The sequence below is a fragment of the Barbatula barbatula genome, assembly GCF_947034865.1.
Source record: "Barbatula barbatula genome assembly, chromosome: 5".
NCBI classification, from domain to species: domain Eukaryota; kingdom Metazoa; phylum Chordata; class Actinopteri; order Cypriniformes; family Nemacheilidae; genus Barbatula; species Barbatula barbatula.
This window is the reverse complement of record NC_136769.1, coordinates 20,497,033-20,641,211: the sequence shown is the minus strand read 5'-3', so window position 1 is coordinate 20,641,211 and position 144,179 is coordinate 20,497,033. Positions and strand designations below refer to the sequence as shown.

The following is a 144,179-nucleotide window of genomic DNA, read 5'->3' as shown; positions in this document are numbered from 1 at the left end:
AAACAATATGCCCAAGAGTGGCTCTTCACCTCAGTGTGTTCTTCAGTGACACGGTGTCAAGGTTACATGTGTTGTTAAGAACGTCACATCAACCTTTGGAGCAGCAAACAGTCGTGGAGAGAGAGCAAGAAAGCAAGAGAGACATACCACACTTTTGCAGATAAGGTAGACAGGTAGGAACTTCAAGGAAAACAACATGTTTGTCCATCTAGAACTGTCACTTATAGCTAAACGAATAAAACACCTTATCTACAAGACAGACAAGGTCTTTTACTAAAAGAGATAGCAAGCTGTGTGTTTGTCTGGTCAGAACGTTAAGGCTCAAGACTCTTGCGTAAATGTGTGCATACAGTTCAAATTAAAATAACACGTGAAGGGATCATTCAACTTTTAATGTGGGGTGCTACAGTGTTTCGTGTATCCTGATTTCTTTACACTGTTAAACGTGCTGGCTTCATGGTCAACTCCTCAAAAAGCGAGTGGGACATATGACATACCACTTTTCTTAGTCCCTTAATGGACAGTTCTCCTGGAAAAGCAACCCGCGAGCGAGATGAAAGAGCTTGCCCACGAGTCAGCATGGGAGAGCGAGAGAAGGAGCATGCACATATGTTAACCAACTGGAGCAAGAGAGAGAGAGCATGGGTTCACGAAGTTTAGCTGTGTTTGTTTGTTCCCTGCATTTCGGTGATAAATGTTATGTTAACGGTGGACATGATGCTGCATTTAAAGATCGATTGAAACTGATAGATGGAGCAGTCCCAGTGCAAAAGATGCCAGTCATGAAGTGCCACGGTAAGTGAAACTGAGTCATACTGTATGTCTGTGATTTGTTAGCAATCACAACACAAACTTATAGTGAATCAAAAGTTATGCAGGCATCATGTGATGATGTATTGTGTGCTCATGCTGTAGACCTGCCTCCCCTGCACGCGTTCAGGGGTTTCCCGTTTTTGGAAATAATCGTACAGCTGTATCTGTCTTTTATAAATGTGGTCTTCAAAGATACGAAGTATGCAATACTACTCTATAGGTACTCAAGATTAATATGAGATTGGCAAAAACTGAGTGCGTTACATCCGCTTTTAAGACTCTTACTGTGCGTTCACACCAGACGTGTATGAAGCGTTAAGCGCGAGTGATTTACATGTTAAATCAATGCAACGGCGTGATAGACGTGATTCTGCGTTGCGATTCAGGCGAATGAGGCAGCACAATGACGCAATTCATATGAATTGAGAGTTTCTGACGTTTGACGCGCATAATGCGTGATTCGCGCGAATCGCGCCAAGTAGAATTTTTTTCTTTGGGCAAATAATCGCTGCGTTGACCAATCAGGAGCCTTCTCTAGTAGTAACATAATTATGACGTAGAGAGCGGAGGCAGAAATCTGAAACAACAATGGAGGACTGCGCCTCCGAAGGAATTGATGGACACAGCACCGAAACGTGTCTACGCCGTTTCTCAGCCTTCCATAGCACATAAAGTGCAGCTACCCTGACTGAGACTGGAGCCGCCTGGTAGAAGCCCCTTCAATGATGCGAATTCACGTCTGTTGAGAAGTGAATTTCACGGGCTAATGAAGCGAGTAAACTCAAAATGTTCAAGCGTCCAACCACACGCGAATAGCACGATGTTTGGTGTGAACGCTCCATAAGTAAGGTCACTTCTGTTTTGTGTATGAATACTCCTGTTTTTTCAGTTATTTCATGAAAACATTTTTAATTATATGATTCTCAACGTAGTGCTTACATGTTGTTTTGAACTTAGCAAGCTGTTGAAATAAATGTGAGGTTTCATGCCATCATGTCTTTATAAGAAGGCCAAGTTTGTGGTTTATAGTTTGCCAACCAATTCCTCAATGAAGCAATAGTTGATTCCACTTTGGTCTTAAGTACGTTTTTGAAATATTCAGTGCGCTTTACTTCGAGATGGAGTGAAACCATGTCAACACACAATGTTATGCTAATGTCCTAATGTTGTCTGCACAAGAGAATGAAGAGAATTTAAATGAGCCTCTGTTACAGAAGAACCAACTGTTTTTTCACAAGGCTTTGTGCCAAAACTCAAAAGTCTGGATGAGAATCTGTCATAAAGAGCAGAATTTGCATGATTTTAAAGTATTCTCGACATTAATGATTGAATATTTCCTCTCACTGTTTTAAAGACATACAGTATTCGGTGTTGTTGCTCATGGAGTTGGAGATTTTGTTGGTTAACAATTATGTCAATGTGAGAATAGCATTAAATCCGTCAGCAGAAAGTGCTTTTGGGGTTTGTACACAATGACACGCGGATGAAAGATTGCAACGTTTTTTTTCCACAAACAGCTGGAGCGGCTTCAAGGACTGGCCAATCTCTACAGGGGTGTGGACTCAATCATTACAGCTGTTATCACAACCCGGAGGCTGTTTATATGTGTGCACGCACAGGCATACTGCTGAGTGCTCAACTGACAGCAAGTCTGTAAAATGGTTTGTTATACGTGGACGAAGAAGGGGTTGTAAAGTTTATATGAGCACTTACAGGCTACAGAAAGCTATTAGAGACAGCTGTAATTGGTCATTATAAAGACGTGCTGCAGTCCAGATGCTCTTCGGCTGGACTTCAGGCAGAAATTGATTTGAGATATTGATTAGTCTCACGCAGACAGACTTTTGACTTTTGCAGTGAAGTTTGATACACTTTACTGCTCATTCCAGCCATGAACTGCCCACAAGAGCAGCGGCCAAACACAGTTTGTGTTTTAATGTGACCATTTAGAAATGGGGAAATCTGAAATGAATCATTACAAAGTCATGTTCAGTAATCAAATCAGTGATAACATTGTTCAACCCATACTGTGACATTTTTCTCTTGTGTGGGGAGTTCTTGTGTTCAAACTCAGCTACTTATTGGGTTAAAGGTCCAGTGTGTATTTTTTATTTATTTAATTAATATTTTTTTCTGTTGACAGAAGTACAGTATAATATACATAACTATGTCTTCAGGACCTTACAAAATGAAGTTTTATGTTTTTATTACCTTAGAATGAGCTATTTCTAACTACATACACGGCAGGTCCCCTTACATGGGATTCACCATGTTGTTTCTACAGTAGCCCTAAAGGGACAAACTGCTTTACAGAGCGCATTTCGTAAATACGTTGTCTCCTTCAGCGAAGAAGCAATAATGTGACAACATCTTAGTCCTGTGTCAGCCACAGTAGTGCTTCCAAAGCGTTGGGGGGACTTGAGTGAGCCTTTGATTGCAATTCACAAACTCACCACTAGATTCCACTACATTTCACACACTGCGCCAATACATTTATGAGTAAATATTTATGATTTTATTTTCCCACAATTATATAATTGATCACAAAACAATTCATTTTATTTCCAAAATAAAACGTCTGACTTAGTTTGATTTTACTCCTTAATGCTACAATTTAGTTCTCAAACTTAACTTTATTGTCAACATTGTTTAATTTTACTCTGGTAATACAAAATTATTTTCACAATTAACTGTGATCTGTTTTTTACTGTTGAAATGATACAACTATTCGCGTAAATAAGTTTAGTCTCAAACTTTTTTGATGTTACAGATTTTTTCTATTTTTGGTTTTTACTGTTGCAATGCTAAAAGTTTTTTCTACTGTTGTAGTTTTACTATACAACTTATTTTTTTTATTTTTTTACTGTCATATTGCAACAACTATCCCAATAATCATTATGTATGATTTTTTCTCAACTTTGTTCTTCATTTTAACCTTAATCTCATTTCTTACAATATTACTCACATAATGTTACACATTTATTTTGTTTTGTTTTACCTTCTGTGCTTCAACATTAATTTCAGCATTGACTTGATTTTTTGGTTTCTACTCTCGTGGTGCTTTCATTTAATTTCCGTACTTAATTTTATTCTCAATTCTTTACTCTTATAATGCTATATTTAATTTTCACATAATTCATATAAAATACTTTTTTTGTACATATCGAACCACTGTCAAACAAAAATTCATCAATTTCATTGTAAAAATGTTTCACCCCAATGAACCATACACACTTAGAAATAAAAGTGCTTAAAGGGTTCTTCACAGCGATGCCATAGAAGAACCATATTTGGTTCCACAAAGAACCATTCAGTCAAAGTTCATTACGAACAACTTTTGCGAAACAGAAAGGTTCTCCAGATGTTAAGGGTTCTTTAAGGAACCATTTAGCCGAAATAGATTATATGGTGTCGTGAAGCACCTTTATCTTTAAGAGTGTATTATATTGAATGTATTTTCTGTCCATATTTCTGTCCTCACAGACAAGCAACATATTTTTCACCAAGCCAGTCATTCAACATAAACACAGCTGTCGGATCCTAAATCATGCGCTCTGACTTCCATAAATTGTAAACCAATCGAAGTAAAGATTGACACATGGAAAGGCTATTAGGTCCCGTCTAAAGCCGAGATAACATATTGACAAATGAGAGGCATTGACAGAGACCACGCTGCCGCCTGACATCAGCTCCTGTAATTACGTCTCTGTGTTTGATCAGGAAGACAGACACATCAACGGGAATGTCAAAGCTGTTTTCCACAGGCGTGTGATGGGAGCAAACAGGCATTCACAGGCCCTTGAGGGGGAAAGCGGGCCTGTCCAGACACAGCCCGAGATCGTATCGCCTGTATGTGTTCACCTGCATACTTCCTGATTCATGGATTACCTTTAAATTCTCCCAAAGCCTCATCTATGAGAGGGATATAAGGATGGTTAGCTAAACAAAAGCTCTGTTTATACAGCGATGTGAGGTATGATTAGCTGGGGAAAAGCAAACCCCAGGTAAACAAGGCAGTGTTAAAAGGGAGGAACAGCTCTTACTTCTGAGGAAACAGGGAATGTTGTGATACCGTAGATGACTCTTTCCAATATTTCCCTTTTTCTTTCAGTTTTACAAAAAATGACTCTAAAAGTGAAACTCTGAGTAAAAGGATTAGTACTTACTGTATGTATGTAGTCTTACATTCCCAGACTTCTTACATTACTGCATTAAAGTGATAGTTCACCCAAAAATAAGAATCATCATTTCCTCATCCTCTTGTCTTTTTAAACCTGTATGACTTCCTAGCACAGAACACAAAAGAAGAGATTTTGAAGAATGCTGTCAACGGGCCCCATTCACTTGCATGGGTTACAATAGAAGTGAAGTGGGGGACCAGTGCTGTCCGCTTACCAACTTTCTTCAAAATATCTCCTTTTGTGTTCTGCGGAAGAAAGAAAGCCCTACAGGTCGAGTAAATGACGAGAGATTTACGGGTGAACTATCTCTTTAAGAAGAAAGCAAGTACTTGATTGACACGAAAGGCAACCAATCATAATTAAATTGTTTGTTACGACGCGGGATTATCTGAAATGGATTATTCCACTTTAATAAATTGACATAGTAAAAAAATCTGAATGAACACGAGTAGACTTTCTGTCTGTACAAAAGCAATAAGTATTTATTATCTCCGAAACAAAACTCCATGTGAAATATACAACCTCAGAAAAAACGTTGATTTTGTTTTTCCTCGAACGTATATAGTGTTTCAACAACTTAATACAATTCTTTGAAAACACGACTTTGTTTCCATCCTGACCAATAAAAATGCCTCTGTGCACTTTTTCCTAGAAGTTACATACTGAATCTCGCACCAGAGCACTTGACGTGAATGTTTTTGGACTGAATGAAGAGTTAACTGCTTGTTTATATGCACGTGAGAGTGCGCAAACGGCTAAACTGTGGGATTTTTTTCCAGGTCACAATACAAACACAGTGGAAATAACATTTCAGAGAGGACTGGCTGTTCTTCACACCAGCATTGAATCAAAAAGAACACACAGAACCCTTTTTTCGTACGTATGTGAACACTCTCAAATGACACGTGTAAACAACTCGAATATGAAGTTTACATACAAAAAGAACGGATTGGGTGTTGGGACGTCCCCGAGCAAACAAATCCCCCGTCCTCTCGCTTTCCCCGGACACACACTTTATCGGTTTATCAACATCTGCTGGAAAGCTGCAAAGTCATTCTCGTGAGTTTACGAGGGATCTCGACTGTGTTGAATCCGACCGTTCCTTTCATCATAATGGCTAATCTCCTGCCAGAAAGACTGCATAACACTGCACGCACTGCTCTTTCTCAAAGCTGAAAGGCCCTATGGGACGGAAGTCCAGAAAGTATTAGATTTAGAAACATCAGTAAGTGAGCATTTACTGGGGTGGGGGAGATGGCATTTAATCGAATTCTTTATTATACTGCTTTATAAGATTTTCTCAGAGCTCTCAGGTTGCTGTGCGTGAGTGCCGCCGGGACTGTGTGTGTGTGTGCGGTGAGGGAGGGATTGTTAAAGAAAGAGTTCAACAAAAAAATCTACATTTTTATTATTGACTTACATGCATCCATGTAATTCTAACCTTGTGTTATTTTCGGTCTGAAATAAAAAGCTGAGCAGAACGTCAGAGCTATTCTTTTCTTTACAAAATTGTGAATGGTGCCTGCACGAAAAGCACTGTAGTATACCTTAGTATTTACTATAGTATACTGTAGATGCTATAGTCATTACTTTGTTGATGTATACTACAGCAATCTTAAAAATCAAAGGGATAGTGATAGTTAAAAATGAAAATTATTGAATCATTACGTCATTTCGAACCTGTAGGACTTTCTTTCATCTGCAGAACACATAATAAGATGCTTTGAAGAATGTTGCGAACCCAACATCTTTTGTATGGACACGACCATTGTTTTGGGGTTTCCAAAAACTGTGTACTTCAGAAGAAAGAAATTCTAACTTTTTAAAACCTCTTCAAATTCTTTATCTGCAAAAAGTTTAGAAAGGCAATGTGCTTTGTCAGCCTAATAATAAAGCCGCAATCATTTCAATGTGTGTCTAAGTGCACAGCTGTGGTGTGTGTCTGTGTGTTTTCTGGCAGGTTTCAGACTGGCTCACTTGTGTTGTTATTGGACTGTTGTTCTCTCGATTCTGGTTAGTGCTGAAGTTCGCGTGTGGGTATCGACTTTCACTTGTTCCACCCGAACCCAGGAGAGACGGACGCCCTTCTACTAAAAGCCTTTTCCAACCACAGGCCTGAGAACATAAGGAACAGAAGGAATTGTATTTCCCTGCGCTTAAATCCTGAGAGTCGTCTTTAATTCTGCCAAGATAATAGCCATTGTACTTCAATTACACTTCACTTTACAATTCAGTTTGCTGATCAGAAAAGAAGAAATACTAATGTTTCAGCGTCCCAGGAGAGGACAGCTGTGTGTGAAACGTTACCCTGCTGTAAAGACCAGCATATGCTGTCATTGTACCATACTGGCGTGCCCAAAAGTGGAGAATTTACACACCCAAATGTTGTTAAGAATCAGACTTTTTTGTTATGTGGAACACAAAAGAGAGTTTTAAAGAAAGTACACGCAGGTTGATAAAAATACACTGTAAAAAAATGTGTTTTAGAGAAATGTTCTGTTCACAGATTTCCCAAGTACATTTTCAACAAAATCAAAATTGTACAGTTTTTTTACAGATTTTTATGTATTTTTCATCAATTAACGTAAAATTACAGTAAAAAAAGGCAAAGCAGAACAGTGGTAAAATGTAATTTTACAATGACAATCTGTTATTCTACAGTTTATTTCTAGCGCCCCAACTAACAGAAATGAATTTTTTTACAGTTTAATTTGAAATATTTCCAAAACTATAAAATTACAGATGACAACACATTTAAAAGAAAAATATGGAAAACAATTTAGTATATATCCTTAAATCCTATAATGTTACAGGGTAAAACTAATATTTTGAGGTATATTTCTATTTTTCCAGTTTATTTTTACAATGTAAGTTTATTTAATTTGTTTATAGTAATTCAATGAAATTACCTTTTGCCTTAGTGCGCGTGTTTCATGCAACTAATGATGCATCAAAGAGCATTGTCAATATCATTAGTTGATATCATTAATATGACAGTTTGAGCAATTAAATGAAGTCTCACAAAGCCAAACCTTTGACTGAGGTAAAGTCTAGTGGCTTTGGGAGCTAAAACTGGCCCACAACAAGCCGTTTCGATGGAACATGCTTTGGCATTTTTAGTCTCTATACGGTACAATAAAATCCTATATGCCCTGACTCACTGAAGTTGTGTAAAGTTAGACAATCAGATTAGAGTTTACCAGATCAAGAAAGTCTTTTCCAGTTCTGTGTGCGATATTCATCAGACGGTAGGTGAATGAACTGTGGGCGGCCCGTGGGTGCACGGTGTCCATACAAATATACGGCTGCATCCATCTTCCGCATTATTATTATTATTTTCTGCGGGCACAACAGTAAATTCCTAAACATTTGATTGCACGATGGAGAGCACAACTGCCAGTATTCTGTTCACATCCTCATCAATTTGCCCTGGAAAGTGTATGAAAGTAACCAAACATGAACAAAGAGGTTCACAACAATGATTTACCTGCAAAAGTATTTTGCATTTTTATTTTGAAAACGTAATGATGTTGTTTACCGTCTTTTGAATTTACATGCATTTCCAGCTTTATTGTTTTTTTGTATATTGCAAACCTTACTGTGTTTGTGGGAGATGAAAGGAACCAGGCTTTTGTTATCTTCAACTGATGCAAAATCGTGAAATTTTGAGGTGGAACATTCCACTTTCAGTACATTTTTTATAAGGGACAAGCTTAGATATTACTTAAAGTCCCAGTGAAGGCTAAAATACGCTGCAAGACTTTTGCCCAGATTTTCAGTCTGGACTTGTTTCAGAAAGTCTGTGCCAGTCTACAGATGTAATCAGTTAGTGTGTTACTATCTGAGACTTTCAAAAAGTCTGCAAGTGTATGTCTAGTTTAGAAAGAATCTTGTTGTGTATTCCAGCCATAACAATTTCATTAAATATTGCAGCGTTTATAATAAATAGTTTATCAATGTATGTGGGTCATTCTGTTTTAAAAATTCATAATCTTCAGTTATGAAAACGCACTTCCGTCCTGTAATGACTATCCATCCTAAATTACGTACGTTAGACGGCTTGGGCGGAGCATCCGTTAACTCCTCCCCTTCAACTTTCAGTCTGCTGCCAGTTCAATTTCAAAGTGCAACACTGTTTTTATATATCCAATCAAATCGCAGACAAAGACGAAAGCCACACCTACTCTTTTCTCATTCAAAATTCCACTTCACTCTGAAAATACGGATGTAAAAAAGGATTGCAAATTCTGGTTCACGGGGACTTTAAACAATATGATTTATTGTTTGATTAATCGCAGAGATCTTGTGTTATTTATTCAAGTAAATGTATGAATATTAAATTTTGATGACATTAAGTGACCTGAGGTGTTTCAGGGCTTTCCTTGCTCTCAATTTCTAAAAAGAGGCAGAGGTAACATCTTCATGAGTTGATAGCTTCACTGCTGCTAATGAGGCGGAGAGAACAAAGTCAATCCATCCAGATGCAGTGATGTGAGAGATGCAGGTTTACTCAGACCTTAAACACAGTCAGATGTGTTTACTAACCTGCTGTGATGTTTGTTTACACCATGATGTGCGTCACTCCAGTATCTGTTGTGTTTATTGCATATTTCTGCTCAGCTCAAGGACAGGAAGTACAAACCACAGTCACATGACATCTATGGAAAATATATGCTTACGATGATCACGTCCTGTTCTGTTCACTCCATCTTAGCTGAATTTATCTATTGGTGTAATTCCCGTGTCTATCAATACTGTGAGCATTGTAACAATTTCAACACCTATAAATTGCATGCAGACGCATGTATCCTGTGTGAAAGACGTCTCTTAACACTCAGGGGTTTTAACCACTGCACGACAGACGTAACCGTTTTGTCCTATGAGATGTACAATGGTCTAGTTTATAGGGTGCGTCTTCTTTTTGCACAAGAAACATTTATATGCTGGAAAGGGCCATTTTAAGAATCTGGAGCTTAATCTATTCAACCATAGTCTATAAAATGATTGTTAAAAATATTCGGATGGAAGGAAGTTAACCTCAAGTCTGTTTTTGGTTATCGGTCTGCTTGCTATATTGGCTCGTCATGTATTTATAGTATAATTTATTTATATTATTATTGATTTATATTCATATTTTGTTGTATGTGAATTGTATTAAATAACATTTAAACTACTCAGCAGGGACTGATTCTTTGGTCTACCAGAAATTAAAGGGGACGTTCACCAAAATTCAACTTTGTGTGATTTATCACTCACCCAAATGACGTTAAACATGTTTAGAGAACTTCAGGCGTCTTCGGAGCACAAATGAAGATATTTAGGTGACATCCGAGAGATTTCCAGGCCTCCTCATAGACATCACGGTGTCAGTTTTTGCCAAGGTCCAGAAAAGCACTCAAGACATTGTTAAATTGGTCCATCCGCACGCACGTAGCGGCTCAGTTGAATTTTGTCAAAGCGTTGAGAATGCTTTATGTGTGAAAAACAAACCAAAATACAGACTTCGATCGATATATTCTCTGTGTTGTCAGTGTAGAGCACTTCGTCTTCTTAGGTGACCCTCTGGCAAAAGCTGCAGCATCTGCACAAGCTCGACAGTGCTTGCACAACAACATAACAAACAATAAACAAATTTAGATTGAAGATTATCATGAATAATCTAATACCAGATGAAATTTTATAGTGAAGACGTGTCAAGACGCCAAGTCATTCTTTATCCAGCTCTATCTTCTCAGCTTTTGTCAGGTCTGGGCATGAACTGCGTCCTGCCCGTTCTGGTAACCTTGGAACATTGAGACAAGACTGGCTGAGAGTAGAGTAATGTTCTGCACTCTTTGATGCAACAAATACATCAGTTGTTATTGGAAGTGTTCCTGGTTCCGGTTGATCTAACACAGTGGTCTCCAACGTGATGCCTGTGGGGACCTGGTAGCCCACATGAACTCTGTAAGGTTCCCCTCTAAACACAGGGCTCACCAATAATGCTCAAGTTTATTTTTAGCAAGTGTTATACGCTTTAATATATTCAAGCGCACAAATATCTGAAAGAAAACTGAATTTGGTTCTGTGAGCGTGAAAATAAGGCATCACATGTTTATCAACAAGTAGCCCTCTAGAGGATTTTAGATATTTTGGCAGCCCTCGCTTACAAAAAGGTTGGAGACCCCTGATCTAAGTAATGCAGCCTGAACCTTCGGCATATAAATATTATGATAGTGTAGTGTATGCAAGATTAAAAAGATGGGTCTTCAGTCTAGATTTTAATGGACAGAGTGTGTCTGCCTCCCGGACAGCGCTAGATAGGAAAATGATCTTCCACCTGCACTTGATTTTGAAATTCTAGGTATGTCCAACTGACCGGATGCCTGAGAGCGTAGTGCATGTTTTCTAGTCCTGATGTCATGGATGCATGAATTAACACAGCCTACTCTACCACATACAGCAAGATATGGCATGCTATTCTGAACATTTAGTGAGAGAGAGAGAGAATGAGCGAGAGAGAGAGAGAGAGAGAGACAGACAGACAGAAAGTAGAGGACAGCCTAGATAATGACACAAGTTTGCATCTGTGTTTTCTCGCTGGACCAGAGAAGATGCAAAGCATCTTTAAATGAAGCATGCATCTTGGCGCCCTCTTCTCTCGTGTGTGTGTGTGTGTGTGTGTATGCATCAGGAACAGTGAAAAACAACAGGCTCTTTTCAAAGTTCATCAGATGGGCTGACTTAGACAATATCTGCACCTGAGCTCCCAAAAACAATGTGCTATCAGCCCTTATATACACTCCAACATAAACACACACACATTAATCATGTGTGCCATGCCCAAACACAGTCTCTCGGCTCATCCCAGTGATTTCACATCAAGCCTTATCATCGCCGTTCATGCGGGCACTGTCTAAAAATGTGCCTTTTGATGCCAAGATTCATCAATTACTCACACGTGGCACAATATCCGTCCAGGAGCCGGTGAGTGAGCGAGTGGGTGGGTGGGGGATTTCTGACTTTAATAGATCGAGCAGTCAAAGCATGAGTTCTAATAGCTGCAGTACTTCAGCGCGGGTATGAAGGGTGTGTAGTGAAGGTCAGATCTTTCTCATCACGGCCCCTGAGGTATCAGCCGCTGTAATGATGATGAAGAGAACATATGTGACTAAGAGATTCCCTATTACATCGCTGGGATGATTCCTCTTTGATTATTAAATTATATTATAGTTGACTTTAATTCAGAATCACTGTGGCGCAATGTTATGGACATGAATTATAGATGGATTATCGATAACTTTGAACTTTGATCCTGATGACCGAGCTTTTCTCAGTGATACTTTACTTACTGACACTTTATCTGTATCTGTCAGGCAGTCCCGTGATGTCACTGAGAAAATTGCTTAACAGAATTTACTTTACTAATATTTTTTAAGTACAACGCTATAATTCAAGTAGAACTTACTAACCAGAATAAAGTAAATTCTACTATTTAAACACATTTAGTGTTTGTTAAAATATGAAGTAAATATTTCTTTATGTAAACAAAAAAATCGGTTGCTTTGAATAAAAACATGTGCCTAACCTAAACGGTACTTTCATATTAAAATATACATAGATAGTCAAGTGAGAAGAGACTGAAATCTGTATTTGCATTAACACAGTTACTGCTCAATAAGTCATGACTGTTATCGGTCCTTCCTCAGTCTAGGCACAAACACTGCTCCTCTGAACAATGGTGAAAACACCCCAAACTAATACCAAAAATTGCGTAATTCTGAAATATAAATCAACACAAAACACAAACAAGTCTTTTTTTGACTGAAAAACACTTAAAATGATATTTAATGCAGTCAGATGCAAAGCATGCTGGGAACCACAGATCAACTGCCTAGGTTTTTTTTCAGTGTATTGTGCGATGTGATAATAACGTATCATGTTAAACACATTCCCAAAAAACGTGTGACCACTTTTGAGTAAACGAAAGAGACACATTGAATCATTTTTATCAAATTACGATCGCATTACTTCCTTATACACGTTTGTCTTATACTCTTGCACCTGTCACTAAAATTGGTTCATTATGTCTTTTTACATCAACACCTTACATGATTATGAAACGCTGTTCATGTTTAATCCCTTTACACATTTGTATTCAAAGGACTTTTGAGTTGATAAAATGCCAAATTCCTATTTTGCCAGCTCTGGTCCAACTGATTCAAATGAATATACTGAGGTCACGTGACTAAAATAAAATATTTTATATTACGTTTCACAAAACAAATTCTTTTCTTATAGTGTCATGATCACTGTATAAAGTTTTGTGCTGGCGTTTTCTATTTTTAAACTTATATTATAATCTTCTTGCGAGTCTGTAAAATGTGTTTGATTTTTTAAATCATTTTAAATGTATTTTTATTTTATTCTAGTGTCAAACGCTTGTTTTTACCTGAAGGGCACTTCGATTTGTTAGGAAAGAAGCACTACGAATACAATTAGATTGATGAATACTTGACATTCACTATTCATTAAACACCAGACTAGTATTTCATTCTGAACAGATGGACATCACTAGCTCCGGTCTTTTCTTTACTTTCTTCACACTGTAACTCACACTCACCTTTGCATTGCATATGGTCCCTTGTGGCCCTCTAGTGGCTCTCGTGTTAACTGCACATTCTGTCAATCTCACTCATGTATTCTCTCTCAATCCTTCAAGACTCAGTGCACAGCACCCAAGTCATCCTCTAAGAATGTACATTCTAGTGAGAGCGAATGTGCTCAATTCGAAGGACACGTCAAAGGACACAAAGAACAAGTGTACATTGATATATCACTTCACATGAAGGTGTCAATGAAGCTCACCCATCAACAATTACAGCTGAAGCTGGGCTCAAATAAAGGCTGTGAAAATAAGTTGGCTTTTAAGATTATTCATTCAGCACAGAAGTGCTGACCAGACTGTTCAGTTGTGCTCGGGTGTAAAGCACATCGGATGACAAAGGCTTGCATAGCAGTTAACCTATATTACAGTCCCCAGAATATTAAAATGGACAATTCCTATAGAGTTCATTAACAATGCAGATCTTTACTCTTAGGGATGCACAGATACCCATACTAAACTCATGCACTCGTACTCATAAAAATGCACCGATACTAAAGACCTATACCTCGTGTGACATAACAGACAGAAATTTGTAGTGAAATTTGCTTTGAAAGTTTGTGAAAAGCACATCAATGTTTTTCTTTTGTCATTGAGGATATATGAAAAATATAACAGCTTCATAGTTACAAACAACTCCACCTGAGTCTCACTGTTTTGAAAAGGTACGGGCATCTGTATCGGCCAGCAATAGAAAACGAATATCGCTACTCGGACTCGGTCTTTAAAAATTTGTATCTGTGCATTCTGTTTCAATTCATATGCCCTTTCATCAAAAACATCCCCATTCCTCTTCAAATGACATATTGACATATGTTGTCTCATCCTGGGGGTGGAACTCTATTGACTGTCCAGCTTCCAATTATCCAATCAATTCCCAATGGATGAAACCAAGTCCCGCCCTACATTTTTCTCACATTCCACTCAGATATCCTTAACAATTCAGACCAAAACACCACTGACTTTAGACTTTAACATGTACAGTATTATTGTATAATTATATTATATTGTGAAAATAACTACCAGTTGTATCAAATCAGTTTTCTTCAAGAGACGTTTGTTAAGGGAAACGAAGAGCGCATTCAAAATGTTCATTTAATCATCATTTCTAGATGTATTGTGGTCAGTCCAGTGTCCATTGAATTTCGACAAAATCAAACCTTAAGTCATCCAACAGCAATGTGAAAGACCGTCAGCATGACAAGACAAGCTGTGATAAAAATCCAGTTAATGGATAAAAATATAATATTTGAAGTTTTCATAAATACATGTACGAATATTACAGTTGTATTGCTTAAAAGTGAATATAAACGTGTTTTCTTTGCAGTATTTGAGCTCTGAACAGATTCAGACGAGGTACACACCATTCTGTTTTAACCATTCAGAAGACTCGGCAACCCTATAGCAACCTCCTTAGCAACACCCTGGCAACCACCCGAAAAATCATTCACCGTGTAAAATATGTAGTTTTATATGAAATTCATTGATCCAGTTATATCATTAAAATCTTATGTGATTCAAGTGCTTTCTAACTTTGACAACACATGTCTTGCAACGTCCAGTTAACTTCTATGTCCCCTCCTGTTGAGCGTGTAGGGAGCAGTGAGCATCACAGTGAGCCAGTAAATCAGAATTGAGCTTCAGCATCCCCTCAGTTATCAGTCATTACGTCTCTTTTTACATCTCTTTGTCACCCTGGAAAATGATATGCTATATATTATTCCTAAAATAAATGGTGCAAAGCGTAGCGTGATGAGAGACGCTGCAATAGTATCAAGATTGAAAAAGGTGCAAGCACACAACCTTGTCTGTGAGACAGACACATGAGCACAATACAAACAGCATGCTGTGATTCTAATGTCCCTTGTAAAACACAGAAACGCTCTCTATTATGACCGTGAAAGTCTATGACCACAGTTACCATCAGTCTGATCATTATGGAAGGCCACAGTCCAATATTATCCTCGTCTTGTTTTTCAGTTTGTATTGATGCGGTTGAAATATTTCACCCACTTTTGTAATATTGTAATTCTACAATCCCACATATTGTAAAAAAGCACTTAGCCTAATATATCTCAGTTTTGCGCTTCTGTCCTCCATCAGTCTTTCTCAGTATAATCTACAGCTTGACTCATGTGCCGGACCACCAACAGATGCCAGTATAACAAATGTTATTTCAAACACTGAGCCATGCATGAATATTCTGTAAACTGACAGCTTCTGAACATCTTGCCTCGGTCTTACTAGGCATAGTATGGTGGCATGTGAAACAAAAGCTGCAATCCAAATCAAACACGTGACAAAAACATTGTACTCAACATTTTCCAATCGTCCTTGAAACTTCGTCTCAATATAAATATTTATATGTTGAGCAATTTGTGCCAAGATATTTCTCATTCTGATAGGACTGCGATCACGGTCCAAAAATTAACTTTTGACTCCCACACCTGCCAATGGTAGGAGGCTCGAGAAAAATTGCCATTCGTGAGTGTTTCTTGCCAGACAGGAAACTGAAAACGGAACATTTGTGACAGTTGATGATGAGCTATAGTCTCTCTGTCAAACCACATCAGTCGTAAAACATGCCGCTGTCATTTCGTTCCTCATATTTTAATTCGTTCAATATAAAACATACTGTATAGAGCTTTGAAAGAAAAGCATTAGAGATGAACCGAGTATATTCACACTTTGGTTATAGTTTGAACAAGTTGAACAAGACATTGTCATTAGCATTTGACTTGTATGCCTTGACTTAACAGGGGCTGTCAGCTGATCGCAATAATCTGAACCAAACTTCATTGATGATAACCGCAAATATCTGCAGCACCTATACATCCACACCACCTGCCTCTGAACTCATTGTAACATATAGAAAGTCCTATCAGCTCTATGTTTTCTGTTGATGAGTTTGATGAAAGTAATGCCAGAATTTATAAGAATGATTTTTATTTTACAGAATTTTACGTGCATCCAAGCTGTAGAAAAGTTAAGGCCATTGCACATTGAGTCCGAATTTGCGCACGTTAAAAAATAAATTTATATGACCCCACATTGTGTCTATCACGTTAACAGACAATTTTGTCCGTCATAGAGAAATTCGGATTTGGTTCGATATTCTGCGTTTTTTTGCATCCATAGCAAACATTTTGAGAGCCGTTTTGACAATTCAGAGACACCGTACAAACGAGCGCCAAATACCATAAAACACATACGAACATTTTGGACCGTATGTGCAAAGACCTTTACAGCTTTTTTACAGTGGTTTAGAAAAACTGTTAAAAAAAGGTAAAATTACAGAAAAAGACACATTTTCCTGAAAAACTTTACTGGCGCCCAAGCTGCCCGACAAATACAATTTTTACGTGATTTGTTTATAGTGAACCCTATCAAGAGCAGTAAGATTCGGGTCAGCGACTTTACATTGAAGTTCACTCTTCCTGTCATATTATTCCACCTATGAGATGTCTGATTTTCACAAAATATTTCCAAAATTTATGTCAAATGCATTGGGCGAGAGCTTCCCCTTTAAACATCCAGGACTGTTGGGGGTTCGGTCCCCCCCAAAAAAACACAAAAGAGAAATTATTTCATAACAAATATGGTAATACACAGTATACCATTATAGACAACATAACATGTAAAATACATTAATAACCACATATCATATCAATTATTTTAAAGTAATTTGTAGGATTTCTACTCGGGCACTCAATAAAGTTCCCATTTATTTCAGTGGAATGGGGGCTTTCATTTGAACAGTGGGGGCCGTTTGTTCACAGCACCAGCCAACTGCCAGTTTTACTTAATCGCCAAAGTCAATTTTTACTGGCATTTAGTGCCTGGAGACTGTTCAAGGTCATGCCTCGGAACAGACGCCATTGGTTGAGTCAATGTTGCTGTGTCAGATTGGTCAGGTTGCTCAAACACACCTACATTTACGGATGGCACCACAGAGCCACAGTATTTACACATCTCAGGAGAGTAAGCACGGGAAAGGCCTTTACTTTTACTTGTCTCTGCATATTAAGATGGGATTAAAGGAATCATTTTAACATCAAAACCACTTTCAATTTAGCATCCGAGTGTGTTTGTTCTACGTGAACTGAGCTTTGGTGTGTTGCAGTGTCGGATGTGGACGCTTGGGGGCAGCGTGGTGCAGATGCTCAATCACTTTCATCAGAAGCCATTCAGTCTGCTGATGGCCACTGCCGTGGAGAAAGAGATGGACACACCGTCTGTCTGACTGTGTCAACACTGTTCACATCAAAGAGACAGCAACATTTGTGCTGTGAAACTGTGCGAAGGAAGTCTGCTATCTGTGTCTGCAGACTGAATCATTGTGTAAATAACAACTTAAAATGTTCATGTTTGTTTAAATAACAGTAATAGTTGTAGTTACTGTAGTACCTATTGCAATTCTAAAAATACTAGCAGTGTTGTCAGTAATGGGTAATATTAGTTATTACAGTTAGAACACTTGCATACGTATTCATAGATGTTTTATACGTATAAATGACTCGTGTTTATTACTGTCAAAGGTTCAGTTCAATTATATAAACCATGATGTGAAATGGAAGCTTACAGAAAAAAAGGCAAGGTGTTGTTCGCGTGCGTTCGTCCTACTGGCATCAATGTAAATCTTCACTTCATATTGTAAACCTACAAAATAATGGAAATAAAAAAAGGCAAATGGTTTTTGTCTTGGTTTTGGTAAAGACAGGAGTATCAAAATGCGAGTGTGTTACAATAAGAGCTGTGAAGTGTGGGGTGAATGTCTGGTCAGATCTGGAGAATCATATCCCGGTGGGAGCACCATGAACAGGACAGTTTAAATCAGACTTGCGCGCACACATGTATGTTTTATTACATCCGTAGGGACAGTCCATAGGCGTCATGAGTTGTATACTGTACAAACTGTATATTTTATCCTCTACCCCTAAACCTAAAGATCGAAGAACACGTTTTGCATTTTTAGATTTTCGTTCTGTACAATTTATAAGCTTTTGTGCCCTTGGGGACCTCAAGTTTGGTCCGCATGAGTTGTTGTGTTTGGGACACACACACACACACACACGTGTACTGTACAACAACTCTGTTAAAGTACAGGTGCGGGTCACTGGGACTGTTTTTGTGTCGTGTCACTAAAGCTATTCAATTAGATAAATGCTTGTTTTGTTCATTGATTTCAAATCTTACAAATTAAAATATGAATCTGTATGTCCCAATTCATTAACAGATGATGATGGTAGAGAAACAACGATCCGTGTTTGTCAATGAGTAATTTTATAGTCATGTGGCAGGTTTTCATGTTTTAATACAGCTTTAACAAATGTTTATTTCTTTTCATTTTTGATTTTCCAATCTTCCTGTTTTGTGCAAAATATCAATTTGAAACATTCCAAAATTCTTTCAAAAGCAGTTCAGTTGTTTTCTCAGATCGTAAAAATAATCTGCAACTGAACCTCAATAACTTCCATGAACCGAGGCGTTTTATTTAAAACAAATTCGTCCTATTTAAAAATAAATGTTGAACTGTAATGTGAATCGATTTTGTATTGTTCAGACATACTTCCTGTATGTTTCGATCAGCCACAAACATAATCATTTTGCTCAGTTCAGGTCACGCAACAACCCTCCAGTCTGGATCAAGACAGATGTTACACAAAATGTCTTTTAAAGGCTATTCGGGTGTATTTACCAGGGTGCTTCAGATGATGCTTTACAGAATACCCACGTTTAGACGTCCTGACATTCTCCTGTAAAAGTCTCAGCTGGAATCCAGATTTCATTGTTCCGTCAGTGATTGTGAAATACACCGGTTTCTCAGCACTCATTACACTGAACACAGAGCTTCAATGTCTTTTTGGAGCGCAGTGATGTTCTTTTGTGTAATTCTATGCTTTTCAGAGTAAGAAGGCCATAAGCTTGACAAGCTACAAACTGCATACGGTCTAAAGTAGTGAAAGTACAAGTTACAACAAAAAGAGCAAAAATATCGTAAAGCTATTCCAAGTATATAGCATTATCTTTGTATCCTATATAACTATAGTAAAATGTCATGCAGGGGCTTCTGGGAACACTATTGAGTGATGATTCATCATCTGTGAACGAACAAGAATTCCCAACGCTAATCTACTTGAGAGAGAGAGAGAGAGAGAGAGAAAGAGAGAGAGAAAGAACATTTAAGAGTCAATTTGATTATTGCCTTTGCTTACTCAGCTGCACAATACAATGTGACGTTGAAAACCGTGATGTTATGCTTTCTGAGCTTAAAGACAAAAAATTGTGTTTGATTTGAAAAATAAACTGTGTTGATACAGCAATGCGTCATTTCAAAGTTAGTGAAGTTTTACTTTCACACTGTGTCCACACTGGACCGGCGCAATTGCGACATGACACAAGACAATGGAACCCATTAGAGGTCATTCTAGTGTTTTATTTTGTCCACACTGGATGCCGACAAATCCATTACCATCAAGTCGTTTGTCTTGTCGCTCCGGTCACGTCCGGTGTAGATGTGATATTAGTTAGATCTTCCCCAACACGATATTACAAAGAACGGGTGCTACTCATGCTAAATGTTTATAATACTCATAAATATTGTTCATTTGAAGAAATGCTAGGTTCTATATAAGCGTATACCCTGTATACTCTAAATGTAAATGTTGTACATTTAGCAGATGCTTTTATCCAAAGCGACTTACAGAGAGTTCAGGGAGCAATAATAGAATAGGTGCACAGGTTCCACAAAAGCTAGACCAATGAAGAGAGAGGGTTAGTTTTTTCCATTTGTCAGTCATGTATTCACAGAAGAGATGGGTTTTAAGTCGTTTTTGAACGTGGTTGACCGGACTGAGTTAGGAAGAATGTTCCACCAGGAATTTTTCCAGCTTAAAATGACTCCATGCTGCAGTTGTGGTGTCTTTAACTGTATTGCCTTTTTCTAGTTTTGTTTTTAAACTTACGATTCTTTCATACAATTTGGTGCATTTCTTGAAATATACTCAATGTTTCCCGCGGCCCTGACAACCACGTCATCACCAGTGTTGGCAGCGTGCCAGCAGCGAGGAGCGCGTCCTGCCAGTGACCGAAAGAGTCCCGCTTAAGCCGCGAGGTAACATTGATCTGTCACAATTTAATATTTAAGCTAATATTTAAATGACACGCGGGGAAATGAAGCAAAGCACTTCCATAGCCCGAGTCAGAATCATCTCTGTATCTTCATTCATTTTAAACATTCTCGTTGCGTTTATTAATTAAGATTAATTTATAAGAAGTATTTTTATCAAGTATTCCCAGAGAGATGGAAGTGTTGGCAGTTAGGCTACATCTGTCTCTGTATGATGTAGATGTTTTTCGTAATTTCGTGTATGTGATGCGTTGTAGACCTGGGGTAGTGGGGTGTTTTTATCAACTTTTCCTAACTACTTATTTTTTCCAGTGCTATATCTTCATAATTAAAGCAAAAGTGTAGAATTATTCATAAGAATATGAATAAATGGCGTATTTAACTGTTACAATTGTCATGTTACTAGACAAACAAACACATTGACTTCTGTCTTTTATTGGTCATTTGGGGTCGGCGGTAGTATAGCGTAGTAAATCACTTTCTTTGGTAGGATTTAGGATTTACCCCACATTTTTTAGGGTTACAATCACATAAAATTACATTGATATATATCATTTAGGGGAAAGTTCATCTAAAAAGGTAAATTATGTCTGCATTGACTCACCCTCTTGTCATTTCAAACCTGTATCACTGTATCTTTTTTTCTACAGTACACAGAAGATGATATTTCGAAGAAAGTTGGTAACCGATCAGTGCTGGCACTCATTTACTCGCATTGCATGCACACAAAATCAATACAAGTGAACTGGGTGCTGGTTAACAACATTCTTCAAAATATCTTCTATTGTAAGTAAATGATGACCGAATTTTCATCTTTGAGTGAACTATCACTTTAAAGTATGTTTTTTATATCATCATCACAGTAAAACATTACTATAGTACCGTATTAAATTAAAGACTGAGACAGATTGGGACAGAATACACCGCCCTGTATTTTGCAGGTGTCTGAAAGGAAACGCCCCCCAAGTGAAATCTTCAAAACCAGTCTCTGATTTGGGATAGATCAGTAATTTCAATGTGTGCCATGACTTTGGCGCATGCTTTTGTTCGCAAAATTTCAGTAAATCTGTAGAAAGGCATGTACCACAATCGCACAAGCTAGCGCAGCCGGACAAAGTGGATGAACAAGAAGAGATAATGAATTAAAAAGCTCTTAGGCCTCTATCTACGCAACCGAGATGATATGACCAGACTCAGCAGCGAACAGCCTCGGGGAGGACCATGAAAATATAATGACAAAACCCAAAATACACGCTGAAAAATACACTCTCAAACATACACAAGAAAACTCTGAAAACACACACACACACAAATCATGAGTCTTTCATGAGCCTTTTTAAATGGATGTTCCTGTGTACTGCTTTTTATCTGCAAATCGAGCCTCGCAGACAAAAGACAGCGGAGGCAAAGTGAAAGCCATTAGTTTCATTAATTTACTGAGCTCCCCTCACCTCCAGCCTCTTCATTTTCTCATGTTTAACACAATACGCTGAAGAGGAGTGAAGAGGAGCATTTTCATTTTCTTGTTTTCCTTCACCATCAACCCACAGCACACATCGAAACTCTCGTGCACCTTAAGTCCCTCAAAAATGTGGGATCTTGCTCTCGAACGAGCCCGTCTGCGTCAACAGGGGCCTATTTGGTGCCGGGCCAAGGTGAGTGGGTGTGGCGTCCAACTGATAATGTACCCTGAGTGGGCGCCGGATGCATACTAATGCACTTTTCCTTACACCAGCCTCCTTTCCCACCATTTTTAGGGCAGAAAAGAGAGCTGTATAAAACAAATTCAGATGCCTCATCCGCACAGTTCAACAGAGTATGTAAAAGTGAATAGAGAGCGGTTGGCTCATCTTCGACTACACAAAGGAGGTTAAATGTAGCTTCTCTGTGAAATAGGATGACCTGCTGGGGCTTATTTCAACAAATCATCTAGAGTTATATTTGTTTGCCGTTTTAAAATGGTGACCGACGGCGTTTAGATAGATACAGAATGAACAGTAAAAGTGCTTTTAATAGGATAAAAAAATTCAGACTGGCATTTTAGCAGCGAACCGAAAGATACCGAACAATAGGTCACTGTTCGTAACCCCGGTTCTCTGAAACATCGAGTGGAGAGATCCACCTATGGGAAGGGCATCCGTACCTGACCTCTGCAGAAGCATCCAATTGCACCAAGTCTGGCTTTGACCGACAGGAGCGCGTGCCTGCCCGGCTGCGTCTGGTGCCCTCATTGCCGCAAGGGATTCCCATCCCTTCTGTGTGGTTTGCACGGGTCTCTAACGCGCTCAGGAAGCTTTCGGTTTCCCAGTAAATGTTAGCCATTGCCTGCGCTCCCTGGTAAACTTTGTTGCCACAGACCCAAGTGACCGTGACCCAGAGCAAGTTGTCTGACTCTGATGGGGAAAATGGCGATGGTGATTTAGCCCGAGGACCTCTCGTGGTGCCATCTCCCTCACCGAATGGCGGCGCCACTGCAACATGCAATGTATGGCGTGACATCAGAATCACATTCTCTATACGGTTGATAGGGTCCATTGCTGTGGTGTTCCTGAATGATGCCTCAATGAATCAAAAGACTTTCATGAGCAAACCATCCCGTCCCACATTTAAATGCTACAAATCATATAAAAATTACCATATTTTATTGGAAAACTAAAGATAATTTTATTAAACTTTGATAATTGTCTGGTTTTTTTTACTTCTTTGCAACATGAATATTTTGACAGATAACGTTGTGATATTTACATTTTTCAAAAACAGGTGGCTTGTGAGGTAAACATTATTTACTTCTTATATTCAGTGCAAATCTTCAGGGAAGTGATGGATGATGCCCATAAGTGCTTTATGTCGATGTTTTTAGCTCTTATTTTCCAACGGATAGCCAGATTGTTTTATTGAAGTGACGTGCATTAGCATGTAAGGTCTATAAGAACTATACTTTTGATTCTTGGGTAATTATAAAACTTAACAGAAACAATCGAAAGATCTTATACTTATTTTATAAAAAGAGATTATTTCGTGGTTTATAGATATTAGACATTTATTCAGTGACGTGTTCGGCTTGTCAAAAATGTTACATTCAGCTGTTATTATTCACATATTCAGAGAACCAGTTCTCTCTCATAACCCACATCTTTCATTTAAACTCATGAAAATGAACATCCTGCTGTTAATAATCATGAAAAACAAATTAAAAGCAGTTATACCATTAAGACCCCTTGGCAAATTCTGTCCCCTTAGCAAGTGAGTTGACTCATCACAAAAATGAATACGAAATGCCCAATGCTCAGTTTTAGTAATTTTTTATTAATATGTGCTGATACAGGGTCGTACTGACCTGCAAGTATGCAAACGCTTACAGAAAACCATCCCCTTTGGCCCAGACAGCTGTGAGAAATAAAACACATCACCCTTTAATAAAAACAAGCGATCCACCTGTTACATGGGACCTAAGCATCAGAATTAAATCCAGAGGTTAAAATCAAATGAAACGATCAGAACAGAAAACCCTGTGACACCTAACCAGGTCATTACACTGGCCTTTGATGACTACTTTATGTGTTCTCCATAATTGCATCTCTATCTTATCTTATACATGTCTAATACTGACCGATCATATATGATAGTCCATATCACATCAACTAAGGAGGCTCTAATACATTCACGGGTGATTGTTCTAGAAAACCGGTTTACACCCTATCCACCTCCTGAGAGCTTGCCCAACCCAGTCCTGTCTCTGTGGGTCAAACATAAATCTGCAAACATTGAAAGGCATGCCAAAATAATGCCAGAAAACAACCCCAGGTTTCTTCAAATTGGACAACTTAAACTTAAAAAGTTCCCTCCCCTTTCCATCTTTATATCCTCTTGAAAGTTCTGTACGGAGTACAAACCCCCCAGTCAAGACCCTGTGCATGTCTTTGTTTTAGGATTAATGTAGGAACACTGTTTGGGGAGCCAAAGATCTGTGTTGTTGTCTAACCCTGCTCGACCGTGCCGTTGTATAAGACTGACAGGCGGCCGGTCCACGTGGGAAGGTTACAGCACAAACCTCCCCAATAGGGAGGTGTTACAGTGTAACATATTCTTACCGTAAAACTATGGTACAGGTGCTGCTTATAGCATAGACACACAACAAGAGACAGATAACAAAATAATACTTCTACACTGTTTATAGGTCAAGACAAGTTTCTTGCCTGCTTCAACCCTGTTTGTGACAGTTACCCCTTATCCACTGAGAACGAAGATGCTGAAGATGGTGACCAATCTAAGTGGTACTATTTAAAGGATTGGCAATTCTGGACCAATGCAACAATAAAACCGTCTATAGACCATTTTGCAGAATGAAACCACACTGGTCCAGAAGCACTTCCTGTTTCAGTTTTTAGCCTTTATTTCACATACTGTCTAATAAAGGTCCAGTGTGTAATTTTTACAGAAGACAGAAATCTAATACACATATGTCTTCAGATGTGTATAAAGAGCTTACACAATGCAGTGTTATGTTTTTATTACCTTAGAATGAGCTGTTTCTATCTACATACACCACAGGCCCCTAACATGGAATCCACCATGTTGTTTCTACAGTAGCCCTAAACGGACAAACTGCTCTACAGAGCGTGTTTTATAAATATGTTATCTCCTTCAGCAAAGAAGCGAAAACGTGACGACATCTTATTCCTGTGTCAGCCGTTGGAATTGCAATTCGCGACCCCACCACAAAAATTCCTCCACTGGACATTTTAATTCAGCCCTAAATACTCTGCCGGTTTTATTTAGTGTTACAACACTGAAACAGGAAATGCTTCTGGACCAATGTTGTTTACATTTTGCTAAATGGTCAACAGTAATATCATTTAATGCAACATGTTCTTGATGATGCTGTCATAATTCTCGGTGGAAATGTAACAATTTTGTAAGTTTTTTTATCATATTGCTTTTGATACAATTGATAGAAACAAAACAAGACTCAAAACTGTGTTAGATTCCTTTAACTACATGTGTGGCCACGTAGTTCTTGTGCCTCATTGCTTTAATTGCTATGAACTTTACTTATATGCATGTAAATGACTTCAGACCGCTACAAAACACGTGATGTCATGAAAACAAAATGTTCTGTCATTCAGGTCATTCAGCTTTCAGGTCTGAGAAAGCTTCACATATCTCTGACAAAAGAAACAGTTTCAGTGGAAAAGAGGTAAGTGAGTCTTGTTTAGACAAAGTTTTTCACTTGCTTCTTGTGTGACTGTGGTGGTGTAAAAATGAAGATGTTGATCGCTCAGTGACTGTCGTATAACCCCAGGGGTTCTCTTTGCTGTCAGACACGGTACGGCTGAGGTGGTGGGGTGAGGTGCCCAGGGCTCATGTTGTTTTGACAGAAGTGAATGACTTGGTCATCTCTTTCTCTCGCTTTATTATTTCTATCCTACTAGCTGAACATCAAGTCAACATGTGGCTCTAAAAGCGACTCTCGTGTGCCACAGAGGGGTATAGCTCGTGATAGGAGGTCATGACACCGGCTTTCTGTTGTCAGGCCCCAACTGAGGAAAGCACTGACGGCAGGCTGACAGACTGTCAGACCACAGGAGCGCAGGCTGGTGTGATGCCACCTGTGTGGATAGAGGACTTTCACAGTTCCTCTGTCCGCAGGCCTGTGTGGAATCTGTACCCGCGGAACTCAACAGATTTCACCAGAATGGAACACCTTTTATTCACATCGTTCTACAGATGGATCAGCCCCTTGTGTGTTTCATTATCAAAGACCCCATGAAATCTAAATTGGACTTTTGGGCCTTTTAGTTCATGTCTGTAGACTTTGAGGTTACGTGGATGCCAGTATACTAGCATTAGCTGCACTTCAAAAGTCAAGTAAAAGCACCTCAAGTGTTGATGACATCATCTTGCATCCCAAGGCGTGTGCAAAATTTGGACCAATACAATGAATTGAGTTTTCCTGTAGCTCAACTGGTTTCCCAGGAACAAGAAAACTGATAAAAAAATGCTTGTATATACTGCAAGTCGCTTTGGATAAAAGCATACTTGTCACAAAAGAGATATATAAAATAAATCATACTTCATGGCTAAAATATATACTAAATAGGCTCTTGGATATGTCAACATGTTCAACGGAAAACACGCCAACATGGGAAAGAAGAGAAGTTTCAGTCAAGTGATTTCATGGGGTCTTTGTCAAGAAATAATCCTGAAAAAAACTTCCTCCGGTGTCTACCGGGCTTCACCTCTCCAGCTCTCCATTTCAAAGTGTTGAAAATGAAGCCGGTATGCATAGCAGATCAGGGCGACTCCTTTCATACTGTTTCCGAGTGCTCTCAAAGAGCGAGAGGGGAGGAAAGACAAAAGGAGAGACCCGGCGAGCTACCACACGGAGGGTTGACTCCGCTAGATTATAGCTCTTAGTATTATTATGATAATCAGGGGTTGTATGGGGATTTTGGATGTGGTAGCAGTCCCTCGGAGCGGGCTTTAGTCTAGCGGTTTACTACAGCGCATAATCACTGTCATTATCACCATATTCAGCACTGCACTACATTATCCCTTCAGTCCCGTGTAAACAAAGCCTTGACTAACATAACAAATCTTCCCACATTAATGCTTAGCCGGGAAGCCGTGTAAAAACAGATCGGTGAGCTAAGCAGGAAGTGGGGGAACAACAGAGGCGAGAAAGGATGATGGGAAACAAACCCAGCGAAGGGAGAAAGCGACACAAAACGTGATGCACGTCGGCCATCTCCAGGGAGGGATGGGAGAGAGGTAAACAGCCGTTTCCCCAGGCAACCAATTCAGCAGGGCAACGGGGTAAAACAGCAGCGCGTTGTGCCAGGTGGGCAGAGGGCCATGACTCAGGAATTTAGAGAGCACCTTAACCTTAGAAAGACTGTTTTACATTGTGTGTTATGACAATACATTCAAACGGTCAAACCTGCTGACCAGTCAAAGTCGGTCTTACTCATCAACATAAAACATTTTTGCGAGAAGAGCAAGAAATAAAACAGTAATGGCGAACACTCCGCTGATGTAAGACAGGGTGAGCTGACCACCCGCTTGCCGGAAGAAATGCACAAAATATGTCAATTAATATAGTCACAATGCAACGGATTGCACATACGTCCCTTTAGAAGACTAACAGAAGAGCGAGAGACATGTCACAAAACGTTTTTCATCATTCTTGTAATGAAAATCATAGAAGATTCATCGAGAAGCAAAAATGACAATCACAAGAATACTGACTTAGATCTTGATGTAGTCTTGAATATTTTTTATTGGCAAAGCATAAACCACACTGAGTTTTACTAGGTTTGTTCCCGTAGCTCAGTTTGGAGTGCAAAGGTCACGGGGGCTTTGATACACACATACTGTTATACTGATGAAATGGATACCCTGAATGCACCGCAAGTCACATGTAAATACGTAAATGTAGATTTGCGCTAAACATAAATATATAAGATACATTAAAGCATTTGTTAATGGTGTAATGAAAATAAAATCTCTGAAAACAATGTGAGCAATAATATGGTTATCATTGTAAATAATAAAGCCTGACGTGACGATCAGGATTTGTCAAACCATCCGAAAAATTATCTGTCTACTTACCGTATAAATAACTACATAAGTAGACATAAAACATGAATAAAGTTGAAATGTGATTTCATTATGTCAGAAGAGACTGTGAAGGATTGGTTGCCAGGGACAACTGTCAATTATAGTCATTACGGCAATTATGCGGAAATATTTGAACGCACAATGCTTAGATCGACCAATGAGTATCAAGTACTCCAGAGAGCCATGAGAGAGGTCGCTTCACAAGTATATTTATCTCGTTTTAAGATAGTTTTGATATTTTTACTGGAACGCAGGACAAAAATAATGACTTCTCGCAGTGTGGAGACTGGAGAGAGAACAGGTGGGGTTTGTAATGACAGGCGGTTGATTCGGGATGCACGATGTTGTCCACCTCTGACAGTGAGTGTAGCAGACCGTCCGCGTCCTCTGAACTCGGAAACGAGCCCGCCGGAGCCTAGCTTCTCACCGACGGCTCGCCTCTAACTCAAATTAAACATGTATGTTCGCCTCTGCTCCCCACCTCTCATCATCCTCACACATGCTACGTAGAAAGAAAACCACACTTGAATAAGTGAATATGTGCATAAATAATCAAACAGACAAATAAATAGTAATAAATAAAACATCAAACATGAAACCGATCTTCGGAAGGGTGGAGCGCTTCCTCTCTTTTGTTCAATAGGCTATGGAGCTCATTTGCATAACCCGCAGAGGTTGGTCAGACGTTTGCGTCGCTCGGTGAATGCTAACTCAGATTTTTCACGTTTCAAAATAACAACGTTTAAAATACCTTTAACAAAGTCTGGAAGCTTCTACCGAGCTCTTATATAGATATAGATTTACTTTGCTTCCCTGTTCAGCTAATACGTGTTCATCTAAACCAGTAAAAATAGCCTCTGAGATACACACGCACACATACTCTTGATTCACAGGCATCCAAATGTTCACATTCAGACGTTCAGACGTAGACATACAAATTGCAAATCAACCGTCACACCGGTTTCAGAAACAACAGTTGATATTGGTATGTAAAAACAGTCAAATACAATCTAGGGTTGGCGACTGAAATGTTTGGGAATATGTGCCCCCTCCCCGATGCTTTTGTTTTTTCTTCGTCTAAATTCATCCAGTCGTCTGATATCCGTTACATCTTCCGGATTAAACATAACCAGCATTACATAACGGCTGCTGTCAGGCAACCCACAATGCACCGGTGCACCCCTGAGGCACAGTGTATTCCCCTGGCGTTCACCTTAAGCACTTCCTGTCTGGGAATGTTGAAGGTCAAACGTTACCAACATCTAATAGGTTATCTCACATAAAAATTGTGCCAGAATTGATCTAGTTTGTATGTAAAATCCAACTTTCCAGCTCTCTCTCTCTCACCGTCTCTTGGCAGACAATTTGATTTTCTGGCACCACAGCACTCCAGAGCAGGAGCGAATAAGGGCCGGAGAGAGCTCGAGAAAGAAGGAGAGAGATCGCCGTGTCTTTCAGGTCACAAACTTCAAAACGGCTTTATTTGTCGACTCGTTTCAATTGCTGTTGCGGTACAAGAGAGGTTTCTTTTTTCGGAGTACTGCATACTTTTTTGATGCTTTTATTCGTCTATGTACAGGAGATGAGTATAAGACTCGCTTTTACTTTCGTGGGGTTTGTATGTACAGACTCGAAGGATGGCCGGAGCGCTAGCAAAATAAATCCTCGAGCCAAAGTAACACACAGGTGAAACAGCATGTAGTCCACCTAAACATCCATGGTTCTGAGATAAGAAACAAAGTTTCGGTCATAGCTCTGAGAGGTCCCGTGGTCGAGCGGCTTCACACAACAACGGGTTATGTCTTAACCCCCCTCGCTTCCCCGTCTCTGTGGTTGTTCTATACAGAAGAATGAGTTCAGAGCGAGAAATAAAGGCCACTCCACTGAGGCAGCTTCCTGCTACCTGTTTCTGAACAAAAGTCCTTGTTTTCTTTACTCAGAGAGCATGTGTGTTCATACTCTTGATTTTCAGTAACAAGCACTTCTGTGAGACAGTGTGATGTGTAGATTCCAGTTTGTGTTCTGGCTCAAAAACTGTTATTTTTGGCAACACTGAAGAGCTTTCCGAGATATTTTTTGTCACGTTGAAGTATAATGGCGTCCCCCCATCTTATCATGTAACAGCTCTCATTAACTAATGATGGATAGAGACAAAAGAAAGTGAAGGGCGGGAATTAAAAACAAATTTTTTTTGGTAAATTAAACACAGACAAACAGGCCTGGGCACGGCAAGGTAGAGAGAATTCTCAGAATAGATAGCCGAAGGTCCATTGAGAGAAGGCAAATAGTCGGACTTGCTGATTTTATATGTCAGCATACAAAAGAGAAAACGATGCTGATGAGAGAGTTCGAGTGGCTAGGCAGGCTGCCATGGAGACGAACCTCTCTCGCTCTCCCTGTGTAGGCCTTCCTTTACATCTCACTTCAAATCAAATGCAAGTGTAAAAAGGCAACCAGACATATGGAGGGCATCAGAGACAGGAGAGGAATCCATCAGCGTCGGCACTTGGCGTCAAATCCTGTGGTGCGATTCCTCCTCTTCCTCGTGGTCACAGGCTGGTGACCAACTGCATTTGTCCATCTCCCTCGCTGTGGGGGGGCTCGGGGGCTGCAGGGTGGGCTTCAGTACTAGGTCTTCTGGGCGGAGCCTGGTAGAAGGTCTGCATTGGGGCTCCGCGGGAGCCTATGGCGGGCCTGCCAGAGCTGTAGTAGAGCTCCTCTGGGGGCTGGGCCGAGCGGGGAACAACCTCTAGCGGCTCCGGGCTGCTGTCGGGGTAGGGCGAATCTCGCAGGTTAGTAATGCTGGTGTAGAGCGAGTCCCGCGCAGGCGAATGGGAGGCTCCGTTGAGGCCCTGGCCGGCTGCGCTTTGACCGCTGTGGCCCAAACTCTCGGTCATGTCAGCCGTATAGCTTTCGGACTCCTCGGGGTCGCTCTGGTAAAGCACGGACTGCGCTCGCTGCAGCAGCAAGGGCTCCTCGAGTGCTTTGTAGAGCAGTTCCATGTCCTGCGGCGTGCGTTGGCGTGCTTCCATGGAACGGAAATCTTCGTCGTCCTCTACGTCAATCGCCGGCTCGGCCACGCCCCCGCTCCGGCCCATGCCCATGTGGCCATGTCCTCTGGCCAGGCTGCCACACATTCTGTCGCCACCCCCCGCCCCTCCCCCTCGCAGATTGTTGTGCACTAATTCAGATATGATCATCTTCTCGAATGCCGCTGCGTCCGAGAGGTTCCGCCGTATGCCGCCGAGAGTTTCTGAACCTCGCGGGTTGAGTAACGGAGGGGGGCTGTCACCGCCTCCTAGGAAGTCGCAGCTGCCCCCGGGACCACCGACGCCGCCCACGCTCCGCATGGAATAGCTGTTGTTGAAGTTGCCGTTTAGAGGTAGAGTCTCCATGCCTCCATGATCTCGGTTCTTCGACAGCGTGCTCTCTGTTAACAGAGAAAATGAGAGGAGGTAAGTAAATGGAAAAGGGAGAAATGAACACTTCATTACCTATTTTAATCAAGATGGGGATTCACAAGGAGAATCTGAGATTGAATCAATAATGGGGAAAGCAACTTCCAGCGCAAGATTAATAGGCAGTGTGGACAGAGGAGAGTTATTACCAGGGCCGTAAATTGTGTACATAGACACACAAGGCTTCGGTGCACACGTGAAGAGGTTATCAATTCTGCAAAATTAGCCAATAAAAGACAGAAAACGGTGAGAAAAAAGGTTTCTTACTCGGGTCACGAAAGGTCCCTGTGGGTCCACAGTAGGCCGTGTGAGAACAAAACCAAACAGAAGGGAAAGAAAAGCTGTGATTTAATTTCTTCACATAACATCATCAATGATTCATTTCTGCATTGAACTTTACATGGAACAGTCATCTTTTTCATGTCATGCCCAGAAATACATGGATGCATAAAAACTGTTAAAAAAAACAACTATAATGGACATCACACACACTGTATGTTCGGGTAACTTGTGGTTTACTTGTAGACTACTGCCTGTATGACTTTCTTTCTTCTGCAGAACACTAGAGAAGATATTTTGAATAATGTTGGTAACCGAACAACATTGGCCATCATTGACCCAAAACCAGAGACATTTCTCAAAATATCTTCTTTTGTGTTCCACAGACAAAAGACTCAAACGCAGGTTTTGAAGGAGGGAGAATACAGTACATGATTTTTTGGGTGAACTATCCCTTAAAGATCTTTACATTACAGTTTAAGATCCATGCCCTGATTCTATTGAGGACAAGAAGGCTAGGAATAGGCCTTATTAGTTAGTCTCGACGTCATCTTGTAATTTACAGGCCACGCCAAAACTGTTTACTTCACACGGCCTTTCACACACGAAAGATGTTGTGATATTCTTTCAAGTTGCCTGCAAGAAGTGATCGCAGGAGATGCGTGCGGCGGCACAGACCAAGCCGTGTGGAGTTTAAATATTAATGCCCGGTATGATTTTAATCAACGCTCCTCTGTGCAGAAAGAGAGAGTAATTAGACATTCTAATGAGGCCCTCCTTTCACTTCCTCTCTTTAAGCATTCTAAAAATGTCTTCTCAGCCGTGCCGAGCCGTGCCGAGCGGCGAACCGTCAGCCTGACACATTACACAGAGAGCGGGAACGTTTAAAATATTCAACAGAGACGCTGTCTTAAATTTCACCCCACCGACACGGCAACAGCAGCTATCTTTCTCTGCCTCTCAAGCTGCACACGTAAGAAGTACGAAGCGGCGAGAGAGATGCCCGGCCGTGTGTGTGTGCGGCGTGGGCCGAGCGGTGCCGGCTCTCTGTGTCAAATCTCCAGGGGACGATCTTTTTTCTTGCTCTGCTGTCAGTCCCTCGACTTCAGCTTTAGCTTTAATCGATGCTCTGGTCTGTCTCTCCAGCAGGCGGGATTAAAACGGCGGCCAGATGGTCGTCCCGTGTCCACCCAACCGAATCACACTGACAGACAGACAGGGTGTTAACACTCGCGCGGACGCAGGGAACCGCGCGCGCACACACAGGCAGCATATGCACAGGAGTTTATGGCTGCCGTCAATGACAGTCACACACGATGTGTCTGAAAGAAACCGCTGAGCATATAAAAAATAACAAGCACATCCCAGCGTAACTTTTTATTGCTTGGAGGTTTCTCAGGAGACTTATTATCCGTCCTTTGAAAACATAGGACACGATTGAGACCATTTGTGACGTACGGTAAGTGTACGGAGTAAGCAGATTATTGTAGATTCATTTAAATGTTGTATTCACGTCGGAACATCCGACTAGTTGTAGCCTTTTGTAAGAGGTATCTTTTAATATCTATATAAGGTATCTTTTAATCTCAAATTTTAATCTTGAATTGTTTCTCATAGTCAGCAATGCATCTAAATGGATAGAATCTGCATATCAAGGATTTTCTTCAATTTGTGACATTTTCGAAGCTCTAAACCTCCAGAAGAGACACACATCTTTAAACTGAGTAGCAAACTCTATTCCATGTCTTTTTGGTTTAGGGGAAAAAAGTTAGAGGTAAAAGGATCTCACCGGTGGAGTTGAAGACTCCAGGTGAGGGTGGAGTAAACGTCTCGGCCAGCAGGGTGTTGTAGGGGGAGGTGCCTGCACGGGTCTGCAGCACGGGATTGGCTAGAAGATGGTTTCCCATCGTTGCTAAAAAAAAAAGATAAAAATAACGAAAATACACAATTAGCATCAGTTATTGTGACTCGGCCTGTCAAAATCCAATTTTACGTTTCTTAATTAAACAGTAAGGTACGATAGAGGATGTAGTTGTGTTCACGAAAACATAATTTATTATGTATTAGAATAACGATATTGCGCGCTTTGATAACAGAATGGTCTGACCAACCAAACCAGCATCCAACAACAGAACTATCCACTTGATAATTCGAATAACTATAACAATAACGCAATAGCAACATAGAACATATACATCTGTAAGACATCTGCTAAAGAAAACCTCTTAGAAAGAGCAGTTTTCCATCCATTCTAAATCATAAACATCTTACAGACGTCTTCTATATTTCTATATGACATCTGACAGCAGACGTCTCCGAAAAGTATTGGAGATGAGCAAACTATGTCTTGCAGATGTGCAGTAAATAGAGACATCAAATAGACATCTGCCAGATGTTTGTGTGCTATCAGGGCACTTGTTTGTTTGTTTTTAACGAAATAAAAAAAATCCCCCCAAATGTTGGCGGGCGATATCGTAATGTCTGATTTACAAAGTGTTTATTTGAAGTGAAGCCGAAATGTATTTGTCAGGGACCGCAATTCTATGCCTCACTGTCAGATGGAGTCATTGGGAGGGAAATGGTAATGTTTGCTATTATGTAGTTCCACAGAGCAGCCATTGAAACTTGGATTCCTTTTCCAGTGAAATGTGAACTTCTACTAGACAAATGTGACTCAGAGAAATGGAACATTCAGTATGGCCCATAATGCACGCGTGGCGCTGCCGCCCGGGGCTTTCAGACAGAAATGGCACGAAATTAAAAAGAGGCCAGCATGACATCGAGTGGACTGAGGCAAAGTTCAACCTTGCGGCCTTGCGCTATCATCGATCAGAGAGGACCGCCTCCGGAATTCATTTTAGATGGCCAATATCACGCTCTTGCATGCGTTTCTGGGCTTTTAAAGAAATGTTAAGTGTTCGTGACCGAAAAACAATCATTTCGACTCGTTGCCCAGTTAAGAACTAAATATTACCACTGCGGTACGGCACATAGAGAACAAGGACAAAATGGCAGGCAAAAAAAAATCACTAATCTAAAATTAAAGCCGCAAGTTATTAATATGAGACGAGTGCGATAGAAACTCTTATCTATGTAAAGTTACATGCAATATAAGCCGATTAACCCAGTCATTTTCAAATGAGATGAACAAGGATACCAAAAAGAAACAGAGCGTGATCTGTAAAGCAAACCACATCCTGAGAAATGACGGTATCGGTATCGCATGAATTCATCCACAAAGAGAAGTACTGGCACCTCACGGCGGTCCATTTGTCAACTTTACGGCTCAAACAAACGGCTCTTGCTGAATAATTCATGCCCCTGCTTTACCAAAAGTCCAAGCTTCACATTTATGCATTTTCGTAACTAAGGGGTGAAATTGTTTTCTGAGGGAATAAATTCAACAAATGCCGCCAATAAGCCCTTAACGTGCATTGAGCCCCGTACATTTCTTTAATTCTTGGAAAAATCTGACGGGCACGTCTCGTGTAAAACGCAAACGCAGTTTGAAACGTGAGGGAGAATCTAGGCCAGCGGGAGCGAGGTGGAGGTACGACAACGGCTCTTGGAAGGAGAAAAAAGACTTCACACGTTGCTGAAGTGGGAAATGAGAGAGATAGGAGATGAATCTGATAAAGACAGAGGAGCGTGTAGACACGCCCTTTCATTACCCCGCGTCTCGACTGCCGACTGCCATTCACTTCAACATGCACAAAGCTTTTCTCCAACGGCTCAAAAAACACCCCCATTTCCTCTCTCTCCCATCCATTCTTCTTTTTTCAATCTATGTTTTTTTCCTCCGCAGCTATATGGTTCCGATGTGGCTTTCTGTCTCTCACTTGCTCTCTCCCGGCTTGATTAAAGTCCCCGGAAAGCAACAATCGGCACACCGCAGCGAGGACGGTCCTGTCATTCTCCTCAATTAGAGTAATTACCCCCCGTTCATTCGCCAGCTAATCACTTCATTAAAAACAAAATGGATGGAATTAGCATAAAAAGTGGCGGTTGATTTAGCTGCTGCTTCTCTATCGTCGCCCCCCCGCCTCTCCTCCCACAAACAATGATCCCTGTGATGACAGGAACGCCGGTGACACCGCACTCCATGAGCCGCTGATGGAAATGGTCTGCCTCTCGCTTTTAACCCGCACGCCTCTCCCTTTACGGCACGCCGCCGGAGTATCGAAATTCGGGAATTGACGGGGTTCGTATCACGAGCCTTTCAAATTATTCTTAAACTCTGGAGGTAAAAAGGGTGTCGTGTACTTTAAAAACATATCGAAGCCTACACAAAACTTTTCCCCTAGTCAGTTTATTCAAACTAGGCAGCAAATATGACACCGGAAATTCGACAAAGAACACGCCCTGTGGATGAACTTATCACGATATCAAGAAACAGTTCTTAAAACAGATTTTAGGGATGTTCTAATAATCTTTTATATGTAATAAATAGGTACATTTCATGAAAAATAAGAATACAAAATAAATGAATAATTGAACAATAATAAATATTTTAATTGACTACTAAAAATGACGTGATACGACCCCTTTATGAACAAACACAGGTACGGGTCTTTGCCTCTGGTGCATGCCGGGAGGTTGATGAAGGGTCTTACCACGGTTAAGGGTGGGAGTGCTGTTTAGGTCTCCGGCCATGAAGGACGACTCCGTCTGCTTCCGCACCGTGTCATTCCACATGCGCCGAATTCGACTCTGAAGCAAACACGAGCACAAAAACATCCATTACGATGTGTTGCAATCATTGCACAATGCAGCGGGTGAGGCGAAAGATTGTTACGTTGAATATAAGTGCGCTTGCCTGTAAATAGCAATCTATGAATAGTCTATAAATAAATTGTGATGCTGTCAGTGTGCATGTGTCACCTGTCTATGTGCCGCTGCATGGCGCGCCTGGCTGCCAGTATAGTAGCGGTTGTTGGCACGCAAGGCAGAGTTCTTCAGAGATCCATGAGAGCTTGTAGTAGAGGTGCGACTGCAACAGTATGAATGACGCAGGCACTTGCTGTACTCCTTATGCACCTGAAACACACATATACAGTTTATAGCATAAGTATTTAGGCAGCTGGTCATATATAGAATACATTTGTTTATCCGAAAAAACTGAAAATAATCTTCGAATTTCTTCTGCGGCTATATTCCTATGCCATTGAAACGGACCTTTTTCTGCAGAGCGCAGTGGAAGATGAATATGAACATGCCCTGGAAGGCGTTGAAGGTGGTGAAGAGGTATGCCATAATGACGGTGTTCTCATTGATGAACAGCAGACCAAAGGCCCACGTCAGACCCAATAGGAAGAGCAGAGCGATAGCTCCTAAAGCCCAGGACCTGAAGGAGAACATGCACATATACACATACATGTATATCAGGACAGTGAGAGTCATGTAAGACAAATATCCTTTGAATATTGTGTTTCCTTGCACTGGTGGAATCTTACTTGATGTTGTCCAGACGGCTGGAGTCGGGTTTGAGGGCGGATGAGTTACGGACCATCTTGTGAAGTGTTATCATGAGAAACACCAGGTTTAACTAAAAGTCAAGAGGTAAAACTTCAATGATACGATGTGTATAGGCTTGTGTACTCCTACTAAAAGTTGACAAAATAAACTTGATTTATAGTCTTTCTTTCACTTTAATCTTAGAACGAGAATGTCAACCGTGTTTTAAATAGCAATAGGATGTCAATGAGATCAAAGAATCCACATTTGTTAAAGCATTTCACTGGGTCTTTCAACCACTTGTTCATTTTCAACATTGGGTCTTATTCATGACTGTGAAGCGCACTTAAATTTGACATTTGACCCGAAAGCAGTCATACGAAAACGCTTGTTTACATACAGTGAATTCATTCTCGTCGTATTTCATGAGAGGCACATAAAAACCAGGCTGGAAATGACAAGATAAACCAAACGTATTTAATCTAAAACTAATAAGAACAAAAGCCGAGCGAAAAATATCGCAATTACGAAAATGTCAGCAAGTTCCCAAATCTAAACCGAATCTAAGCGTCCTGCTCATATAAAGCACGTTAGCGCCCAAAACATACTCGTCAGCAGCAACAGATCCATAGGTGAACAAAAGTGCTTTGTTTGATAAGACTAGCGCAGCATTTTCGGGTTTTTTGAGGGGGGAAAAAACTAAATCTGTGAGCAAAGCATAGAGGACATAATGTTTGGAGAGAACAATACCATGATAATGAAGGACACAGGGCCGATAAAGCTCCAGATGAAATAGTTATCCACCCTCAGCCAACACCTGCACACACAAACACACATCAAAAACAGGTTTTCAATCACTTTTCAATAGCATAAAGAACAATAATGTCATCACGGTCAACATCTGCTTTGCATCTCATACAAAGCAGCACGTTATTGACTGTCAAACTCTTGAAATATTGGCAAGCTATCTGAACATATTAATGTCAATGCCACAGCGAAAATTCTTCTGATATATGCCTGTTCAAAAACAAGCTAATGACCAGTAGGCTCATATAAGTTTGGTTGAAGGTTAGACTCGGTTTTTAATCATTCGCACACTGTGTCAGCGTCTCATTTTCTGCACTGTAGTCAACATTCAAAAGTCTGCAGCTGTGCTGTTTTTACACACACAAACTCGCACATACAGTAATAATCAGCTCGGTTAAATGTGCTGTAAGCAGTTTTGGACGTTTTGCTAACTTGCTAGCTTAAACAGTGGATTTTAACTGGTTTGCTTTGACACCCAGATGGCACATTGTGTTAAAGGGATAGTTCACCCAAAAAATTATGTCAGTATGACTTTCTTTCTTGTGCAGAACACAAAAGAAGATCTTTACCAAACAACATTGACTTAAATTTTTATTTTGGGGTGAACTCCCCGACTTCGTTTGCTAGCTTTAAAGTTGTCAGCCAGCGCAAGCATTTTTGATCATTTTCACCAAACTTTCATGGCCACCAGCATACAGACTGAATATATGAACATACAATACATCCAATGAGAGAACAGAGACTCCGCTTTTAAGCCCAAAAAAATATATTATTCTCTTTTGGTTCTCTTGCTGAACGTGGGTAAGTTTCTTCAACAGAAAAGAGTTAGCGCATAGCGTATTTAGATTTAGCATTGTTTTATCCATGAAACACTATCTGAACAGACCAGTGACCAATATTGGGTATGTTGAAACCCACTCAGACAGTGAATAATAGCCAGAGAACTTATTCGAATGGTCAAAGAAGTGTAAATCTTGTTTTTCTGCTTACAAAGCCTTGGTGCTGTCACATATCAACACAGTCTTAAGGTATTTTGTGACATAAATTACGTTTCCATTACCCTTCAAAATACGCAAATTTAAATGGAAACAAAAATCATGTATCGCAAAAACACGCTCGCATGAGGTGTTTATTCAGGCAATACGATAAAGGAATATTTCGCAAAACTGCAAAGGAAACACTTTTTGTCATATTTACAAGTCACGTGGCGTACAAAAAAGTCAGATAACTGGCAAAACATTTTATTTATAAGTAATATCTTATATGATGGCCCAAATGGCGGAAAACGAGTGAGTGCAGTATGGAGATTTATTAGGAAGAGTGATAATAAGGAAATAAAGACATTTCTCTTCACTCTTTCATCACAGTAGGTGGCACTATGCACTAAAGAAGGCCACGGACATTTATCGTTGCTTTGCCACCTCCTGAAACTCACGTTTTTAGCTAAATTATCCTTTGCGGCTGTGATCTTTGGGCTTGGGATGAGGTAAGGTGCTGGTTAGCCACCTCCTAAAATATTTACGAGTTCTTTTCATACCAGAATATAAATATATGAATGTACATACACACGCGGGCTGAGTATTTAAAGTCATGCTGGTCACCCGAAAAAATGGGTTAGTATAATTCACAAGATGTTAAAGCTCATTTAGACCTGCATTATACCACACCGTGGCCATTTCCTCACAATCCCCAACTATTCAATTCACCATGACAACAACTTTAGACTCTAAACCCTGCGATACCAGCAAATCCAAAGGTGCCTTCTCTTGGGACGGTCAATGGTGGACTATTTAGAATGTAAATGCCCCTAGAGACGCTTTGATAGAGCCCATTTAAATGACTTCAACTGATTTAAAAGAGGGTCGTGACCTCTGCTCGGAAACCAGCGGCACTTGTACGGCAAAGTGCAAATAGACTGATTCACACGTACGCTTTCTTAGTCCCGTAGCTGCGGTAGTCGATGGCTGCCGAGATGCCCACGACCAGGGCGGGAAAGCAGTAGCCACACAGGTAATAGTATTTCTTCCGGGAGTACTCGCTCTCGAAGACTTCCACCAGCATCAGATAAAGCTGAATACCCTCCAAACACATCCAGGAGAACGCAGCCAGGAAGAAGAAATGCAGCAGACCTGCAAAAATGGGGCACGCGATCTGCCATCGGACAAAAGGATTGGAAGAGACAGTTAGAAAAGAGATCCGTGGAGAAGAAATGACATTTGAGAAAGAGGCAGATATTATACGCTGCAGTTGGGGACATGACATTGGACATAACTCCTTACAATGCAGCACGGGCGTATCAAGCATTACATCTGCCAGGGACATTTTTTAAATTATACATTTGGTTCTGACACGTTTTAGCATTAGATTTAAAAAACCTTTGCCTGCGGTAAGAAGCAATGTATGAAAGTACCGGCTGCCTTTGATAAAGCTATACAGTAATACGGAGTTCATTTAGGCCTATAGCTTTGTTTTTGGTTGTATTAATATGTCTTTTTAGCTTTTATTGTTCGATGTTTACATTTTTAGTAGAATTAACCATTTTGTTAATGCTTTTGTCATTTAATTATTTATTTTTTATGTTGTTATATAAGATTAATTTGCGTCAACTTTATTTCAGCATTTGCTTATTATAATAATTTTATTGCTTTAAACTTTTTTAAGTTTATTTCTGTGGCAACCTTTCCATTTTCATTTAGTTTTCCCAATAATTTTAAGTCCAACAATTTTTTTCTATTCAATAAACAGAAAGGTTTTCAAAGTTAAAATTTTAGCCTGAATATTAACTTTAATAATTATATAAATAATTAAAAATAATTTTTACAGTATGTACTGTATGCCGGAGGAAAACTGTATCACTAAACAAAAATTTTATACAGAAACGTATGTGACAGTTGATCAAATCTACTGTATGGTCAGTGTGGAGGTGTAAAATGAATGTAGGTTGTAGAGGTAAAATAATCTGGATTTAGGTCAATTTGGTCGAAAAAGAGAATGCACTTTTTATGAGAGACATGAAATTTCGTTGTATGTTACATGCAATGACATTAAAGGTTGCATGTTACATGCAATGACATTAAAAGAGATGTTTGGGTTTATAGTGAAAACGTCAACAATATTTAATTTAAATTGCACACATGCAAATCTGAGCTCGGTTTGTGACATTTTTGAGATCTCTAATAAAGACATTTGTGAGATTTGTGGTTCTTTTTCTCATATGAAATAACTGAGACACAAGTTACTTCCATTTGATCTCCATGTATTCTCATTGATGAACGAGGAGAAATAATCCAGCTGATAAAAAATATCTGTAATCTGAAATCTTTCTTTCTTTTGGGTCTGGAAAGTTTTGCTTTCCGACATTCAACCAGACATTTAAAACAATGACACGCTCAGAAAGAACAGGAAAGAAATGGGAATAGAAACCCATCATGACAGCGGACAAGGCCAACTTACGTGGTACTGCGTCTTGTCAATGCCGATGAGGAAGAGGAGCTCAGCGATGAAGAGGTTGATGCACAGGTTCTTGTGGATGGTGTTGCGGTCGGTCTGCAGGCCTCGCAGGAAGCAGAAGGTGGAGATGCATATAGCAAGACACACCAGAGAAATGACAATTCCCACCCATGTGATCACAAAGAGAATCAACTCATGCATCCTGCCAGGATACTGGGAGAGAGAGAGAGAGAGAGAGAGAGAGAGAGAGAGATGGATGGATAAGGCAAATGATAAGGATATGGTACAAACTGATAGGCTGCCTGAGGGAAAGTGACTTCTACAGAGGACATATGAAAACTGATAAATGTCAAGCTGAAATTGCAGTGCATTTGTTTGTATATTTTGCTCTTCTGTGCCTATATGCGCACTGAGCCGAGCGGGCGGAGGTGTTTATGTGTACGAGGCTATATTCAGATTTGTTTTTGAGCTGCTGATAAATGTAAAGTGTGAGCGTGCGAGCTTACATCAGGTTCATGGTGTACCATCAGCACCGCAAAGTTGGTCAGATGACTACAAGAGCAAGTTGTGTGTGTGCTGTTAGTTTCCATCAGCCGACAGCCCTGCGATGACCACTGACCTGTCATCGAACGCTCCGAGTAGTTCCAGAAGGAACAGTTTGGGGTGAAATGATTCTCAAGCTGCAGACCCACAAATACAAATATATTCAATTCAGTGTATTTGAGATTGGATGGGGGTGCTTTTAAAGGGGTCATGTGGCGCTAATACATGTTTTTATGTGTCTTTGGTGTGTTATACGTTGCCCATGCATGTCTTAGACACGTTAAACAATCTACTATACTAGCAAATATTAAAGTGTCAGAACATAAGATGCATTCAATCTAAAAGCCAATGCTCACCCAGACCTGCCTGAAACGCAAATTTCCCATAAATCCACGTCAATTCGGATATATGCTACGACTAACTGTGCGTTCACACCAGACGCAAATAAAGCGTTAAGCGCGAGTGATTTACATGTTAAGTCAATGCAAAGACGTGCTAGACATTCTGCGGCCTGATTCGCGTGAATTATGCTGCACGAATTGAGCGGTTCGGGCGAATGACGCACAGGTTTTCAAAATTTGAATTGCCGCGTTAACCGATCAGGAGTTTGCTTTAATTGTGATGTGATTATGACGTATCGAGCGGAGGCAGAAACCGGAAACAACAATGGAGGACTGTGCCTTCGAAGGATCTGATGGACCCAGACAAGGGGCCGAACGAGTCTACGCTGTTTTTCAGCCTTCCAAGGCACATAATTCGCAGCTACCCTCTTAACAAAATCCATGTCAGCCATTTTGCAACTAGACTGGAGCCGCCTGGTTGAATCCCCTCCCATGACGCGAATGAAGTGAGTTAACTCAGAATGTTCAAGTGTCCAACTATGCTCGAATAGCTTGTTTTACCGCGTTTGGTGTGAACGCTCTAGGAGATCGCTCAAATGTAAGGTGGGCGTACCAAAAATGTTCCAAATATGGTAAGAGGCGTTACATTTCCATCACACGCTTGCAGTATTTGACCAATAACTACGCACTGATTAACTGGCCAATCATAGCACACCTTGCGTTTCATAGCGATGAGCTTTGATAAACTTCTGTGAGAATCGGAGCAAAGAGGAGAAACAAACGTGCACGGTGTGTGGAAAATACAGTTTTTTTTACACATTGCGTTACATCTAAAACAAACGATAATATTCGTTTTAGCCGTGTCATATGACCCCTTTAAACTCAAGAGTTCATTTGTAGGAAATTCAATAAGGAAATACATTGGAAGACAATGTTTGTTTTCGTATTTTGCTATAAAATATTATATGACATATGTGAACAGGACACATCCAGTGACTCCTTCCCTAAGGAGTAACATTCTGTAAAGTTAAAACATGAGCAACGTAGTAAAATTGTAAAACGTTACAAGCACAAGCAGCCCAAATTTCTGTATTGTATCATTCACGACAAGCATTCTCGCATGCAACACCACCAAAGGCCAAAAAGCAACAATTTACGCAAGAATGTTTTTTACGAACAGTTTACACAGACATCCGTTCTGCTTGAGGACTCTTATTGTCCAACGCTAATGTGATCTAGTGCAGTTTTAATGTACCTGTAAATGTCTAAGCGTGAACACCACAGGCTCAGTCAGAAACACTCGACTGGACTCTTTATTTATGGATGCGGCTATGACGTGCGAATTCACAGCCAGGCCCCGCCCACCAGGCCCTGCCTCCATCTCCATCTTCACGGTGGCGTTTTCGGTGGAGAGAAAGGAACCCAGATTCTTATAGAGCACAAAGACCACTTTCACCTGACCTGTTCAGAGAAAAAGAGCGAGTTATTGAGTGGCAGAAGGATATGAATAACAACTACGAGCAGAAGCGATCTGTAGAGCGAGCTGAGTGAAGGTTAAAATGATTTGGAAAGGGAGAGGAATGAGCGATCGAGGGTTGAAGCGATTTTAATATGGAGGGCAATGGAACATTCATCCATTCAGCGCTCAGTCACAGCGTTTCCTTCGTATGCCGTATGCATATTTCATGTGCGTTTGTTTCAATCATACTAATCTCACTTCCCCCGCCCGACCAGTCTCAGATGAGAGACGGGCAACGGCGAGGCAGCCTGAAAAAAGGCAAAACGCAGGAGTGGCGAGAGATGACGGGAGGATAAGATGGCCGAAAGATGGAGAAGCGTAGGAGACTAAGACGAGAAAGTAAAGAGAGGAGAAATAAACAGCGTCGAGATGCTCCGTCAGCCTGAAAATGATAGCAATCTAGTCGCCTCTCGAGCTGTTCGATTAAAAACGCTGTTAAGAAACCATCAGGGAAGAAATAGTCTCAGCGCTTTTGTTAATCTGATTAGCTTTATTATCATTAACCGGTAACCGCATAAACCAGAGTGGAAAAAGCTTCGGTGAAACGATGGAACGAGATGCGGAGCGCGACAGGGCCATGATGCGGCTCGGTGATCTCATTTATATTCATATATAAAGTGTGCACGTACATTGTTGTATGTTTGCTTTCACGTTTTAAATTAGTTTTATTTATGTGGCACCATTCCCAAGCTCAAATTTCCATAAATAAACAAGAATATAGATATAAGATTGTTTTTTTTAACATATGTTTATACAAAGCAATTAACGAACGTCACAAATAAGCGACACACTGAAATGCGTATGCAATTTATTTTCTAAAACATGAACTATTTAGACCGTCATTAGAAACATGCTAATATTCAGTAATCTTCCGTTGGCTGCTATTGTAATTGCTAAAACGTTTGCGAAAAGCAATGTCGCAGGTGACCGAGTTCAATACTCCAATTTCCTACAGCGGGACTCTCATTGATCAGTAAATGATGGAGAAACTTATCAGAGAAAGACGCCTTTAATGGCAAATTTATTTAGAAATGAAATCCAGATGGGGCTAATACAACTCAAGTCGTTTGCACTCTTTGTACGACTGAATTTAATTATCATCAAAGTGCAACAAGAAATCAAAGCGGAACGTCGGCAAGGCTCACGATTAACATTTTGTGCGTTTTTATTGATGTGTGTGTGCGGGGGTCCGGTTTGCCAACATTATTGTGAATAAATGCGAGAATAAATGTACACAGCCAAAAAGGAAACGACTCAATAACCACATTAAACGATGTCTTGATGAAAAGGTTCAAAAGCGGAAAGGTTTGTGAAAGGAGCAGATTTAGCGAACAGTACACGAGCAATGCAAGTCAGTGGAAAGTCTCCGCCGTAAGAGAAACACAAATGTGTGTATGTGCTGTCGCAATGTTAAGAATACCAATGAGGTCCCGTCGGAGGGAGGGATGACAGTAAGGCTGGAGAAGAGAGAGAGAGAGAGAGAGAGACTGAGAGAGACTGACCATTGCGGCTGTATTGTTTGAATGTGGACGCTGAGAGCTGGATGCTGCTGTCGCTGGGGCCGTTCTGAGGGAAAAACAAGTCCTGAGAGTCCGTCTCTGTGTTCAGTACACGCACCTCCAGATCTAAACACACACAGAGATTGAACTGTAATGATAAACCATAATAGGACCATGAGGCCATTTATTAGACTAATTCTTCGTCCAATGGGAGATATACACGAGGCTACAACAAAACTATGATCAAAGACACGAATGCTCAACAAATTCTTACAGTAACACTGGAAATACTCTTTAGTCATTAAGTTATTACGTTTATTATTATTGTTGCCGTAAGTTATTCGGTTTATACTAGTCATAGAGTAGAATTTCCGTCAATGATGACTTTTTTATTTGACCTGGAATAATTCTTTGACAGAAACTCAATAGATTTTTATCATTTAATTTTTCAAAATTTAATAGTACAGTTTTCACGTTTTCATATATTCAAAGATTTCCATTAGTTTAGGTCAAATTACATCAAATGAGTTAACAGTTGGACGGAATACATTTTCTCAATTTACTAACGAAACAGTTAAAGTTCGCAGTATCGTTACTTCTAGATATTTTCTCATCTTCATGGAAGCGTCAAAACACACAAACACAGCATTACTCACCGACGTTGGCAGCGTGGTCTGAGAAGTGGTTGTTGTACATGTTGTTGGCCAACAGGAAGGCACCTTTCTCCATGACGTCCAGCAGCATGGTGGCGGTATGAGCCTGTTCGGTACTGTTCATGTCCTGCCATGACTCTAAAGCCTCGACACGCAAGAGATTATCCACAGTCTGCACCACCGCCTGCACACACGCAACACATATAGTACAGTCAAAGTTAGCTATAATGGCACATGACATTAGACATCATAAAATATATCTCAGTCACATCAGTGCTATTGTTTCATTTTTACTGAGAAGCAACAGCTTTAAAAACGATATACATGACAGGGATGCTTAAAGAAAGCCTTAGGCATAACATACAGTATGTCATCACTACTACACGTCTCTCACACACACGCATCAGAGAGAGAACCAGTCCGCTGCAATGAACAACATTCCTTTAAGGTGTGGATATTATTTTAGATAATGTCTTTATGCACGACAAAGGTAGTCGTAATGCCACCCTGTAATAAAATGTTATATTTTGAACAGTACGTCTTTTAAAATGAATTATGGGAATGCCTTTAAAGGCCCATGAAACACACCAAATATATATAATAATTAAAATAAATAATAATCAATTCAATAATACCAAGATCGAGAAATTCATGTTAATATTTATATGTTCTTGTGTATACATTTTTACATACTCAGGCCTTTGATCATACATCAACAAAGTATTTTATATTCCGCACAGATATTCATACAAAATGTGTCACTAGATACAAATACAATACCTGAACGTAAGCCCGGCAGGTCCGTTCTCTCTTCTGCCACTGCAAAACACAACAAAACAGCTTTCAGTCTCGCGCAAACCGTCAAACACTCCGTCATGTCGCGCCTGTGAGTTTCAAGGGCGTTCCTGAGCCAGGTACATTGATGTGGCAACAAACAGAACATGAAGGGTTTGTTTAAAGGGCAAGTGTGTGTTTGTGTGTGTGTGTGAAGCACCTTATTGTAGTTCCTGGCTGCCGATTCTTTATTCCCGGGTCTGAGGGCCTGCAGCTGAGCATCTAATATATCCAATAGCTGCTCGATGAGTCTGACTGAAGAACTGACATCACCAGCGTGAATACGGCCCTGCGTGTGGTTCACCAGCTCGGCGGCGATGTTTGCTGCGTTCTCACCGCTTTTTATCTGCACAGTGAACACACACACTGTATATAAACACACACAGTCTGGTCTGTAAAGCTTAGACCCCTGCCGTGCACCGTGGGGGTGTGAGCCGGGGGTTTCTGGGTTTTATCTGCGGGACGCGCAGACAAAAGACAGAAAGTCATTAATGACGCTCTAAATCAAGCTATTGCAAAAAATGAAAAGGGGAATCAACGAAAGCGTGAAATGCGATAAGATTGCTCGGACTATTTGAAAGCGGCGATGTAGACTGTAATGGCCGTACGGTAAATATGTCAACACTAGACACGTACAAAAGCTTTGGTTAGTGTGACGGCACCAACGCACAGTGATGGAGATGTTTTTTTTATTTACAATCTCCCATCGCTAAGTGAACTCTCAGAAATTTTCAGAAACATTACCAATCCACCCACATTTACACTACAAATATCCTGGCTTCGGCGCGGATAGTTTGGTAAAGCCGTCACAATGATAAAGGTTTATGAAGAATTTTTGACATTGACTGACATTGAAAGTGGACCTCAGCAAACATAATTTATCACATTTTGTAACAGCAAGTATAGTGATATGTCAAAACAGAAACGCTCTGTCCTTAATGTGTGCGGCGTGACTTTACACAGAGATGCTTTCAAACTCCTTTTAAAAGAGATTTTGTTCCAGATCATGTCAAGAGAATGACCTGTGTGCGGTAATGTGAGCTGGGACCAAAATCATATCAGCTGAGCTAGCGAACAGAGCAGTACAGCGAGAGGGAGAGGTCACTTCCAGTGCGAAGTTCTTAGTGGTCTCACCTTCTGAGCCACCTGGTTGACCCACGGCGAGGTGCAGTTACTCAGATCAGGACCGCGAGCATTCCACATCACAGGAGACGACAGACACTGGAAGGATGCGATTCCTGAGAACAGAAGATGGGAAAGTCGTAGAATGAAAGACAAAAAAAAAATATTGTCATATTAATACAATAATAGGCATATTTTGCGTAGCATGTGTTACTATTACCGATCAATAGGGCCGTGCAATAAATCGTGGTTATTCGTAATCATCCATTTTGGCTTCCAACGATTACAAAAAAAACTAAATAATTGATGTATTACATATTGCGTATTACATTTAATTTCATGTTGATTTCAAGTTAAATAACCGTGATCTGTATATTGGCCAAAATAATCGTGAATAATTTGATAACCTTGAGCAGCCCTACTGTTCAGAATTATAATTGTGAATAATTTTTCATACTATTAAATCCTGAGGTACTTTTGACGGATTACACATTATTTACAATTTTGTAAAATAGTGTTGTTTTCCACTCATTATATGTATACAGGTTATTAACACCCAATTATTATGAGGAGGCATGTTACCGTTAGATTTAATGACACCCTTAAATCATTGTATTTACAGAATTTTTTTTATTGAAAGGCAAACTGACAAAACTGAAGGGGTCCTATTATGGTTTCTCACATTTTATATTTATGTCATGTGTAATGTCGCTGTATTGTCACAAAATACCACAAAAAGTCAATGTTGAGTCAAATCAAAACAGGCTGGGCCAGCTTGACCAATAGGAGTAAGTAAGTGTTACGGAAGGAGAGGCTTCACACAGAGCGATTGACAAACTTGGAAGATCTGACATCACTCATCACCATATATGGAAGGTGATACACCGTTTCCGGCTCCAAACGCCAAAGGAAAACAAAAAAAGTACTAAACGTTTAATGGTTTACTTTAGGACTATGAAAAAAACACCATCCTAACCTTGATCTCCATATCGAAATCCCTGATGTCTAGACAGCCTTTCATTTTTGCTATTTCAACAGCAAGACTTCATAAAAAAAGGCCACTAGTCAACATTAATGCCCATTAAAGGGATACATTCCCCCCAAAAATCTAAATTCTGTCATTATTTATTCTCCTTCCAGTTGTTCCAAATGTGTATAAATGTGTATAAACAACACAGGGAGGTTGGCTTCAATTCCATGGACCTTTAACTTCTTAATAATGTTCGCAACTGTTGTCACAGGAACATCAGGCCCTTTCCACGGCTTTTTTGCTTTATTCTATGACATACCAAAGGCGTGCAAGTATACATGATACAATCACTTTTAATTTCATCGCTCTTCAGGAGTTGCAAAGGAACCAACAAATTTAAGCCTGAACATTCAAACCGAGCGCACGGTTGATGCTCGAGGGAGTGAGAGAGAACATGAGAGATCGAGAGAGTAAGAGGTGCTGAGAAGCTCACCGTGAACGCTTCCACCAAAAACACGTTTCTTCTGTGCGGAAGTGACTTTGCTGACACATGAATGCCATCACACACTTGTGCGGGCTCACACCAGCTGAAGACATCACCTCTGAACGCTGAGAAAACACCTCGAGGGAGAAACCTTCTGCCACTCCTCGTTTTCTGTTAAGTTGGGCTGTTTAGTTAGCCGAGTTCACAGAGAGGACAACATGCTGTGATCAAACAACTACAGGCCTTTCCAGCAACCACAACACAAACACCTCCAAAAAAACACACAGAGAGAGAGAGAGAGAGATGAAGGGGTGGAGTGGCACTAGCAGCATCTGTATTTCCTCGCTCTCTCTCTCTCTCTCTCTCTCTGTCCCTGTCTGCTTTCCCCTGCTCTTCACTCCTTCATCCACATTAGATCGGCTTTGAAAGATCTGCCAGCATTCGCCAATTGAAGCTGCTAGTAATTGAACATGTCTGTCATTTTAGCGCCGGTAAAAAGGTGACAGAAGAACGAAGGCGTTTTGTAGAAGGATGCTAACGCAGGGGGTATTTTCTTCCGTGAGGCATCTGACGCAGCGGCTGTGTGTACGGGGTTGTCATCTCTACCATTTCTACAGATTCATTTTATAATTCTGGAGTTTCTGTGGGCTAACCCATGCTGAGTTTGAAGATGGCTCCTTCATTTGCAAGGGACTGCCTTTTATCTGCAAGTCCCATGAGGCACTGCCAGCTGGAGCGACCACAGAGATGCGGAGGAACATGAAGCGCACAAGATACAAAGCAAAGGAGCGTATACTCACGCACAGATGTGCATACACAATGCAGGTGTGCAGACCAAACACAACAAACGCTTCGACACAAAGCCGTCTCAACAAACACAGCGTGACCTTTTCATCATCACCATGCACGCATGCACACTTCCTTCCTGCAATCCCATGACTCCCGGTGACTTCAGAACGTTCTAGCACATTTCTGCCAGGTGCAGCACATTAAAGAGTCGAGCGACGTCTATTCAGTGTGGAGCTAAAACTTCCTAAAGTTGGATGCTACTAACGTAATTACATTTATCATTAGCGCGACGGTATTTTAATCAACTTATGAGAGTCGCAAGCAACTTTTCTCCAATGAGTAGTGAAATGTTAAGTCATTGTTTTTTGTGCCGTGTTGAGAATACGTTTATATGGACAAGAACTTTCTAAAAAGATTTACAGATTCACATCTAGTTTCTGTATGCTGATCTTTGTGCAGAAATGTTTTTCAGTTCAAGTCGACACATTTTTTTCGATAACGCTTTCAAAAATGATCCATTGCATTGCAGCAAAGCAGCTTTACAGAAACTACATTTTAGTAGAGACATAAGAAATAATAAAATAAAATAATAATGAAGAAGAAAATAATTATATAAAAACTACAATTTCAAAATACAGGATGCTAAATTTTGTTTGTACATTTATTGTACATTTCCTATGAAATAATTGTAATTGAACAGTTTTAGTAATAGCAATTTTGTGTCTCAATATAAGGTGAAAAATATAAAATATATCCGATCATCACTTTTATGTTGTTTGTTGAAATATTTGGGTGTTTTATATGAGTATTAGTTGTCTCCGTTGCAAATGTGTCACCCACAAAATAATTAAATCGTCAAATTATTTAATTTAACTATAGAAAAAAATGTTTTCATTTTCAAAAATAAATGTTTTTATTAAAGAAATGTTTTCAAAATGGATGACTGAACAAGTTATGATTGATAGATTTTTTGTTACAACATAATACCCATAGTCCACTGTTTTTATTTCACAATTTTAATGATTTCAGTATTACTCTACAAATTGGAAAAAGTAATCATATCGAATCTTTTGAAGGGGTAGTGTATAAAAATGTATTACATATAAATATGTGACCCACTTAAATACATTAATGTAGTTACCTACAAAAAGTACAACAAACCTTACTATAACCTTACTAAACCGCATACTATTTCAAATTATGATTAGTTTATGGTATATTTTTCTATCCTTGCCAACAATGCAAAAATTCCACTCAGTATATCGTTAGAAACACCATATCAGAGAGGACAGAAAAATTACACTAGCAGCTCATCAAGTTGCGCCTGCTTAGGACACTCAGATCACATTAACACACACCACCACACGCTTGTAATCTTTCAATAGACAGTCAGCCCATCTCTGTCACTTACCCAGCGATCCCTTAGGACACGGCCTGTCAACGGTCTCTGCTCTCTGGGTGGCGGGCCACTGCACCCCTCGGGCCACGCGTGCTTCACATCCCAGGACCTCCGGGCCTTGGGGTGGAACCCGCAGCGGCCTGCGGGTCACCGGCACAGTGGCGGTGATGGGTCTCAGGTCTGGCGCCTTGTTGATGGCCCCTATTGGGTGAGCAGTAGGGGGCAAAGGTCGCATGGTGGAGGGAATGGAACTGGAAGTGATGGGTCTTGCTGCGGCGGTGGTACTACTGCTCGTCAGTGTGGTGACCAGTGGACCTGAAAGGGAAAACGACAAGACTTGAGACTCAACGAGAGTTTGAGAAAGAGAACACCTACCTTGGGAAAAGAAGACAAAACAAAAGCTAAATGTTTGATGCATCTCGCAAATGGAATGTGAGAAAGTCTATCAGAAGAAAACTAAAGCAGCAAGAGAGTTTGTGAGATTTTAATGCATGACTATATGTTCCCCGAATCCCAGGAGAACTGGATAGAACGAGAAACAGACGGAGAGAGGGAATGTTCATGCCAAGAAAAGATGAAAATGAATAATTGATTAGAAATCTTTTTTCTGATCTGACAAAATAAACTAATGACCACTGCTAATTCAACCATAAAGACAACGTATCGAAGGCACAGAGGGGAACGCTAACAGAACGTTGACGTTAACAGATCAAACTGTCTGTTATCCACAGCTCCCCGCTGAAATCTCTCCTTCTCTGTCACTTACCAGCGGTGGGGTCTGGCGGGCCGAATTCCAGGGGGTAGCGAAGCACATTGTAGTTATTCCAGACGTAAAGCTGGTTGTCTCGTGGGTTGTAGTCTATGGATGAGACGTACTGGTATGGGTTGGGGAAGGGGATGCTGACGGGCTCCTCCCGCCCTCGGTTGGTGTTGTATGCGTACAGCACCAGATCTCCACCCGCCTCGCTGTCATCGTCCTGATACACGGAGCGCACGGCGTACAGAACTCCACACGCCATGAAGGCGTTTGACGCCAGGCGCTTATCAAAGCTTGTCTCCCAGGTTCCCTCAAAGCGCAGGGTGTAGGGGTTAACCTAAAAGAGAGGGAAACGCTTCAGATTTCCATCTTGTTCATGTGATACGACAAATCATTTGATTACTCCACAGTTCTAAAAAATGGAAGATACTCAACATTTGGATCTGAATTGAAATCCGAGAGCTGTTCTCTGACACTGACCTGACTGACCACCAGCCTTCCATTGTTGGCCTCTGTGGCGTAGATAACCCATAGACCGTTTTCATCCACCGCAAGGTCAATATCGGATTTGCCCCCCCAGCGGTACGGCGACGTGTCATGATAGTTGGCATTATTAACTATGGCTTCTCCGCTCTTGATGCGTGTGCGCAGGTCGTACTTCACAATGTTGCGCGTGCGTTCCTTGTTGTAAAACACAGCCCCATCGTACACGACGAAGCCTGTTCCATCCACGCGATTTGGCAGCCTGTGATAGAAGAGTTTGACATTTGCTATAAATACTCTTAATAATTTTTGCTGCACTTCCAAAAACCTGTGATCTGGAAATAAATCAAACCCCCTACAGGTCTCACAGTCACATGAGAATCACAAGTTGCTTTCAGAAAACCTTAAAGGGGAAGCGTGTTGTTTTTGTGCCACTAGTTCACAGTACTGCAAACGTACCAAAATGGAACAGTTACAATTCTAATTTGCACATCCTCTTGTAGTGGCAGATGTATGCCTTCTTCTCTTCTGCTAAACACAAACATATCCGGCACTTCAGGGGTCCCAGATTGTAAAAGCTTTAAAAAGCACAACTCCAGTGGGTTAATAAATGTCTTCTGAAGTGAAAAAATAGGTGTGTGTGAAAAAATGTTTAGTAATTTGGACATATTTAGCTCAATTTAAACCAATAAGAACGCTATATTCAATATGGCAAAATGTCTGTAACTTTAAATTTCATTGGTTCTTCAGTCACTGTTAAAGCTGCTATATTGGTTGGAACTGCACAAGGTTTTGACCTACTGTTGCACTTGTGTATACGGTTGAGTGACAATAAATGTGATTTGATTTGTTATTTCAGATTTGTCCTGACAAATAAGATTTGAAGTTTGTAGTCACAAATTGTAGCCCTCTTATGAGCTTGTATTGGTTTCAGTTTCTCTAAATAAGCTCAAAATATTAATGCTTTTTCACACACACCTACAGTAGTTTCACTTCAGAAGACATTTATTAACCCACTGGAGTCATTTGGAATTATACTTATTGGATATATGTGCTTTTATAGACATAAAGTGACACATTTAAAAATCTCTTGGAGTTCAGCTGAAGAAAGGAAGTCAGATGCATCTGGGATTGCATGGAGTTGAGAATATTTATATTTGTATGAACCCTTTAAAGACAACTCACCAAGTTCTTCCAAATCTATATAAATGTCTTCGTTCTGATGAACACAGAGAAAGACATTTGGGAGAATGCTTGTAAGCAAACAGTTCTTGGACCCCATTGACAAAATTACTTTATAATTGAAGAATGTAGGAAAGCAAAAAGGTCTAGAGCACTTGGGGTCGGTTTGGTATTCAAGAATTCGTCCAATTATCTTTCTCTGTGTTCAACCAAACAAAGAAATGTATACAGGTTTGGAACAACTAGAGAGTGAGGAATTCATGATATAATTTTAATGTTTGCGTGAACTTGACATGATTAAAGAGATAGTCCAGCCAATGGTCCTGCAAAAACCCAATCAAAGAAGTTTTCAGACCGTATCCAAGCTCGGTTCTGGTCCCTAGCTGTGGTCAACACTCACTTGTAGGTGGTCGTGGCTCGATTCTGCTTGAAGTCCTCCCACGAAGCATACTCGTAAAGCATGTCTGTTCGGTACGGAGTCCAGGGCATGACGTAAAGGCGGTCACCAGACTGCAGGGGATCCTTACACCATGCCCCCGACTGATGCTCCGCCTCCTGCAGCAAACTAGCTGCCTGCACTCTTAACAGAGTCCCAGGACACACAAAGACTGGAGATGGAGAAGACGGAGGGATACAGCAAAGAGAAAGAGAGAGAGACACAAAGAGAAGGAGAGATGAAATAACAAGGAGGGGACGGCAAGAATGCACAGAACGATGGCGTGAGAGGATTAAAGGGAGGAGAGATTTGATGGGAAGACAAACGGAGAGATGACGAATAAAGAAAGATAGTGAAGTGGTGGGAGGACATGAGGGATGTGAATGTGAAAGAGAATGAGGCAGCCAGAAAGAGAAAGAGAGGGAGGGAGAGAGAAATGGGAGAGAGGACATGAGATAAATGAGCATTCTTCTAATGAAAGAGTGTTAATGTTCATTAGTCAAGTATCTGCACACTGGACTACAGGCTGGTGAGGGGAGATGACAGAATCCTGGCTGCTGGTGCTCATACATTGCCGGGAATCGCTTTTTAACGCTGCCCTCCTTCAGCGTCCCTGCTGGAAAAACAGAAGGGAGACCAGCTTCTCATGTTAGCCGACTTTCACATTGTTTCCAGCTGGACCAGACATGTCACTTATGGTTCTAAACAGGTCCAAACTGGTCTAGATGGTCTCTGTCAGCTTGACGACTGGCCAGAGTTTCTAACATCGTAGACCATCTTGATCAAGCAGGTCAGAAAAGTCGGACCACCTTGGACCAGCAACAAACCTACCATGCACCACAAACCAGTTTCTTATGCTGTAGGGTCAGCTGTGGCCTAATGGTTAGAGCGTTGGGCTTGTGATCAGAAGGTCATGACTGAAGGGCCCTTGAGCAAGGCACCTTACCCCTGATTGCTCTGCAGTAATGTGCCACTGTATAAAAAAACTACTTGTAATAGCTACTTGGATAAAAGCGTCTGCCAAATGAATTAATGTAAATGTAATGCTAGCTCAGCTAACATCATTTCTAGCTGGACATGGCTTATCATTCATGCCATAAGAGGGTTCAAGTTGATCTAGATGGTTTATCTACCAGCCGGTAGACTTGTTTTTTAGAGCATCGTGACCAAACAGGCTCCAGACCAGTTAAGATGATAAACTAGTCATGTATTGTCATCAGCTGGTCCAAGTGGATGGATTTGTTTTCAACCTTATAAGACCATCTTGGTCAATCTGGAGATCTGACCACCGTGGATAAACCCCTTTAACACCTTAAACTGGTATGAGCTGTTTTTCCAGCAGGGTTTTCTTTAGTTTCCGTCTGAAGCTGTGGCATTTCCTCAGCGTAAAACATCGCTGTAATGCCAAAATGGGTTTTCATGTTTTTTATATTGGATAAGGAGAAATGTTTAAATGCCGCTCGTGTACCAAAACACCTGAAGTGCTCATCTTTCATCTCATACTAGTGCTTGAGCATGACACACACACATAAACTTCTATAGCTGTTCTCCAAAGGAGGTCGTTCACCTGGGACTGGTGTGAATTAGTCGGCTGACGCACTTTCTCACTTCCAGACTGAGAGGGCACGAGAGAACCAATCGACGGCTGAGGGTGGAAAGTGTCTTTGGAGAAAGCAGAAATCATCTGCACTGGGGAGCGCGGAGGGTGAGGACACCTCAGGGGGAAACGCTATTGGGGCTTTCCTGCTATCGGCTATGTGCTTCCCAGACAGGCGATACTTACTGCTGTTACTTACACACACATATGTGCTAAAAGCCGAGACGGTGAATGCAGAAAGCGTTTTTTAATTAGTGAATGGCACAAACACATACTGCTAAACATGCCCATGCACGCAATTTTACAGATAAAGGCCATCATTTTGGTTGTAGAGTCTGGTCGGACCAAAAGGCCATCACATGGGATCGTAAGTGGCCGAGCTATCACCCATCTGGACTGACCAGGGCACATTCCGACACTCTCCCCGAGCTTAAAAAGGCATTCTTGGGGGGGTCTCTAGTGTGTCATAAGGTGACAAAAGCCATGTGGTACCAGGACCATAGAGAGATTCAAATTCTACCAAAGAATGTCTCTTTCTCCCCTCTTGCCACCTTAGAAAGGCTTAAAGTGTAAATAATTGTATCTCTACCGTTATGTTTGTTCCCATGGTATGCAAGCCTAACCATAATATCAAAGGCATAGGTGTAACACCGTAACTAGGCTCATAATTGTGTCCTACATCATGTACAAATGATGGGTCAATGTTCTAATAACCCTATCATTCATAAATGTACATAAATGTCACATACATAAATGTTCTCCTTTTCCTTCTTTTAATGACTGTGTATAGCACAGTAAGGTATTTTATACCATACTCATTTTATTTTCATCTAAGTATATTACAGCGCCAAAACTTCCAGGTGACCATAAATGCAAATGAGCTATTGTGCCGGACAAAGGAACATTTCCCGCTCAAAAAACTTAGCTCACTACATTGGATGGCCCACTCTGGAGGGGCGTGACGCCCTCAGGGTTAAAACATCTATGCACGGAAGAAAATGTGCTCGTTGCTGTTCCTTCAATATCTCGAGACCTGTCTCCTCCCTGGAGACAGCCTTCTTTCCGGCAGTTTGCTTCGGCTAAGTTCGCTCTTCCTTCGTCAGCCAATCCGGTTCTCAGGGAGAATCCAGCGGACTCACCGCTCGCTTTAAACGCATCAGGACTTCCATCAGCGCAGACCAGAACATGTCCCAGCACATCTCAAAGCCAATGCAAGTATCTGATCTATTTATGAATAGTTGCGCGTAAGCTTTACCCCTTTCAATAAGGAGATTGTCCTTGATGGTTTATGCAGATGTGAATTGCTGATGTAATACTGCCACTTTTACTTTGTCTATTACTTTCATTCTTTACTGCTTTTACGTTTCATGTGTGTTTGTCTAAGTGTTCATTATTGTTTAGTAAGTTGGTTTATTTCCTCTGTTTCGTAGTCAATAAACCCCAATTTGTATGCCACGCTAGAATTGTTTCTGTGTTTATTGATCACATCGTAATCGTCACTTGAAACTGCTTGATTTCGTTATAAGACTGAAGTGGTACTGTATTACAGTAAGAGTTGTTTTCCCAGGCCAGGAGGTGATATTCCTTAGAGTTAATATACGATCTGCTGATCACCCGCTGGACGAGTGTATTTAGTTGTCGCTATCATTGATTCGGCCGCATCAGATAAAGTGTAGAAGATAGGTATGGTTAATCACCGTTAATTATACATATCTTACTGTGGTTAACTTCATAATTTCCCGAGATGCACTACATGGTTGATATCAACAAGAAGCTTCAACGGAACGATAAACAAAGTTTTGTTCAGTTATACTTATTCACAGGCTAGACTAGCAACAGATCAGCAAAGACAAGAAGAAACCTGTTGTTGTGGCTTTAGTTTACTTAAACTATTAAAACTTAAATCAAATCAAATATTTGCTTAAAAACTATTTAAAAACTTAAACTAAACAAAAATGACAAATGTTGCTTAAGCAATAAATGGAAAAAGTCTAATTTAAGGGCAATGCTTTTAATTTTAACTTAATATTTGTAAATATAAATATATATAAATTATTGCATTGTAATATTTTTAATTATTAATGATATAAATGAAAATTACATTTAAACATACAGAAAAATACTAATATAAAAATATTTTCTTTGCTGTGAAATAGTTGGTGAATGAATATCTAAAGGCTGAGGATACAGAGTTCTTATAGATTTGTTTTCAGTTGTATTGTACATTTATAAATATTTAGGTTTTTTTTGATAGGTTTTCTTTCTTATGTGATTTTGTCATTTTCATATTAGATTGTTATATTTCTCTACATCAAAATAAAATAAAAAAATGACAAAAACTTGAAAAAGACATATATACAAACACATTTAAAATGTTTACAAAACTACATTGAAATTAAAAACAAATGTACAATGACTCTGAATCCCCCCCTTTACATTTTTATTCAGCTAAACATGTTGATCTATGAAAGAGAAACAAACACACCTCCCTTACTGCAAAGAAGAGCACAATCTCAGATCAATAGACCCATATGAGAACAGAGAAGAGGTACTGTCCTGAGAGAAATGGCAACACACTGTATTGACCCGTTCTATGTGGGTGACCCATAAAAGAAAGACTGAGCACCCTGAGTTTAAAAGGAAATTGGGACAAATGCAACACACCACCGCATACACACATACTCGCACATCTTTCCCCAATAACTCACTCGTACATTCTTCAAACCCACTGGAACGAGTCAATCCTTCAGGCCGCGAGTCAGCCGGGACCGCGCGGTTTGTGACATTTAATGCCGTAAACATTACCGTAGATAGTTTTGAATAATAGCGGTCTGGCTGTGAGGAAGTGATGTGTGAGACTCACGTGTCGGCTCGTGAACTTCATACTGTGTCACGAGGTTAAAGCTTTCTTCATGCAGCATTAATACCAGGAGCTGTAATGTAGGTTACACTGAGGAAAGCTCCCGGCAGGCTGTCCAAGGCCCTGCTCGACACACACACACACACACCGGCTGCTGCCTTGTCATCGCTCAAGCGACTGCTGTCCACAAGCAGCTCAGTGTGCTCTAATTTAAGATAAAGACTGTGTCCTTCTCTCTCTCACTTTCAATGCCCAGAGTTTCTCACTTTCCTGATGCTATTAAGGAAGAGACGAAAGGCCTATTATGGTGAATATTATAATTACAGAGGCTCTAAATAGGGATGGGAATGTACTGTATGTGTGCTGTGAAAAGGATTATAGAGCAAGATCTCTGGGTACCACAGGCATTTAGCTGAGAGACTTCATTGATGCATTACATTGAAAATGTTCATTTATGTAACTTCTACTTTTCTTCAACTTTGGCCACTTTTATGTCCTGAGGTGAAACATTATTTGAAACGTGAAGGATTGCATGCTTAAAACGATAATCGTCTCAACTTAAAATAAAACCTATTTCACTTGTGTATATGATATAGCATTAGATTTATGATATAGCACTTTGGGTAACACTTTACAGCGAGGTTCAATTTGTTTTTATTAATTATTGCATTTGCTACCAATATTTCTAAAGCATTCATTAATGTTGGATCAAGTTCATTTCAGCATTTACAAATACATTATATGTTGTATCTGTTAACATTAGTTAAAGCAACATGAACAATTGCATTGAATTTACTAACATTACCAAAGATGAATAAATGCTGTGAAACGATATTGTTCATTATTATTTAATGTTAGCGAATGCATTTAATAAAGTTACCAAATACAACCTTATTGTAAAGGGTTTTCAACCACAAGTTAGTGTTGTTAGTGAGAGAAAATGTTTAATATTGTGACCTTTTTGTAGCATCATTACTGCTGTTGTCTTTTTAGATTTATACAGGATTTAACAGTCACTAAAACAAAAAACAATTTCTTCAAACTTTTTAGCTCTTATTTTTTTTACTAGGAGGGACCCTTCGATGCGGTTGGTTCCTTCCAGAGGCATTGTGTGTGTGTCTGATAATTTCACAGAAACACACACTCCCACACACCCCCAGGGCCTCCACACACACAGTGACCTGGGAGGATTCATTAAAACTGACCTGTGCTCTCTGCCAGCTCAGATCCCTCATGTATATTGTGCTGTATCTCTTTCGCTCTTTCTAAAAGCAGGATTTTTATAACACAGGTCTACCAAAACTGAAAAACTGACACCCGCAAAGAAAGTGCAATTATCCTTGCCAATCTAAAACAGGATGAGGTCACTACACCCTCACCGCCTCCTTATTTTAAGGACGCAAAACAACATCCCGGTAAGCCGCACTTACCTGGGACTGAAACCAACACCCTGCTGCGTTCAAGCCCTGAGTAAGACCTGAATCAACACCTCCACCTCAATGAAACCACTGCTGAGTCTCCAAATGCTGGCGTTCAATGTGCTAATGAGCTTCTCTGCTCTACTGAGTTGTTCTTATACACCGTATCATCATTAAAATGATTCTTGTTTTCATTTCACCACAAGTAGGAAAGAAAATTCATGCATGAGATCACCACAGTAGCTGAACTGCCTCCCATAGACAGCAAGGAAATGAAGTGGAAGAGGGTTTTTACATTTCCTGCCCAACATACCCAAAGAAATCTCTCTATAAAGGGATAAATCGACAAAAAATTCCCTCATCATTTACTCATCCTCCTGTCATTTCAAACCTGGATGACTTTCTTTCTTCTGCGGAACACAAAAGAAGATATTTTCAAGAATGTTGGTAGCCGAACAACGGAGGTACCCATTCGCTTCTATTGTGTAGACACAAAACCAGTGCAAGCCAATGGGTGCCACCTTAAACGTTGAGAATGATAATATGAAATAAGAATACATTCATAATTTATTCATGAGGTTCAAAACGAAGAACACAAAAAAATATATTTTGAGAAACGTCCTCAGTGTATCCATACATTGAAAGGCTTCATAATATCTTTTACTGTGTTATGCACCGAAGAAAGTCAAACAGGTTTTAAATGACTTGATGGCGAATAAATGATGGCAGAACTTTCATTTTAGTGTGAACTATCCCTTTAAAGTCCCTGTGAACTGGAAGTTTTTACTTGAAGGGGATGAGATAACGGATGGTTTAAGTCGAAAAGAAATTAAGGTTTTTGATGAAAACATTCCAGGATTTTTCTTTTTATAGTGGACTTCAATGGACTCCAAACGGTTGAAGGTCAAAATTACAGTTTCAGTGCAGCTTCAAAGGGCTTTAAACAATACAAGACGATGGATAAGGTTCTTATCTAGTGAAAAGATTGTTCATTTAAAAATCAAAAATGTATATGCTTTATGAACACAAATGCTGCACTGAAACTGTAATCTTGACCTTTAACCATTTGGAGTCAATTGAAGTCCACTATATGGAGAAAAATCCTGGAATGTTTCCATCAAAAACCTTCATTTATTTTCGACCAAAGAAAGAAAACATAAATATCTTGGATGACATGGGGGTGAGTAGATTATCATGAAAATGTATTTAGAAAGCGAACTACTTCTTTAAGATGAATAGTCCCTACAGGACGGAAGTGCATTTTCAGATTTTAACTAAATATTATCAGGGTACACGGATGTAAGAAATAGAATGACCCGCATTAAACCATTTACACTAAACGCTGCAATATTTCATGAAAAAATAGGCATTTTCATTTTTTAAGTCTCCTGAGCTATGTAAGACCACTCTGGAAGCAGTGTCACGTGAATTATGAAACTCAAATAATGGTTAACAATCATTGTGGACACTAAAATAAATGTGAGAACCAAAAGAAGCTGTGTTAAAGCAGAAAACTGAAGGAGAAATACGTTCTACATTGACTCTTACACGTGTGTGTGAGCTGGCTGTCTGTGTTCTGCAATGGCATGTGAGCATACTGTCAGGGCTCCTCCAGGCCTTCCCACTACACCGTCTAACTGTCTGGCTTGACTGCTGAGAACATACTGCTTTAATTGAATCCTACACCTGTTACTGGCAGGTACAAAGTGCTGCCAACAGGGGGCAGAGCTCCGTGTTGAACTCAGCATCCTAGAAAAACTGCTGTTTGTTTGAATGCATGTGTGTGGTGTGTGTGAGAGAGAGAGAGAGACAGAGATTGTAGGTGTTGCTGTGTTGTTAAAAGTGAAGAGAGAGGGTCGAAGAAGGCGAAGGGTCAAAGGTTATTCCTGTGAATGAGAATTAGGATTGGGTTAATCTGACTAGGAGTCTCCCAGATTGCGTCCTGAACAGGAAGGGGTTAGCGGTAAAACAGAAAACAGGTGCTATGTTTAGTCCAATTACAAACGCACACAGATACAAAGCAAACACACTCACCCTTGACAAAGGCACAAACACATCTACAGTACACCCATATATTATCACACACCCATATATGCACTCTCAATGTACGAATGCAGAATATTAGCCTTGCCGTGTGGTTGCTAAGATACTGTGAGTGCCTTTTAACACACGTCTAAATGATTGCTAGCGTGTTCTGTGCGGTTGCTAGGTAGTTCTGACCCAAGTAAAATGATAAAATCAGTGTTAGTTGATCTGCTGAGCCGCTATTTTTGACTAGGGTGGGTTCAGGACACTGTCTGGTGAACCTGATAGACCAGTATAATTCAGTTTAAATGGTTTACTACAAGTCTTAATCTTTACCTTTTACATTTTCTAACATTTCTTTTTTTATTCATGCGATTACTTTAATTCGTATCGTGTGATGCAAAAACATCCCATGACAGGGAGTGTCCTAACGTGTCAAACCAGACTTCTCGATTAGCTCGTCGTGCCAATTTCCCACTCGAGTTGAAATTTTCGACAGTCGGCGCGATGTGAGGCGAATATCGGGTGTTATTGGCGTCAGTTCGCAACGACCGGCGCAAATGCACATCAAGCCGTAGTACGTTATGTAATAATTCAATTCGCTCATGGTGTGAACACAGCATTACAGAAGGTGTGACAAATACAACTTGGAACTTTATTCTTGTAACGTTTTATTCCCAGATATGACTGAAGTTCATCCTTCTATGTACATTTATCATTTACAAAAGTTAAAGCCAGTGCTGGAAATAGGGTGGAGTAAATTATCTGGTAGTAAAAATATATTTACATAATAAAGTCTCAACATTTATAACCTGTTTGTAAGGGCTTTGTGTGAATTATGTGCACTCCCACATGACAAAATTGTAATATACTATAGTATTTACCAAATTAAATTTCTAGATACCACAGTGTTTTTGAATATTACTATAAGAAATAGTATACTAAGTATACTTGAATTGATCAATTTACTCTAGTTAATACTACAGAATACTATAGTGTACTACAGCAAATATACGATAGTAGATATTACAGTATAGTACGGTATGTTTAGGTGGGCTTCCACACAATTTCCTAACCATGTTCTGTATATGGAAAGATGATAATAAATATATTGTACTTGTATAACCTTGCATATTATTTACAAAAGACATCCAAATGTGCAACAGATGATACATAGTGAAGTAAAATTCATGACTACATTTTTAGAAGTGTTGATGGCTTCCATCTTTTATCCAAGTAATAGAATAGAACTTATAGAACTTGTCATATACAAATATAGTGAGATATTACGTATGTTTGGTTTAAAAACCTTAATGTCCCTAACAAGAGTCCTCAGCCATCTCCGCCACTTTTATAACACATAATGATGTCATTTGTAAATGTTGAAGAAAGATAAATGCAACAAAGTTTGATATAAGATTTTATGGCGTGTTCAAATCTCAACATACAAGCAACAATAACAGTGATGCTTGCCTTGGCAAACAGCACTAATAAAAACAGGCAGCCACCAAGGCCATACATAAATTTGACGGTATGTACGTGTGTTTAAAAGTTTCATCTTCGCCGGCTTTGACTTGTATTACGACTCACTACGCTCGGTTAGCGTGGCTGTCATAGTGACTTTGCACCCGAGGGATGTGTGCTCGCTCTGAACGGCGCCATACAACTCCATTTCTCTCTCCTGATCAAGTCGCCCGCCCGGGCCGGTTCTCCCGGCAGCGCTGCCTGTCCAGAGCGACCTATCTGTATTCGAGTCCTCTTGAAATTCGTGACCACCTGCGTATGCTTCGGCTCTTTAACTTTAACATTACACACACACATGTACTGTATACACATACACACACGCAGTCTCCTATCTCCCATCTATCTATACCGCCCAGCCGAGCCACGTGTGAATTATGCTTAACGTGTTTATCTGCTTCAAGCCAGGCCCAGATGAGAATAAAAGAAAGATTGTGAATGTGTGTTGTGTGTCCTGAGCACAACAGCACGGAGGCACTTCCCAAGATTCCACAATCTGACAGTGAATCGATCCTTAAACCATTCAGTGTTAATAAACAAAGACCCGGCGGGTGGGCGGTCGCCACAAAGTTGTTAATGAAAATAATTGTTAACGGTTAATGAAATAGATTGAGGACAGAAGAAATAATTAGCAGCGGGGCAAGAGAGAAGAGATAAAGCAGCGGGGTGGGATGGAGGGGGCCGGCTGTCCGCTGCGGTAAGATTGCAGGTAAGAACAGCCTGAAATGTAGGTCGGAACTCAACACAACACTCGCCAATGGCACCATGGGGAGGGAACAAAATGGAGGTCTGACATCGTGGATGTGTAAAGCGATGTCGGCATCAGCGGAGTGGAAGAGGTGCAGGGCGAAGAACAGGTTTAGTGTTCATTCCCACAAGACATTCCAACAACAACAGAGACAGAACAGGGTGCACAAACAGTCACACACACGCTTGTAAATAGTTCATTCAGGAATACACATGTACAGGGAAAGAGAAGAGGATGGGCACGACTGTTCTGTCCCAAACCCTTACTGGGCATTTTTAGACATCGCGGGCACGCGTCCAATGCACAGGCTGCCTCAAACAGCAGGACATCTCGTTTTGGCCAAATTACAAGGGAACTATACAAGGCAATCCCAGAATCCTTTGCAACAATTTCCACGATCCCTATGGACGCTACATGCGCTGGATGTAAAAGAGCTGGCTGAGATTTTTGCATGTGCAAATTACACTCTAAAAAAAGGTGATTCAAAAGTCTCTTAGGTGCAATGAAGGACTGTTTGGTTCCATGAAGAACCTTTAACATCTGAAGAACCTTTCTGTTTCACAAAGGTGTATGCATTACAAGCATATACGCCTTGATTTCAGAGAGATCCTACACATTTTTGTGACAATTTTGGTAAAACAATTCTTGTTTATCCTTTTTCATACAAACAGCGCACATTTATTTATTTATTTATCTGAAAGAAAGAAATCTTTTTGTGTGTAGTTTAGCCAAAAATGAGCTAAACTGTTATCATTTATTTATTCCCATACCCGAATGTGACTCTTTCTTCAGTGGAACACAACAGAAGATGGTGGTTTTGTGTCCATACAGTATAATGTATAAAGTCAATAGGGGTCAGTGTTGTTTGGTTACCAACACTGTTCAGAATATCTTCTTTTGCGTTCTGCAGAAGAAATAAATTCATGGAGAGTTGAAATGACATGAGGATGAATACTGATGAATAACAATTCCTTTTAAGAAAACATGTCTTCTTTTAAGGATGTTTACAAAATAGAATTGGTCAACTATGAACAGAGACTGTTTGTCTGAACCCTTAGCAAAATGTCCATTTCAAACTCCACGGTAAAAAGTTGTGAGCATTCTACAGATTTCTTGTGAGGAGGGCACGTTTGTATGAAATGAATAAAACTGGCTGAGTTGCTGATTCGGATCAGTTTCCATTTCTGTTCTAAAGCCTAGTGAGCTGCAGTAGTTGCCAAAAGTGATGGAGTGACATCTTTGATTTTATATTACTACAAATATATTAAAGCCAAATTAGACTCGATTAACTCTAATCATAAAATTTACATTTTAGATTTAGTAGATATTAGATTCATAAACACTGCGATGCTTTGGCATCGTCACATGCAATGCTGCCCTTCAAATTGGCCTTCACGTCAGATGCGCATATGATGCCTTAAAGCGGCTTTGGAAGAAACCCTACGGAGGCTGCTTAAATAGGAAGCCGCTAATGTAGACAGCAGACCGCGTGGCAGCTCGCAAGGGTTTGGAACAGAGCCTTTACAACATACCCAGCAGTACATGACAGGAGGCTATATTACGCCCGGTTCCAGCATCGTTCAAGTCTCGTAAAAGTTTGAAGCCGAATACTCCGAGACTGGCACAAGGATCAAGTACGGCATCCCCGTGATTGGCTGGCTCAAGTGAATCAGGCTGCGAGCTGATTGGCACCACAGAGAGAGGCCACGCGAGTGGACCTGGCTCTGCCTCACAAAGCAGCCATCTCACAGAGATGCCAACTGCCGCCGTCCCCTCCCCACCGGACATGCACGGAGGGAGCGCCTGCCACAGACGCCACTGAGCGGTGTCCAAAACCAGACAACAAAAAAGAGAATTAAAATACAGAATGATGCCACTGGCACATGACAACTTGGAGAGGAGGCACCCGAGGAAGGACGACTGAAATAAGGCGATCTGAGGCTCAGAAAACCTGCGGCTGTTTCTGATGAGCACATGAGAATTTGGAAGCACGTCAGCCAAGAGAAGAACAGAGATGAAAAAGAATGAGTCATGGCTAGGGATGGGAATTAAACCCAAGTCCAAGTTTAACAAACGTTCCTGTTTTGGTCAGTTCAATATAAAAACAAATGTTTTAAAGTTTATTATGTTTAGATATATTCATGTAATATAATTTTAACATAAATAAACATAATTATATAGTAGCTACCCATCTAAAGTTTGGAAACGCTTGACTAAAATGTTTCTAATGATCTGACGAATATTTGAATCCCAAGGTGTATGCTTAAATGTCTGAAATAACTTGGTAGACAAAAATATGGACGGTCTGGGAACTCCATTTCTGTGGCCAAGGCCCGCCCAAGAGGCCTTATGTCTGAAAGCTAAAGCAACCAATCACGTTTGGTTTTGTTCGGCGTCATGATCAGAGGTGTGGAAATGTCCCGGCAGTAACAGTTCGGTGTACATTCACGAATGTGTCAAAAGTTAACAGCAACAACGATCTTTTCAAATGATCCTTTGGTATAGAGCGATGTATGGCTTAATGTACGAACAATGGCATTGACTTTATAATTGTGAAATTAAAAACTGTGTAACTGTCACGGTATTCATAAACTTTGAAAAAATATATTTACTTGGAGGCCGCCATTTTTTTGCATCAAAATCTGTGATGTCAAATGGTCGCAACCTAAACCTGTTCTCTTTCACAACAGCAAAGCACACACGTTTTCCATATATAACAGTAAAATATGACACGTAAAACATAAGATCAGATATATAAACACAGAGGGGTGGTAGGGGGCGGTATGTCCTCTTGACACAAGCCAATAAATAAACATGAAAAGGTCAAAATCTGGATCAAATGTATTGTATAATGGCTAAAACATCGAGTACATAAAACATGCGAAATGATTTTGGTTATTAATATGCATGTTTGTATTGTATCTGACAAACAATATTGAAATGTATGAAAATACACCAAATAGCGTCTTTATTTTCGTTCTTTTTTATTGAGCATTATATATATATTATATCTAGAACATTATATTTACTGAAGAACTGGTTAGTGTGTCTGTGTTTAGTTTGGCTGCCTAGCGGCGCGTGCAACCAGTTTACGTCATCGAAAAAGAAAATGGCGGCCTCCTCAGGTTAAAATGAGAATTACATTTAGTAATTTACTTAAACACGAACAATTTCATTAGAATAATATGAGTCGGACTACATTGGTCACACTGTAAGAAACCATTGAAGACGTGTTGCCTATTTATTGTTTTTGTATAGTTTTGTTGTTCTCTCATCACATTTAATTCACACTGCAAAATAAAAACTCAGAGAAATACATTTTTTTACTGTGTACGGCATGCTTTATCACATCGCCAAATAAATCCTGACAGAGCCAAACATCAATAAAACAATTTGTTTCCATCATTTTTTGCTAATGTCTGAACCAAACCAGTTCACAGTTCCCAGCCCTAGACATGGCCGCAGAGAGAAAGCTCATAAAAGAGAAATCTTGTAAAGGGAGATACTGAAGCACCTGGAAATGGGAAAGAGAATTTGGCAGGGGGTTGGCCAGTAACCAGCTCTACAAATCGTTACTCTATCCAAAATAACACACAGAGAAATCAAAGGGGATCTCCTGAAGGAAGGAAGACAAAATAAGAGGGATTGAGAGAAAATGAAAGGAGATAAAGTGAGAGAGAGGGGTTTTAACAGTATGGAGGAGTCGCATTGGATCTGGAAGGACGGATACAAAATTAATCGCAAACAATAGAAGGATGAATAAGTGATGTCGCACGGGAAAGGGTGGAATTGCACAGATGGAAGATATGGGTTATGATTCAACACTGTACCGATACAAGGAGAAATGACCTCCTGTCCAACAGAAAAGTGGAGCGGGGAAGCGCTCGACGTAAAGTGGCTCGTGCGAGTGTGTGTTTGAGAGAAACAGAAAGAGAGAGAGAGAAAGAGAGAGAGAGCGTGCATGTGCCGCATTTAGTTGGAGAGATTGTTTCCCTTGGGGTAGAAGTGATCAGATTAAAGGATGGTTATTAATTTCTCAAATAGACTTAATTGGAACTTTTAGCAGGACAGCTGGTGGAGGTTCTGGTGCCGTTTTCCAGAAGTGAGCGTTGAGTGCATGAGTGCGCGCAAGCGTGTTTGAGGCGCATGCATGATGTCCTTCTGAGCGCGGGGATTAGTGCATGTATGCAGGAGACTGTGCGCATGATGGCGTGTGTTGGTGTTATCTGAAACAAGAACGAAATCTGGAAGGAGTATCGGTTATAAGCCAGAGAGAGAGAGATAGAGAAATAGAACGAGAGAGAGGGAGGGAGGGATAAAAACATCAAACATGAGCACTACACAGGGTGCTGGGTTAGGAGAGGGGGATGAGGGGAGGAGAGGAAACGGAAGAGGAAGGGGAAGAGGGCGGGCTGTGGTTTTCATGTTCATTGTGGTCTTTACCTTTTTGGTCCACTTCTATTCAAGCATCGGAAAAAAGAGACAGACAGAAAGAGAGAGAGAGAGAGAGAGAGAGAGAGAGAGAGCAAAAGGAAGAGCGAAAGAGAGAGAAAGAGAGAGAGTAAGGAGAATGAAAGAAAAACAAGTGCAGGAAAAAAGAGAAAATTGAGATTAAATAAAAGGCTAGCCTTTCTCAAATCAAGTTATTCTGTCAGTGTGATGTTGACGCTTTACAGAGAGGATGACTCGTGTGAGTAATGAGGGGGAGAATGGCCTCAAACGCTTTCACAAAGTTTTGCAAAACCCGTTTACGCTCTTCCTGTTTCATCGTCATATGACACAGTCACGCTTCCCCCAGTCACACGCACTCCGCCCCCTCCGCTCCCCTTCATCCTCTCGGCATCCCACTCTCCAAACTTCTGCATCGCTGGATGGCTGCGAGAGAGACGGTATGTTCGGAATGGCGTACTACCATACAGCGTCTACTTTTTTGTGCCATATGCTATATGTATACTGTTCACAGCATGCCTACATTTTTACATGAAAATGTAGCAGTACATGATTGGAGCACACTGCGTGGAATACTATATCCCATAATGCAATGTGCCTGATCTTGAATGTGATGAATGAACCGGAAGGGGTGCAAACGCAGGTTTTGAATGGTGCTGTAAGTCTGCTTGGACCATGCAAACCAGCCAAACCTTGGCCTACCTGAACATGCTCACAGTATAAAAACGGTAATTTTACTGTTTTATTTCACATCTTTTTTAAATGCGGTAAAAAATGTCTAATTACAGAAAGCAAATTTACAAGTGGAGTGAAAAACACTCACTTTATTTACATAACCGTTTTACCTGTGCTATTACAGTAATCTAAAACCTGCGCTCCAAAGCCATATCATCAAACCTAAACGGAGTAAAAAAGCTTGTCTGATTGACTCATGGCTAAGCATAAGCCATCCCCTGACACTATTAACATGTTTATAGAGCCGAGGTGTGCCACTGGTGTGATTTCTCAAGATACCCACTTCAATAATATCTGTCAGGAACATTTTGTATGTGGCACACCAAAATTAATCCTTACAGCACCTTTTGTCAGTCAGATTGAAAATGACGATGTTTGACCACAAAACCAAATGAATGAAAGTCAAATAATATGATTTGATGATAAACGGTCGGCACAATGCAAGCCATGTGGCAATGATGTCACACGCTATTGATTGAATTGTTCATCATTGCATACTGCACACTATTTCACATGCTATCTTTGAAAATAGTAGGTCCAGTACACTAGTATTCCATTCCGAACATATTTTAAAAAGTGCAGCAGTCTTCCGGAGCTGTGGGGATGAAAGAGTTCAAAAAAGAAAAAGATTGATGGGGTAATGACAGAGAGAGAGAGAAAGACAGGGAATAAGAGAGAGAGAGAGATAGAGAGAGAGATTGATTTCTGAAACCGAAGGGGCTGGTTCTGGCTTGGCTGGGACCGGGCGAGCGAGCTGTTCTCTCTCTTTCTCAAGTGTGGAGCTTGACCACTTATCGCTTCTACTTGCTGAATCCATAAAGATCCAGCTGCCAATCACTGATTTCAGTCCGCAGGACCATGCAGCTCGGCTGCAGGAACACTTCTGTGAAGCAGAGCCGGGGAGAGAGGCCATTATAACGAGGGGAGAAGTTCGAAAGAACAAAAGACTGAGAAAAAGAGAGGAACATTTATTTTGGCCATCCTGCTGGAAAACCAGGTCAGGTTTTGGGAACATGGTGGCTGGCTTGTTGCTTGTCATTTGTTAGGCCCAGAATAGAGTTTGGGGTAGACTTCCCACCGGTTTAGTCAAGGTGGTCCAGGTGGTTCCTGCTCTAACCAGGATAGTGCTGTTTATAAGATATTTCAGATACTTCATGATTTTGTTTGGCCAGGAACCACCTAATTATACACCACATGCTATGTGATGGCTGACTAATCTAAAACACTGTAATCCCTCATCATTTATTGGTATCGAAAAAAGAAAGTAAGGTCTGGTCCAGTTTACAACTGATTCTGGCCAGTAAAAACCCATTCAGATGCGAAAGGTCTGATTGGTCAACATCAAACGATGAGCAAATTAAATAGTTAGTCAACAGTTGGTCAAACAGTAAAGTAAGTTTGGTTTTACATGCAATTCAGGGCAATCTCGAAAGGGTGGACGTGTCAGTAACCGCACACCTTCAAATACACTTCCACTATTTGTTTATTAAAGAGAATAAAATGATATTACATAACAACTTAAACATTTCCGTTAAAATCAAATACAGTAGTTGACAAGCTCACTGAAAATTGTCTTAGCAACAAATATGTTTTACTTTATTGTCACGGAACTAAAACGGAAAAAAATAAACCTACTGTAGCAACAACGAATTAATAAAATAGACAAATAAATCCAAATTCTAAATGCATTTCTTTTTTTTAACTCCTGTAAATCTCAGGTCATGCATAACATAAAATATCCGATTAACATCCCAGTATCCTGAGCCTGACCACTATGTTTTCCAGCAAAACATTTACTGTATTGACCAACATGGATGACTAAAAAAACAGCTTCATCAAGCCATCGGCAAGTGAGACAAGCATCATCTGATGCTGGTTTGAGCTGGATTCTCCAGCAGCACTTTCCGTTCTTTTCACTCATGTTCGCACTCAAAACAGAAATCCTACGTGTTTGCCCATTCTACGGCTACTCTGTCATTCTGGGCTTCGGTTATGGTGTGTGTTTGTATGTGTGAAGAGCCTCAGTGTGTACGACAGACAGACAGCCAGTGTGTCAGTGTGAATGACAGCTTGTCTGTCCCGCCGATCTGGATGTGCTAGCAGTGTTAGCCTGTACCCGCAGCTGACACGCACAAGCGCTCGGGGAACTGCTAACGTGGTAGCGACATGTGTCTGCCTGTAGCAGGCGACGCGCAAGTGGCGCTCGAAGCTGAGCGTTTCCCCCCCGGGACCCATTGTGTGTCTTGAAAGACACGCTGGGGTTTTTGAAGAGAAGAATCTCGGGGGAGAGATGGATGGAGGCATTGATGGGGAAAAAAGCCACAGAGACACTTGTTTGGTTTTTGAAGGCATCTTAGACATTCAGACACGCATACGCTGTTAGTGTTATGGCCCTGGGCGGTCGCCAAAGGCCAGCTGAAAAGGGTGCTGGGTGAGAATCTTTTAAGGTGGTGACGTAGATTTGCAGTGGGTGGAATGGCACTGCAGCAAACGGCGTGTGAATGTTTTGTTATTAAATTACATCCACTTCAACAACCGCTCATTAAAATAAAACATTCAGTTGCAAATGGACTTATAAATAAAAATCTGTTCTCGATTTCCAATCCTAAGGGTGACATAGCAGCACAAACTTCACTTTACACAAAAATGACCTGATGCCGGCATCCGCCTTCGTGCGATTTTAACTCCAGAGTAAAAGGGCGATGAAATCCCACGAGGGGATAATCCACCGGCCTTTGCATAGGGGACATGTGCTCTCTCCGTATCTCTACAGATGACACAACAATGGTCATCCATGAGACTTTAAAGCGAGGAGCTGTGGCATATGTGCCGCCTCTCTTCCTGACCTGGATCTGAATCACACAGTAAGTGTTTTTCCCCTCGAGGCACAGAGAGAGAGAGAGAGAGAGAGAGAGAGAGAGAACAAAAGTAGAATAAAGATAGAATGCAGATGACAAGCATATGTGACTAATAACGCAGGAACTCTTCCTCGAAAAAAGCTGCGATGATGAGGGAGGCAAGAGGAAAAGAGACCGTTATTTGATTTATTGATGTTTCGTCTTCCACCTGTGGAGAAAACAACACGTGCGCACCCACAGTCGAATTAAAATAACCGCTCGCGCATTAAAAACACGCCAGCTGCTCGTGCATGCGGCATAATTGTGATTGTTTTAATGGCTTCCTGGTTTATTTTCCTGCGCTTGGTGAACGAGTACGGTGGCCCTCGAGCCCCCTCAGCCCAGCGGTCTCCACAATCCTTTCAATTACTCATGTGATAACAAGAGGTGCTAATGAACACACCTGAGGAGCGCATGCGTTCCGCTGCCTTCTTCTGCTTCTCGCATTAAGAGGTGAAGATGAATCCAGCGCCAAACCCTTGGTGCTTGTCACTCCGCACTCATGGCAAATAATGTGGGCCTCATAAATATTAATGACTGCGGCGGTTTCAAAACTCTCCGTCTCCTTCAAAAATACCAAATTAAAGCGAAACACCTGGTGCTTATATATTGACTCCCACTGTTTTAACACCTCCTGAAGAGTTTAGGCTGGAATGCGACTGAAATGTTCTCTCACGCTTGCATTCTTAAAAAAGGCCAAAGTAAAACAAGCAAATGCAGTCAGGATGTGGGATGCATTCAAAGCGACTGCGTCTTTTGTTCGCTTCATTTACTCGGCACTGGGCTGAATTCAATCCTTTTGCGGCTCGGCAAGTTAAAGCAGAATGTGTAACATCTTTTAAACACTACAACAGTATTTGAACCATTTAGCTCGTATGTCTGAAGTGACAATCAACGATTTATGCACTTTATTATTATATATTTTTAAGCTTTTTCGGGGAACTTGTGTGAACTTGAAATATTCAAATGAAACTAGCCAATCTCAACTTTTAAACAAGCTTTAAATGTCCTCTATTGAAAATGTTTTGATCAAATCAAATAGACCCCAAACTGTAACCGTCATCTTATTGAAAAGTCTATATGTAAATGTATACATTATGCTTATTACATATTCATTCTTTTATACAAAACCCTATAACATAAAGCAGATTGTAAAGTGTATACTGTCTAGAGATGACGGCAGCTTTAATTCATCACATGATGAAGTGCACACTAACGCCCCGTTCAGACAGCCAGCGACAAAGTGAGACAATGTCATTCATTGTAAAGGAGTGTCGGTGACTTCCGTGCGACATGCGCGACAGTAAGTGGGCGTGTCTAGCGACAAAGTTGAGATTTGTTCAAGTTTATGCAAATGATGAGCGACTTTTGGGAGTGACTACCAATAGGAGTAAAACAGCAGAGCTCACATCATCCGTCTCTCTTACTGCAGGTTTTTTTTTATACATGTTACTTGAGCAAACAAACCTAGGAACGACCTCGTAGCGAGAGAGTAGCGACACAGTCGCTTGCAGTCTGAACGCACAGTAAAGGCCTCTATTGTATATCCAGATGTGCGGTGCAGTCAAACACACATTCATAATTTTATACAGCCAACTGAAATGCCTGGACTGCAGCGGTGGAGAGGTTTTACAGCCCCAGCGAAGCTTGCCAGATAGTGGTAGTCTACCCCGCAAGACAAATTACTCTGAGCAAATTGTATTAAGCACAGAATTTTAATTTCATCCGGCCTAATTCCTTTTTAAGATTCAGACACCATGAACAACGCAGACAAGCCATCGAAAAAAACAACGTTATCAGTATCATAAATCATTCTCTACATATTTCGACTTGATAAATATTGTAATTGTACCCCCAACCAAGTCTTAGTAACAATAAAGAATAGCTTCAACTTTAAATAAAAATAAAACAAAGGCATAATATGTAGATTACTTTTAAAGTGGCCATGAAATCAAAATGCAAAAAAGTTGGTCTTAAAGGAATAGTTCACTTAAAAATAAAACTGAATGTCACCATACATTCACTCTCTATCATTCAAAGCCTGTATGTGACTATTTCTTGAATTTTAGCTTTGTGGTTTTGCGGAGAAGATGATTTTGGGGTGAACTAGCCCTTTAAGAATATTTATAATCAAGTTTTAAATATCGGAAAATCTGTATTTAGAATTAACAATATACATCAACGCCTTCAGGGAGCTTCTCATCAGATTCCATCCTATGAAATGAACTAAACTCATTTTACGTCAACGCATCAAACAGTTGTGCATTTCAAGGCGTTTCAATGTGTCTTTAACAGTGAATCCTATTTAACATAAAAAGCTGGCTAGCTACCTATTGATAGAAAAAAGAGCAATGACATAGAATTCATTCTGAGTCTGCGCATGCGAACAGCTCAGAAACTCTGAGAATATTTCGCTTGACACACCGTACAGCTTGATTTGCATCAGCTCTCTTTGACGAGTGATACCCTGCCTTTAAATGCATCTAAATGCCTTTTCTTGACCCGAGCGAGGTTATCAGATAAGCTAGCACAAGTATCAAGTGCGTGAGACCTTGTTATATAATGCACACTGACAGAGGACACCAGGAAAGATGCCAACCGACTTGACTAAACAGATTTCTGCCACGAGAGCAAACGAGGACGCATTACGGCGATTGCCAATGCATTAATGTTGCTTGGCCAACACGGCCTCGGGCTGTACTGAGTTTGAGTAAGCCGTGGAAAGTCACTGCCGACTGAGGCGCGGCCTGCTGTTTGTCTTTATGGGGCACATTTCGGAGCAGAGCTGCCTGTTTGTCATTTCCTCTGAGACGTTGATCTCTGGATATGAGGGCCAGAAAGTTTGACTCCTGCAGACACTCAGCACACGAATTTGATGCGTTGGCTGCGCCTGCAGTTGCGTGCAAGCGGCTGTGTGTGTGAGGCTGTAAAACGGTTTGGCTGAATCTGTCTCCTCGCTGTCTCGAGCGGCTGTTATCATGGCGACGGTGGAGCTCAGACACAAACAGTCAGGAACAGCGCAAGCCAAGCTACGTCCTTAAATGCAACGTCTCTTATCCCTAATTCATTGCGCATTAAATAAACAAACAAACTGACATATGTTAACGGTAGACACGCCAATAACGCCATGGCTGGTGTTCTCGGCCGGCCGTGAAAGATGGGGCATTATCAGAGCAATTAGGCGCGGTAAATTCAATTAATCTCGACAAATCTCCACAGAGGCCCACGCGACGCCGCCATCCCCCGGTAATTAAAAATGGCCGAATTGCTTCGCCACTTGAGGGGCGTGAATGTCTGGATATAATTGAGGCCTGTTTCTATTTATTCCGCTACGCTAGCCAACAACATGTGGAGCCCGGAAAGGAGCGGAGGAAAGCGCATCCCTTCCTTGCCCGCGCGCGGTCCCTCGGGGGAGACGAGACTGACGGAGGATTCCGATAATTGGCTCTTTTTTGTCACTTCAGACAGCGAGAACTTTTCATCATGAAGGAATCAGGTCCCAATTTTCCTCACCTCTCTATTCTTCAAAGACCGTAAACAAAGTTTTTTAAAATAGGAGCTAAAATGCAAGTCAGCAGCTAGTTAATCATGCATCCGCTCACCTCAGCGTAGTGAGCTATTTCCAACCGCCGGCTTAGAGATAGCGACCGGAGAAAGAAAGCTTGTGACAGCTAAATGAAGAGACATGCTAGCGTTTCACCCCCCGACGCTCGCCAACATATGTCATGCTAACACACCTACTTAGCAGCCACACACTATCCTGCCTTTCTCACTTACACTGCTCCTTCCACAATAAGATACCTGCTGGAGAACATCTTATTTACTTTATATATATATACAGTATGTATATATATATATATATATATATAAAGGATTAGTTACGGAAAGAGAGAAGCAGCAAACGTGAGAGAACCAAAGTCACATCCAAGTTTGTTTACTGTCAAGAGAAAGTCATGAAAAAACTAAACATAGTAATAAGTCCTGACAAAATACCAAAGAAATGAAATAACCAAGATGAAAGCTGTCAAAATGATGAAGGAAAAAATAACAAAGATTAAATAAAACGCTGTCGGAATAACTCAGAAGTAAAGAATACAAGATATTGGGGAAGTAATAAAAACTAAAGAATGAAAATTTGTCAAAATGTCCGAGAAACAACATAATCAAATACTGTTGAAAAAGCCATAAAGTTAAATAACGCGAAAAATCTGTAAATACTCATGAGAAAGTATTCGGGAGAGAGGGTACTTCTGAGCAAAGCGAGGCAGAGTAATTCACCCTGTGTTTTGATGTGTTTGCGTAGAATTGGAATGAGGATTAAGGCCGCTGAGCAAAGGTGACCAAAGAGTGCCTTTCACTTCCGAGTGTGCATGCGTACGAATGTGTGTGTGTGTGTGTGTGCGAGAGAGAGTTGGAGAGCTTTAAAGATAAACGCTGAGCCCTTCCAGACACGTCCCAAAACCTGCAAAAGAAAGAGAAACAGCCAGACAGAAGAAAAGAGGAAAGTGATGCTGAGATGGAATTAAAGCACGTCAAAGAAAAGAACAGAGAGAAAGGCAAAAGAGAGCGCGCGCCACATCAGAAGAAGAAAAGAGATTGAAGGCGAGAGAATGCAGCAAGTAAACGAAAAGAGAAAGGAAATCAAAAACAAGGAAATACAGAAAGTGCGTGTGAAACAAATGAGCCGGATGTCGAAATGTCGGCGCGATTATGAATGAGAACGAAGCGGAACGAAACGCCAAGGCTAAAGGAGGAGAAAGGGAAGATTAGCGGGAGAGAGTGAACTGGCGGGCTTTAGTCCGTCCTCTTGATTTCCTGTGGGAAGAGCAGAGAAAGTGACCCCGGGATTATAGATTCGAGTTAATAACCCCTTCCTGCTCGCAGTAAAACCCATTAACTTCTCCTCAACACCCGAGTAAAGCCCCTGAGCCCACCCTCCGCTGAGTCACCGCCCCCATCTGGACCACCTGCACATGTAAAGTCATGAAGGGGAGGAGGAGGGGTGCCGTCTGACGGGAGATCTTCACATGAGCCGAGCTCTCGAACACGTACGCCAGAGCAAACTGCGTGCAAGAAAGTCACACCTGCCTCTGGTTTGCGTGCGGCGCGGCGGAAAGCCATGGGAACATTAGCATGTGCGCCACTTACGTGGCCTGAAATGTATTTGAGATTCGTGTTAACATTCCCAATGTGCGAGTCGGGTACGCGGAACGCCGCTTCTCTCCCGCAGCCTCGCCGCGGCCCAATTTTCATTTTGATTGTCTGTCGGAGGGGTGGTTAAGGTGTTTAATGCCAGATAAAGAACCCCGAGGGTCATTTTGCTACTTTGTGAGGCTGCGCGCGAGTGCGTTTGTGTGACTGTGATCGCCAATAAAGGCTGACTCTGCACAGCGCCGGGGATATTGAATGCTTATCTGCCTTGCGTTTCTGTGTGCGCGTCTCCGATGTGAAAATCTCCCAGAGCCTCTGGAACGTCGCACTGTCGATGGAAAAAAACGGTTTAGAGTGAGAGTGTGTGTGTTAGAGAGAAAGAGAGAGCGAGAGAATGTGAGCGTTTGAGTGTTTGTGAATGAAAGAGAGAATGCACTCATGAGCGTGAGTGTGTGTATGGCAGTTGCTGGTTGAGAGGAGCGGGGTTAGGTGGGGACGGGGGGCTGGTGAAGGGGGCGGGGTAGGGGAGGTGAGGGGTGGGGTTTGTTGGCGTGGAGTGTTTGTGTTATTACTCACTGTATGGCACACATTCATACTGGATCTCCAGGTACTTGTAGGTCCCTGGGCAGGGGTCCGGAAAGACATCAGACCCAGCCGTCACCACACATTGAGTCCGATTGTTACACCTGAGAGAACAAGAGAGAGAGAGAGGGTGATGTTACAAACACAGCAGAGCATATTAAGAAATCTGAGGAAAATGTGATCAGGTGCTTGGCTTACGTGTTGATTTTTTGGAATTGTGCTAAATGGTTGCTTGGACGTTGTTATAGGGTTGCTGGGGTGTTTTTTAACATTCTGTTGCTATATAAGGTTGCCTGGGCAAATTGCATGTAAATGGGAATGAAGAGGTTTCTAATGTGATGTAAACATCTTATTGCTGTTTATATTTTACTAAACCCGGAAACAAAGAAATGTATGGAATGAGCACGTTTTTGAGAGACCACATGCTTTCTGGATTTCTATGCAGTAAAAAAACAGAAGCAATAATACCAACCAAAAGGGCGAAGGAGTGGCTCTTCATAGACCACAAAGCAGTTATAATATAAAAATTTTCATGTGCATGTTTATGAGGAATATGGATGGTTGTGGATGTGACAATTCAGTGATCTGACTATGGAAAACTATGCTTTAAAAAACAAACTTAACAAAGACTTCACACGGATAATTAAACCGTCAAATAGACAAATCTTTGTATTGCTATATATCGTTCCTGGTGTGAACGGGCTTTCCGTCTGCAGAATTGTGTGGCTCATTTCACTCATAATGCTCAAACTGTTAGGAAAGCACACCTCTGCTTAAGAAGCATTGTTTGTTGAAATCTCTCACCTTAAATATGATCAACAGCAATAGTAATGCCTGCATTAGCAAGTAACACTTATATTTTCACACGAAGCGTGATCATTTGACAAACACTGAGCTTTCCTGTTAGAGCATGGCGCTAGCGACGCAAATGTCATGGGTTCGATCCCAAGGATGGCACATACTCAGAAACAAAATGTAGAGTACAATGCAATGTTAGTCGCTTTGGATATAAGCCTTATGCATGAATGTAAATGTAAACAGCATCTGTCAGAGAGGCGCAGAGTAATCGTCCCCTCTGTCTCACTTCCAGCTCAAACCGGTTAGAGCTATTGCCTCTGACTAAAGTAGATAAATGTACGTATATATGCATGACTATTAACGGTATGAAATGCACCCTCGGATCTAGAGCGGTAAAGATTTATTCCTCTTCAAACATATGCAGGAACGTTTCTCCGTTCGAATCTGTCTATCCTTTCATCATCTCTGAACTAGTACACCATCATTCGTGGCTTTATCCCTCTTTTATTCTACCCATCCCGCATCTCTCTCTCTCTCTGCGTTACAAGGCTGATGGATAGCCAGAAGAGGAAATCATTGATCTAGTCTCTGAAGAAGTAAATGCTTAGCACAGACAGGGACCGCCACTGCGGGAAGAGCACACACACAATAGTTACACTCTCACGATAAACACTCAACCGTATGAACACAGTCAGGAGTGTGAGCAGGTGTTTATAGCACACAAACTGCCCGCTATTTTCAACGTACCTCTGTGACATAATTTTAAAAGCGTCTGGCAGGTAGCACTGTACATTTTCCATCTGGAAGGGGTCGGCGTCACAGATCTTGTCATCGGTGCGGCCGTAGTTGGCTGTCTCGATCATGATGACATCACTGCCGGGGCAGCGGAGCTCGATGGGGTATCCCTCACATGCCAACTCCCTCCTCATCAGACCAAACGGCATTGCGGAGCGACTTAATGCTACATGGAAAGAGAAAAATAAGCATTCAGTGAAAATGTACTTTCAAATTCGTATGCTTCTTCAGCAGAAAATATAGCGCAGGGTTTGATTTTATACAAAAGGTATACTTGTAAGTAATAGTATCTTTGGTCAACAAAATGACATATTCATATTCTTTTTTGTTGTGATTTTATTTTTCTATTCTAAAATAGCTTGAATGATACTACACTCTTGCTTTATAGAGTGTACGCAAATTCATGAATATGTAAATGAGTCCCCGCCTCCACTAATTTACATTACTACCTGATCGACTGGGACAACTGTGTGAAAGGCAGTAACAGTTTTAAAAGTAGTACAATGAAGAAAGTACAGCAAGGGTTTTTGTAAAAGAGGAACAGGAGTCGTGAAAGAAACATAAGTCGAATTGTGTAATATGCCGTAATACGTATTATGTCAACACACAGGTATTTTCTGGGTTGGTTTTTAAGGGGAATTGCAAAAATGTACAAAACATGGTAAAATAGCGAGGCCAATATTGAGAAAACAAACATCAAAGGGTTGTACAAAACTTTGTGAATGACGGGCAGCGCAGTTATGCCGAAATGTGTGGAACTGCAGAGTTTTACACGCACAGATCCGTGAAAACAGCCTGACTGCTGGTGTTATTAACAGGTCATGAAGAAACCTGCTAATTGAGAAGAAATCTTCACTTGCGTTACAGCATAAAGAGTCATTTATAACAGAAAGCCTTTTATGACCCCCAAAAAGCTTTAAAACAGAAAGAGAGGAAGATTAAACGTTTTTCTAAGCAAATGATTACATTTCCAGCCTTCATAGTCCTGAAGAGCAAACTATTTACCCTCTCGCTCAAACAAACTGTTAGCTTTACGTACACACTCTGTTAACATCCACCCACTCCTTCCCGCAGCTCCACGCTGGGCCCCATCCACCACCCTGACGCCAAGCCCGAGAATAAAAAAAACAGCTCCCATACGTCCTCGTCTCCTCAGGAACCAATACCCAAACACCTGAGCCAAACTGGAACCAGGAAGAGAGCCCACCACTGACCCTTCCTGCCCACACGTCACGGCTGCCATTTACGCTCGATTGTTAAGAGGGAGAGATAGAGAGAAGTAAAGAGAGGGAGAGATGTGTTAAGAGGGCTACGGGTGCCGTGGGGTTAATCATCTCGTCTGGCTGAGAGGGTCCGAGAGTGGCATACTTTATCTGAACAAGAGCTTTCAAAGCCTTTACAGATCCAGCCACGTAAAATGGCCGCCGGCCGCCTCCACTCACGAGGACAAAAGCAGGCGGTGGAGCTCTCCGTGGTCCTGACACAAAGAGAGGGGCGAACCTGCGGAGCCGGCCATTGTGCTGAAAGATGAGGGGGCGGAACTGACCCGCGGAGCTCTGCGCTCCAGAAAAACTGATCAATGAAGCCCTCAGCACCCCTGAAATTCACTCCCCTTGCCCTTACAGCTTCAAAGACAATCAAATAGAAGAAGGGAGGGAAGAGTTTTTCATTAAAGGCCGACAACTTGAAAATTTGCTTACTCAACGCAAACCTCCGCCAGGAAATATAAAGCCACAGAGTTTTAGATACACTCATATTATGCTTGAGAGCACAGGATACACACATTTTCTCTCTCCCTTTACCAGCATGTATTTCTCTAACACTTGGTAAACTCTTGTATCTTAGCACTTCTCATGTTTCTGCCTGTCTTGGATAATTCCCTTCATTGTATTCATCGCTTTGAATAAAAGCATGTGCTAAATGCTTTAATGGGAATATTTTCCAGAGTTCAAAAAGCTTTCTTTGGAATTGTACTGTGCACACAGTGAGAACCAGATTGCACTGCACACAGGCCTAACTGTGTTGTATTTGTGTTTTTAAGACATGAGCTCTGTATCATACAAGAGGTTGTCCTCCATTAGAGTGACTTCCATCAGTTTTGTTTTATGCGTGAGACTTAAAGGCCCATTAAACACAATCAAGTCATTGTTGGTTGAAACTGCAATATAGGCCTATTATTGGTAAAAATATAAGTTACTGAGAAAGTGCGAAAAAACGGTCTGTCCAGTTTACCCAATAAGTCGTCGATAACAATGATTTATAATTTGTCAGATACGTTTTCACGTGACATCATTTTCCATGAACCCTCCCAAAGAGAGTATGTCCAGTAACCTGCAGTTTTTGTTTGAACAGAGAGGGCGATATACATTTATGCATTGCAACTTAATTTAGAATTGAAATGCACAATAACATCACATGAAAACATTTTGTTGGTCACTCTTAATTTGAAGGTCCGATTCTCGCTATTAACAAACCGTCAATTTAGTTGGATTACACCTGTTGTCAATCCCAGTCCGACTATAACAGTGGTCTCTGTTGTGCAAAAACCCTGAACAGCTATTCAACTTCAGACACGAAAACCCTTTCTTCCCCGAGCAAACGATGGTGGACCAAAATGTAAAGCTCTCCGTCTCTGAGTGGCCTCTTTTCTACCGGAGGTCAGGGTTGGCCATTACTCAGAGCTGCACAGTATCTAAAGCAAACTTCTTTCCTGCAAAATGTCAACCATTTATCCTGACACCTAAACACACTCGCCATTGTCAGTTTTTCTTACAAAACTGTCCTGTAATCCTCTTGTGTTCTCTTACCCAGTCCAAGTGGTCGTCACGGCACGTGGACACGTGTAACAGCATCATACCTCACACGACAATGTGGCTGCCACACGCGGTTCAACACAACAAGCGAGAACATTACGGACGGCACCGCTGAGGATGGAGTGGTTTTGTAAACTTCGATGTGGTCGAACTGAGAGACAAACCGAGACATGTGCCTGGGCTTACATAAAACACTTGTGTAAATGCAAACAGGCACGTTCCCCTGTATCCTCGTGACATGTGCACCAACACAACTGAAGAAGCAAAGTGGAATTGGAGAGTGTCAGCGTGTAGCCTTGTTTCCGCAGCGTTCCTGTGGAGCAAACACACAGCTCCATACTGCTGGTCACTGATTAAACCATTACTCTGGGCTCGGCACCGTCTCGCCACAGGAGGCCAATCTCACAGCAGACCAATCACCCACCCACCCACATGTACATCATATAGTTCCAGCATGTCGCAATGTCCCAAAATGCACTCTGCTATCCCGCCAACCACGTCGTTACACTCATTTCTTCTGCCTCCGCCTATCTATCCGTCTGTATCACCAGATAGCCTGTAGTTCCAGCACCAGTTATCTCCCAAACTGCACTACTGCTACTGGATTAATAGGCTCATATTCTCATTTATGAGCGTATTCTAATTCCAAAGACGTTATCTCCCATCGGAGAGGAAATTGGACTGAAGGGAATTAGTTTTGTAATCCGAATTAAAATGGCGTCAAGTCTCGAGCTAAATGGTGGAACCTGTGTAGAAGATATTCAGACTGTCATATTTCCAATTTGTCTTTTAATCCCCACTAGGGATTAAGACATCCGTTTTGGGTAAATAAATATCTAGAGCGAAATGATCTAGAAATCTTTGTTCATGGTCAGTTTTTTGGAAAGTGATTAGAACGTGGACTAATCCATTGTGGGTTTTAACATTGTGGTTTACAAGTATTTTGTCTTGTATGTTTGAACAAATCTGTATCCACTTTTACATTTTCCCTACGTTCCAGTTTCACTTTATTCACAAAATATATTTGGCTTGGATGGGGGACCAGGCAAAAGAAATGGGAAGCAAAAACACTGTTCGACTCAAGGAATCGACTAGTCTGTACAACCCGTAAGCAGATAATGATAGTCTGAAATGTCATTTTATCAATGGGTCTGCAGTATAAGTATCTACCTCCGGCTCTAATGCCCCAGACACGCGGCACGACAAAAACACTGTGTGCTCTCTTTTGTTCTCTGTGTGAGCTGGACTCTCACTTTCTTATCCACTCTTTCTTCAGGAACATGCTGTACACACCTTTAGACTAACAGTTATGTTAGCTTTGGCCTTGCCGCTTTTATCGATCGCAATAGTAAATGAGGCATGCCGGCATCTAACTGGCGTTGAATACACGAAGGCTAATTGTGTGAAAGCACATTTGCCATGTACCCAACAAAACCAAAGCAGAGATGCTGTTTGCCTTTGTATGTTTTTGACATGGCAGTAATTCAGATATTTTCAAAACAGTGCATGTTTTGCAGCAGCACACTGTACTTGTATTTTTAAAACAAGTAGCAGTACAGCATGACAAAATGCTAGTTTGCCATTTCTTTTGTAGCACTTTACAATCGTGCAAACTGATGCGATAAGCAATCTGCTCTCATAAACTGCCCCTCCCCTCTCTTGGGTAACACTGGGAGGTCTTCATTTACAACGTTTGTTTTAATTAAACTATTTAGAAAATGATTCATTTTCATCTTTTTTTACTTAATCAAAATATATTATCTCATGATACTGTTCATCACTACGTTTTTCGACAGCGCATAACTTAACACATATTGCTGTAACATGTATTATTTGGTGTCAGATAAAAGCTACTAAAGCAAATAAATTTTTTTTTTAAATCTGGTTTTGTATGTAGCCATGAGCCATTCATCACATTAGCCACTCACAATGCCAATGAGATAACACGGCACGATCTGCAAAAAGAAAGGGTTCCAACGTGTACTTTTTCCAGTATCACATTTCTATACGGTGCCGAAACCCTGATTTCTCATTGGAAAAGAGCAGCTATGCATGGATGTTGGATGCAGTCTTCACTATTTTCCCCCTGAAGAGCTTTTCATCTCCCGCCTGTCCCCCTCCCCATGTTCCGTATGACGGGGCCAGGGAGTATACGGGGCATAGACATGTCCCTGAAGAAACTGGGGCTGATGTTGCCATAATAAGGGCTGTATAGTAATTCAGAGCGGTTTTGAAGAGCGATTGGATTTGACTCATTATCTAAATGCAATAATTAAAGCCTAGGGGCCGGGGGATTCAGAGAGCTCCGAACAATCTTTTCCTCACACACACTGACCCACAAGACAGACAGCAACACAGACAGAGGTAGACGGGGCAGGCGAGACACAAATAGGGTGAGACAGCTGAAAAGAGGGCCGCAATGAATGGGCTAAAAAAAGAAAGGGGAGACACCCCGTGTCTAGTGTTGTAGAGGGTAAAATATGGCATTGATTGGCTCATTAAAGGTCTGCAGGGTTCTGAGAGCTTCATAATTACTCCAGAGCCAATAGAAAATGAGAAGAATGAGAGAAGCACTATGGGATAGAATCTGTACCCTACATCACTGACATAGAGGCACAGAAGCATGTCTGCATGTTGCCACATTACCAGCAATGAGTAGTTGATATATTCAGTGTTTCATTAAGGTGAAGTGTGTCATTTCTGCACCACCAGTGGCACAGATGACAATAGTGAAAATATTAACATTTTCAGAAGAAAAGCCTGTGCTGTTTGTCTGTGTAAAACTTACCAGCAGCTGGTTGCTAGGGAGTCTATTTGCGGTTGCTAAGGTGTTTCGAGCGATTGTTAGTGAATTGCTATGCGGTCTCTAGGATTGTATTAAGTGGTTTCTTATTGGCCCAATTTCTTATCGGCCTTATTGATTTCACTTTCATAGCTCAAGAGACTTGATGGAGTTCTCAGCTCTGTTTAATTTAATTTCAAATGTTTCTACTGAAATTGCATAGCCGGAATTGTTCAAATACACGAAGAGCACGGAGTAAAATTACAAAGTGATGCCACCGAAGAAGCATGTTTGGTTCTCCAAATAACTATCCACTCGAAGGTTTTTAAAAGAACATTTCCAATGCAAGTTATCCTGTTGTGGAACAGAAAAGTTCTTCGGATGATAAATGTTCCTAATGAAACCATTCTGTAAAATAAAGTCATATGAAAATCTGGATTTGGGTCAATTGAATGATGTTTATATTGAGATCTTCAATCATATTTTCTTGCCAAGACTTAAAAACTTGCGAATCTATGCTCAGTTTGTGACATTATTGAGATCTGAAACACTAAGGGAGACATTTTTAAGAAATATCTGAGACACAGATGAGACTTAAACCAAAGTTTCCATTCGCTTTCCATTTAATCTCATTGATGTCTAATAGTTGAGATATTTAGAAATGTTGTCTTTGTTTTTTTTTCTTATGGGAAGGTGTTGTTAATGTTCACAGCAGAAACAGTGGATGAGTCATCTGCCAATGAACACACACTCCGAACAAATCATTTATATCCAACCTACAAATGGCTTACCTACACTTACATCTGCACATTACAGTGTCACAAGACAAAGTATTTTACCTTCAAATGAAAAAGTACAAATTGCCTTCTAATGTGTGATACATTTCAATTCACCTACACGGATATCAATCATTTGTCATGTGTCACTCCGTTCTCTTTTCCGCGCTGTGTGACAAAGAGCGTTTTCTACTAAATAATTCATCAGGCAGTGAACCAAAAGCTGTAAAAAATAAAATCAATCTTTTGAATTGAGCTTGAAATACCTGATTATTAGAGCTGCCTATCAATTAGAGAAGGAATAATGGATTAAGCAATTAAGAGTTGCAATAGAGAGAAGCAGGTTGTAAAGAAGGAATATTCTCCAGGGCTGACTTCTAGGAGTGCGGATACGATCAGCTTTCTCTTCCTGTATCTGTTCATCTCTAGGCACCACTTCTAATCGCTCAGTTGCTCATTAGTACACAGCTCAGGCTTTGGAAACCAGCGCCATTAGAGCCGGCATGGCTGCCATGTTCAGCCAGTACTGCAGTGATGTGCAAAATGCTGCAGAATGAGGAGGATTTACAAGGTGGAAGGTGCCAACGTGTCAACAATCTCTAAATTGAAAGTCATATACGGCCAGCTGTTACTGAACACGTTGGGTGCTCAGTAACAAACCCCTCCCAGCTTACTGTAAAGAGTCTAAATAATTCTGTTTAAACTTTATGAATTTTGGTAACAACGTTGATATCTGTCGTCAGGGCGTGTGCATCGATTGCATTTGTCGACTGCAGACCACATAGTGTGCATTAATACATGAACACAACATTTTGGTCTTAGTTCAGCTGAAAAACAGCTGAGAAAGCTTCAATGGAGAAGCAATTCAGTTCTTAACAAGCCGTCTACATGATGTGTAGGGAAAAGGTTTAACTCATTAATAATGAATCAACATACTGCAAATAAGGTTGATCTACGAGTGTGATTTGTCTTGTAATTGGGAAAATCAGACATCCTGCACGGATGCATTTCTGAGTCCGAATATAAACGTTTTTGACGTTGCTTTTTCATAGCTATTTTCTTTTTAAATAGTAAAAACCTGTTTTTCCAAAGTGACTTACAGTACAGTCTATTATAGGATTTATATTTTATCTGTATGTTCTCCCTGAATATCAAACCCACAAGCTTTCTGCAGTAACACAATGCTCTACCAACTGAGCTACAGGAACACTTAGTAAATATAGACCATTTTGCAAGATGTAAACACGGGTCCAGCAGCACTTTAAGTTTCCTTTTAACATTTTAATTTGGTTATAAATGTTCTCAAACATTTGTGTAGTGTTAAAAAGCTAAAGAAAGTTATTCTGGACCAGCCCTGTTTATGTTTTCCAAAGTGGTCAATAGGTAATAGGATATAAAAGGTCTGGGATAGAATATGATGCTGGTTTCTGTTGACTTTGTCCAACAGTATCACGAAAAAATTGCAAGTTCCATTCTAAATGTCACACCATAGCAACCACTCTGCACCACCTTGACAACAACGCAGCACTCAAAATCTAGTTTTCTGTCTCTTCACTACCGTAATAAAAAGTGACAGAGACTCCTAAATATTAAAGGCAAGTCACAGAGGCCCATACATACACATTATGCTTGCTCAAGCACACACCAAAAAAGATTAAAATTTAGGGAGACGGGCAGAAAATATAATAGCATTTAAAAGAACAGACTGAAGGTCAATGAGTTTCTGTCCTCCACAAGCTCCGCTTGTCTTTTGCCCTCTGCCCATTGCAACCACCCGCACCGAACCCAATTACAACCCAGCACTGCCTCCCACGTTTCGCATCCACACCCATGTGTCCACATCACACCACACGCCTCTCCCACCGTGACACATCGCACCACACTCGAGTGTCTCCACACCCTCCATCAGCCTCACGCCACGCCGGCGTCAGGCTTGGCCGGGCCGGGAGAAAACGGAGACGGCTGGTACTGCCAGGATTAAGATTAGGACCCGGTGAGAGAGAGACACTCATGAGCGGGGGTCAGCCACACAGAGCGTCCAGCTCTACCCGAGACCTGAACTTCCTGTTGAGGACAGGATGTGATACGCACAACATGACTGACCCGCTAGCCTCTGCTGAACTAACCTCACGCCATCAGGAGATTAAAACCGAGGGTTTGAAACTAAACACGCTGGTGAGCGTGGCCCAGTTCGCCCCTGCTGGCAGATGGCGTAACTACACCATCTGGTTCTTAAAAGCTGTTCAATAGTAGCTATGCAACGTGTAATTTATACATGAATTAAAAACTATTTAGGTTTAGTACTATCCAAGGTTTAGGACTAGTCCCAGACTAAAACTAAAGTTTAAGCCATCTCAAAGGAAAATAAATTGCCCTGACGTATCTTTAAGTATGAAATTACCATTGTTTTGTCTCAAGATGCACACCAGTAATGTTTTTATCTAAGGCATTTACATAAAACCTACTGAAATAACCTAATTTAACCAAGGCATAACCCTGGCTTAAACTAAGCCTTGTATATCAATACAGGCCTTCATGTTTTTAGTAGTTACAATTACTGTAGTGAATTAGATAAAAAATATTCTAAATACAAGTACTGTAGCTATGCGTTCTGATGAAATGTATATTTTTTAATAATCAAAAGCAGGATACATTCTTCACATTCACACATACCCCACATTCCGTCTTGCTTCTAGCCTAATGCCGGTAGTCCGACTCCCTTAGCTTTTTTACCCCGTTGATCCTCGAATTGTGAAATATAGCCAGTGAGAGAGCAAGTAATTCAGGGCATGCCACAGTCTCTGAGACATGTGATTTCATTTGCGTAGAGGTAATAAAACTACTTCATAGGGCAGAGGATAAAACCAGCAGCATAATGCCACCAGAGACTTTGGTTAGTCCGGCCTGTCATAAGCTAATGGCAGCCGCATTATATAAGGATATAAATGGAAACTCAATACTGCCTTCCCTAATCAAAAAAGAGGAGAGGGAGGGAGCAAGTAGGCCAAGAGGGGAGAGATGAGTACGTAAGTCAAGGAGAAATAAAGTCAAGTAAGACAGTTTCGATAGATGTCGACTGTAAAGAGGATCGAGCCATGTCTGGAGGAATCGACAGCCGTCGGCAACACGTTAGGAGGAAAGAATGTCAAAGTGTAGCCCCACCTCTGGACTACCAGCACTTTAAAATGCTTCTTTATTTTCAACCCAGTAGGCTACCGGGTCAAGAAGGAACAAACCCAAGTTGTTGGATTACAAAATAACTTATGCTGGGTTGTTTCAACCCAAAATATGGAGTTGTGTCAAAGTCATAGATAAAAAGCGTGACATATAGTGCGGCACGTTCCTCCTAATTTAGTCATATTTATGTCCTTTTTTGTATTTTCACATACCGTCTGCCCCCCATCAGGATGTCTCTCTGGCTACTGCTGGTCACTACTTAGCAGCGGTAGAGAAAACACACATGCACCTCTCTGACACAAGCACCCGTGCAAATGCAACGTCAGCAGCACATACGCGCCGAAATAAAGTGATGACCCACGCTGCGAAAAGCAGACCCTGCACCCAAAAGGAACAAGAATAAAGCAAATGTGCAGAACACGGCAGACCAGACAGTAGATAATGCAGGGCTTCAGACGTGGCCTCTGATGTCTCTCATCGGCGGAGACACACACTCTCTCACTCAGACAGGAGAGCAAGAGCATCTTCAAAGGCCCATTTGAAAGAACATCCCGCCACCACTCTCGCTCCCGCTCCCCTCCAACCTCCCACACTCCCAATATATATTCAAAGGCCATCCATTAACCTTTCACTCGCGCGGCCCTGTCTGTGATCTGCTGCTCTCACCGTCGCTCTTTGAAGAACGCTGTGCTCTTCCACCAACATCCGCGAGAGACGGACGAGAGACGACATGATGTGATGTAACACAAGAAGAGATGACCACACGAAGGACACGAGAGGAGCACGAAATGAGACACGACAAGAAAAAATGAGAGGAAATACCAATGAATTGGAACCATGATTTGGATGGAGAGGAGTGTGGAGGCGAAGATATCCGAGGTCACATGACTTAATAGAGAGAGAGAGAGAGAGAGAAAGAAAGTGAAGGCATGCACAGGAATGTGACGAGGTGTGAAGGATGGATAGAGACCGAGGTGGAGGAAATGAAAAAACGCTAACTTTACGATGGAAATTCGGTGGCAAACGACGCCCCTTCAAACCCCATCCCGGCTGTGATGAAGCCGCAGACGCCGGCTGCTTTATGTAAGCCTTCGATTCAGCCAATACAAGTATGAATTCGACCCTCGCTGCTTCAAAAAGCCCCATCGATGCCGGATCCATGCAGCCCAAACAAATTCCTCCCTCATTAAACATTCAGGCAGGAAAGAGCCGGGAGAGAAAAAGCACAGCAAAAACAGCTGGTCCTCCAGAGCTGAACGATGACTCGAGAAAAGGAGGAAAATGAGAAGAGGGCCGCGGAGGAGAGAAAGCGCACGTCTGTCTCTCCGTGAGGCTTAAATGTGCGTAAGATGAGGACAGATTGGAGCAGTCAGCGGCCCTGGCGCTGTTATCACACACATACGCACGGCCAGATAAATAAACACACACACTTAATGAAACCTTCACGTCAAGACTCCATCATGCGCCCATCAGTGGCCCGCCCGTCATCCCATTAAAGAGCAATAATGCTATTTCACTGCACATTTACAAGCCGCGCAGAAAGGGGCTACTCCGACAGCTTGTTTACAGGGGCCGCCGTGTCTCTGTGAGTCTGCTGGATGACTATGAGTCACGTTTTAGACGCGTCCTCGAGACTGCAGCACGATGCCGCCGAATAAAAGCTTATTTAAAGATGCAGCGGGTCATTTATGCTTCACTGTTCTGTGACAAACTGTGTTTGCAGAGGTTTGGTGACGAATAATGGAAAAAGATTTCCAACCAAACACTTTCCAACCCAAAGTCACGCATTGGTTGGCGTGGTTGACTGAAAATTGAAAAAGAGCACCTTTGGAAAGTATACATTGATACCATGCAAAGACTGAGGTGTTAAAGGAGCCAACTGTGTTTCTTGGGTGTTAAGTGAACAAGTAGCCATGAACAGTGACACTCGCCTTAATGGATTTATTGATCTGGCGGTGGTGTGTTGCTGTTATGTACAGCAGGACAAATGACACTCATGTGGACGATGCAGGTTTGAATCCAACTCACGACACTTTCTGTTCCTCTCCTCTTTCTGTTGCACCAAGCCTATACTACACTGAGCTCTTTTGACTCACACTGAGTTATGTATTACCCTTTGACCTGCCCACTGGTACATGCCCACAGCAGTATTATTGACAAGCATGTTGATTTCCGAATATAAGAAGATAAATGTATGCAAAACGTTGATGTCTTTGTAATGTTTATAGCAGGCAAAGCAGTGGCCATTTCATATGAAGTCTTGAATGGACACAATCCCAAAAAGAAATATGTATTTCTATTGTTTATGTTATAAGGTTATTTAATAATTATTTTTTTATTTATTGTTGATTATTTTTATTTAAAAATCTTTAAAAAGATCTTATAAAACTGAGGAAATATTTAGAAAATTAAACAATTATGTAATAATAATGATAATAATAATAATCATAGCGTTTAATTAAATTAAAATGTGCATATTCCTACTGGTAGAAGTTTGTGTAAAAAGCCATTGGTTTGATCCCCACACCTACTGCTAAAATATTCAGTTTTTAACACTACACAAACATTTGAACAAAATACATTAAAGTGAATAATTGTTTTTTAACTATATATGTTCGATTTAAAAAAGTGTTTCAGGACCAGTGTTTACATCTTGTGAAGTGGTCTATAGACGAATGTTAGTTTAGATAAAAAGTGAATGCATGCATGTACAATAATGTATGAATTTTTTAAAACGAACCAGGTTTATTTTTACCCGATGGATCAATTGAAAGGTACAAAAGAAATAAAACAAAATACTTTTTTATTATACTTTATTGGGTGTAATGATTTCCTGCCCTACATTTCTCACCATATAAAGAAAGTGCACTTGGCTGTGACATTTCATCCGGTTTACAAATACAATAAAGAATCCTCCTACTCAGCTAACCAATCAAATGTCGCTACTATCACCGGTAGCGTAGCTCGCCCTATGACATTTCAAAGAGGCACGAAGCCGCCACGCTCCCAAGAACACATCTGAGCGATGTTCAACATTAATTTGTGTCACTCCTCAACATCTAGAGGTCTCACTCATAAAGAAAAGCCATAAATGAGTCTTTTGCGGGAGAATATTTGACAAATGAGTGAGCAACAGAGTTAAGAGGGGCAGTACAAGAGGGCACTGCGGTGGAATTCAGGAGTGTGACATCAAGGGGTGAGCGTCAGTCGGAGAGGTGATTTCATATGAGATGTGAGAGCGTTAGATGGAGGCGTCAGAGTATTAAAACACAGTGTGCAAGAATTCGAATGAGTGGAAGTATATGAGAGGCGGGGAGAAGCAGGTGCAGAAGTGAATATTATTAGGTAGCATTGAGAAAGGATAGAAATTAGACTGTGAAAATATGGACAGCGAGGTATAATGGGGATTGGGGTGTGATATTTTATCGGAGGAAGAGTGTGGGGGGATTGTAAAACCTGAAATGAGCTACATTGTGTAGAGCACTCAGCAGTCCCCGTGAGAAAATGGCTTAATAAAAATGCTAAATAATGCCTTAATAAAAATATTTAAAGGATTACAGTGTGGGAAAGTACTGTGTGATGGTTTGGTCGGGGGGCTGGGCATAGAAAATATTAATAACTCAACGGACCACCATAATAGAAAATCATGTGCGTGTGTGTGTGTGTTTATATGTACCGGAACACACACATGCACGCACACACACACCATCGAATTGCACACCTATGAGCAAATCATGACGATCCGTTTTGACATTTAAGACATAGAAAGCAGCAGAATTGTATAAATCTGTATTCTCAGAGAAGTATATATAACATTTTTTCTTTTAGATATCACGTTCATGTCATATTTCACTAGGCTGAATGGAGTTAGGAAATATGAATTCAATCTGCAATCCGTAGTATTTGTTATCTTGGTTAAAAATGAACACATTTTCTGAATGAACGAATCCTGTTTTACCTTTTTTAGGAACATCGTTACTTGTTTTACAATCTAAACTTAAAATTGTTAACATGGCATAAATATTTACGCTACATCTCCATTAACAAATATAAAGACAGATATTATTGTTATGCTAAATAATCCGGGCTTCCAGCTTTGTTTTGCAAGCAAAAGCTTGAGGAAGACCCGCCATAGAGGCGCAGAACTAGAACAACAAATCAACGGAATCTAGAAATAAAATAAATGAATTAAATGAAACGGAATCACGTAATATGAGAAAAGCAAAGCAAATTCCGAAAAGTCCACTGAAAAAAGATCTGTTACAAGTATGTATTACATTTGTATAATTTATATATGATTATACGTAATGTATTTATATACATACATTTAATGTATATATATATATATATATATATATATATAAATGATATATCCAAGCAGTATTTATATATAAACTGGAATTATAATATAATTATAAGTATTATCAATGACATATTACCACAACTTAACATGTGGTGCGACCAAAAATATAATTTGAATTACATAAAAAATGTAATATATCTAATTTTGATGTCAGAAATATGTATCTCTGACTCAAGGAAATGAATGAATGAATTTTAACATGAATCACGGTCACGTCACATGACATTTTTAAAGGCTATATACTGTATGGCTAAAATCACTAAAATGACTTAATTGACGTTTTTATTTGCATTTATGTGTACACTTCATTCTTAATTTGACAATAATTACAATATATATTATGATTTATTTGCATTTTGAAATAGCATGAAATCCTTGCATCCTTGCGTGTCGAAAATGCGTCATTGACCCATCTACATAAAATATCATTTTGTATGTATATAGTATGTATTATTATATACAGTGTATATACGAGATTCGCTATAAATATGCACACACACACACAGACATGAAAGATATATAAGGAATCCATTGAAGGAACTGCAGAAGTGAGAAGAGAATTATGTGCTTTGTGTGAGAGTGTGTTATTTGTGCTACGCTTTAATGGCAACAAGGCGATCAATGATCCCATAGAGGAGCAAAGGCTTCCTTATTTCTCCAAATTGCCTGCGCTAGCAGCACAACCTTGATAACACTCAATTGATTATTAATGCATTATTAATCCAGAGCCAGGTCACAGAGACAGCTGGAGGCACTCATGCACACACACGCGCACACACGTACAGCACATTGATGAAGCGGCTTGGTGCCCGGGGCCAAAACGTGTCCAATGGAACACTGAGTACATCACATCAATTCATAGCAGCAGAAGCAGGCAAATTAAACACAGGAAATACAGCGGCCACCAAATACACCTGGACAAGCAAACGCTGCACGCTCGCTGGCTCTTTTCTATAGGCCTGGCACGGACCCTGCCGTGCAGCAGATGGTGCGGTGGTGTTGGAGTGGAAGGGCACTAGCAGGACAGACCCCCACCACCTCTCGGGACTATCACATACACACCAGCTCCACCGCGACAAGGGACCTTCCATTGACCACACGTCCACACAACCCCATTTATGGGGCACAGGAGACCAACATATGCCAGCTTTTAACTCCAGCCTGCTCCCGTGTTCCAACCTATATGCATCCACACTCAACAGATCATTTAATCGCTGTCAGTATGGACTTGAAAATTTGTAAAATAACAATCAAGTATTCGCACCTGCATTTGCGCACTACCATGCCTCTGGCATTAACTAAATGTACCGAGCAGCACTTTGAAATAAAAGACCAACAACCACAAAAACCATCTCGCTGTACATTAAGATAAAGAGTACAAACCCTGTGAAGAGGGACGGATGCTGCTGAGAGCGACAGTGCAGGAGAAGAGGATCCAGAGAGATAGAGCCATGCTGCGGACGGAGCAATGGGTGCAGGGGGGAGGAGGGTCAGCGGGCGCTTCGATGTGGGGCACTCCTTCCCTCACGCCCTCTCACTGATGAAGAACCTGCCGAAAAGACAGAGAGAGAGAACAAACGAGAGAGAGATCAATACTAATAGCAGGACCTAAATTCTTACTGTCGGCCATTCTCCGTCTATAGCTCAATAAAGTAAAGTACTACCCTGTGATTCGCCTCATTTTGTCGAAGCAAGATGCCACCGGATTCGCGTTTTCTGGCTCTGAGCAGCCTGTTTCACATCACACTTATTCCAAATAATTGAGGGGAGGTTGGACACACGTTTGGCACTGGCAGGGTAGAGATAGATGGCTAAAGCTAAACAGTTGCCATTTTGTTCGGATGGGTAGTAATAGCAAATAAACAAAGTCAAATTCACACTGTTCTGCACAATGGAGTTTTCACACACAGGACTGAAAATTGTTCGGCCAAAGCAAACTCAATGCGAGGCTAAGAAAGGAAAAGTCTTCTAGTAATGCATGCTGGATTTCATGTGTTAAATTACACAAACTTTAACATTTTAGCAGATGCTTTTATCCAAAGAAAACAATAGAAGCCATTTGTGCAACAAAAGAACAACGATGCATAGGTGCAGTAAAACTGGTCTCAGTTAGCCTACCACAGAATACTAAGCTAAGAATTCGTTTTTGTTGGGGGGGATAGGAAGTAGAAAAGACGTAGAAGACTGTATTAATGGGTCAGGTTTAATATATTTAGTAGCTGAGAGTGTAAACTGAAATTTTCTCTTGTTCGAGAATATCAGTGCCCACACCGACAGACAACGTTGCTAAATATTAGGCTCTTGCAATGCAGTGATTGTTCAAATATATGGATTCGAAAAGCTTTGATTCGCAACATTTTATCATTCATAAGCTAAAAATAAAATGGCTACGAAAGTGCTACAATACAGCAATACTGCCATTTGATTCTATTAAAGCAACACTATTGAACTTTGCTCACGGCTCCCCCGTGTGGATGATAAGCACATTTATCTGTTACCAGTTAGGTAAATAATGTCGCTGTGTAAGCTTGCCCCTTGATCTCGCTTTATTTGTTTACTAAGCCGAAGGAACGAATGCAGAAACGTCATTTGTACCGACCAGAACACAGAACATACAGAGTGTGGTTGTGGCGACGGCAGCAGAATTAGTCCATTTAAGAGTATTTCTAGGACTGAAATCATTTTAGAGACATCATTTTAAGATCGAGAAACTGCAAGGCGTTGCTTTAACACTGTCGAACCCAGATGACCCGATTCACATTTTCCGGCTCATTTCACGTTGCGCTTACTCAAAATAATTGAGAGTACCGGTCAGCTAGCGTGAGCTGAGCGACGCCCTTTTATTCTGCGCTAACACGGCAACAGCTGTTCCCTGGCAAACACTTCTGTTCCTGTCATTCCAGAGCTTGATTGGATGTGACGCGTTACACATGCACGGATGTTAACGCACGGGCCAACCGCAGGACACCCAGAGTGGCTGTTCTCTGCAGAGTTAGATTCATGAAGAAATGCAGAGGAAAGAGAAAGAGCGGACAGTGTCAAGTCAGTCAGAACTGCCAGAGGGTCTACACATCTCATTTGCCTAATGAAATAAATCACAATGTGGAAGTTTCTTTCATTTGTTCTTCAAGGCTGCACTTCCTTTAGGGCTAAAGAGAAAAAACGACAACGATGCACTGAATTATTAGAGCTAATGCTGCCCCTGCTGTGCTTTCTGAAAGAACAGACAGATTGTACTGCATGTTTATTGGGAGGAGAATCTGTGTGTGTGTGTGTGTGTGTGTGTGTGTGTGTTTGTGTGTGTGTGTGCACATATTTGATGGACTGACTTTGATCCTCATAACTTGCTACCCACTCATTTCATTGATCTCCCCTAGTCATAGACTGGAAAAAGAGATAAATGATAATAAAATAAAGAAATAAAATGTACATGGATGAAGTATTAAGAGGACAGAATATACAGTATGCATTACAGCCTGCCTTTAGTTAAAGAGATCATTTGCCATCATTTATTCACCCTCATGACTTGTACAAGCGTATACCGTGGAACACAAAAGTTTATATTTTAAGAAACCTCTCTATACTGTGGTTTTGTGTCCATACAATGGAAGTCAAAAGAGGACAGTGTTGTTTGTTTACCAACGTTCTTCAAAATATAATCTGTTGTGTTCTGCACATGAATTAAAGTAAAATAAAGTAATAACTGTTCAAATCTGAATTTTCATTTTGGGGTGAACTATCGCTTCAAAGATGAAATCAGCATTCCCATTAAACTTTCATTACTTTCAGCAAAACAGAACATTCGCTTGGAAATAAAGCCAACTGACTTTATACCGAAGCGAATAACACCAAATGGATTATGAAATTGTTGGTTAATATTTCTTTCCACACTTGCCCAACTTTGAATATGTCAGCAGAAAAGAGAAATAGTTTCGGGTGGGCTGAGTTATTTTACGTTTGGATGAAAGATTCAAATACAAATATTTGCATTGTTTTTAATAATGGAAAATGTTGAATCGTGCACAAAAAGACCAGGGGCTTTATTACAAAATTAAAGACACCAGATAAATCTGAAAACAGGCATAGTTTTCTGTGTGTGATGTTTTCTGGTTTTATATAATAATTATTAACTTGTTTTGCTTTCTCAGTCATCTGAAACAGATAAAATCACTATTTCTTTAAATATCCAACAGCCTCTAGTTCATATTACACAGTAAAAAAATCCAGTAAAAAACAGGGGTGCCAGTAATATTCTGTAAAGGTTTTTTCCCGTACAATTAATTACATGGTTTTCTCAGATTTTCTTCAAAGAAAAATTTCTGTAATTTGATGTTTTTTGACTGTATTGCAAAAATAGACAGTAAAAAAACAGTAAAAACTGATATTTGGGATGCTGGGATGTTTTTTTCCCATAAAATGATATGTATTTTTCTGTAATTTGATGTCTTGTACCCTATAAAAAAATACCGGTACATGTAAAGTCTATAAAACACAAACATTACAAACATTTTGTAAAATTACACTTTCCGGACATTATACGTGAAAATACAACAACAGTTAAATTTGGAAAAATTGCTATTGCAAATCAAAAGGAGTGGGAGGGACACACATTTTCATAGCAATTTTGAGCATTTTATAACACAACAATAAATATAAGTATAAAAAGGAGTTTATCAACTTTGGTCAGCATAGCATATTCAAAATGATCCCAAGCAAATAGTTACCGACGTTAGCGTTTATTCATATTCTATGGGGTACACTTTTGACTTTTTAAAATGGCCACCTCCAACATAGGTCAAACATCTCACCCGCTCCTCTCATTCCTTCTGCACCCAAGCGTCCGGTTCCCTCCTCTTCCTCATTCCATCTATCACTCCATCCTCCCTGTCCCTCCTCCCTCTGACCTTCTCTGATATTTACTCTCCTCTCCAGTGGCACGACACAAACCCACAGCCCCCAGCGGGAAAAAAAGAGCTTGACTGACCAATAAAACCCTCCGGTGACAGAAACCTCGGTGAACACCACCCAGCATGGATGCAGGAGACTCAAAGCATCAAAAAGTCTGGGAGGTAAAGGGGAAAACAAACATGGAAACAGAGCCGTTCCTTCCGCTGTCTGCATGTTACTAATGGTCAAAAAATGTTTCCTTCCCGAACGGCGCCGCAGTCTCTACTTTTTTTCCCTTCGCTTTGTAGCTGTTAATAAGAAAAAATTTGTCTTTCAACCTTTCTCTTTTGATCTCGCTTCTGTCTGCACTCGGCACAATGGCTCTCCCGTGGTCCGGGCTGATAGAACAGAAGGGAGAAAGAGAGAGAGGGGGAAAGAAAAAGGTCTCCGTACAGCAGGCGGTTTTAGGACTGTGTGGCAGGTGAGAGGGAAGCAGTGCAGTGTAGGTTTTCTCTATGAGCTTTGCCTTGGGCCAGTGCTGGCCTTTTGCTCTGATCTGATCCACCATTATTATTATCAGTGTTACTGTTCCAATGAAGAGGACTGTCATATCTTCCCCAACACGGAGAGATGGTGGGATAGTACTCTAATCCAGAGGATCCCGTAGGAAAGAAAAATCTCTTTAATATCTCAATTGTTGTGGCCTGGCAATGATATTGCAGGCAGAAAAACAGCAGCTTCTTCAAAAAGGAACACTTTTTTCCAGAAAAGGGTTTACTCACACTCATTCTGAATACTACATGACCCCAGAGGAACATTTCAATGCTCGGAGGTTGCTCTTACACAGCTCAGAAGATTGGATGTTCTCGGTCATTTTAAGTATCAACTTAGTCTCAGATATTGCTTCTCAAACTGCTTAAAACTGTTAAAACACACGAAGAGCATGGAGGCGTAAAATGAACAGAGCTAAAATAATCTGGATTTAGGTAAGAGATGTTTGAGTACATATTGAGATCTAAAATAATATTGGCTTTTGATTGGAGAGATCAAACAGTTGATTTGAGACATCTCATCTGAAACTCTAATGGAGACAAGCAAATTAGATGTATTGCTCTTTTTCTCAGGAGAAAGAAATATCTAAAACGCAGACGACTCACGCAAAAGTTTCCGATTGCTTTTAATTGAAACTCATTGATTTCTAGGAGAGAGTATATCATTTTATAGACGCTTTCGTCTTAATAACACACACAAACGTTACTTCGCATGCGCACGTTTGTGACCCCAAGTGAACTTCCGGTACACATTCACAAACAATAGAGTGCCGGAAGATTATTTCTGCTAACAATCAGAAGAACCCGAGGAGAACTATTACTTGGCTAAACTCGTCTCTCCAATGTTTGAATTAAGACTGCGATACAAAGCTCAGACGCTAGATGTCCATGTACCATACGGTATGTTTAAATGCGACCAAACGGCAGGACCCATTCAACAAATTGTTTATTTAATAAAATCAACATACAACAAAATTAAATAAATTGTTTATTCAGAGTATATATCGCAGTAAAGAGCAAGGCGAGCATTTGTGTTTATAAAGCATATACATTTTTATTTTGTTTAGAGAATGCCTGATTGTTTCGCTAGACAAGACCTTTATTCATCGTCTGCTATCGTTTAAAGCCATTTGAAGCTGCACTGAAACTGTAATCTTGACCTTTAACCATTAGGAGTCAATTGAAGTCCACTTTATGGAGAAAAATCCTGGAATGTTTTCATCATTTATTTTCGACTAAAGAAAAAAAAAGAAGATCTTGGGTGACATGGGGATGAGTAAATTATCATGAAAATGTATTTAGAAAGTGAACTACTCCTTTAATAGCCCCCTATACTGAAGTATGACTTATACAATAAAATAATGAAATAAATTAATATTAACATAAACTAAATAAAATATAAATAGTTAAATTATTAGACACATCAGCCAAACACGAACCTGAAGTTAACTGGGCACGTCTGATGAAACGGTCTATATTTTCTTTTCCTGTATGAAGCCTGGTAGAGGTGGTCGCTGAAAAGCAGTTATGCTGCAAGCGCTGTGTAACAACACAAAATGTGCTGCTGTCTTCTGAGTAAAAAGTTATGTTACCTGTCTCGCTCGAGATCTCAGCAATATCTCAACCTGTGCTCAGAGATGCCAATGCAAAGGTCTGAGATTTCCATAAAAACCTGCAAAAGACTGCAGAATAAACAAATCTCTAAGCTGTGCTACTCGCATTCATTTTACAGCTTTATACTCGTACTGTACTATAACTGACAAGGACAATGTAAACTGAAGGAGCAGTAATGATATTGTGGCACGGCTTCTGATATAAAGAGCGTGAGGGAGAAGATATACAGTGCTCTGAATGTGAACTTATCTAATGCTTCTCCATCTATTTATCTGGAGACAGCCTTGATCCAAAGCAAATAACCTAATTATCCAGTTACATTAGATCATTACTATAATCACCACAATCATTATTATCTATTTGCTTTAGCAGACACACTCATCTAGGACGACGCGACATACATCTATTTTACACATGCCGCAGGTTTCTCAAGCTCTTTTCGTGCAAAGCAAATGATGCCTGATAAATCTGTTCAACAACGGCAGCTCATTTTAACACCTAATCTACATCAAAACGAATTTGGGAAAAACACAGTTATGTAAATTGCTAAAATACTCGGATTTTGCCATTTTGAAAATAGGTTAAATTACTAAACCGATTTTCCAATGTGCAATTCACATGTGCCGGTTTAGTGTTGCAATAGGGATGTGACAATATCAAAATCTCCCTGTACGATAATACCTCTGTAAAGTCCACGGTGCGGTATTTATTTCAATATGACAAATGATGACTTGGAAACGTGCCATAAGAATGCTCTTTTTTTATCCTCTCATCATAACTGATGCTTAGAGGTACGAGATTTACTATGAGATGGGTCAAATGAGCTAAAAGTCCCTTTCCCAAAATAAAAGAATTGCACCAGATGGATCTTGACAAAGCTAACATCTATTCTTGTTTCGAACATTCTGTATGTTAAAGGCCCTGAAGACCTATCGTTTCATACAGTCATGTGACCACGGTAATAGTGAGACATTTTTGCTATTGCGATAACACGGTATCTATAATATTGTTGCATCCCTTGCAATGTGTGAATTTGAATAAGCAAATACGTTTTAAACAGTGTTTAAATCAGTGTAATGCAAACCTACAGCTAATGCTTCTGTCATACAGTAAGCGGTGGTCAGGCATTCTGTGGTCAGTCGGCCTTCAGGTGAGCACAATACAAGAGCAACGATAGCAGTTTCTCTTTTAAAGGCGAGTTGGATCTTCCATTAAGGCCGATCAGGAAGGCTAGATTTCATTCCTACGATTAGCCGTCCGAGACGCCGGGTTGTTAGCACATAGCTGGGAACAGAGAGCTTTCACAGATCTAATTCATTCATTAGCCTCTTGACCCCTTTAAGATAATCACCTCTCGAACGAAGATAATCGCCACATTCCTCCGTTCCAAGCTCCGAAGACATACCGAGAAATATCATTACCGCCATCGTCTCCCGCGCACCACCGTAACGCTCGGTGGCCTTTACCATCAAACTGCTGTTTTACCAGATGAAATTATGACAGTCACCGGTAAATTCAATATAATGAGATGCAAATTTGGTAAAAGGACAATTTGGGCCGCTCAGGTTGATGTGGTTATGCATGTCAGAAATCCCTCATTAGCAGGCGTCTATGAATGGGATTACAGAATAATGAGGATGTGTTGGGCCCAATCTTTCCACCAGATTTGACAGAGAGCTTTATCTGTGTCCAATGCATTCATCCTCTCTAATGCACAAGGTGATTCAGTTAAAGCTCGGCAGACTGGCGTGCTGGACTGGTGCGTTGCCCTGAATTAGCTCCCGATCTCCATAATTGATCTATAAATCTACTCTGACACTGTGGTCCATTGTGCTCCCATTTACATCAACAGTAATAAAGCCAACTTTCTGTGGTGGATCACACAGACAGCAAGCGGCGCGACTGAACCGCCAATACATCATCTTACGGGGGCGTGTCGTGTAAGTATTAGCTCAAATATTAGTTCACTGCGAAAAAAGAAAATATAAAATGACGATGACGTACGGATATAATGATATGTAAACTGTACCTGTGCAAACTTTAAATGATCTGAATAGTCAGAAATGCTTTAATTTTGGCTACAGTTAGTAATACCTTCAACCTAATCTTTTTCTGAACTTTAAGTGGAAATCCTTTAGCCTGAGTGTATATTGATATCTTCGTTTTGCATCATTTATATAATGTTTGACGAATTGTATAAAACCTGATGAGACGATGTCAGAATTAAATGAAGGCTAGAATGCCTGAAGCAGGTCTGGATATCTGATGCTTGATCTACAGCTCAATAAAGCCTACAACATTTACCTTCTACAATATCTAAAGTCTATTTCCTCCTGCCGTATGGGTTGTTGAATGTACAATGCAGAATGAAACAATTCACTGACTTTTACAAGCAACTAGGTTCAATTCAAATAAGCAGCAAAAGCATTTGAGTTTTCAGCACTTTGTGCTACGGATGAATGATTTAAAGTAATGGACCTAATGAACGTTTGAACTGCTGAGTGGCATCTATCAATGATGAGTGAAGCTAAATAAGATGTCAGCCATCAATCGAGAACGCACATAGTCTTTAAAGCTGTTATCATGTCAACAAAACAAACTCTTCAACTCGACTAAATTGAATCTTCATATGCATCAGGTCAGAAATCACACTGAATGGCCATTAATCAGCTCTGTGCCTTTCAGATTGCTCACTCACAGTAGGTTACAAATCACAAATGAATGGCTTACGAAACAACATTTTATGGGAATAAACTAGAAAATATAATGCAATAAATAATAATAAGCAAATAAGACACTTCGATACATTGGAACAAAGTGCATATATTTTTCAATGTATGATTCCGTATGATTTATTCAATATAACGTAATACTGTATTATAGCAATAATGTATGTACTTTTACTCATTTAAAGCACAATAAGGTCCCTTATTCTTTTATATATTTTAGTCAGAACAAGAATGTTGTTTGAATTTGAACATAAATATTGTGTTACATTATATTACCATAAAGTAGACATTGGGTCTCATTCACTAAGAAAGCTTACGCACAAATTCGTGCTCGAAACCTGCGTTAGACCGCTTTCACGGAGACATCATGATTCACAAAAACTTTAGTTTAGAAATGTATTATAAATATAAGAGGAAAGATATAGGAACGGTTAGAAGCACATGTACGCAAAAGTCTCTTTCTTTCCCTCTCTCTCAGACAAAATGCATGTTTCAGCATAGGATAATAGTTATATATTTTAAATAATATATATATATATATATATATATATATATATATATATATATATATACACACAACATCCTGAGATGTTGTGAATTAGGCGGAAACATCTACACATTTGCTTTCTATGGACATAAAATCACTTTTGTAAATTTCTTTTGATGGGGACGTCTTAACGTCTTTGACCCATGCATGTGTTTACCCTTTTTTTTGTGAACTACTAACAATAGTCAGTAACACTTCACTTAAAGCCTTAATGTACAATGGATTTTAAAAGAATTAACAAGACATTTATTTACAAAGACAAAACAAAAACCCACAGGGGGTAAAACAAGGACAATGGTATAAACATAACAGACTCAGGAACATGGCCTGACTAAACTAGACAAGACTAGAGATAACAGGACATTAAATAGAAATAACTGGACTAGACTACACTGACTGAGACAGGAACCCGCCAAACAATCACAATGAACCAGCACAGGACAGAAAACACAGGGGCATTATAAAGCGATCCAATCAAGAGGGGAACAGGTGTAGGGCATGAAATCATGACAGAAGCCCCTCCTTAAGGAGCGGCATCCTGACTATCCTCAAGGCGACAAACCGGACGGGACAGACAGGGACAAAAACAGGGCAACATGATAAATACAGTAACCATAAAAAGGAGGGGGGGCACAAGAGTCCAAGGGAAGGGAACACAAGAGTCTGGGGGGGACCAAACTGGGGAACATAAGAGCACGACAAGTCCAGACAAGGACACGGATCGGGTGGCCGACTGGACCGGATTTGGAAGCCGGCCCTGCGGCTGGACCTGGACTGGGTCCCGGCGCTGCTGGACCGGACAGGAACTGGATGCAGGCGGACACAAACACAGAATCATGACAGTTTCATGCTGTCAGACTTTCACACTGCAAACTCCTGAGGTTTGATTTTGTTGAAATTCAAAACACACTGGACTGGAATGACCATAAAACATCTAGAGATGCTAAAAAAAAAATTCCACAGCTGTATAAAAAAGATTTTATATATATATTCACAGTTTACATATCTTCTAAGGGACAAATCTTTGACATTTACTATCTACCTTTTTGTTTCAATATGTCGACATGGAAAAAATGGTCTTAATGCTCCTTTGCGTGATAAAAACCCTTATTAAACCCTCTCTCCCTTTATTTTCCAAATCAAAGGTACCAATGATACCAGGTCACACCTCTTTCTCAAAATAACCACACGAAAATCCATTTTTTATGCAAACTAACAACACGATCGCTATTTCTCCATACTCTATAGTATTGACACAAACATGAACCAGCTGGCTAAGATGAGCATTGGTTTATTTACAGTGACAATAATTCATGTGGTCATTGCTGACTGTGTTAACCAACGTGTGCGGCTACAGTAGCGTCGTGCTGGTTTTTTCAGCATCATAATGACACCATTGTGCGAGCGGTGGGCAAATGGAACATGAGAGTGGTTGTAATGGCCCATGTATCAGGCAGAATACGTTTGATTACTTGCTCTGAGAGAAAGGTACAGCCAAGGGGGAACATAAGCTCATCTCAGACCGACAGGGAGAGGGAAACATTAGCACGAACAGAGAGAGGCAACGCAAATACAGAAATGAACAGAGCACTTAAAGAGAATGCAAATGAGCTGGGAGAGCCTGCCGAGAATCACAGAGCAGAGGAATCTGTCAGGAACACGTCCTGGTCCGACTTCACCTTATAATTCTAAAAGAGAAGTCAAACAATTTTGGGAATCATTAACATGTACGGCATTGGGAGATAAAGACATCAATTTCCCATCACGTTTGAATGTTAGCAAATAAGCACACGTGGCACATCAACATTTACATAGAAACTGAAAATAACTCAAGTAGCTCAATACGTAAAGCATTGCAAAAGGGCAATTCCAGCGTTATGGCCATGACATTTTGCGTTATGGGTGTGACATAAAAATACTCGGAGAATGTATTTGTTACAATTACATAACATCAGACACACATCAGTCTATGAACACATTTTCTTGCGTTATGGATGTCACAAATAAAAGACGTGGTTTTTGGGAGACCACAAACTTTGTAGGATTTCTGTGAATTAAAACAGACAATCCTGAAGCAATAAGAAAGTCATGGGTTCCATCGCCAAGGCCAACACATACTGATAACATGTATAGCTAGAACGCACCATAAGTCACATATGCCCGATGCATAAAGGTAAAGTCAATATGTTGCTTGAAAGACCAACCGTCGATTCGTTTTGCAATAGAGTTCATCCATTAGAGGGCCCTTCACAATGTGAGTGCATGAGCGTGTGCCGTGTGTGAACGGTTCAGCGAGACGTGTTGTCTGTAATAGCAGCTGAACGACACACTTTGCTTTAACATTTACTTCAAAGTTTCATTTCTCCAAAGGCAGGAGGTTCTTGAAACTGCAGTTTACGTATAGGTCAGGGACATGTGTAAATGTGTTTTTCCCTTCAAATAATGAATTATTTTATCACCACGTTCTTTACTAATTACTAGTAAATTGCCAAACAATTGTCCCCAGTATTTATAAACCATGGTACAATTTACGGCGCTCCCTTTAAGTAAAAAAATGACTGTATTACAATAATGACAATCTAATGAGAATCACTACTGAGAATTGAGAATCATCCTGTGTAAAAGTACAACATCCGGATATATTACGGTAATAATCATTTGGAGCTGATACAAAAACGGGAAAACTGATACGGTATTTTTTTAACCAAATGTTTAGCAAGAGACAATGCATTGCAATTCCACCAAAGTCGACTTTATTCTAATAAATCAAAAATGCATATAGCTTACAGGAAATAACGCAGACATTGACAAGTTCATCTCTAGTTTTTGAGAACATGTTGTGAGTATTTTTATGCTTAAGAGACTACATTAAAAATGGTAAATTATATACTAATTTGAACAAATATGAAAATCATAAATAGTATAATAGTATTTGTAGCAAAGTTCGTAAGAAGGGAAGGAAGGAGGCGGGAACCGGCGAACATTCAAATAAAACTTTAATTAAATAAACAATAAACAATAAACACTGAACAAACCGGCAGCCACCTCACGGTAGACTGCCGGCCATAAAACATACACAAACTAAACACAGTTTCGGGCCCGGTCCTCTCTCGTCAACAGTCCTGCCGAACATCCTTTTAAGCTCCCAATCTCCTCCGTGATAAGATGCGGGACCGGTGCGCGCACAGCTGCTTGCACTTATCACTCACGCCACCGGCCCCGCGTCACGGCTCTCGTCCCGCCTTCCTCACCACAGTATTATTGCGCTTTTCCCCAATACAATGTTCATTGACGCTACAAACTGATAAAAGTCTGTAGGTTTGATATTAAGCTGCAATTGTGATTATATGCTATTTTTATATCATGTACTACGTATTAGCAATACTCATTGTATAAATAAATGTAACATCTGTAACCAGATTTTGAAATGAAAAATAAGTGCATTCATGCCAATTACATCTAATTTAAACCATTTCAAGAAATGTTAAACAAATATGTGAAGGTCCATTCCGCTAAACGTCAATACTTTATGAGACGAGAATGTGTCGAAACCAAATATAATGTTCAGAGGCTATATAGTATTTGCTCAATTAGCGTGATAACACACAGATATCATAAACCTGAACGGTGACCTGGACGCGTTTTCTGCATCCACAGTTAAATAATACTGAAGGGGAGGAACAGACCCCACAGGTCTCCTTCTTCTCCTCCCTGGTCAGCGCAGTCTCTCTGGAGAACCTCTCATAAACACAACCCTTCACCTGTGCTCGTGTTCAGAGAGGAGGTCTTTCACAGCATCTCCGCTGTGTTAATTACCAAGTCTTTCCAATGAGCCCGTTCCCTCGTGTCCTTCACTCACTACGGCATCTCAATTTTCTCACCAGGCTAGAGCAAATAAGAAGTCACACAGGGAGTCGACGCGCTGGCAGGAAATGACATGCGATTTGAAGTGAGCCCAATTTATGTGTACGTGTGCGTGAGCGCGTGTGGTAATTTATCGTATGGGGGAAGTGAGCTTGTCAACGCTTATTTCGCTGATGCAACAGGGGGCCGCGGCCCCAGCCGTCACCGTCGGCCCCCGTGCGGCACAAAGTGCAAAGCTTAAATCACCTTACTTTACCCTCCTGTCTCATCTCACTAACATGCGGCTCTGTTTGAGTTCTGCCACCCGCCTCTCTCCCCGAATTCATTTTAGCGTCTGCTTTATGAGAATAGCACTGCATGGCATGCATAGCGCGTTATTACCAAATCGTATATCTCGGTGGTAATCTGAAAAGGGTATGAGCACATTAAAATGAGATTAAAATAACACTAATTACCATACCGACGGTTATGAAAACACAGCGGAATGGCAATTATTAAGTAATACATGTGTAAAACAAAATGACTGAACAAAGGTAATTTTACCCAGAACAATAAGAGCAAACACAGATTCATTTTTACTGTATATCTCAGCTGGTTCTCACCTATGACATTAAATGAAAAGTCTCCTGTGCAATAGCAGAGTAATATGTTCTATAACGTTTCAAGAAGATCTTAAGAACACGATTGGCAGAGATGGCAAAGTTTACAATCCAATTTCAAGAATAGCTACATCAAACATTATTCTACTGACATTAAAGTGATAACCAAATTGACTCACCCTCACGCTATCCTGTACCGAACAATACGTTAGTGAGAGAAAAACGTTTATTTTATTACTGAAACCAAAAAACCTGTTATAAATCTTGCGACACTCAAAAACCCACCCCCATCCCCAACTCCGCATAAATCTTTGAAGGTAGTGATCCTGACAGTGAACATGACAGTAACTTAGAATCTCAATATCAAAATATCATATAAAAACCACCCGTGAGACATATATTTCAATTTAGCATTTGTTGGCTGTAATTTCACCAAATAAGGTCAAAATATTAAACAGTTTCTGAGACAAACACAAACAATGTATCGCTTCAAAATATATTATAAACATTATTTTAATTTTTTAATATATAAGACAATCTAACCCTGGAGTTTCAGCATGTTAAGCCCCATAAACATTGTTTGGGTCAAACTTATCGATTTCTTGTTTATGCCAAAAATCATTAGGATATAAAGAAAAGATCATGTTCTATGAAGGTATTTTGTAAATTTTCTACCGTAAATATATCAAGAATTTATTTTTGTGACTAATATGCAAAGCTAAGGACTTCATTTGGGCAACTTTAAAGGCGATTTCTTAACTATTTTGATTGTTTTCACCTTTAGATTCCTTATTTTGAAATGGTTGTATCTCTGTCTAATATATGGTCCTATCCTAACAATCCATACGCATATTATTCAACTTTCAGATGATGTAAACATCTCTCATATTGATCCATAAGACAAGGTTTTGTTGTCCAGGGTCACATATTATCAGCCACTAGCCAGACTGATCAACAGACACAGACCAGAAGGTAACTTGGGACTAGGCAAGTACGTCCAATGAAACCACATGCAAATGGTTGTATTTTAATATGAAGAAACGCTAACTGTACATTTTATGTGTTTTATTCGTATTATACTGAAGAATGTTAGTAAACACCAGCCAGCTTAAGTTGATACTGGAAGTGGATACTAACTCTATTTAAGGCGAATAGTTTCATTTCCGTTACAGGTTTTCAGGCACTCTCAGACTTCTATTTCTATTCTGCTCTTTCTATCCTTAAAAAAAACCTTAGCTTAGTATACTGTGGTGGGCTAAATGAGACCAGTTTTTATTGCACTTATGCTTTTTGTTGTCCTTATTGCTTCTATTGTTTACCTCCTTTGTAAGTCGCTTTGGATAAAAGCGGCGGGTAAATTAATAAATGAATATGTATTAGACAAAGCCCCCAAAGTTAAGACGGCTCACACTGCTGCAACATAGAAATATTTTGACAATCCCACAGAGCCGCCAATGTTTATACTGTATATACTTACATATAGTAAAACAATATTTGCATATTAAATCGTAAAAGGATATAGTATGTTACTGTAACATTGAAAAGCTCACACACTAAAAACGTTCTTAGTATGGCATACTGAATATGTTTTGAATGCTAATGCATGTGTTCCACTGCATTACACTTACATAACATTAAATTGTATTAAACTGCATCGTGTTCCCACGGTTCATCTTTGTGGAGATCGTATCTGTCGTCCGGCTAAACAGGGCATCAGACCTCCAACAGTTTCCCTCACAAAACATCCCCAGTCGGAGGAGATTCCACACCGTTGAGAAGAAATTTCACCTCTCAGCTGTCAGCGTCTGCACCCTACCTGTCACACAACGACCGCAAGCGTTTTTTCTCCTCTGATAACCTGGTCTGTTTGTGTCTGCCCTTTTCAATGGCTAGTCTGTGGTCAGTGACCCTGCACTCAGGTCTGTCTCACAACAGGAGCTAAACTTTTCCATCTCTCCTCCTTTAACATACGAATTGAATTTTAGTTGAGTTATTAGCTCCGTGTTCCACAGACTTACTCTTACATTATTTGCAATGATATATTTTTAATTGCTTTATTATAGCGTTTGCCTTATAAGCCCTTGCCATCTGATGATGTTTTATTACTTTAGCCAGAGGCTTGCTTCACATCCTTTAGGTTTGTTGTTTTAAATCTTTTACATATTTCAGAATACAAACTGAGGTATGTCGTTCATTTTGTTTTATGTCAACGTCGTACATTTACTCTGAGAATTTGTACTATTGTTCAGGGATTTTCACAGTGCAGGAGACCGAATAAGAGATCAATGTTCAACTTGTTTTCCTTGAAACATTCTCTAATGTGCACCATTAAGACAACTGACATACAGTCCCGGAAAAAATATGAGACCTTTTTATGACTTCAAAAGTTATTAGTTTCCAACTATTCTGTGCTTTTATCGGTAGCTCTTTTTCAGTCCAAGTCATTCATTTCAAAAGACGCTACTGGAAAATGATTCAAGATTATTAAAAAAATAAAGAAACATTCAAAGTTTGACACTTCTTACTGTAAACATTGCTCATGATCACAGCAATAGACCAGGAAAAACTACCTGGACAGGAGACTTGCTTCATGTCACTTCGGTCTAGATAGGAAACTAAGTTCTCCATTATGATGTTTCCGCCCTGCGTGTATTTTCACCGAAGGCCTGCGAGTGTCTTCACTGCTCATTGAGTCCATAACTCTCTCTGTCACTGTCAGTGTCTCTCCGTCTCATGTCTTTGGCCTGACACTCGATTAATTCAAATTAAAGATGTTTTGTAAACATCCATGCTGGAGCACTTCAGTGCCAGCATCTTAATTTACCACCTAAAAGCGAAAGCGCAGGAATAGTCTCCCTGACATTAATCTTATGTGCCACCATCAATGAACGTGAAGACATAATAATGAAATGAATCGCTTGGCCTCTGCTTGCGCGGTACCTGCGTTTTAGCGGATGACACAGGTTGCCTCAGACTGGCAGGCTGCCACCGCTCGCGCCCTGACCGAGCCAGACCTTGACAGATTCATCTTCATTATGCCCACATCAAGACCGTGTTCGCTCGTGTATACTTGGCCGCCCATAAACTCGCGTGTTTGTTTGTGTGTGTAATGAAGACATAATGCGAGTGCGGCTGTGCTTCATACACTGACGGGCATTTTGAAATGAAGGTTGTTGGTGCCACATAAACACAAATCACATGGGATGCAGATATCTGTACACTTTAAAGACTGTGTGAAATCAAAATGATGCGCTTTGCTATTTCAATGAACACCGCTAGACTTATTATGCACCATGCGTGCGTTATTCTAGAGAAAAACAATAATCGCATTACTTAAATCATTAAAATGTAATAACTTTCTTAACCTGTAAAGTGACTTGCTTCTGTTTAATCGAGGAAGTGTGGGTGGGGGAAATATTAACCAAAAATATTGCCACTTAATATGATCCAATAAAATCCTAAAACCTTACTTTATTTCCGTATCGAATTTGATTAAACATATGTCTTGATTTAAACAAATATTGTAAAGGCCTGTTCACACCAAGAATGATGATGACGAGAATGACAACAATAACTAACTATGGATGATAATGTTAAGCTTATTCTAAGCTCGATTTTTAAGTGCTATTTAAATGTAAATGTTTTTTGATTGGTCATCGCACTCCTCTGTTATTTTATAGTTGCGTTGGGAACTCCACTAATTCTCTTAAAGGGATACTCCACCCAAAAAGGTCAAAGGTTTTGTCATCATTTACTCAGCCTCAAGTTGTTCCAAACCTGTATACATTTCTTTGTACGGTTGAACACAGAGAACTATATTTGGAAGACTGTTAGCAACTGACAGTTCTGTACTATTGCTCCCCGAACTTTGGATAAAAGCATCTGCCAAAGGACTAAATGTAAATGTAAATGACAGAATTCAGAGAATCTCTTTAAATTAAGATTGGAAAAACGTTATCCTCATAGTGGTGTGAACAGGCCCTATACTGCAACAACCGCATTTCATTCATTTAAAGGCGCATTATCTCAAGATCTGTCCTGAGGCATCCAATCTAACCCATCCAAATAATTGAGCATTATTATTATTTCTGTTCAAATAGATCATAATACTAACCATATTTCCGTTAGAGACACTTTCACAACACTGACTCACTGTCCTCATGATCAGGCAGGCCAGTGTGTGCTAGATGTTCACACACATCATTACTGGTCCACTTAAGATGAGACTCACATCTCATTACACACCGCCAACAACAGCAATGCCAAGACTACAAACATGCATTACAGACATAAACATACGGTATATATATATATAGTCGGACCTCCAAAATGACTTCTTTTTATTACCCAGCGGGTCATTATATGCCTTTAAATGTATGTTTCTGGCAGGTTCAGTGTTTGGTGTGATCTTGTGCACGCTTGAGATGATGGTGGGTGACACTTGGTTTACTGTGATATACAGCGACATGATTCCATTCATTTCAATGAAGAGCTGGAGACTAACGGCGATACGAGCGACAGTGACAATTGACAACTGGAAGTGGGCATGTCTAGCAGCGCAACAAAGTTGAGATTTTCTTGTATGTGAATAACGCTCCAAAAGAATGCTGAATAAAATGTGTTTCTTTGCGAGTATAGATTTGATGCTACAGGACAGTGACTATACAAAAAACAGTCCATTTATAAGTCATGAAATCCCTGACCATTGTTTGCACCCTAACATATAAACCACATAATGTACATTTCTGTGTGATGGATACAGTCCGCGGTTACCCAGCGATGAGACGGGCCGTGTCTGAGGCTCTCAAAATCCCCAGGCCTTAACTGTGACATGCCTGCTACTCATCCAGTGTCTCACACGCCCAAGCACATCGGCCAATGATCGCTCAAGCCTACGCTGAGAAGCACCAGTGATGTCGCAACAGGCATCAACTCCATTCAGTATCTCTGTTGCTACGCTCTCTATCCCGCTCACGCATTACTTCGGATGTACCGTTTCGCCGACCAGCATTTCACCTTTGAAAGGAGATGAAGGATTACAACATTACAGTGCAGGGCATTATTATGTCAATAACAATATGCACCATATTGTTAGAGAGATACAAATCCATATGCCCGATCCAAGCCACGGTAAAATGGATTAAAACAAAGCCGGCCGTAAAGGGACAGCGAGAGATCCGTCTCTGTGTGCATACATGCTCATAAAAACGAAAAGCCTGTCATCGTGTGCTCACCCTCACGTAATGCTGATTCGATTCCCAGGAAAACCGAAAGGAGAAAATGTGCGACACTTATGTGGCCTCAACAGTTCGTAACGGCCAACGTTGTCAAAACGTCTGTCAAACATTGTGAATATGACTACATGTCTATGTCATAACATATGTGATCAACAGACAAACATGTCAGTCATTCACTTCCATCGTATAACACCAAAACCACAAAGACATTTCTCAAAATATCTTCTATTGTTTTATACCGAAGAGAGACGTTAGGGCGAATAAACGATGAATTTTTATTTATGAGTGAACTATCCCTTCAAGCTGAAGGACAGGCATTAGCTGCTTCATAAAACACTATAGCACGCAAATAACGGACACACACAATTACTTCACAAGCATACCGCCCCAGAGCACAGACCGGATATTTTCCACACCACACATTACTCCACCCACACTAACGCACTCTCCCGCAAACACCCGCTCCCCGGAGGAGGATGTCATAGCGATCCGGTCCTTACAAAGCAGCGGCGAATGTGCGCGGTGTTAAAAAGCCCCCGGCTCAAACCTGCAGCCGTACCTTAGCAGGTGCTCCTTTCCAATGGATGCGTCTGTTAATTAGAAACAGAAAGAAAGTCTCAGGCTCGGCTCGGCCGCTACTTGTGACTGGTCATTAGAGCGTAGAGTGAATCCAGAGGGTCTGTTAGAATACTTACAATAAAACACACACACACACACGGTCACACTCTGCTCCCTCTGTCTATTTTTCTCATTTTCTCTCTATCTTCCTCATCCCCCAGAGGGGCCGGGTGCATCAGTTCATCGACACGTTCCCATTGGCCGGCGATCTTCGCTGAGCCTTGTGTTTCATGTGACCTTTTTCTTGCGGTCTTTCAGAGCCGACTGGCGAGACTGCTTTGTGGGCTTTGTCGCAAAAAGAACGAAAAATAACAACCTTATTTCTCGGCAGGGAGTATTATGGCGTACTAAAAATAACACCCGGGATTCGTTTCCCGAGTGACGTCTGAGTTACGACCGTTATCGTAGGATGTCCTTCATTTTCTTTCTACCGCATCCAGATGGGATCTTCGGATACGTGTATTACGAAACAAATCGAGATGTGTATGGATAGTCGAAGGGAAGGAATTCAAATGAGCAAGGCCGTTCTGAGCGCATTGATTTCATTTCCTCTGCACATCAGATGGGATGCCAGCGGTGCTTGAACCACCAACTGTTATTTCAACCAGAGAGTTGACAAAAAGGTCTTAATCGAGTTGCACCAGGTGAAACAAGCAGCGGAACAAGAGCTTTAGCTATAGAGACACTATATACCTTATGAAAGTAGATAAGCAAAAGTGGAGTGAAATTGTGAAGTGAAATTGAGAGGGATTTAAAAGCTTGTCGAGCGGGTTTTGCCAATCTTATGTAATAAAGTGTATGCGCAAGTCTTCAGGTACAGTACACATTAATCATACATGATAAACAATGCAAAATGTGGCAGATTTTTCTTTCATGGTTTTTGGGCAGCTAAACTAAACTTCAATTAAAACTGTTTCCCTTAATGTCAATTTTTTCTGATGCTGGCTGATAAAATAAATGCATCTGCCTGTTCTGATATAACCAATTATATCCGCTTCAAAATCCAACACAAAGAAAATTAAAGTATAGCCTACTCTGATACCTTTGTCATAGACACACTTTGGAGAAGACTTGATGTAGGTTGCTTTGGTTCTTATGGGTTGCCAGACAGTCATAACAAGTCAGGCGATGTGCGGTCGCAGCTGTGCAAATATTGGCAACGTTGCAATAACTTTGCATCTGCCTCATTCTGTCACATTTACATGTCTTTAATCTAAGTGTTAGATGATGTGAAGCAGTTTGTGCACTTATGCCATACAGTATAGTTCATTTGTGATAAATAATGTTTTAGTTCGCATCCAGATAAAATTGAGATCGCATTACCACACGGATTTGTAATACATGAGACATTTTCATTTAAAGTTATAGTAAAAATAACTTGACTGTGATATATGTGTATTTTTATGTGTTACATTCACTCATGTTCTCTTCCGTCACTCCGTCAAACTGCCTCCACGCAGTCTTGCCTCACATCCTCACGCAGCCTCGTCACTTCTTTCGTTCGCAAATACAGGGATAGGTTGGCGCCAAACGCGATTGCGACTCGCATGCACCGTGAGCGCTGCTCGGCCAATCAGGGCGGAACGCCACGCCTGCTCTGAACTCTCTTAAAAGCGAGATGTATAGTTCAGGCGACATGCTTTGAATGCGAAGAACTCAATGTGGCCACGCCTCCTCCTGGCTGCGGGTGGGGACCGTGAGCCGAAGAAGTCTGGATTGGATTTGGCGAAGATAAATGAAACGTTGACTAGAAATGAAATGTTAATCAAGACAGCGTGGAAAGATACAGCTTTGTGATGTCTGTTATAAGTAAACAAATGCAAATCAACTCGTTAAATGAACTCATTCATCGGCAAATTATTAACGGTCCGTGTTTATACAAATTAGGAGAATGGTCATTAGTTTCATGCTGCTATATGTGATTCATGGGCTTTGCCGTGCTGATGTATTAAAATGGGAATTTAAAGTGATTTGCTCCTGGCTGCGTTGAAAATCTGTGCCTGCGGAAAGTTGCGTCGGGTTGTGTGGGAGAGAATTCGACTGACGGCGAGGGCTGGGACTAATGCAATATTCTCCTTTATTTAATACCGAGCTATTCCCTCATACACAGCCGGCAGACTGTGTCAGAAGCTTGAGGGGTTAACCTAGAATATATTTCTATTGCATCTCTCTAAATGTTTCTGTTTCTGCCTGTCTCAGGGCGCTGTACCTCTCTCGCTGTCTTTATCTCTCCCCTCGCCGACCTGGTATTTCTCGCTCCACAAACAGGGGATGGATCGATTGATCTGTCTTCACCCTGACTCTGGAGCTACCCGGTGGATTCTGTTCTCAATGTGAGTGCGTGTGTGTGTGCAAAAGACAGAAGCGCACAGATTTTTCAGGATGCAACATGAGTAAATAAGGGTGATCTGCTGTTATGGGCTTGTTACTTGTATATTGGTAGCTCCTACGATTGGCATGCTAGACTTTTACATAGTTACATTACAACTTTATCTCAAATACCCTGCCCACCTGACACTCATGCTGAGGTTGAAGTAATGTTGGGCTGGTCAGGATAGTTGAAATGGAAAATGAAAATTTTGTCATTTCAAACATGTATGGCTTTTTCTTTCTTCCGCAGAACGCAAAAGATGACATTTTGAAGTTGTGGTCCCCCGTCCACTTCTATTGTATGGACGCAAGTGAATGGGGGTCAGTTAACAACATTCTTCAAAATATCTTCTTCAGTCATACAGGTTTAAAATGAAAGACGGTTATTTTTGGAGGATCTATCACTGTAATGAAATTACCGATAACACCACAGATCGACAAGTGTTAATGTTTACATTTAACTGGCAAAGCCTCCCTCAAAACATACCAAAAGCTCCAAGGCCCTTCCAAGCTCCCCCCGATAAATATACAAATCAACACTTTACAACCAGGTTGTATTTGTTCAAATGAGTTACGCATTAGCCAACACGAACTAGCAATGAACAGTCAATATATTTTCTTAATTAAATGCTATAACTGTTAACATCAGTTAACGCACCATAACACAAACGATTGTTTTGACATTAAAGGGAAAGTTCACCCAAATATGCTAATTCTGTCATCATCTACTCACCCTCAGATTGTAGCAAACCTGTATACATTTCTTTGTTCTGTAAAACACAAAGAAAGATATTTGGATGAATGTTAGCAATTTTCAGACATTCTTTAAAATATCTCATTTTGTGTTCAACATAACAAATTATTAAAAATAAATGTTTGTTATGTTGAACACAAAATGAGATATTTTAAAGAATTTGGTATTACAAACATTTCTATGGCACCTTTGCCAGCCATTACATTTTTCCTACTTTACATATTTATCTTTACGTCAGTTGACGTCAAACTGACAGCACATCGCACCCGATAGGACACTTATAAATAATGATATATAAATGACTATTTTTTAACACTGATGGTTTATGTACTTGCATCTTTTGCGAATCATCAAGAATGTATATTAAGAGTAAGTGAACCTTAAATACCTTATTATATACAAATATATGCTGACAAACAAACCAATAAACACCTGATTTACATAATTACAGGAAAAACACAACGATAAAAATGTATATTCAAACATTTCAGCGAAAATAAAGACATCAAATGTACTCTTTCTGAGAGAGAAACTGCTACAGTGTTTGATCACCGCTTCAGCCGCAAGGCTGCGTACGCAATAAATTGCGACATAAAAACCAGTGATGTAGCGTTTTGTCACGCTACGCCTTTACATGTCGGATAACAGAGCTGCAGAAGCTCAAGTATTATGAAAGCTGAGCTAATGTCACGCTTCTGGAAAATGTAAAGTTAGTCACGTCGACACTCGTAGTTAGCTACTCTCCGTCAATGACGGAGCGCGGGAGGTGGCAGGAGTGTGTGCATAGAGGAGAAGTCTTCGGTTTTTGGGATGTACTTGGCAGAGCTCCGTCCAAGAGTCTGCCAGCGCTAGTCTATCACCTCAGGGCCCAGGAGTCACGGCAGTGAGAAAACAGATTGATTTCTCCACTCCTACGTACAAACAATTAACTACAATCCGCTCAATTAGAAACACGCTGCAGACGCCTTCAGACAAGTCTCTGACTCTGACCTGAGCTCTTTACCTCTCTATCTCTATCCTTCTTTCATCTCATTCATAGATTTCAGACAGCCAATCAGCGAACAACGACGGTGTCATTAAACGTAAACCACACAAAAACTGTGGTTGTATTGGAAAATAGGCGATGCAGTTCAGTTCAGTTCAACCTGGGTAAACACTGTCAGTAAAGCGATTTGGTGTTAGATTCTCTTGGAAGATCAACAGTACTATTGCCTGTGCCACTAAAGTGATAAGAATTCCCTTAAAGAATGGCTCGAATCCACGAAAACAAATAAAAGCTACATGCTTTCAGGATAGATTCAATTGCATCAACCATATTCTGGATACGGGGCAGGCTGAGCGCAATAATTCGATTTGTCTGCCAACAACAGCACCTCATCTAGGTTTGTAAAATGCATATTACGACAATATCGAGGCTATATGGGAAAATGAGGGATTAAGTTTGGTGCCGTTCAACTCTGGGTAAACAATATTACGGTGTTGGAGCAGATCTTTCCGGGGGGAAGATCAACAACTCATGGAATCAATGCACCACAAAAGCAATAAGAATTTTCTAAGCAGGGCTAAAATCTGTAAAACCAAATAAAAGCTATAAACTTTTGGGATAGATTCGATTGCATCGGCTCCAGTGAGCAGTCTGAAGATATCTATATGTAAGCATGGTAAAATATCACACCAATATTGTGGGTATATTGGCCGCCGGTGGTGCTGGTTCACCTCGATAATCGTCGCCTCGTGATGGTGTATTAGATCCTATACAACAGTACAATTGCGTGTGAAAATAACAGTTCCCTCAAAGAATAGGCAGGCAGGAACTATGAGAACAAATAAAAGCTATATACTTTTAGGATAAATTCAATCGCATCTACTTTCACTGTGAGTTTTTTCCCAACTGTAGCTTATCTACATCACCCCGTGACACCGAAAGTGCTTTTCTTCTGTGCCAGTCAGCGGCACGCACCCGAGGGATAAACATTATGGTGTGACATTAATCATAAGGATTTCGCGCCCTCACTCAAACGTTCCGGCGATGTGTAGATCTGTGCAACCAATCCGATTCCACTCCACTCAAAGCTCAAATGAGATTTGCTTTCTTCTCTCCAGACATCGCCTCCAAAGCCACGATGACTGGAATCGAGACGTCGCAAATCCCAGGCATAACCGCTGCAAGCGTGCCTATAAAACTACACGCGAAACTGTGCAACATACAAATCCCAAATCCTATTGTTCGCTCTCAATTCCCATTTTGTTTTAGCCGGTTCTCAGAAAGAGAGAGCGAGACAGGTCATCCAGATGGATGTGCCTCGATGAGGTATGAAGGGCACATGTTGTGTAAAAACACATGCTGATCAGCCGGCGAGAGACAAACAAGGTTTCTGTCCCTCTGTCAGCTCTTTGACATCTGTTATCTGAGTTTAGACCGGCAGTGTGGTACTTCTCTCTGCCTGGATTTCAACAAGGCTGAAAAACATTCACATTCAATATGTCACCATCTGGCATTGGATGGGCTCATACATATTTTTTTCCAGTCAGAAAATGTCACAAAACCTGAAAACGGCCAGTTCTATGGTATGTGAACGTTCAGAATTTAGCCTAGACATCTGTGGATGTGCAAGAGCCATGATTTGTGTTTTTAACCACTAAATGCACTTTTCAGAGTAAAGGTGCTTCACAATGCAATAGAAGAACCCATTTTGGCTGTATGGTTCCATTAAGAACCGAAATGGAACCTTTGAGTAGATGATTCTGTAGGGGACCGCTGGGTAAAGTCAGTGTGGTTCCTCTTTTTCATCTAAATGTGTTTTTACACTACGGAATAAAGGTTCTTCCTCCCATTTTTGGCTTAATTGATCCATAAAAACCTTTAACATCCGAAGATGTGTAGCAAGTACAAGAGTGTACATTTTAAAGTGCTGGGCTGAAAGGAAAATGGAAGTCTGTCAATCATTTCCCATCATGGTCTTTACTTGTATGCTTCTATTTTCCCTATGAAACATGAAAGTAGAAAGTTTTGAAATTGTATAGTTGGCTGTCAATCTCCAAAATGCACTAAAAAAATATTTTTGAGCTCTGGACATACAGTATAAGCTTTAGAGGAATTGCCATTGTTCAGTGATTTGGTGCAGGATTTTGTGGCATTTTATGAAATGTGAAAATTGTTAATAGATTTCATGCTATCAAACATCAGAAAGATAAGACCACCAACCAGAAAAATCTATGTTCCAGCATTTTATAAGAAAATATATTTTTAGTTTTTTATACTATTTATTTAGCTCAAAGCGATGCACTCTTATGCAAGTTAAAGCATGTGTTCAGAGGATATACAGAGAGATCTTAAAAATGTATTTCATTTTTACTAAAAGCGTCTGCTAAATGAATAAATGTACTACTGCCCTGAATACACTATATTGGAAAGCAACGGCATGTAAATTATAAACAGAATGATTTGTATAGTGAGAAACATATATTTTATGTAGCTTCTGAAGGGCAGTACCAATATATTTCCCATACGACAACATAATAACAATTTACAATAATCGTATATGCTGGTGGCCCAAATGATTCCACGTTTTATTCGGAGAAAACCACAAACCTAGTGCATGAACAGTGATTTGCACACACTGATTTCCAGCACACACAATTTCCGCTTTAAGAATATGAAATATGTTTTCAGATCTGAATGAAGAATAAATTGCACTGATGAACATACGGGTGGGTAAAAGCCTTTAGATATGAAAGTATGCTGCAAGGAGATGTCTGAATTGTCATCCTCGCTGCAGCGAGCAGGACTCTCAGCCCTGACCTTCTGTTCCACTACTGTGTCTTATTCATACTGTTGTGTCGCATACTTAGTTTGTTCAACAAGAGTCCCACTGATCTCTGACTGCCACTGAAGCTCTTCAGGGACACACACACCTTTGAGTTAACTTCTTTTATTACCGTCATGTCACGCTCGGAAGATGAGCCGCAGGATCGCAAACACATGCTTACAAACACAGGCTGTGTGACGAGCGGCGCAAACACATGTGTCCACAGGAAGGTGAGGTCACGGCACAAGACCGTTTCTTTACTGCACCACACGCAAAACACACACACAAACACACATAGATATCTGTAATACCTCAATTATTTTTCCGCATTTAAAAAAAAAAAAAACATCTGTGGAAAACACAACATACAGCGAACTCCAAGCTATTTATACATTTGAGCAAAAATTTTTAGTAAGAAAAAAGGCCTCCAGGATTTCGAAACCTCTCTTACTCATCGCAACCTGCTTTGCATTCCTTGGTGAGCATGCACACATGCATGAAAGTCCAGCTGGAGGGTAGCGCGGCGAGAACAGCAGCAGAGTATATTTCCTTTCTCGTACATGCAGGTCTCGCGTCTGTCTCCTCCAGCTCAGTCAGACTTACCTCCATTACACACCTTTACCGTCTGGCAACATACTGGGTCACTAAGGCAGGTGACGAAAACACAGTCTATTTTCGCCGTGGCAGAGGACTTGGGTTCAAACTTTCCTATTCTTTTTCATTCTCGAGACAAAGAGCAGCCCAGCTCCACTGCCGTTTCTGAAGGTCCCACAAAGCGCAGGCGGTGCAAGACTTTTTATTACCGCCTGCCTCCCAGCAGGCCTGAGCGCTGTGGCTCACTAAGATCAGAGGGGTTATTGGGGCAGCAGTTCAGAGACTCTGAGATTCTGCCTAAGACTGTTTTAGATTACAGTGGCATTTGCCATCGAGAACTCACTGAAATATTAATCAGGTCAGAGTTAACAGAGCTGTCAATCTCTGTTCTGCGCTGAATCTTAATTCTATTGCCGGGTTTTGTTGACCTTTGTTGCATTTCGCATGTGTTGCAAGTTAACTACGCTGCACATGCAAACACAGCCGGGTACCGAGATTGAATTACAGCTGTCACTTCTGTGTAGAAATACAATTCAAAACACACAATTCCTCCGACCCATGATTTCAGATGATGCCCACAGGATTGGATTTTTTTTGCACAGCCAGCAAGGTTTATGTGAGTCAGAGCGTTTGGCCCTTCCCAGCATCTCCTGCCTACTGAACCCTTGGACACTCTGACATCACAGTTAGGGCTCTGATTGGCTCTGGCCAGATGGATGTCCTGATTGGAGTCCGTCCCAGAAACCATTGGAGAATCACTGTGTCAGTGACATTGTGAATGCGAATCCAAACCTACCACCCGATCGCTTTAAACAAACGTACATGTTCACTCAAAGTTGAACTAGTTTTTTAGTGCAGAAGCATTTACACTATTCGGCCCCTTCTGATAAATATGTTTTTATATATAGATCTTGTTAATCAAGGTCACGCCGCTTTGAATGTAGCGCCATCTTGGGAGGATGGCTGCTAGTGGGTTCAATGTGTTTTTTTCTTGTTTGATTAGGAAATATAACTAGGGTAGTGTTAAAAACTGCAATAGTATTATGCAGAGTCGTTCAGGAAACCCCCATAGTTCTTTCACTTTGATTTCTCCATATATCAAACAAAAGTAACAGTACATATCAAAACAATAATAGCAGTGGAGTATGATCCTCACAAGATGGCGGCGGCAACATGCAACATAGGGCGTGACATCAGCTTCACGTTCTCTATTCTAGTAATCCCAATAAAAACGAATATTGAATATTGAATAAATTGCAATTTCACTTTCAAACCAAGATGGCAATACAGAGAGAAAACGTCAGCTTTATAATTTAAAATGCCCTAAAATTAGCATAACACAAACAACATTTTGTAAAAAAAACTGTGCACACATTCTGGGATGGAATCGGATGCTATTACCATTGTAATCACATATACCATAATGGTAAAAGATTACCATATTCATATAGCATAGCATAAACCACCTACTTCAAGGTATAGTGTATCATGTTCGTAAACCCATGGTAATACTATAGCACTTTTATGTCAGTGATGAAAGCATATGGTAAGATGTACTAGACCCAGACTCCTGGAGCCACAAATCTAATCTTAACTGCTAACCAAATTCTGCTCCCAGGCTCAAACCTTCACCTTCTTCTGGCCAGCTTTTCTAACAGCTCCATCCTAAGCTCTTTCGGGCATCCTCTCCTTCCATAATCACTCTAAATGCTGCAGTCTTCCTGTAAGGTGGCCAAGAGGGGCTTAGCTGCCTGGGTACGGCGCCAGAGCCCAAGCCTGAGCCCAGGCAGGAAAAGGGGGAAAGAGGTGGAGTTAAATAGCTGGAGGGAGCAGGAGAGCTCTTGAGTCTATCTAAACGATTGCTTGCGTTTCAGTTGTGTATCTCTTTTCACTTGTAATGCTTTTTTGCTGTTGTCACAGCACAGGAGCAAGTGAGGAGCTCTTAAGTGCCTGCATTCTTTTTAAATAACCCCCAAATGCAGCTTTGGCCACACTTGAACCTGAAGAGGCACTTTCGCTCTCATTCCTGAGAGAGACAAGAAACAAGAGTACACCTCTATGGCTTACCACCACCCTTCCCACACTCCCTCGCTCTTTTGTGCCCGATGTTCTAACCATCCATCCTCACCACAAACCAATACGCTTTGTGCCCAGCGGCCGAAAGGAGCATGTGTAGCTCTTGTTGCTTAAGTAACCTGAGTGTGAATGCTCACTGCTTCCATGCTTCACGGAAATTTCTCGCTCCTCAATGCCGTTCTCATCATGACGGCTTGAAAACTTCTCCCAGAGCCAAACTGAATCCATAAAACTCTGTGCAGACCTTGAGGATGTTCTGACTTCCCATAGAGGACGATCAAAAGTCCCAGACACTTCCATTGAAAGATGTTGACTGTAATTCCTTCAAGAGCTACCAAACTTGAGACCTTCAGACTATTTTGAAAAAAAGGACCCATAATGTTCCTGTAAGAGACAATAATTAAATCCTATCCATTGTGCTAGTAACCATCCTAAAGATTTTAAAATATTTACACTTCACAAAGCTGACTGACCTTCAAAGCTTCTGCCTACCAATCTATCTGTCTGTAAATGCAATATAACCTTTAACTTCATGTATTTTTGCTTTCCCGTTACAGCTTTTTTAAAGCCAGCATTCAAGGCTTGTCTAACAAACTGTACTTTTCTCATTCAGTTTAATATTATTTCAATATGTGCTTTAGTTTTTTTAACAGAGCTGAGCTGGTGCTTTATTTCATGGGCGACATGCTTTTTGGAGGAGTGACTCAACCTCCATTGCTGACTTGCAACGAGCAGGCGGACAGAATTTGGCAGAGGTGCAGACCCCCATGCTGCACCTGTGCACCTCTGACCAGATCACAATTTAGCAAGGCCAGAACGATGCCCTGCTGGGATGGGCGGAGAGCGTTTTTGGAGCGTGGGTTTTGGAATTATATCCTCAGCGCTGTGTGTCAGCTTGTGACCTCTCTCTGGCATTGACTTACAGATGTCTGATGTGAATGGCCTGAAACAAATGACTCTCTTTCACTCTCTTTCCCATGTCAAAACAATAGCCGGGATCAAAGACACCGAGACAGACATGCGGTCTCTCTCCGCAGACCCTCCAGCCGGGACTCTGATGGAGTGGTCATTTGTTGGCACCTGCTTCTCCCCAGCATCCTCCGCTGCCATGACAACCAGCCGCACAATCAGCCCAATCTGCCAGGCGCCTGTGACCCCACGTCTCCATGGCAACGCCACTCTGTTCATCCCAATGCTCTACTTTTTCTAGGACCTGAAAAAACGCAGCTCCAAATGCGTCTCAAACATCCCGACAGATCTTCGCAATTTTGATAAGAGACGTGCACTTGATGTTCAATCAAGGCAAAGCTATTCAGAAAGCACTTCAGACAGACTGAGGCCACAGCCATCCCAGAGCCTGTCTGGAATACTCCCGATCCGCTGCTCACACAGACTCCTCGGCTTTGTTATTGTTTGCGATGACATAACATTTGGGCCAAAAGAAGCAACGCTCGATACTCACATTTTGAGCTTGTTATGCATCAATGAGGATTTAATTCATTAATCCATCCGCTCATTGACTATGAGGTGGGTTTGGCTAATTATGCACAAAAGACAAATCCATCAGAGTCTACTTTGTTCGTCTGAGCACTTCATCCTGTGGGGAGGAGAACAACAGATTCCTCAGTCGTACATGTCTCCCTGGGAAGCTGTGCACCCCACTGAGACTGTTTCTTGGTGACGAACTAGACTGTTAATCAATAAAGGAGGTCCTTGATCACTAGCCGATGAATCAATTCATCACCTCAGCCCATATCTCTATCGCAACGAGAGCGTGACGATAACCATTTTAAGAACACATGACTCGAGGCTCCCGAATAATAAAGGAACATACCAGGCTTTTAAGTAGAGACATACTGGGTAGATAAACACAAACAAAGCCTGGCTGCGTGTGAAGAGGGATCGCAACCACGGCATGGGGTGTATGTGGGTGAGGGATACACACTGAGATGAGAGAAAGGGAGGGCAGCGAGATGAACTCAGATCCCTGAGGCAGTCCTCAACCGCTGGAGAGCCAGGCCATCCACTCTGGCTTTGAGGCAGCTCTACAAAGCCACGATGCTCAGAGGGATGCTCAGAGAGCCGGGGCCTGTCAGAATCCTGGTGCGCCCGCTCCGAGTGGACCATCCCTCCCGTGTAGGAAAAGAAAAGGGAGGGAATGGTGGTAGAGATGGAAAGAAGGTGAAGATTTAGAAGGGAAATTATGCATGGAATGCATGCAAATGAGTAGTTCACCCAAAACTATTTTAGTATTTTGTCTGTTCAGTCCTTCTAATTGTAATGAAATTTACTTTTAGAAGATTTTCATTGATTTACATTGTCTTGCATCTTTGACTCATGCAACACTCGAACATTTTCTCAGATAAATTATGACTTTTGACATGTTTCTCTTATGTATATAAACAAAACTAATTTCATGACTCTTTTCAGAAGTCTGTTGGCTCTCCATTATTAGTACTGTCTACAAATGAAACAATAGAACGATGTTGTGATTCTTTGGTACTAGAGACTGCCAGACAATATCAGGGTTGGGACGGAGACTGTAAATGTGAAAAGAGGAAGGACAGAGGAAAGAAGATGGTAGCAGGAGAGGTTAGATGTAGGGGGGGTAAGTGAGGGTTGGTCTTTAATCAAAACGTTTTAAATTAATTTTACAATTAAGAGCTGCTCGTAAGCTTTGGCACAATAAAACAATGACATTGCTTATGCGGGTTGGACTGTTATTAAAACAATGATTACAGATTGTTAGTCCTACAGGTCTATCACTGCTCGACAAGATCGAGGGGGTGCAGGGGGGTGCAATCCAACTAGGGTTCGGAGCAGGCAATCAAACAAAATGTCAAACCGACCTAAGTTGCCTTTCTCTGCTCCTTATCAGGTGCTCAACCAACCTCCATTCCCATCTCCTCTAAATCTGCCTGTAATCTGTCGGATAATTTTAATTTAATTCTGTTACGCATCATGAACTATTCTAGTTCCCCAGGTGGGGGGACATGTATTGCTCTTTAAATTATAGAAAAAAAGCAATACAATACAGTTTTTTACTGAACACAATGTATATTTTATTAATATTTATTTTAACATTGTAATGCAGTCTTCAAGTTCACAGGGACTTTAAAGCCACGACCGACAAATCATTTGTTTTTCTTTTTCATTAGAAGGTCCTGAAGCTCACCCACTACACACACATATTCAGATAAATACATTGATGCTACTGTGCATCATTCAGACATAAATTATGGGCCAGACTGCCAGTAATGTCTATAGTACAAGCTCATATACATCTATTTAAACACCACAGACACACAAAATTGTGCTCAAATGCGTATACACTTGCTGAGTAGCACGCACAATCTATTGAGGCCTGACTGATACACTGTTGTCATGGCAACCCCATTAAGGAAGGACACTGCAACAACAGTGAAATCAGCCCTCCCCATAACCTTCCCTTAAAAGCAACCATCTGAAATCTCTTCTATTCTTCGCACCGACTCCTTTTGTCACTTTTCAACAAGTGAACTCGACTCCTTCATTAATATGCTATATGATGATTTGTTCACCACCTCCTCTGTAAATACATCTGAAATGGCATCATTTATCACTCCATCTCAGCCATCCGCTGCCCTTGAATGTAATAGCTTTCACTCCTTTCCACCCACATGTCCCACAGTTGCTCGGTTTTTTGCTCCGTTCTGCAAGAAGAGCGTTTCCGTGGATGGCATTGTGCCCGGCTGACTGCGCCCTCTCTAATTAAAGAGAAGATTTGCAGGGTGAGCGAATGTCAGGGCAGATAGAGGATAGTTTTAATAAGCCCCGTAGAGCGGCGCTGGGAATGAGCCGCTGGTCAACGCCCACCTCAGGGCGCACACAAGAATAAACATACAAACTCCCGCCGGACCGACACACCTGCACACCTCAACACGCTACTCGCTGTAGCCGTGAGTAATAACAAACAGACCAATACATATTCCCGAATTATTCATCAATGTTAGAGGTGTCACAGACACCATGTTGAAAAAATTGGACTGAATCCCTTCCCCTAACCCCACCCCATTCATTGCGCTCACTGGTGCGAGATTGTGCAAATGAATATCAATTAGCCACCTCGTAAATAGTTACGGATTGCTGTGCGATTGTGAGGGACTTGTTTAAGACCATTGTTGAGCCATAATCTAGTTTTAGCTAGATTTCCTAAATTAAACCAGAAACTAAGAAATTGAATATTGTAGTGACACGGTGGCAGGTACAACCATGACCGAGCATCGTCATCTGCGTCCTAACATTCCTGTCCTTGGAAATTAAGTCCCCGTAAAAAGAGAAACGGACGCTTAGCATGCAACCAAAACAGAGGGCGAAACCCAGTGTGACAGCAAAGTAATTTAATCTGGCTGTTTTACTTAAATGAAACTCACGTACGACCGTAGCACATGGCTTCCTCTCGCAGTGAACTCCTGCTCAGGCCTGCACGCTAACGTAAGCCTGGCCCTCTGAGATAACAGAGCGGGTGGAGCAGGGAGGGGAGAGGGGTGTGGGGGTGAAATTGAGGCCCTGGGCTAATATTCGGCCTACATGTGGTGAAAGGAAGCAACAGGAAGGAAAGCTGAGGGAGAAGAGAGAAAATAGAAAGCGGGGGATAGAAAGAGGGAGCAGGAGTAAGATAGAGGAGCGGGGAAGAGGAGGAGAGGGCACTGGAGAGACTCACAGGCATCTGCTCGCTTTTCCTCGTGGATGTTGATGCAGCCTGTGGCATACAGAAACAGGAATGCATATTAGAGCTGATCTGCCTGTGAGCCAAATCTTATTTCCCACTGAGGGCTTTGTCGCACTATTAAGTTCTGGTCCAAATCTTAGTGAGCTACCTTGCTACCTACTGCCTACATAAGCAGATGCCTTGTCAGACAGCATTTTGAATTCAAAATCACCACCTATATGCTCATTTATTATTTCCTACCATACTTGACTTATATAGTAGTTGAGTGACTGAATTTGGACATTGAGTGCACTGGAAAAGAGCTAAAGAGCGACATCTTGTCGAGACGTGGGAATTCATGATGAAGGCAGGGGCGGATGTATGGACAGGGATCGACCTGGTGGTGGTGGGGAGGGCGGATGAATGTTGGTGTCAGTATTTGCAAAGGCACACATTGAGTAAGTACGGATCTTATATAGTCCAAGTGTTGGATGATGATTGGCTAGCTCTATAGCTAATGAGTGACGTGGTATTAGGGTCTTCCTGACAGTACCTTTCATTTCCTGTGGAAGCAATAAACACAATAAAATATTCATTTTAATACTGTACTTCTCAGTAATTAAAGTACTGCAGTGCATTCTGGGATTTTTCTTTTTCCATATGCTATCCTGCCCCTTAACTTGACTAAAACCAAGTGTCTAATGAGAAAATGAGTTTGTATATATATATATATATATATATATATATATCCCAAAATAGGTTTTAAAACTAGTGCATGTGAGAAGGTAATGTATGCTCATATGAAAGCACGGCAGCATTTGCCTTGCAGAGTTCTCCTGAGCGTGAGCACTACAGCGGAGACAGCGTTAGTGTGTATGCATGAGCTCGCTCGCTCTCATTTCCCGTCTCTGATTTCAGTGTGTGTATCACTGTGTCCCTATTAGAGGGCCGGTGGCTGGCATTAGCCCACAGTGAGAAACAAAAGAGCAAGACTCAAAGAGACAAGTGAGAGAGGAGGAAAACAGCAAGTGAGACTGAGTTTATATTTAGCCACGTGAAGGGACAGTCGGGAGAATTGTCTGCATTTCATTGAATGCCGAATTAAACAGCACATATATTCAGACTGTCCAATGAAGACATGTGCATACTGTTTAGTTGGAGATCAGTGGCTATTTTTGAAATGATGGTGTCGTCTGTGTTCTGGTGCTTTCCATCAGTCACAGTCCACTTAGCTTGTTTGGTGGAGTATGAGGACTGCAGATCACAGTACCCAGCATCTGTGTGTAGTTACAGTGCCATCAGACTGTAGGGTACCAGTTCATTGTTTACCAATAACAAAATCAAATGGTGAAAATACATGAAAATAAACATATAGGTCAAATAAAGGAGCAGTTTGCCTAAAATATACTCTCATAATTGAATTAGGTGAAATGAGGTGAAACGTCAAACACTCATTAGCCAACATAAGTTAATGTATTGTGTATTGTGGTCATTCCAGTCCAGTGTCTGTTTAATTTCAACAAAATCAAACCTCAGGAGTGACATAAAGTCATCCAACAGCTATGTGAAAGACTGACAGCATGACAAGACACAGATTGTGATAAAAAAAACAGGTTATCACATATATACTGTATATAGAAATCTATTCATTTTTTTGTAAATGCGTTTACAAATATTACTACTTTATTACTTAAAAGTGAATCTGAACTTCTTTGCAGTACTTGAGCAGAGCATTTTTCTTAAACCGACCTGTTTCTCCAGTTTTCGTTGTTTTTTTTATGCAAATAAATGCAAATAGAAACAATATTTTTATTTGACATTTGGGAGAAATCTTGTTAGTAGTTCACAGAATAAAATAAACAAATGATTTCATCCAAACACATACCTATAAATAGTGAATACAGAAAAACTGAAAAATTATTTTCAAGTGGTCTCTGTCATTTTCTATGGCTGTATATTCTTTATTTTGTCATAATTTTTCTTAAATATGCAGCACAAAACAGCTAACTAATGTTGATAAACAGCACAGGTCATCGTGTCACTCACATCACCATAAGATAAGCCAAACGGAACAAACCGACTCCTTCAAAGCCAAGTTATAACAGGTGTTTTCATCAACATATGGCTTGGTGTGTACAAGAAACTAACATTAATAAAAGAAAGAAGAGTTACTCTTAGTTACTGCCCTTTTGCCAAGGCAATGAGTACTTTTTATGCACTTGTGTGTATTACTTTTCGACCCTGTGCCAATCCCCAGTGAGGCTGGGAATCATTACAAATGGCAATATGATATTACATCTATATCTGAGTAATCGTACTATAATTTTGTAAACCTTTATGTGAAAACACAGATGTATCTACAATATGGGTTGCATGAATTAGTCGACATTAAAGCTCTGGTTTTATTTGAAGCTTGATGTCGACTAGTCGCGGATCATTCGATTTTTTGACAATGCTTGTTTAAGGAGACGGCTGACTGTTCCGAGGACCTGCGCGCTGGACGGATGTCATCCTCAACCGGTTCAGTGGGCTTCTGTCACACTCCCTGCAATAATACATGTTATCTTGACCTGCTTCCGCACAATGTCTCGTGTTTTTATCCGCAACATTCAGGATTTGTTCTAAGATCACAAAAGCTTTTGCAGCGCAAGAACATATCGTGAATGAGAAACATTCTTATTTAGTTTTATTTAATTTCTTAAACGGGGAACAATTACTAACATAGCCTATAAAACCTTTCAGTGCGCTTTCTTCTACACGCAGATCTTTTAATATTACAGATTATTTGTGTATTTTTAATTAAACATAAAAGAAACTTGGCTGCTATGTCACTGAGGTGTGCGTTTGTAAATCCTCTACGATAAAGAGTCTGCTGAATTCGGCTAATAAATATATTGACGTTGTTCTAAAGTCCAACAAACTCGACACATTTTTCTGTTGTTTCATTTATTAGTATTAAGATGCTTTATATTTAGAGGCAATTTAGGGGGGATTCTGCACACACGAGTGTCTTGCCGCCCACACCCATCAAATCTTGTTGCAAAACATTTCCTAGCTCTCATTTCATTTTTTAATGACGTCGTCGACTAGTCGACGTTGACTTTTCTCACATAATAGTCGACCTAAAAAAATCAAAGGTCGTTCAATCTGTAATGTACACATAGTTATATATAGTGCCAGTGTTTTTCTCCCATTTCCTTCATACAGTATGCGTTTTACAATTCTACCTCTGCCTTGTTCTGAGTTTGAATGCATCTTGAAAAGCAACACTTGACTGTTCATTGACCTAACAACAGAGTCTTTTCACCTTCTTGTTGTAAGTGGTCATTTCCCCAACATATTCATGTAAAGAATGTAGCTCTACAGTTCTCGGTTTTCGCTGTGAGAGTATTTCTACCGAAGTCAAATATTGCATTACTTTGAAATGTGTATTTTGAAGGCATTGAACTAAATGGAATTGTATGAACTAAAAGGAGGCGAGGCAGAGGAAACGGGTCTGCGTGTTTGCGTGTATGAATATTTGAGAGCTCCATGTGGTGGGTGGTGGCAAGATATGATGAAACACGAGTAAGAGAGAGAGGTTAAGGGGAGGGTTGCGCCGGTGCATCCCGAGGCAGTCGGTGCAGCCGTCTGAATGGATGCGAGGTGGGCGGAGTCACATGTGGGAGGGGAGGCGGGACTTCCCTGCAGTGGAGACAGATGCTACACTGGTTAGACTTTATTTTCTGTCGCCAAACACAAAGGAGCATGCAAACCCTTCTGCGCGTATGTGTGCGTGTTTTGTGTGAACATCGATAAAATCCCACTTGCCCGATCCGATCGCACCCTGTTCTTTTTCAGGCTGTATTTAGTTCTTCTTGTAGCTTCTGCATACTCCCCACTGCAGCAAAGAGAAAAGGTCATGTGATCGAGAGAAAGGGAGAGAGAGACGTGCGAGATGAAGGAAGAGCAGCGTGACATTTGGCTCAGTGTTGCATTATTGGCTGTGGCTGATGTGATCTGAAGAGATTACAGAAATACAATACTCACACAAATCACCTACCCGCCTTGTCCGTCTAACAGCTGTCTCTCTCCTTGTCTCACATGTGGGCACCCTGGGACACTGAGGGACTTTCGTTTCTACACTTGAATAGTGTGAATAGTCTCCCAGACTTTAGACAATACATCAGGCCTGGTCCTCTAGTTGTTAAAAAACACCAACGTCTACAGCAAAACTGATCAACCTTTGACCAATCAGTTTGTATTTTTATGTGTACGTTTAGGGGCTTGGCTAAAATAGAGGGTATCCATTGACGTCACTTTCCCACGTGAACATAACGGGACACGTCCCGGGACACGCTCCCTTGAGCGGTAAAACACTAAGCGAAATGGCCGCTATCAATAGAAGAAACAAAGAAACTGGGACTAAAACACGCAATTATTTGTCACGGTTGACGTCACATTAAAGTGATGTTCACCCAAAAATAATTATCATGTACTCACCCTCTTGTCATTTTAAACCTTTATGACTTTCTTTCTTCCGCAGAAGACAAAAGAAGATATTTTGTAGAAAGTTGGTAAGCGAACAGCACTGGTCCCCCATTCACTTGTATTGCATAGACAGATAACCGATGCAAGTGAATGGGTACCAGTTAACAACGTTCTTCAAAATATCTTCCTTTGTGTTCTGCGGAAGAAACTCATACGGGTTTGAAATTACAAGAGGGAGAGGAAATGATAACAGAACTGATATTCACACTGAAATGGTTTCCGATGCTCCTTTATACCAAACAAAGTATGTTTATTATTATTATAACTTATTAAGTTGTATACAGAAAGTTGAACTATTGCGAAATGCCGCTGACTTGATCATAACAAAATCTTATTTACATCATTTGTTAAGGAACAAAAGTCAAAATTAAAAGTGTTGCTACACCATAAACGGTTTAATCTGAATGCTCTCCGGTTTACTGAGGAAAACGTGTCATTTGCGTGTCCTGTACGTGGATCTTTCATCACACCAAACAGACGTCTTTATGGACGCATTGCTCGCGTATGCAGTGTGAATGCTGTAACCTGTTATTATGAGCGATGAAATGAAACATGCAGCGCACGCAGGATGTGTGTAACGGGCCTAATGGACCGGTTTGCAAAAAACTCTTTCAAAAAATGTCACCATTGGCCCGTGACCGGCTGCACAGACAACACCGAAAAAATGATCAGAAATGTGTGCAGACTTTGTGACCCAAAATTCAGTCCAAAAGTAAAAAACAGACACTATTTTGCAGACATAGTACTAGAAAATAATGTGGATTGTTTAAGTGATACTTAATTCAATACCTATAAGCTTAAACACAATTTAAAGTTAAAGATCTTTTAAAGCTTCAAACTGGAATTGGAGATTTCAACCAGCACATTTTAATCTGCAGTACTTCGCCTCTTTCTCCCTCACCACACCCCTCACAGACAAAACCAGGCTCCAGAGCCCCCCGGTCTTGTCTGAGATCCCCCCTCAGCTCAAGAACTGTTACCTATTGACTAATAATTACCATAATTAATTTGGCTGGTTATAAAACAAAAAAGAAAGAGCGAGAAAGAGAATGGGGTATTTTAAAAGCTGAAAGCGTTCCAATTTGGCACTGTAATCTATTCATTATTAATGATTGCTCTTATTTCCTGGTCTCTGTGTACTCTGATGCACTTGCACTAGCTGTGGAGGGGGAGACGGGGAGCTTTACTGGCTGCCAAGGCCAGTGCCACATGCATTGTCTCGTCCCCTGGACATTAATTCATGTATTGATCACATTTGGGGAAGCGGTGAGGAATAAAGAGGCAGCATTCACATGGCAGACGGGCAACGGCCATGACAGCTGGCATAATTCATACGTGATCGGATCATTTAGTTACACGCAAGCATACACTGTATACGCGTTTATAGAGGATCTATATGGCTCGACCCTTCTCTGAAAAGCACCCCAGCTTCAAAATCATTTCGGCTGCAGCCCAGCAGGACCTGGGAACCGGATCCATATGCATCGATTCACACTTCGACAGCGGTTATTCACTTTTCTGTTTACTCATTCATTCACTTATCCATTTCATCTGACTGCCAGGCCAGCGGGCCAGCTCAAAGTTTACCCATTGATCTCTTCTGGATGGCTGCTTTTGCACATCTTCGGTACAGGTGGACAAACTTTCCGCAGTCACGACTCCGGGGGAAACTCACCGAGTTGTTTATTCGTATTCGTTTTTTTTTTGTGAACGATGCACCATGAGGCTTTTGCAAAGATACTGCCGCAAAAACAGTGGATGGGACATATGGAGCCATTCAGATTACTGTGCATATTTAGTTTCCTGAATTCGATCCTTCATCCTTCCAAAATACTCAATGCACATAACATTCGAGACAACATGAAATATTAGGGGCCATTAACATTTTGCGTCTTTTGCGCATGAATATTCGTTATTGTAAATGTAGACGCACAACATGCGCATTCAAATAGGGAGCGACGTGGTCGTGATGCATATGGGGTGCAACGCTGGGAATGCCACACGAAATGTGAATCAACCCTTACGGTAACACTTTACTTAAAGCCTTTATGCACGATGCATTATAAATTGTTATTAAAGGGTATAAGGCATTTTCCATTAATAAAGAATTATAACTAAATTAAAATGCAAAAAGTAACAATGAATTGACAAGTGTTATGATGTATTAAGTGTACTTACAATTATTCATAAGACATAACAATGCATTATAAAGTGGATTACAAGGCATTAAAACTACTTTTGTCTAATGCATTGCACATATTTCCAGACACTTTAAACAATAAGTGATATATTGCTGTGAAGCTCTACATCTGGTAGACCAATCAGAATGCGGCAAAAGCATGACGCGAGCTGAGCCAATAGAGCAGGGGACAAATGAAGGAGATACGCACCTGCATCCCATTACATTATTCTGGCCCTGCCAAATAAACCACGGTGTGAAAAGAACAATGGGAAACCAAAACAATCAGAATTAGGGTCCCTGTAGAAATGACTAATCAGACACACACCGGCACCGCGCACGCACACACGCGTACGAGCGCAGACACACGCACGAGCCCCAGCGCGTAAGCGTCATGGAGTCTGGGTGGCAGACAGGCTTTGGAGACAGCAACGGTGAAAATTAAATTCCATTTAAGACTAATCCCATTTACAAACTCCGTCGAATCCCACTGCTATTGTGACAGCCGGACAAATCTGTCTCAATTGTTACAATGCGGGGAATCAATGGAGAAACAGGATAGCATGTAAATAATGGAGCACGGAGCTCGGGAGGGCAGAAGGAGCCTCGGGGTCGGAGGAACAGGCTTAAGCGAGAGCTGCGGAGAGAACGAATGTGACGAGACCGAGGGAAGAAACGCTTCTTATTCAAGACCACTTCTATTCTGAAAAAAATCCAGAAGCTGAATGAATTTCCTGGCGTTCGGTTGGGTAACTGGAGTAGTAAAAGTGCCTTTCAAAATCTGTATATATTTTCAAAAAATATAAAAGGGAATACTTAAAAGAGAATCGTATTAATATTATAGCTCGTGCAAGGAAAGGTTACCACGGATGTTGAGAATAAATTTTGAGAAAACATTCAAGTACAAAAAGCATTTGCATGGAACTTGCCTAGCATTGTTTTTTAGAAGGTGTTTTTGTCCTGTTAGGTCACCACTTGCGTGCACATTTTTCAGAAACGTTTCTGTTTGTTTTGCACCTCCACTTTGGAAGGTTTTAAACATTTGCAGTCTTCTGTGATAAGGATGAAAGATCGTACTAAAATACTGTGCACCTTTGAATCTCCAGCGCATAGCAAAATAATCTTTTGCCTTTGCTTTTTTTTATAGACAACAAACACACAGCAAGATGAATCTTCGGTAGTTAAATCCGTAAACGTTTGACTATTATGAACAGGTACTTTTGAAAAGTCAGTTTTGTTTAAGTTTACCTTGAATTGAATCTCGCTTTGGATAAAGGCGTCTGGAAAATGAAGGATGAATGAGGGACTTTTGATCAATACACAACTTCGATAAACGCTGTTGATGACTGGTTGTTCAGTAAGCAATGTTTAGATAAAAACACTTTGGAAATAATATGTTTTATTTAGTCTTTTTATTTGCAGAACGAATATAATTGTATTAGTTTTAAATCAAATTTGTATTAACATTTAAGCATCGTTTACATATGCAGAATGACGCAGAAAGTAAGCTTAACAATAGTCCTTTTATATAGAAAATAATAATGCTAAATATATAAAATAAATAAATAGTATGAATATGAATAACACAAATAATAATAATATGAATGACACAAATAATAATGAAAAGTATTACTGGAGAGGGAATGACAGAAATATGCAGAGCCATTATTTAAAATATACTGTATTTAAATATATATCTATATTATAGATAGGATCAATTACCTGGTGCTTCCTCAAATACAGTCATTAAAAATGAAGTAAAAAAACTAGAAGCGCTACATTCCTACAATTTCCATCCCTATAGAGAAAGACATCACAGAGAAGCGTGAGCTTTGCAAGTGACCTTGCGTCAAATCCCTCTTCATATTGTAGGAAACACTGTTCTTACTTGACCGATATGTCATTAGCCGTGAGTAAGTTATGATGGAGGTAGTTTTACGGGGTAGCGCGAGCACCAGGACAGGCCATAGAGGTTGTCCATGTCATCCATGTTCGGTGGCCGTCGGCAGGCAGACGTCCACCGCCTCATGAGGGCAGGGCTATGGGGAACAGAATAAATTGTCTTTCCCTTCCATAGTAACAGCTCTTCTCTAACAAAGGACTGGCAGAGACCGAGTCTTTTCCCCAGTGAGAATAAATACTCTCATCTGTTATAAAATGGTCCCCGCTTACAGCGCGCCAAGCATTCTCCTCAAAATAGTGTTAGTAGGATTATCATTTAATAAAGTTTTATTTGGAGCTTAATTTCAATCCAAGACACACAGCACATACATACATACAGTTTTATTTGCATTATATTGATTAAAAACTCTGCAAATCTTGCATGATGAAATGAAAACAACCTTGATGGTCCTTAAAATATCCTTTACTTTCTTGTTTCCTTCTGTTGAAACATGACCTGGCCATGTTGCTCATGATTCAGATTCACTCAACTGTCCTTTAAGCTGGAGACGGGGATAACATAGCACCACCACGGCGCCACGCTGCCATAAGATTTGATTTAAAGCAATCAAAGTCTAATTCAATTAAGCTGCGCTTGTGATGTGTACATCATCACCCGTCCATTCTCAAAGCGCCTGTGAAGCAGAAGCCGTCGAGGAGGACAAAGACGACAGGCTGAAAATCATCGGCGCTCTTCTGGTCTCCTCATTTCCATTCCCTTCACATCTCACTTCGAATTCATGTCCCATTTCACATGCGCTTCACGTTCGGCCTCACGCTCAGATTCACCCAATTCTGCATGCAGGGGCCGTTGCCGGGTCATTGTGGTTAGGGCTGACACTCCCTGTCAACACTCCCATCACTAACCTCCATTACTCGCCCACTTGCTCTCCTTTTGCCTCCTCGCTCGCTCATTTCTCTCCTCTATGTCCTTCCCTCGCTCGCCCGTACTCTTTAAAACGGGCATTCTCTCTCCCGCCGCCGTGTTAATCGACGCAATCATTCACCTTACTGCCTCGCCGGTGCCCTGTAACTCTACACTGTCGCCCGTGTGTGCGCGTCTCTCCGGCCCAATGAAAGATTTAGGAGGACCTTTAAGTGTTAATTAGGTTGTCATTCATTCAAACAAAATAAGAGGGCAAATAAATAAAGCCTTAAAGCTTGTTGGCTGTGTGTGTGTCTCAGTCGGGTGATGCGGTAGCGGGTTCGTAGCGAACAGAGATCGATTGCAGAACCCCTGGGGTCCCCTGCAACCTGGAAGTGAGAGAAAGCTTATCGCTCAATATAATTCTGGAGACAACTTCCTGTTGCCTTTAACCCTCCTCCCTCTGTCCTTTTTCCTGTCCGCTGCACATCCTGTATCCGACATGCATGTCCGATATTGGCCTCACCTGTGCTCCAGCTACTGACCTGCTCTGAATAATCCATCTGTTCACACTGAGATCTATAACAGCTGCCTATTGCTTCGCTCGTATTATCTCCCCACATTAAACAACCCACATACTGTACTTTTTGAGCCAATCGAATGAGCAAAAAATGACGTCGTTGGTAGATGCTTATTGGTGATGGAGCCATAAGGACGAATGCCCAGTGCCCTTCACTAGTGACTTAATAAACTGTGATTTAATAGGCAGCACAAAGAGGAAAAGATTTCACTACAACAAACTCACAAATCACACATATTAAATTTGTTGATGTGTATGTTGCTTACAAAAACATGTTCTTGCATCAGAATACATGGCCATATTTAGAGCCAGGAGTAAGATGCTTTCTAACTCAACCGTAACTTAAGAAATGAAGAAAGTTACAATCCTAGCACTGGACTATAAAACTTGAGCATGTTATACTGTTATATAGTTCTGTGAGTTGTGTGTAATATCAGCCGTTCAATTTTCACCAGAAAAAGTCATCTGGATACTTTGAGAATAGACTGGTTTAGGGCTGACGTATTTTTGTGGGGCCAGCCCGGAAGTCAGCGCCACACTGGTCCCCTCGACCGAAAGCCTGTGAATTTTCCCCATAGACGTTTTGAAGATCTCAAAAAAGGTTTACGATACTTACACATTTTGTCAATCAAGATAATCTTCCTAAATGAACACAATTCTTGTCATTTTAGAAGCCTAAATACAATTAGCAGGGGTAAAAAGCTAACATGACGCATTAACGTCACCACCGCCAAGCCTCAAACTATTAAAAACGAGATCCCTGGTAAGTAATGACACCGATAATGAATGCACATTTATTTTTTTAGAGATTTGTGCACATAATTTGTTATGGGGTTTAATGTCCATTAGTTGCTAATTTAGACGATTTAGTTGCTATTAGCAACTTGTTAGCAACCGCTGTTTTTGTGACACGATAAAGCGAGTTAAAACGTCTCGGTTACGTATGTAACCTCTGTTCCCTGATGGAGGGAACAAGACGTTGTGTCGAAGCCGACAGATGGGGTTCGCCCTTGAGAACCAGTCATCTCTGACTATTTTGAAAAGGCCAATGAAATTTGGCGAATGAAATTTGCATGCCGGGCCCCGCCCCCGGAAATCCGGGTATATAAGGGGAGCCGGCGTGCTCATTCATTTACCTTGTGTGCTGAGGAGCCTAAAAGCATCTCGTGACTGCTGCAGCGGACGGCTATTGTCGTGGCAAGAAGGACACAACGTCTTGTTCCCTCCATCAGGGAACAGAGGTTACATACGTAACCGAGACGTTCCCTTTCTGTCGGTCTCTCGACGTTGTGTCGAAGCCGACAGATGGGGTTCCTATGGAAAACGCCACGGCAATAGTCGCGTCACAATCTCCAGCGAAGCGACGTTGGCCAGCCTAGGCGAGTCAGACGAAGCGCTCTCGCGAGATTGTAACCTTCCAGTAGCTAGACAGGGGGACCCAGAGCTTCCAAGAAAGATGGGTAGCCCCTGTCCTCTGTCAACTCAGACGGCCCCAATGGCGAGAGCCGTCCGGCCTTAGGACCACTGGGTAAGCGCTATTCCCTCAAGTGGGAGGTGCGCTACGGAGACCACTTCCCACCCTCGGGGGGAATACAGTGGAGAAACAGCATGGTCTTACCGGCAGGGAAGAACTCATGGGAGGTATGTGCGAGAATCCGCAGGGTGGATGCTCACCCGGGGAAGGTCACGAGTTCCGAGGGAACAGCTCATGACGGAATCTCAGACGGAACCACCCTGCTGGGGGGTTACCACGTCTGGAGCACTGAGGTCGGTTAGAGTCACACGTAGATAACTCAACTTGTGCCCGCCAAAGGTGGCAGGCTGCTCCGCCCAGCCCGCTGCCTTGAGTGCTTAGTGATGGATGGAATGCCTATTCTTCGCCCGAGGGGAAAGAAGGGAGGCAGATGATTGCGCACTGACCCCCCCCCAAGAGGGGGGCTGGCGCTTGTCGCAGGCGTACGCCCTGCCGGCCGCCGGTCTTACCTGGTGTTATCCTGCAAGACTCGAGCTGACACCGGATCCACGCGGAGGTTGTAGAACCTCGCGAAGGTGTGGGGCGTAGCCCAACCCGCAGCTCTGCATATGTCTGCCAGAGAGGCGCCCCGAGCCAGTGCCCACGAGGAGGCAACACCCCTGGTGGAGTGCGCCCTCACTGCCAGCGGGCACGGGCAATCTTGAGATCGGTACGCCGCCATGACGGCGTCCACGATCCAGTGCGCCAGTCTCTGTTTGGAGACAGCTTTCCCCTTCTGCTGACCTCCAAAACAAACAAAGAGCTGCTCAGAGCCTCTGAAGCTCTGCGTGCGGTCCACGTAGAGGCGCAAGGCGCGTACTGGACACAACACGGGCGGGGTTGGGTCTTCCTCCCCGGTGGGGAGCGCCTGCAAGGTCACCACCTGGTCCCGGAAGGGAGTGGTGGGAACCTTGGGCACGTAGCCGGGCCGAGGTCTCAGGATCACGTGAGAATCACCGGGCCCGAAATCTAGGCACTCTGTGGACACGGAAAATGCTTGCAGATCCCCCACCCTCTTGATGGAGGCGAGCGCCGTCAGGAGAGCCGTCTTCATCGAGAGATGAGAAAGATCGGTCTCCCCGAGGGGCTCGAAGGGAGGCCTCTGGAGGCCCGCCAGGACCACATTGAGGTCCCAAGAGGGTACGGAGCGCGATCGAGGTGGGTTAAGCCTCCTCGCGCCCCTGAGGAACCTGATGATCAGGTCATGCTGCCCTAAAGGTTTTCCAGCAACTGGTTCGTGATGAGCGGCGATAGCGGCTACATACACTTTCAGTGTGGACGGAGAGAGTTTACTCTCCAACCTCTCCTGCAGGAAGGACAGCACGTGCCTGACCGAGCAAATCCGTGGGTCTTCTCTGCGAGAAGAACACCAAGACGAGAAGAGGCGCCACTTAAAGGCGTACAGCCGCCTCGTGGCAGGTGCCCTAGCCTGAGTGATGGTCTCCACCACCGCGGGGGGTAGACCACTCAGGATCTCCTCGTCCCATCCAGGAGCCAGACGTGGAGGTTCCAGAGGTCTGGTCTCGGGTGCCGCAACATGCCCCTCCCCTGAGAAAGAAGGTCCTTCGTCAGGGGAATCGGCCAGGGGGGAGTTGTCGTCAGGAGCATTAGCTCCGAGAACCAAGTCCGGTTGGGCCAGTACGGCGCAACTAGTACCACTTGATGCTCCTCTTCCCTGACCTTGCACAGGACCTGTGCAATGAGGCTCACTGGGGGGAAGGCGTACTTCCACTTGTCCCGTGGCCAGCTGTGCGCTAGGGCATCCGTGCCGAGGGGGCCCTCGGTCAGGGAGTACCAAAGCGGGCAATGGGTGGTGTCCAGGGAGGCAAACAGGTCCACCTGTGCCCGCCCGAACTGCACCCAAACAAGCTGGACCGCACGGGGGTGGAGTCGCCACTCTCCACGGGGCGTCGACTGACGAGAGAGCGCATCGGCTGTCTGGTTCAGGTCGCCCGGTATGTGAGTGGCACGCAGGGACTTCGTCACCTGTTGACTCCACAGGAGGAGGCGTCGGGCAAGTTGCGTTAACTGTCGTGAGCGTATACCCCCCTGATGGTTGATATACGCTACGGCAGTCGTGCTGTCTGATCGGACCAGTACGTGCTGGCCCTGCACGAGGGACCGTAGTCCCCTCAGTGCCAACAGAACAGCCAACAACTCTAGGCGGTTGATATGCCAACACAGCTGGGACTCCGTCCAGAGACCCGACACTGTGTGCCCCTTGCACACCGCACCCCAACCCCGTAAGGAGGCGTCGGTCGTTACCACGACGCGCCTCGGGACCTGCCCCATGGGGACGCCAGTCCGTAGAAAGGTCACTGATGACCACGGGGTTAGGATACGACGGCAGAGAGGTGTAATGACGATCAACCTCCTGCCTGTGTGCCACGCTCTCCAGGGAACTCGTCTCTGTAGCCAGTGCTGCAGCGGTCTCATGTGCATCAACCCGAGGGGAATTACCCCCGCCGAGGACGACATGTGGCCCAGGAGCCTCTGAAAAAGTTTCAGGGGGACCGCTGGTCGCTGCTTGAAGAGTTTCAGGCAGTTCAGCACTGACTGTGCACGCTCTGTCGTAAGCCGCGCCGTCATGGAGACAGAGTTGAGTTCCATACCGAGAAAAAAGGAACTCTGCGCAGGGGAGAGTTGGCTCTTCTCTCGGTTGACCCATAACCCCAAACGGTCTAGGTGCCGAAGCACCAGATCCCTGTGTGTACACAACAGTTCTCGCGAGTGTGCTAAGATAAGCCAGTCGTCGAGATAGTTGAGTACCCGCACACCTCTCTCCCTGAGGGGAGTGAGGGCGGCTTCCACGACCTTCGTAAAGGCACGTGGGGACAGGGACAGACCGAATGGGAGGACCCTGTACTGATATGCTCGCCCCTCGAAAGCGAACCGTAGGTACGGCCGGTGACGAGGGAGAATCGAGACATGAAAGTACGCGTCCTTCAGGTCGATAGCCACGAACCAATCTTGACGCCTGACGGACGTCAAGATGCGCCTCTGCGTGAGCATCCTGAACGGCAGCTTCTGGAGGTGCCTGTTCAGGGCACGCAGATCTAGAATGGGGCGCAACCCTCCACCTTTCTTGGGGACGATGAAGTACGGGCTGTAGAACCCGCTGGACATCTCGGCCGAGGGGACGGACTCGATCGCTCCCTTCTCCAGAAGGGTTGCCACCTCCTCCCGCAGCACGGGAGCATCTCTGCCTCTGACCGAGGTAAAGAGGATGCCCCGAAACCTGGGCGGAGGTCTGGCAAACTGGATCGAGTAGCCGAGACGGATCGTGTTCTCCAGCCACC

At 41.2% G+C, this 144,179-nt stretch overlaps 1 protein-coding gene across 1 annotated transcript; it reads right to left on the bottom strand.

The window, feature by feature from the left end:
- Positions 1 to 30,457: 30,457 nt before the first annotated feature.
- adgrl1a (adhesion G protein-coupled receptor L1a) lies at positions 30,458 to 95,786 on the bottom strand (the record flags this gene model as incomplete). The annotated part of the gene is made up of 25 exons (XM_079457555.1): positions 30,458 to 31,817; positions 32,113 to 32,130; positions 33,914 to 34,036; positions 36,738 to 36,834; positions 37,033 to 37,161; positions 37,300 to 37,468; positions 37,578 to 37,669; positions 38,329 to 38,395; positions 40,316 to 40,536; positions 41,839 to 42,048; positions 42,342 to 42,515; positions 43,975 to 44,180; positions 45,741 to 45,863; positions 46,394 to 46,574; positions 47,171 to 47,209; positions 47,385 to 47,570; positions 48,359 to 48,462; positions 52,001 to 52,303; positions 52,755 to 53,082; positions 53,226 to 53,490; positions 54,811 to 55,018; positions 69,459 to 69,473; positions 78,824 to 78,933; positions 80,375 to 80,588; positions 95,717 to 95,786. The coding sequence occupies 25 exons, from the start codon at positions 95,784 to 95,786 to the stop codon at positions 30,937 to 30,939; spliced, it is 4,533 nt and encodes a 1,510-aa protein (XP_079313681.1). The 3' UTR covers positions 30,458 to 30,936.
- Between the last annotated feature and the right edge of the window lie 48,393 nt (positions 95,787 to 144,179).